At 42.1% G+C, this 144,179-nt stretch overlaps 2 protein-coding genes across 2 annotated transcripts; one reads left to right on the forward strand and one right to left on the reverse strand.

Annotated features, from left to right (window-relative positions):
- The first annotated feature begins 237 nt into the window (after positions 1–237).
- SLC5A1 (solute carrier family 5 member 1) lies at positions 238–63,025 on the forward strand. The gene is made up of 15 exons (XM_045791444.2): positions 238–589; positions 6,207–6,278; positions 24,878–24,982; positions 25,594–25,653; positions 26,813–26,917; positions 36,938–37,043; positions 38,166–38,246; positions 39,483–39,703; positions 39,958–40,093; positions 41,489–41,596; positions 47,501–47,651; positions 50,367–50,535; positions 53,942–54,157; positions 56,095–56,200; positions 60,875–63,025. Exons 1-15 carry the CDS (start codon positions 455–457, stop codon positions 61,090–61,092), a joined length of 1,989 nt encoding a protein of 662 aa, XP_045647400.2. The 5' UTR covers positions 238–454; the 3' UTR covers positions 61,093–63,025.
- Positions 63,026–71,461: 8,436 nt separating this feature from the next.
- LOC123788259 (solute carrier family 5 member 4) lies at positions 71,462–115,513 on the reverse strand. Its single transcript, XM_045791546.2, has 15 exons — positions 115,379–115,513; positions 114,698–114,769; positions 114,025–114,129; positions 111,916–111,975; positions 110,294–110,398; positions 99,533–99,638; positions 91,312–91,392; positions 89,017–89,237; positions 85,834–85,969; positions 84,488–84,595; positions 82,051–82,201; positions 79,753–79,921; positions 78,393–78,608; positions 75,393–75,495; positions 71,462–71,676 (listed from the first exon to the last, which is right to left on the reverse strand). Exons 1-15 carry the CDS (start codon positions 115,511–115,513, stop codon positions 71,462–71,464), a joined length of 1,983 nt encoding a protein of 660 aa, XP_045647502.2.
- Positions 115,514–144,179: the final 28,666 nt, after the last annotated feature.

A 144,179-nucleotide genomic window follows, 5' to 3' on the forward strand; every position in this document is an offset into this window, starting at 1 on the left:
GCCTGTCTGCAGAGGGCTTGGTACTGATCCAGTGGCAGGTGACCTGAAGCCTTTAAGACCCTGGCCCCAGGCGGCCTGGTTCCTCATTGAAGCCGCACCCTCTCTGCCCCCGGCAGAGCATGCAAGGCTGCCGGGCCAGGTGCCCGCTGCGGGAGTACAGCGGGCCTTTGTGCTGGGCGGACACCACCCCCTGGCCGGCCCCTCCCCACTCACGGAACAGCCCTTACCTGCCGGCCTGCCACCCTTCTGCCAACAGCTCCGTCTGCTCCTCCTTCAGCGCGGTTTGCGTCCAAGGCTGCTCCCCGACGGCGCAGCGCAGGAGCTCCACTGCCCGGGCGCGACTTCGCGGTTGCCCTCTCCCCGCCTCACTGGGGCTGATCATTAACCCGGAGGCCGTATAAGGAGCAAGGGGCCTGGGCGGGAGGGACGCATCGCCGCCGCCGCCGCCGCAGCCATGGACAGTACCACCGGGAGCCCCATGACCAACGCCACTGCCGCACCCCTCGCGGCCCACGAGCGCATCCGCAATGCGGCCGACATCTCTGTCATCGTCGTCTACTTTGTGGTGGTGATGGCTGTCGGGTTGTGGGTATGTGAGGACCCTGAGATATGGTCTGAGGGGGTAAGGGCCACCAGAAGGGACAAGGGGGGGCACACAGAGGAGCGACGGCATCGGTGAGCTGTGAGGAGGGGACGATGGGCTTAAGGGTCTGTGCAGCCGGTTGAAAATAACTTGGAAGCGCTTGAGAGGAGTTCAGGGGGGCACAGTGTGAAGTGAGGGGGGAAAGCAAGGATGAGCAGAAAGGAGAGGGGTACCGAGGGGAGCTGGCGAGGAAGATCCAAGGAGGATACCCCTGGTCTGTGAGCAGAAAAGGAGGTGGGGGCAATTGGAGAGTCTGGGGGCCAGTGTGAGGGGCAGGAGAGGGAGAGCTTGGGGCTGCAGGGAAGATCCCTGGGCTTGGGAGATAAGCCCCAAGGAGGCCAGGACTATTCCGCCTTTTCTTATCCATACAGTTTTGGATGGAAAAGAAACAATTTAGAGCAGGAAGGACGCAAGCCTCTGCCAGCTGCAGGGGCTGCGGGGCAGCCTCGAATGGAGGGGTGCTGTGGGGTCCTCATCAGAAAGGCTGACCTGCAGGCGGAGGGGCTGGAATGAGTGAGAGTTGGCAAAGCTGGGTGGAGGAGGAGTAGAAGGAAGACCGGAGGGTGGCCTGGTGCTGGGGAGAGGGAAGTGCCTGTGGCACCCCTTGGGGACTGGGGACACACCAAACCAGAGAAACTTGTTCTTAGCAGCCTTGGAAATTGGAACTTGGAAATTTCACTATGACAGACTCTGGCACACCCAGCAACTAGAAGATGAGATGTTTTAAATGTGCACATATTCCAGGGGTGCTTGGGTGGCTCAGTCAGTTGAGCCACCCTCTCTTGGTTTTGGCTCAGGTCATGTTCTCATGGGTTCTGGGATTCAGCCCGTCTTTGGACTCTGGGCTCCAGGGCTCCGCACTCCGGGAGTCAGCTTGAGGATTCACTTTCTCTGCCCCTCGCCCCACTCGTGCATGAGCTGGCTTTCTCAGGAATAAATAAATAAATCTTAAAAAAATATAAATTTGCACATATTCCAGACACTCTCAACAGCTTTGGTTGGGGTGTTGTGCGGAAGGCTGCGATGCCAGCAGGTGGTTGAATTCTTCTTTTTAAAGATTTTATTTATTTATTTGACAGAGAGACAGCCAGCGAGAGAGGGAACACAAGCAGGGGGAGTGGGAGAGGAAGAAGCAGGCTCATAGCGGAGGAGCCCGATGTGGGGCTTGATCCCAGAATCCCGGGGATCACGCCCTGAGCCGAAGGCAGACGCTTAAGGACTGAGCCACCCAGGCGCCTCTGAACTCTTGATTTAGAGGGGAGGAGAGTGGGCATTAACCCTTTCATGGCCACTGAATTTTGTTTGTTTGCTTGTTGTTGTTGTTGTTGTTGTTAGGGATAAAAGGAAGTTTTTTGTTTTGTTTTGTTTTGTTTTCGGCTTGTTTTTTAAGTAATTATAGAAACCAGATGTGACTAAAAGGCTTTCCAAGTGTCACAAGGGGTCAGTGTGATGGAGTGTTCCCCAATAGTCTCACCATCCCAAAAGTGTCCAACTAGGAGCCAGGATTCTCAAGTTTACCACTGGTTTTGACATAGTTCTAGCTTTACGACCTCAGGTAACCTGCCTCAGCCTCAGTTTACTCAGGTGTAAATAGGTACAATCTTACCTATTCTTACAACTTCCCAAGGTTGTTGTGAGGCTCTGCAGAGATGAACTTGAAAATTCTTTATGGCGTCTGGGAGTCTTTTTAAATACTATTAATCAGTTGCCCTCCAAGATATGAGCCAGGCCCTGAATGGTTTTTGTCCTTTTAAAAATGGGCAAAAGTGATCAACTGGGTGGGACATATTCACAGAAAGCCTCAAGAAAAGGAGGGCGGGAATGTTAATCCCCATTTTACAAGAAGGAAACTGAAACCCCATGTGGTTGTGATTTGCCTAAGGTTGCAATACATGGAATTGTTCCTAGAACTCAGGTCTTTTGACTCTTGGTTTTCCACAGTACCAGGGGCTTTGCACCTTGCCTACCTTCCTCTCCCCACCCCTCCCCAGCTTATGCGTGTTGTAGCCAAGATGTGAATCCATCATTTGCTAGCTGTGCCATACTGCCTGTTACCCAGACAATCGCCGATAATCTCTCTTCCTTGAACCAATCTTATTTTAGCCCCTGCCAGTCCTGCTGATTATGGTGTTTACACTTTTCAAATATCTGTGAATCAGTATCACTTGTCCTGTTAAATGCTACTTAATGAGCCTGCTAATATTTGTCTACATTTAATCTTCCCCATTAGTCAGTGCTTCTGGACCCTGATCATTTAACGTGCTGGATTTCTTCCAGTTTACATTCCTCTTTTTTTCTACTGGAGTATCAAAAGTGCCTTGGTTTGGGGATAGGCATCTTTTTTTTTTTTAAGATTTTATTTATTTATTCGACAGAGATAGAGACAGCCAGCGAGAGAGGGAACACAAGCAGGGGGAGTGGCAGAGGAAGAAGCAGCCTCATAGCAGAGGAGCCTGATGTGGGGCTCGATCCCATAACGCCAGGATCATGCCCTGAGCCGAAGGCAGACGCTTAACTGCTGTGCCACTCAGGCACCCCGGGGATAGGCATCTTGACTCCTGCATGATCTCTGGGCTGCCCAGACAGAGCAATCCTGGCCAATTTGCTTCCTCATCTTAGAGAAGGCACCCACAGCTAATGTCCCTCTGTCACCATCCCCATCTCTCCCAACATTATTTTGTTCTGTTTTACCCTCTTCCAGGGCTGCCTCACCCAACTATACAATACAGTATTATAAACTATGGTCACCGTGATGTAGATTAGATCTCCAGAATTTATTCATCTTATATTTTTATCTTTTTAGCTTAAAAAAAAAGATTTAATTATTTTTATTTTTATTTATTTTTTAATAATTTTTTATTATGTTATGTTAGTCACCATACAGTACATCCCCCGTTTTTGATGCAATGTTCCATGATTCATTATTTGCGTATAACACCCAGTGCTCCATGCAATATGTGCCCTCCTTACTACCCATCACCGGCCTACCCCAGTCCCCCACCCCCTCCCCTCTATTTATTTATTTTTAGAGAGAGAGCCTGACTGCACAGGGTCGGGGGGGAGGGACGGAGTGAGAGGGAGAGAGAGAAAGTCTTGAGCAGACTCTCCGCTGAGCGTGGAGCCTGACTTGGGGCTCCATCTCACCACCCTGAGATCATGACCTGAGCCGAAACCAAGAGTTGAAAGCTTAACTAACTGAGCCACCCAGGTGCCCCTACCTTTTACCCTTTGATCAACATCTCTCCATTTCCTCCACCCCCTAGCCCCTGGCAATGAATATGTATTTCAAAATATGACACTGTATCCCTTAAAAATAAACAGTTTTTATTTGTCAATATACCTCAATAAAGCCAGAAAAAAATTGTAATATGGTAACACAAAGTAAAAAAAATGTAAGGGCTGTGAATGAGATATGGAGGGAGTTCTCTAGATGTTCACAGAAGAGAGAGATTATTTTTGTTTAGGAAGGGGAGGAGGCCATAGTAGAGGAGGAAGTTTCTGTGGAAGAGTGTCAGGTAAAGTTTCATGAGGGAAGATCACATTTGAGGAGCCTCGAAGGATGGGTATGCGGGGTTTGGGCTTGTGGAGATGAGGCGACGAACATTGGAGAAAAGAAGGCCTGAGGTAGATACACCTCTCCAATATCTTTCCTGAATTATCCAGTTTCCCACTCTAAGTCTCTACCAACCACATTCTTCCTCTAATCTCTTCGTTTCTGAGACGAACTTGGAAATGTTGTGTCTGGGCCACAAACCCACTTTTTGTGTCCCTCCAGTACCACCTGGTGCATATCAATCTGCTTTGACTTCAGAGTGACTTTCAGAATGGCCTTTCCCTGGCAAGCTGCTGGAGCCTGAGTCCTTGGGACATATTTCTGTTCAGCCCCTTGCTACCTTCTCTGCTCCTTGGGTCTGTTAGTCCTCTCGCTATTCCTAGAAAAACCACTATGGAAGCCCTAAAAGTATGTCCTATGGGAGGGAGGACCCTGCCAGGAGTCTAGAAAGATCGGAGCCATGCTCTCCCTGGCACTGCCTGGCATACAGGGGTGCTTAACAATCTATGTTGATTGTTGGATGTATGAATGACCCTGCTTCCTAAAGGACTGAGTCCAGTCCATCTTTGGAGTCTGAGCAATCAGCAACATGCTCTCTGTAGTAGACATGTTTGCTGAATACATGGTGAGTTTCTAAGTGTCTGAAACACCACCATCTGAGGTTAATGCCTTTGGACCAGTGATGCTCTTTGGCCTCAGGGGTCATGTGTGAAAATGCAAACACCTTTAACAAGGCTAAGTCATTATCAGCCATTAGCGTTTTCAGGGAGATTAGCAAGTGATCAGCTAAGGGAAGGCCTTCGAAGTAGAAAGAGGGAGGGATGTACTATATCTTGGCTAATTGAATTTAAATAAATAAATAAATGAATAAATAAATAAATAAATAAAAAGAGGGAAGCGGAAGGAGGCCACGGGCAGAGACACTGTCCCAGTTTTGAGCTGGAGGACTGGGCCTGGGCCTGAGCTGGACTAGGAATAAGCTGAAGGCTGAGAGGCAACATTCCAAGGGTGCTGTGAAAGGGGCTGGTGGTCATTTATTGAAAATGCATGTCATTCTTCTCCTCATAAACCTTCAGTGCCTCCCCACTGCCTATGGAATAAAGCCTATATTTTTTAGACTGGCATTTGAGGGTCTGTGGTCTGCCCTCACTTCTCACCACTCTCCTCATTCATATGCCTCAGCCAGGTTCACCTGATAATACTGTTTACTGTTCCCTTCCTCCCCCCACTGCTGCAGTTCTACCTCCAGGTTATTGTTCATGCTGTTCCCACAGTCTGAAATGTCCTTTCCTTCTTTTCTCTAATAAATCCCACTCTATCTTCAAGACTTGCGGAAGCGCTGTTTCTTCTGTGAAGCCTTTCCTCACACCCCAGTCAGAAGGAATCCTCTCCTTCCTCTGTATTTGTAATAATAATCATTCTGCAGTACTCACAATATGTTGAAGAGTAATGTTTCCAGCAAGCTCCTACCGACATCCTGGAGAGGAAAGTTTTGAATTGAGTTTGAAAGTTCCATCTTTAATGTATTCAATATGAACACCATGCATTCCTATAGTATTTTTCTTCTTTTTTTGCTTTGATAATGTTATTGAGATATAATTTACATACTGTATCGTGCTTTTTAAAAAGAATGATATTTCATTAGGCACCTTGAGTATGCTTGTTAAAGATGCATAAAAAGTTCCAATTCCCCTTATTTAACAGACAAACAAACAGGCCCAGGTGAGTGACTTGCTTGAAGCCCTACTGTGAACTCATTGCAGAGCTAGCACCAGGGCAAGCTGTTCAAAGCTTCTGAGCCCCAGTCTTCTTGTCTGTCAAATGTAGGTCCCTGCCTCCTTGATCTAAGTATAGAGGAGCTCCACGGGAGTAAGGAATGTGGAAGTGTTTCAGCACGTGAATTGGGTAAAAGAAAGTGCAAGTATATGGGGGTGGGAAAGGTGTGTCCTTTTGGCTGGCAACGTTGCTCTGTTCTAGTTTACTATTAAATTTTTGACCTTTCCCCCTCAGGCTATGTTTTCCACTAATCGTGGGACTGTTGGAGGCTTCTTCCTGGCAGGACGAAGTATGGTATGGTGGCCGGTAAGTTTTCTCTGAAAAACTACTTGCTTAACTACAATATTCCCCATAGGAGGAGGCCCTTTTCTTCTTGGCTTTGGGAGGCACTGATTCTTCCTTCCTGCCTTAAATATCTGATAATGGGTCTTCTGCTCACCAGGTCTCCTGGGTACCCTTAATCTCTTGTGGTAAGGGAATAACCTTTAAATAAATAGTGCTTGGAATCTTTCACGGTATACACACAGGAAGAGACTGCACAAAGTGGACAGTGTGGAGAAGCAAAGAGAGCACACAGACTGAGGTGATCTTGGGCACATCTGAACTTCCACTCTTGTATGTATAAAATGGGGATGGTAAGATTTACCTTCCAGGAATGTTATGAGAAATGATACCTCTTATGGGGTGGAAACTCAATTAATAGCTCTTTCACTACCTTTTTGTTACTTTAGGTCCCATGATAGAGAGACTTTATCTGTCCTACCTTGGGAGCCTAATGCAATGCCTGACACAAGGGAACCTCAATAAGTACTCAGAACAGATGGAGGAGGAGCCCCCTACTGTTCCCACAGTTTTCTTCGTCTCTTGGAATATTTTATATTTTGTATATTAGAGAGGTATTTTTCTTGATATTCATACATGGGGAGAACTATCTCAGTCAAAAGACATGTGCATGCATGGAAGAGAAACTGGGAAGTCCCTTCCATCCTATCAGCACAGAGCTCTGGCTGGCTTATCAGTTCAGTCCAATGACCATCTCAACTCAGAGTTCTCACCAAAATGACTGGTTGACCAGATTGGCCACATTGTGCAAGTCCTTGAACTTAAGATACAAGCAAGATTGGCTGGTTGAAGGTGGGTAATGAAGCATAGAAACAATTAGAAGAAAGTGAGTGTGAGTTGATTGGAGGAAAAGAAGAAAGTAAAAATTGTCACTGTCATATGCAGAGCATGAGAGGAGTTGCAAGGAAATCATCACACCATACCCTGCAGTTGGGCTTTGACCAGCTGTTTGGGGATGGACTTTAATAACTGGAATCTTCACAGCTGCTTGCGTTTTCCCTGAAGTCATTTCTGCCTTATTCCTAAGGTGGCCAAGAATACTGGGCAGATGCTGATTTTTATCATGGCTCCCTCATGGTGCTTCCTCCTGACATATTTTGTCTTCTCAAGCTTTGTACTTTGGTGCTCTCCTAAAAGCTGGTGTTGAATAGGCAGCTCTGATCACAAAGTTCAAGACAAGGCTAGGGTAATCCCTCTAGAACTGCACCGTCCAGTATGGTACCCACTAATCACATGGGCTATTTAAATTGAAAATAAAGTTAAATAAAATTAAAAATTTCTTTCCTCAGTCATACTAGCCATATTCCAAGTGCTTAATAGCTACATGTGGATAGTGTCTGCCATATTAGAGAGTACAGATCTAGAATGTTTTTTTTTTTAGATTTTATTTATTTATTCAACAGATAGAGACAGCCAGCGAGAGAGGGAACACAAGCAGGGGGAGTGGGAGAGGAAGAAGCAGGCTCATAGCGGAAGAGCCTGATGTGGGGCTCATCTCATAACGCCGGGATCACGCCCTGAGCCGAAGGCAGATGCTTAACTGCTGTGCCACCCAGGCGCCCCCAGATCTAGAATGTTTCTATCATCATAGAAAGTTCTACTGGACAGTGTGCTGTACAGATTTCAGAGCCAAGGCTAGATGAAATCTTAGTAGACTTGAGGTTTGCTGAATTAGAGAGCTGACTAGGAAGTTTACTTTAGTTATTTTGAAAGCAGTGCTCCCCTCCACCCCATTTAATGCTTCACTGCTCCCTACAGTAAGCCTGCCAAGTACTCATCTGCCCTGTTTGCATCCAGACCTCCTTTTTCTGCCCTCCCCACACTGTGACAAGAAACTCTCATATCTCTTCATATAAAATTTCTAGGGCTTATTTACTGGGGGTAAGACATCAGCTTCCAATGTCTGGGTCATGGAGAAGCCAATGGGGGGGTGAGAATGGGGCAGAACAATCCTTAGGGAACATGCATTTTGGGCTTGGCCTGGGAACACATCGCATCTTAACTAGCAATGATGTCTTTCTTCCTGATAGCACCTGGAAGTGGGTTGGGGCTGAGATTTTGTTGGTCGGAGGAATTAGCCCTACCCAAAGCATACAGGGTTCAATGGTTCATGTGGGGTTTCCTGTGGGTATTGTTTACCTCACTCATGTTTCAGTGTTAGATTATTCTAACCAACGACGGAGAAGTACGGCCTCTTTCTTCTTTTGTACAGAAGTCACTACTTCCTTGATGGGGCTGAAATTCAACTTCTTCTTCCAACAATGGTTTCCATGTAAGGCTTTGTGAGATTACATTAATGGTTTGCAAACTTGCCAATATATCAGAATTACCTGGGTGTGCTTTCCAAAGACACGGATTTCTAGGCCTCACTTCAGACCTATTTTTTAAATTAAAAAAAAGCCCTGGAAGAGAGACCCAGGAATTTGCATTTTTAAAAAGCTTCCCAGATGTTTTTGATTATCAGGCAGGCTTGATAATTACTGGTTTGGGTAGACTCTTATCTATCTGGTCAGATATACTGAAAACATCATCTGTTAGGGATGCCGGACAGAGGGATTCTTGAACGGAGGAGCAATGACTTCTAAGTCCCTCTCAACTTTGAGAATGCTTTAATTCTAAAAAAAAATTCTGTAGTAGAAAAAGCACGAGCTTTGAAGTCATCGTATCTGATCTGCCACATTTACTAGTTGTGTGACTTTGGCCAAGTCACTGAACTTCCCTGAGCTTCAATTTGTACGTCTATTAAGTAGGAGAATAGAGCCTACTTTCGAGTGTTCTCGTCAGGATTAAATGAGATAATCAATGTACTCCACTCAGCACTTGGCAAGTACTCAGAAAATGAGAATATTAAGAAATGGGGGGCGCCTGGGTGGCACAGTGGTTGATCGTCTGCCTTCGGCTCAGGGCGTGATCCCGGCGTTATGGGATCGAGCCCCACATCAGGCTCCTTCGCTATGAGCCTGCTTCTTCCTCTCCCACTCCCCCTGCTTGTGTTCCCTCTCTCCCTGGCTGTCTCTATCTCCGTCGAATAAATAAATAAAATCTTTAAAAAAAAAAAAAAGAAAAAAAGAAATGGAAAGAAGGCGAGGCACGCCAATGCAAACTTCCAGTTGGCATTTGTCTGGGGCATAGCTCTTAGTAATGCCCAATAAATGAAAACTAGCATTTGTGTGAAGCTAGTGCTGCTGCTTCACTTAAATTTAACTTTCAGATTCACCATGTGGATAAATGAACATGATTTGTATTTATATTTATTAATAGTACTATAAATCATCAATCCCAGCTGCACAATGACCGCATTTTAACATCTCTGAGATTGGCTTGTGTGTTGTAATCAATCGGTGGCATGCCGTAGCTTAAGTGGCAATGCTTTTTCTTTTTTGGTGCTACATGGTACGTCTTACAGTAGCTGGTGTCTTAGATTCAATAAGGTTATATTGAATCTATGGTTATATTCTAAAATAGTGTGTGTGTGTTTTTTTAAGATTTTATTTATTTATTTGACACAGACAGAGACAGCCAGCGAGAGAGGGAACACAAGCAGGGGAAGTGGGAGAGGAAGACGCAGGCTCATAGCGGAGGAGCCCTGAGTGGAAGGCAGACGCTTAACCGGGATCACGCTTAACCGCTGTGCCACCCAGGCGCCCCTAAAATAGTGTGTTTTAAAAATATGTTCACTGCAGAAATACCTCGAAGGCTGCCCTCCCCCTCCTTCCCAGAAAACCGACTCATTTATTTTATATAAGGGGAATCTGCTAAGGTTTTCTTTGAGAACAAGGTTCTGCTAACTTATAAAATTTAAAAACTGTTAATTTAGAAGAAAAATAAGCATGATAATTTTTATTCTAAAATTTAAAATGGTTTTATTTATTTATTTTGGGGGAGGTACTTTTTATTTTTTTATTTTATTTTTTTTCAGTTCTCTACATTTATTTTTTATTTTTTTATAATAATTTTTTATTATATTATGTTAGTCACCATACAGTACATCCCTAGATTTTGATGTAAAGTTCCATGATTCATTACTTGCGTATAACACCCGGTGCACCATGCAATACGTGCCCTCCTTAATACCCATCACTGGCTTATCCCATTCCCCCACCCCCCCTCCCCTCTGAAGCCCTCAGTTTGTTTTCCAGACTCCATAGTTTTAAAACACTATTGCAATACACACTTGAAAGAAGGAGTTAAAGGAGAAGATGCGAATCTAAGTACTTTCCCTCTAAAATTGAATAAGGATTTAAACTATATTAAACCTATACATCTACATTTCTCTTTGTATTAAAATAAAAAGTCAATTCAATCCTGTCTGTCAGTCCTGGAAGTTCATACCTATAATATCAATTCTCAAAAGTGCAAGTGCAAGGAGAACATCACAGGGCTGATAGGCTTTCTGGAACTTACATCTCTGTCAGAAATCCTCTACTGGGACACTTTGCCTTTAGCCATGTTGCTTTGTGATGAAGCAGGAGTGAGCAACCAGAGAAGCTTGGGAAAAGAGTTCTTAGATTATTTTAGAAAGGGAGGACCTTGGATTGATATACCAGAGGCCAGCGGGACTTGGGTAGTCACTCACAGAAATAGTAGGAGTAAATTTTACCTTGCAAAGTCTGAAAGGAGATTGAACAGAGAAATCAATTGGGGGACATTCCTGGGGACTTAGGAGGCTGAAAGGAGCAGTTATGACCAGTAACAGGTGAAGATTTAAGAGCTCTGGAAAAAGACCCTATTCCTAAAAAGTTAATAAGGCTGAGAGAGACAAATCATTTGTGCCTTGGCTTGGGAATAGAAGTGATGGGTATTAAGGAGGGCACATATTGCATGGTGCACTTGGTGTTATACGCAACTAATGAATCATGGAACATTGCATCAAAAACTGGGGATGTACTGTAATGGTGACTAATATAACAAAATAAAAGTTATTTAAAAAAAAAAGAAGAAGTGAGGGATAATTGAAGAAGAAGAGTAAGGACTCCAGAGCTGGGTTACAAGAGGAGACAACTTACACAGGGGGCCAGGCAGGGAGGCCTCCAGAAGACTGAGTCACACGTGAGCAAGCCAAGTCAACTGAGTAATATGAAACCATGAAGCTATACCTTTTGTAACTTTGGACTGATTGGTGGCCCAGGATTCCCTTCTATGGTTGGCAGCTTTAACAAACAGCTGCCTGTGTGCTATGTTGTAATGATTATTTGGGAATGTGGGAGATGCGGAAGCAGGAATGTGAGCATTGAAGGGGAAATTCCCTACTCCTTGTCTAGTGGTAGCAGAAATTACTCAGGCTGGGCCTCAGATTCACAGCCCAGTGGAGAATTCTTGTTTTGGAGGAGGGTTTGGTTACACTTACTCGAGTCAGCTCCAAGAAAGCAGTGGGTTATAATGGGGTTGAATAAACCCTTCGACAACCTCCTTCAGTGCAGAACTAAACATTCCAGAGGGAGTGGGAATCTCACAAGAAACCAAAGGACTTGGCTTGTCCCACCTTTGTGACATCGGGCAAATCATTAACTTCTCTGAGTCTCAGAGTCTCCTCTGTAATGGAGGGTAGTCAGATTGAGGATCTCAAAGTCTCTTCCAGTACTAAAAGTTTAAGAGTCCACACCACAGAGGAGGAAACAAGAATGGGTGTGGGCATGCTAGCCAGTCTATTGCCAAAGAGGATCTTGAAAATTGAATGGCTGTGGGTCTCTCAATAGCCACAGTTCCTTTCCTTCTTTTATTATTAGAGAATCATCGTAGTGATGTAGGGCAAGGGTTGACAAACGTTTTCTGTAATGGGCTAGATAGTAAATATTTTGGCTTTGTAGGGTATATGATCTCTGTCACAACTATTCCACTCTGCTATTGTAACATGAAATTAGCCATGGGCAATGCATAAGTGGAAGGGCATGACTGTGTTCCAATAAAACTTTATTTACAAAAAGAGACAGAGGGCCAGATTTGGTCTATAAGCCCTAGTTTGTTGACCCTTGTTTGGGCCTAGGATCTGGAGTCAGGCTGCTAGAGTTCAAATCCAGCCTCTGCCCCTTAACGGTTGTGTGACCCTGTTTGAGTTAATAAGCATCTCTGTGTCCTACATTTGTTATTTCTACAATGGCAATATTGGACTTACTTGAGATTGTTTTGAGGACATATGCACAGTAAACTCTCAGGTTTAGCTCTTGTTTTTCTTTTTTTAGCTGAAAACTTTTTAAGACTATCATATCCCATATCTGAGTGATCCAGCAAGAGTGAAGATTAACCCTATGGGTTGCCCAAGTTCATACAGGTAGTTATGGGGCTAGGACTCTTTCTCTTTTTCTGGTTATTCAGGTCCCTTTCTTCCTATCCTTTGGGATGGAAATTTGTGAGATCAATGGGCATAGTCTATCTGAAAACCAAGAATTCTTTCCTTTAGGGTTGAACAGAGACCCTGATGAAAATTTTCCTGGAGGAAAGAAGACAGCTTTTTTTTTTTAAAGAAATTTATTAGGGAATATGGAGATCAGATCTAACATTATTTTTTCTTTTCTTTTTTAAAAAATTATTTTTTTATTATGTTATATTAGTCAGGATATAGTACATCTTTAGTTTTTGATGTAGTGTTTCATGATTCATTGTTTGCATATAACACCCAGTGCTCCATGCCATATGTGTCCTCCTTAATACCCAGCACCAGGCCAACACATCCCCTGCCCCCCTCCCCTCTGAAACCAAAGACAGTTTTTTATATTTACTAAATTTTCTTGAATAAAATATATCTGATTTGATATGTAAGTCTTTAAATCCTAATGATCAAATCAAAGTTCATCTACTTAGGATGTTACTGGAGTGGTCTTGAAAGAGTCCAGCAGGCCTAAGACCTAGGTGGTAACTCATGAATAAGAGAGAAAGCATGAACTAGGCAAATGGACACAGAAGAGGCAGAGAGCTCACCAAGGGAGCAAAGCTCAGGAAGATGTGAGACCAAAGACAGACAAGTACCTGACTTTCATAAGCTTGGGTAGACGTGGCCACTAAGTCCAGTTGACCCTTTCTCTCTGCTCTGATTGTTTTCTACTTGCATGTAGCTATGTGTGCTTTTGTTTATCCCAGGGATGAGGCTGTTTTTCTTAATCTTTTTTTTCTTCTTCTAATACCTAGTCCAGGACCTTGCATCTAGTGGGCATTTGAGAAATATGTGCTGAATTAAATAAGAGGGAGGAGAGGGACATGTTCTTAGACACTCTTGCTGGATATCTTTGTGGATATCACCTAAGACCTTAGTCTGCCTTCTGCTCTCTGGAGCACTGGCCACAGGGTGTAGGCAGTGGTAAGAATTTAGGAGGTTAGGAGGATGCTGGGTCCAAGTCAAAGCCTTCCTCCAGCAGTGCTCCACGTTTCTGTTTTTGTGTACAGAGAACATTTTTTTTTTCTTCAGGTTTTGTTTTTTTTAAGGCTCATGGTAGTAAAATTGGAAAAGCAAACTGGCCCCGATCAGAGTGCCTGATTTCAGCCCTCATTGGACCCCTTGGAAAAGTCTGGTATACTATGCTTCCTTATTACTATCTCAAACATTTGGTTTTTCTCCGATTGAGTCAAGATTTTGCAAAACTTCGCTGTTCCCATAGATATGTATCTCTTTTGTGATGAAGGTTTTTTGCTTAATGTGACAGTTGTTGCCTTGCTCTTGAATAGCCTGTTCTCTCTCTTCTTCTCCTTTTCCTCTTCCTCTACCACCACCTCGTTCTTCCCCTCTTTCTTCTCTTCCTTTCCTCAACTTCTCTCCCTGTCCTTCCTGTCTTTCTTGTTGATGGGGCCGTTTCCCTGTCACTCTTCATGGCTTAATCTCCTCAGAGGAGTTTCTCTGATTAACGCAGAGCCACTCGCCACCCCGGGTATTCTTTGTGTTCATAAGCATCAGTTGATGGGTGTGTAGCCAATTTCCTGTCATCTAGTTGGTGCATAAACTCCTGGTTTCTCCTTTCTCTCTGGATACCTTCCCAGCATTTTCTAACACATTAATACTTTCCCAGAGAGAAAGGAAAAAGTAACTTATAATCAACATTTCTAGTTGTTTGAAGTCAGAAGAGTGCTGAAACTATTGCCTAAGATGAAGACTTTGGATTATTCATGTTAGAAATGTATCTGGGCTTTCCCTTTCTACCATTGGCATGGCACATTTTAGGTCACCAAGAGCTATATGTTTCTCTTTGGGTAAATTTTATAGTAGGGAGGTGATTTAGAGTTGGGACGAAGACCAGGGCCCCTGGAGCCAGGCTGCTTTGTTTTGAACCCCAGTTCCCCCATTCCTAGCTTTGTAGCCTTGGGTGAGTTACTTAACCTCTCTGTGCTTCAGTTTCCTCAACTGAAAAATAGAGAACATAGCACCTATCCTATAGAGTTGTTTTGAGGATTCAGTTAGTTAAAATATGTAAATCTTTTTACAACAGTGTATAATTAGTAGGGCCCAAGTTGGCTATTCTTAATATCATCATCATCATCATTATTTTTTTAAGTAATCTCTATACCCAATGTGGGACTCAAACTCATGACCCTGAGATCAAGAGTCATATACTCTACGGACTGAGCCAGACAGGTGCCCCCATCATCATCATTATTATTGCATCTCATCTCCAGGCCTCCCTTCTTAAACTGTGAATTCAATCATTTATCCATTTATGCATTGCTATTATTTCATTCTATATTTACAAGTTGATTACCTACTATGTGCCACATTCTGTGTTAGGTGCTGGCATATATTAGTGTGTGTGTGACACACATTCTTTTTTTTTTTTTAAGATTTTATTTATTTATTCGACAGAGATAGAGACAGCCAGTGAGAGAGGGAACACAAGCAGGGGGAGTGGGAGAGGAAGAAGCAGGCTCAGAGCGGAGGAGCCTGATGTGGGGCTCGATCCCAGAACTCCGGGATCACGCCCTGAGCCGAAGGCAGACGCTTAACCGCTGTGCCACCCAGGCGCCCCTGTGTGACACACATTCTTACAAAATATATCCAAAATTAGAAATAATGGTAAGTGTTAAGAAGGAAGTGTATTTGAATCAAGGGTGAGAGGGAAGGAAAGGAGTCTTTCTTAACCTACATAAGAGGATCAGGAAAGGCCTTTCTGAGGATTGAGCATTTAGGCTGAGACATGAAGGATCATGAGGCAACCATATAAAGATTGGGGAAAGGGTAATCCAAGCAGAAGGAACAGAATGGTCAAAGGCCTGAGGTGGGAAGGATCTTGGGATAGTTGAGGAACTGAAAGGAGGCCAGTGTAGGGGAGACAATGCATATCAGTCAGGCCCTTTGAGTGAGGGACCCCAAGTTGTTGATGATCCCAAGAATGAGCCCATCTGAATTGGTGAGAGGGTTGGTCTCTAGCTTCCTTGACCTATAAATGCCAACAGAAGACCTCACCTGCCTTTTGTGCCAACAGCCTGTGGGAATATGCCAGCCTTGGCAGTAGTTTCCTGATTTCCTGCCCTTTTGGTTCTTAGGGCAAGGGAGAGATTTGTGAAGATAATGAGTGAATGGCCACCATTGTTCATGAAGGACATAAGCTGACGTAAAGTAAACACAGATTATGATGGTTCTGGAGCAAGGCGTGTGTCTAAATATTTACCAGAATCTCAGAAATAAAATGGTCTGAATATATGAGCCCCACCTTCTTTTCTGTCCCAGTCCAGGAATTGTGATCCTTAAGAGATGGCAAGAGTCAAAGGTTAAATCTTTCCAAATCTCTCCTATGAAAAGATATCTTATAATGGAATCAAAATACTGATTCAGATTAAAGACCAGCTTCCCAGAGGATGAGGGAAGAATCTGAAGTACAAACACGATGCAGATGTACACATGCTGTTCCTAAATTTACAGTGAGATGGGTAGGGGTGTCTGACACGACTGTGCCCCTTCAGGGATGTTTGGAAGGGAATGTCTGGGGAAGAAGGAGAAAGAGTGGTGCTCCGGCCTCCCCTTCTATCCCTTGAATGTTGGTCATGTTTGGCAATGGGACCTTGGGCAAATCACTGTTCTGGTCTTCAGTCTTCTCACCTGTAAAATGAAGATGAGAATAATCCTTATCTTACAGACTATAGTGAGTATTATGTAAGTTAAAGTGAATAGGTGCCTGGCCCCACACTTGGCCTAGAGGAGGCACTGTAAAAGTTAGTCATCCCTCCCCCTTTCTCATTCTCTCAGGACAGGCCTCTCAAAGTGTGGTACCCACACCAGCTGCATGGGCTCTAGTTAGAAAGGCAAAATTTCCAGCTTTAATCCAGGTCCACTATATCAGAAAGTTGAAAGGATGGGATTGAACCATCTGTGGTTTAACAAAATTTCCAGGTGATTGTGATTAGAGTTGCTGGATTTAGCAAATAAAATTATAGGATGGCTAATTAAATCTGAATTTCAGAGAAACAATGAATACTTTTTTAGTGTAATATATCTCACATAATATTTGAACATAATTTTATTAAAACTGAATTTGTTTATCTAAAATTCAGATATAACCGGGTGTTCTGTATTTTTACTTTAGATTCTGACGCATGCTACGGTTTGAGAACCATTGTCTGAGGATATTTCAAGGCAAGCATCTAGCACAGCCCAGAGAAAGGGTGGAGAGGAGGCTCTGGGATATTCTTGTATCATTCCTTAAAGGGAAGGAAGGTAGAAGTTGGGAGCAAAAAGCCATCTCCAGGGCTCCGGACATTCTGGGTATTATACGGTCCATTAACAATGAAAACAGTTTCCTGAAATCAGCTGAGTTTATTTTCCATTTGAGTTGTGAAGATCTTGCTCCCTCTAAGAGAAAACGACCACTCTGTCTCTTTCAGGAAATTCAGGGCACTCCATAAAAACATGGGCTGTACAAAAGCATCATCAGTATTTCTTCAGAATTGCATGCTTTTGTGGAACAAATTTTTTCTTTTTTTAATTTAATTTCAATTAGCCAACATATAATACATCATTAGTTTTTGATGTAGTGTTCAATCATTCATTAGTTGTGTATAATACCCAGGAGCTCACCACATCCCGTGCCCCCTTAACTTTCTTTCTTTTCTATTTTATCCCTGCCTGCCACTTCCCTCGTACAGGGGCAAAACTTTCCTAAAGGTGTCTCATATTTGTCACCTCATTTAAGCCTGAGAACCCCCTTGTGAGGTAAGATAAGGATTCTTATCCTCAGTTTATAGTGGAAGAAACTGAGGCTCAAGTCAAGGAAGTGACTGGCTCACGGTCATATAATTTGTTTTGACAGAGCCAAAATTAGAACCAGGCTGGAAGTCTCCCATTGTGCTTGGAAGGAAGGGAACAAAGTGGGGTCCATACCACTTAATTATGCTTTCAAGCGTGAGTAGAGATACAGGATACTTTTTGCAAATCCACTGGCGGCCTCTGATGGTGAAACAAGGGACGCACACAGCCGTTGTCCATTGCCTTAAGCAATTCTTGACTCTTGGGTTAGTGGTTTGGAGTGTCATGCTATCTTTCTTTCCTAAAGGCGTGGAAATAAAGATAACATTAATGTGTAAACTTGAATCACTTTCTTCCGCTGGGCTATAATTTTGTTTTCATTTGAAAATAACAAGGTTGACCTTCATTATTTCCAAGGTAATTCCAGCTCTAACATCAGATGACTGGATGTTGGCAAGTAAATAGGCCGTCCCATATATTTCCTGTTTTCTTTTTCCTGTCACACAAAACATAATTTTTAGGTAGCATTCAATGACATTTTCATGTCTTTTCTTATATTGCCCCCAACAAACACACAACTTTCCTGCATTCTTTGTTCTTCAGGCTCTGCAAGTGAATCTGAGACAGCTCTGGAATGATTTCCCTTTATTGTTAAGGGTTTTAAAGAATTGTGTTCTGCTTATAAAATTACACAAACTCATTGTGGAAAGATTGGAAAAGTACAAAAAAAGTACAAAAACACATCTATTGTTTCCTCTGTCAAAGATAACCACTGGTAAATTTGGAGATCTATCTCTATCACTATCTCTATAAAACTTTATTATTATTTGACATTTTATCACTTTTATCATCCCATCATAACAAATTCTTCAAAGCACTGATTTTAATGGCTATGAAATATTCCATCACAGGTACATACCTTAATTTATCTAGTTGTCTTCCTATTGTTGGGCATTTATGTTGTTTCCAACTTTCCTGCATTGTAAATAATATGGCAATGAACATACTAATGAAATTCTTATATATAAATCTTTGTATTTCTGATAATTTGCTTGAGGTAAAGTACTAAAGGTAGGATCATATGGTGGAAGGAGATGAGATTTTGATATGTACCAACAAACTACTTTCCAGAATTACATTTATGTCAGAAATATATGGGAGAACCTATTTACTTGCCTGTTTGATGGACTAACCCGGAGGGTCAGATTCCACTTGAGGTCTTGTTTTTACTAACACTGATCTTACAGGTCACCATATGATGATCTCAGAGTAGTGCATAGTCGTAGCATGCCCCATTGCTCTCTGCTGGGCCCCATCTGGTCCTGGCATGCCAAGTTTATTGCCTCTTCCTCGGGAGAGAGCCGTCCTTGACACGTCCCTATGAAGAATCCCAACTCTATACAGCCAGTGGGAATAAGTACAACTCTAAGGCACTTGGTTGCCACCATCCTAGGAATTGATACACCAACCCACTCACTCACTCAGCAGACTTTAATGGCATGCTTGTCATGTGCAAGAAAGGTTCTATGTTAAGTAGAAGCAGAAATGCTCTTTGAGGACTTTAAGATATGTGGGGGGCAACACTTGTGCAGAAGCAGTGTCATGCCCCAGGAGAGTGCAACAGACAGAGGAGTGGGAGTAAGAGATTGGAGGAGGAAGAGATCAGCTCTGAAGAGTGTCCTTGGAGAGATGGGACTGGGATTCCTTTTGAAGACTGGGTCAGTGATTTGGGGACATCAGAGTTTGATGGAGAGGAGGTTCAAGCAGAGGGAAATGGCATAAATAAAAACAGAAGGTAGGAAAGCCCAGAGCGTATCTAGGAAACTGAATCGGTGTAATTTAGCTGGAGTGTAGGGGATATGAAACGGTATGGAGAGGCTGCTGGGGTTGGAGAAGGAGGAGGGGGCTGGATTGCAGACAGCCTTGAAGGTCTGTAATTTCTGATGAGATTCAAGTCCATGGCCAGTGAGGAGTAGACATATGAGAAGAGGAAGCTTAGCCTAGAGAAGATTTGAGGGTAGGCACAACCCTTTTCCTTAGACACTGGAAGAGCTAGCTTGTGGGAGAGAGATTTGACTTGGCAGAAGTAGTCAGATAGGTAGCTGTCAGCTCAAGGTAAAGAAGAACTTTTTTACCATTAGAATTGTTCCCCTGTGGTTTCATCTGCCTTGTAAAGTGGGGAGTTCTCTGTCACTAAAAGTATGCATGCAAAACTGACCATCACTTGAAGGGTGTTGCAGAGGGGATTCAAATTGTGACATTTGTGGGTCCATACAACTTTGGAAGACTTACGATACTATAATTTCTCCATATATTTCCTCTCCTGCCAACTTTCTAGGGTAGGAAGTTTAGGCAGTAAAATGTGATTACGAATTTCCCAAAATTCAAAGGAACACATAGTCTTTTTGCCATTTTTTGATGTCACCTTATGTTATTTCCCCAATTACCATGCTATCAAACGTGTTGGGTGGGGTCAGACCCAGCTCAACTTGCAGGGTTACAGCAAAGCCATCTAAATACTTGTAATAGCTTCCTGAGCCCATCAGGGGATGAGGAAGGCTTGGAAAGAAGTTAGTCAGAACCAAGGTCAACCTGGGGAAATTTTAGATGAAGTTTAAAGTCCTGAACTCAGAGGGAATGTGGGAGGAAATTACAGAGAAGGACATGATTATTCATGTCACTGGGTCACCTGCTGGATGCGGCATGACTCCCAAATGGTCATGAATGTGGGTGAGGAGTGGACAGAGAGTGTTTGGGAAATCAGAGTGATGAAAACATTGTTAATGAGCTTTAGTGAGAGGAAGGGCAGAGTGAAAACCTGGCCGCGGAGTGGAAGTGATAAAGCAGTGATGTCTGTTACTACTAGCCTGCTTGGACTGCCATAACAAAATACCGTAGACTGAGAGGTTTAAACAAGAGAAATTTATTTTTCCACATTTCTGGAGGCTGGAAGCTCAAGATCAAGGTGACGTCAGGGTTGGTTTCTGGTGAGGCCTCTTTTTCTGGCTTGTAGACGACTACCTTCTGTCCTTGCATTCACATGGCCTCTTTCCTGAGTAGAGAATGAGAGAGAGGGAGGGAGAGAGAAAGGGAGAGAGAGAGAGAGAGAGAGATGATGTCTCTTCCTCTTATAAGGATCAGTCCTATGAGATTAGGGCCCCACCCTTATGACTTAATTTAACCTTAATTACCTCCCTAAATACCCCATCTCCAAATAAAGTCACATTAGAAGGTTAGGACTACAATACATAGATTTTTGCAGAACACAATTCAGTCTATAACAGTGTCCGTTGTAGCTCTCGTGAATTGTTTTTGTCCTCTTGGAGGAGAGAAAGGACTCTGATTGAGGGCCAGCTAAATGTCAGTCATTACTGATTCATAATCTCATTTGACTCCCGAATAACCCTGTCATGAGAGAAGATTGAAGCTCACAGATATTATGATCACACAGATAGTAAGAGGTCAAGAAAGTATTCAAACTCTAATTTTTAGTCTCATACTTCTCACTGGAGGGGACTTGAACTTGAAATCTTGTTGAATTCCCAGGACTGCATCTTTTTTTTAAATAGATTTTTAAAAGATTTTATTTATTTATTTAAGAGATAGAGAACACGAGGGGGGTGGGGGAGGGGAGGAGAAGCAGGCTCCCACTGAGCAGGGAGCCAGACATGTAGGGCTCGATCCCAGGACCCGGGGATCATGACCTGGGCCAAAGGCAGATGCTTAACTGACTGAGCCACCCAGGTGCCCAGAGGACTACCTGGAAATTCCAGGAAGATTGCTTGGCAGGCCCATTTGCGGGATGGGGAGGGTTTCTGAATACGGAAATGTGGCTTGATAAGAGTTGTGTTTTGTGGAACTGGCCATGTAGGTAGGGGGAGACAAGAGCATCTAGAAGCCTGTTGAGAGATAATCACCTCCTGTACAAGGGCGGTAAAACAAGTGCTAGGTGCCTTTAACATTGTGAAGGCAGAATCAGGGTTTTGGTAAATGATTGTGTGAAGGCCATGGGGTGAAGGGAGGACGTCCAGAATGAAGCCAAAGCAAGTGACTGGGAGAATAGTAGTGACCATGACAGAAATTAACTGAATCTGGGCAGGACATGTGCTACCTCCCAAAGCTCTCCTGGCCCCCATTCCATCAGATGGTGAAGGGGTACGTCAGGAAACCCTGCAACTGCTTAAAGTCCGATGTTCCCCTTTGGGGGAATGTTGGAGAGGACTTCTTGAACTTAAGGTTAATCTAATGCAGTTAATCATTACTGATAATTATGCTCTTAATAGTATAACATTAGGCTTAATAATTTATCAAGTGAGAGATGATAAATGAAAAGATAATGGGCCAGGACAGGCAGGCTACATGCAGAAGGGAATTCTGACTAAAAGTACACTCTTATTGCCACCAAGCTTTGAGGAGAAAGAGGTGAATGTCTCTAACAGACTGCTTTCCTCCCAATGTCCCCTTCTTCTTCTTTTTAAAAGTTCAAGTATAATTAACATACAGCATTTTATTAATTTTAGGTGTACAATATAATGATTCAAAGCAATTCTATACAATTCTCTGTGCTCATCAAGATAAGTGTACTCTTAATCCCTTTTATCCATTTCGCCCATCCCCTGCAACCTCCCCTCTGGCAATCACCAATTTGTTCTCTGTATTTAAGAGTCTGGTTTTTTTGTTTGTTTGTTTGTTTGTCTCTTTTTTCTGATTGTTTTGCTTTTTATTTTTTTTATTTTTATTTTTTTTATAGATTTTATTTATTTTATTCGACAGAGATAGAGACAGCCAGTGAGAGAGGGAACACAAGCAGGGGGAGTGGGAGAGGAAGAAGCAGGCTCACAGCGGAGGAGCCTGATGTGGGGCTCGATCCCGTAATGCCGGGATCACGCCCTGAGCCGAAGGCAGACGCTTAACCGCTGTGCCACCCAGGCACCCCTGTTTTGTTTTTTTAAATTCCACATATGAATGAAATCATATTATATTTGTCTTTCTCTGACTGACTTTTTTTTACTTGGTATTATACTCTCTAGGTCCATTCAAGTTGTTGCGAACGGCAAGATTTCATTCTTTTTTATGGCTGAGTAATATTCCATTGTATATATATAGATTACCATATCTTCTTTATCCACTCATCTGTGGATCCATTTTCCTCTTAATAAGTGGCATCTACCTACTTAAGTCCTGAATCTAGGAGTTACCCTTGATTACCCTCTCCCTCATTTCCCACATCTGGTCCGTCAAGGGTAATTCCTAGATTCCCGACTTTATTTCTAAAACACACTCCAATTTCTACACTTGCCTTTGTCTTGACTGCTACAACTAGAGACCAAGCCACTGTCCTCTCATGTAGATACAGCATTAGCCTCCATACAATTTCTCTGTTTTCCCCCCTACCCCCAGCACTACATTCTCCACGTGCTTGAGAACAATCTTTAAAAGCAAATTAAGTCCTGTCCCTCCACTGATTGAAACCCTCCAGTGGTGGGGCGCCTCAGTGACTCAGTTGGTTGAGCATCTGACTCTTGATTTTGGCTCAGGTCATGATCTCAGGATCGTGAAATCGAGCCCCGTGTTGGGCTCACATGCTGGGCGTGGAGCCTGCTTAAGATTCTCTCTCTTCCTCTCCCTCTGCCAACCCCACCTCCCCAAAAAAACCTCCAGTGGCTTCCCACACTTTGAATAAAATCCCAAACCTCCTGTCCTTGCCTGCTGAGGACCTACATGATGTATGCCTGCCCAGCTTCCCAGCCTCATCTCACAACACCCTCCTCCTTGCCTACCACACTCCAGCCACTCTGGCCTTCTTTTTGTTTCTCAACTATGACTACTTTTCTTCTGAACTCCAGGTGGAATTAGTTACTCTGTCACATCCTCTCTACTCGCCATTCTCTGGTCTCTCTTTTTAAAAAATTTATTTATGTTCCCTCTGTTAGAATATAAGCTTCTGGAGAGTATGGATTTTGTCTGTAGAAATCACAGTGGAATCTCCAGGGTCTAGAATAGTGGTTGATACATTAAGTCGATACTAAATTAATATTCATCGAGTGAATTAATGAATGCACTTTTATACCATTATCTTACCATTCCAGAGATATTCGGCCTGGCCTTTAGGGAACCCCTTCTTTGACTTAACTATTTGGTTAAGACTAAGCAACCATTGTCTTATATTGGGGATAGGGGCTGATATAGTTAATACAGTTTCTTGGAGTAATCTGTCTTTAGGGAAATAGTGTTCTATGTTTTGTTCCAGATTTGTTCCACCTTAGGGATATTAGACAAATAACTACCAACCTTCCCCCATTGCTCAGCAAGAATGGGGATAATGATACTAGTTTGGTACTTATCAAATGGTGCTATCCCTCTCCTCCTGGGTACAGAAGGACTCTAGAACTTTCTAGAGTTCTCTTGGACTTCAGATGCAGTTGAGTTGATGGCACAGTATCATGATTGGTTAGTGCAAGATTCCTCTCGTTGTACCTGATGTTTTCTCCTTCATCTACCTTTTTCCTTCTAGGCTTCCACTCTCAGTTTTTTTAAATATATATCCTTCCAATCTGTCTTCTAACCTATATATTTAGATATATGTATATCCTTGAAAAATGCAGTGTTTTGTGCATGTGTCCATGGTGTCTAGAAGACCTTTGTAAAAAATAAAAAATAAAAATACTATATTGATTTAGAGTTATTATTAGTAGCATCTCATGTTACTTGAGGGCACATGGGATCATAGAATTTTTTAAAATTTTTATTTAAATTCAATTAACATATAATGTATTATTGGTTTCAGAGGTAGAGGTCAGCGATTCATCAGTCTTATATAATATCCAGTGGGGATCATAGAATTTAATAGTTAGGAATCATTTGTAAATTATAGGCTCTACCCCCTGCCTTCTCTGATAAGTGAGAGGACTAAGGCCCAGAGACTTCGTTTAAATGAGTCCTTTTATTAAAACTGTCCACATTTACTGAAAGTCAGTATTGGTCAAGGTCCTATGTCAGAAGTATTGGAGGACGCAGAGATGGAGGACACAGAGATGAATGACAGGGCCTGCTTCTGAGCAGACAGCCTCTTGGAAGACTGATAAGGAAGGCTCTGTGGGCTGTGGGGTTTCCCATGTCTTCTTTGTTATTGGCCATTGGGCTGACAAAGGACCTACAGATGATCTGCTTTGGGGATGCACACTGCCTCTTCCCCAATCCTCTCCTTTTCATCTTCACTATTATCCCAGACCCCACATCCACCTTGTGAATCAATGGTCCCTACAGAGATACAGTCAAGTTCCCAACTTGCCTCTGCTCTTTCTTGTCCTTCTTGTGGGTGACATGTCTCTTTTCTGCTTGGTCTACCTCTGAGTGCGCTGGTGGAGCATAGAGTCCTTACCAGACTTTCTCTTTGTGTTTCCAGATTGGAGCATCTCTCTTTGCCAGTAACATTGGAAGTGGCCACTTTGTGGGGCTGGCAGGGACAGGAGCTGCATCAGGCATCGCCATGGGAGGCTTTGAATGGAATGTGAGTAACATCAGAGATACTGTGTCCTGGTGCTGGAAGGAGATTTAGCTGTCAGCCAGTTCAATCTATGCTTAGAGATGCTTTAAGTACTAGGGAACCAACCAGAGCCACCCTCTGATGCAGATGGAGAAGGGGCACAGCATCAGGAGCTCCATGGTACTGCTCCCCTTCCACCAGAGTAGCATGAGAAAACCACTGATATGATGGCAATACTATTTTTTTTCTTCTCTTAAAAATCCAAGTCCTCCTGTACCCTCTGGCCACATTGGAGGTTTGGAAACTCTTACCACCAGATTTCCATTATCTTTATTATTATCTAAAAGTTCTCTAAGTGGTATTTTACTCCTTGTAAACCAGAGAAAAGGCAAAAAGAGCTATGATGTCAGTGGGAAGCCCCCTGGGGTCCCCTCCACTATTGTCCAGCTATCATTCCTACGAGCCAATCAGGCAGCAAAGTCCTCTTTCAGTTTCTGATGGCTACTTAGAGAGTTGTCCCCAGAGGCCCAAGGGAAATTACTTGGTGATTTTCCTATAGTAGTTGAGGGCAGACAGCAGAATGGGCTAAGGTTCCTCCTGGGTTGACTCTGCTTATTTTTGTTTGTTTGTTTCAGGCCCTGATTTGGGTGGTTGTCTTGGGCTGGGTGTTTGTCCCCATTTACATTAAGGCCGGGGTAAGTATCTGCTGTTATTCCATTTCCTGCTGAGTATGTGCGTATATATATTATACACGCACATATATAATATGTGCTCCTTCCTCCTGAAAGGCAGAGGATACTTTATAACATACATGGCAGAGAACACCTGTGTCTTGGTTTTCTTTTCCAGGTTAAACATTTTTTTTACTACTTTTAGGGGCATTCAACAGATCCACTCAGCCCTGAGTTGACTGTCTAAAAAAGCCCTCTAAACAACCTCATTCTATTCACAGCCCCCTTAAGCATCATGTCCCCTCACATTGAGTGTGCACTTGCAAGGCACTGCTGTGCATGTGCTCATGGTATATGGCTGTGTGCCTCTGCTCCTGGAAGGGAAGCAGCATGAGAAAAATAACTATATTTCCCCTTCCTTTACGTATGTTAGTAGCTCTCGCAGCTAGTACTCAACTATCAAATGCATGCTCTATCTCTTGACTAAATCTCTCTGACATTTTACATAAGACAGCTTTGGTGGCACCTGTTTAGTGAGATATAATGAAAACCTACATTAGGAGCTGAAAGCAAGACAGAAAAAACACAGGGCAGACTACATCTTCTGGAGGCTCATAGACTATTGGTGATATGTATGTGATCCCAGAAGACAGCAAGCTCAGGGCTGACAGAGTGAGACAGAAGTACATCAGAATTTGCAGAAAGGAACTGGGAGAACAGTTGAGGAGGCCTGCAGTCACAGTCCTTGGCAAAGCCTGCATGCAGAGCAGGGGAAGCACACACCCAGCCTGGCCACTTTGTTTGGTGCACTGAAAAAATGCTACCATTGTTATGATGTCTTGTTCACAGTAGGCACTCTGTATAAGAATGTATATCTATCACCCCCTCCTTCAGGGCAAAGATCTACTTTCTTGGTTATGTATAGTCATGTGTTCATTTAAAAACGTGTCTATTGGGCACCTTCAATGTTCTGGGAAAATACCCTACCCTTGCAGTGGTAGGGCATATGGGATAGAGAAGGGATTGTAGAATGGGGGCCATCTGGCTACCTTACAGACTTCTCTGACCCATGAGGATTAACCCTTGATCATACTTCTGATGCCATGGTGGATGCCACTGTGCTGCTTGCTCTGAGTCTTCTGGTCACTTTGGCTAGCAATGACCTCTCTTACAACCCATGCAGGTGGTGACAATGCCAGAGTACCTGAGGAAGCGATTTGGAGGCAAGCGGATCCAGATCTACCTCTCTGTTCTGTCCCTGTTACTCTACATTTTCACCAAGGTCTCGGTGAGTCCACAGCCCTGGGGGCTGGCATTAGCCGTCTCAGAACCTGCCCACTCCTGCTCCTCAGCACATACCCACCAAGGGGCAGCAGTATTTGTTTCTATTAACTTGAACCCTTAGATCTTCTTGCTTCTTAGGGTGAATTCCTATTTCATGCATCAAGGAGTCAACACACAGAACTCCTTACCCTCCACCATGTGGGAGGTTAAAAACATAAACAGGCTCAAGGAGTTTTAGTGAAAACTGTTCTCAATAGAAGATGAAAGGGAATTAGCAATATCTAAGGGCTGGTTCCAACCTTAGAGTTAGCTGTGAGCCTTTGTGCCTGAAGGGATCAGAATCTGGCTCCAGGCGATGTGGTAAATACACTTAAACATGGGCAGTCAGTGACAACTCTTGAAGGGACCTCAGAAAATTTCCCTCTTCTTTTATGGACAGGGGAATGAAAACTGGGTATTGCAAATATTTGCTCAGGATCCTGAATCAGGAGTAGAACCCAGACTTCTGTCTCCAACTCACTGTCCTTTTCATTGCACGAGGCTTCTTGTCTGTTATCATTTTTTTAATCTTTTTTTTTCTGATGTTGCTCATGCTTTTTTGGTGTCATTTCTAAGAATCCATTGCCAAATCCAAAGGTTGAGAGAAAAGTGGCATTTTTTGACACCACCTAGGGAGTTACAAAGTGCCAACTGCTCTATCACTTTTCTCATTGAGTACGATCAGTTTTCCTCCATTTTCTTGTCCTTCCCTATCCATCACCAAAGGTAAGACTGGATCAATCTCAACATCTTGCAAAAGATCTGTCCTAGATGAAATTTGAGTCAGGTTGGATCAGAAATGAGCCTTCTGCTCTAGCTAGGTGGTGTGCTGAAAAAGCAGCTGCTAGTGCTTTTATTTTCCTGATCACTTAAAGCCAAGACAACAACAATATTAAACAACATTTGCAATTGTTTTTTATTTTGGAAAATTTCAAACATATACACCCAGAGATAGAATAGTATAATGAACACTTGTGGACCTAGTACTTATCACTCAGCTTTAACAATGATATTATCATTTTGTCATTCTTTTTTTTTTTTTTAAAGATTTTATTTATTTATTTGACAGAGAGAGAGACAGCCAGCGAGAGAGGGAACACAGGCAGGGGGAGTGGGAGAGGAAGAAGCAGGCTCCCAGTGGAGGAGCCTGATGTGGGGCTTGATCCTAGAACACCGGGATCACGCCCTGAGCGGAAGGCAGATGCCTAACGACTGAGCCACCCAGGCGCCCCTCATTTTATCATTCTTATTCATCTATTTCTTCTACTTTTTTCCCCCAGCAGTATTCTAAGCCAAATTCCAGACCTTATGTCATTTCACTGTGAATTCTTCAGAATACACCTTTGACTTTTAAAACACATAACCGTTGTGCTATTATCACATAACAAAATCTATAGGCATTTCTTAATTTAGGTGGTTTAATACTTGGTCCATATTCAGATTTTCCTGATTATATAAGAAATGTCTTCTTATAGTTGATTTGTTTGAATCAGAATCTAAATGAAGTCTACACATTGTATTTGACTATACTTTCTTTAAAGAAAATATCCATATCTTCAGCTTACCATAATTATTTTTCTCTTTTGTACCATTACCTCCCAGCCCTAGTCCTGGGCTACATGAACATATTTTTTAAAATTTTTTTATTTTTTATTTTTATTTATTGTGTTGTTGTTGTTCAGTTGAAAGAATTCTTTGTATGTTCTGGGTACTGGGCCCTTGTCAGGTAAGTTTGCAAATATTCCCCCCCCCCCATTCTGTAGGTTTTCTTTTCGTTTTCTTGATAATGTCCTTTGAGGTGCAGAAGTTTTAAATCTTGATGAAGTTCATTTATCTACTTTTATTTTTTTGCTTATGCTTTTACTGTCATTTCTAAGAATCCTTTGCCAAATCCAAGATCATGAAGATTGACCCCTATGTCTTCTCTGAAGAGTTTTACACTTTTAGTTCTTACATTTAAGTCATTCATCCATTTTGAGTTAATTTTTGTATATGATGTGAAGCAGGGGTTCAACTTCACTCTTTTTGCATATGTATATCCAGTTCTTTCAGCACCATTTGTTTTTTTTAATAATATTTTAAAAATTATATGTTAGTCACCATACAGTACACCCCTAGTTTTTGATGTAAAGTTCCATGATTCATTAGTTGCGTATAACACCCAGTGCACCATGCAATACGTGCCCTCCTTACTACCCACCACCAGCCTATCCCATTCCCCCACCCCCCTCCCCTCTGACGCCCTCAGTTTGTTTCCCAGAGTCCACAGTCTCTCATGGTTCATTCCCCCTTCTGTTTACCCCTCTTTCTTCTCTTTCTTCTCCTACCGAACTTCCTACTTCTTATGTTCCATAAATGAGTGAAACCATATGATAATTGTCTTTCTCTGTTTGACTTATTTCACTAAGCATTATCTCCTCCAGTGCTGTCCATGTTGCAGCAAATGTTAAGAAATTGTTCTTTTTGGTGGCTGAGTAATATTCCATTGTATATATGGACCACATCTTCTTAATCCAGTCATCTGTTGAAGGGCATCTCGGCTTCTTCCATGATTTAGCTATTGTGGACAATGCTGCTATGAACATTGGAGTGCATATGGCCCTTCTCTTAACTACGTCTGTATCTTTGGAGTAAATACCCAGTAGTGCAATTGCTGGATCATAGGGTAGCTCAATTTTTAACTTTTTAAGGGACCTCCACACTGTTTTCCAGAATGGCTGTACCAACTTTTTCAGCACCATTTGTTGAGGAGACTATTATTTCCTCATTGAATGGTCTCGCACATACATTTTTGTACAACTCAATGTAAACATGCTGTTGCCTATAGGGCTGATAGAACTTTGTCTTGGAGTTGAGACTGATTCCCAGAGTACTGCTCCCTCCCTGCCCAGCTTCCTAACTCAAACTGCTACTGCCCTTGACTGGTGCCTTTGTGTTTTGCTAGCAGTGTGATGATTTTACCTCCCCTCTTTCAGGGTCAGTTTTAGTTATAAGATGATGACCCTGGGCTTTTCAGTGCTGTGTCATTAGATATCAATGTGTAGACTGGGAAATGCTGGGAGGGATGGAGAAATCAGGCTTCCTGAAGGAAAGAAGAGCAAATGTGAGAGGAGAAAAAAGAATGTAAGCAAGGAGGGAGAGGAGGTCACCCTGGAGCTAGGTGAGGGTTGGCAAGGGAACTGCTCCTTGGTTCAGCTTGTGAGGTGGTACCTGTCTAATAAGCATGTAGAGGAGGCTACTGGGATTCCCCTTCTTGGAATCAAGCCTTCTCCAAGTCCACAGTTCAAGTGAGTAAAAGTCTATTCACTATAGTTGCCATGGAAAGGGTACTCTTTGTCCTTGGAGCTGGTGTGGGGTAGTCATATAAATAAACTAAATGCCCAACCTCTCTCCCTGCCTTCCAATCACCTCACCTATTGTTCAGGTTACTGATTAAACCTCCCTTGACTTGGGAGCCCCCAGATAACTGAGAGGCAGTCTCGCTCAGCTCAAGTCCTGATGGAGCCCTTCCCCCAGCTATCAGGTTTTTCTGAATTTTGCTTTTGAAAAGTACTAGCTATAGGTTTCTCCCTCTCTGCATGATTTCTGGGGCTCCTTGCTAGAGGCCTAGCCTGACATCCTACCTGCTCCAGCTACTGCCCAGAGGCAGCAATCTCTTTTTTATTTTTTAAAGATTTTATTTATTTGACAGAGATAGAGACAGCCAGGGAGAGAGGGAACACAAGCAGGGGGAGTGGGAGAGGAAGAAGCAGGCTCATAGCGGAGGAGCCTGATGTGGGGCTCGATCCCGGAACGCCGGGATCACGTCCTGAGCCGAAGGCAGACGCCTAACCGCTGTGCCACCCAGGCGCCCCAGCAATCTCTTGAATAATGTGTAAGAGGGATGATAGCTGCCTTTTATTTAATGTCAGTCTCTTTGCTTAGATTCCAAGAGGGGCTTTACTTATTTCATCTCCAGTTCACATGAGTACTGCATGGTGAGGATTTCTATTTTATTTCCCACTTCATGGATGAGATAACGGAGTCTCAGAGAGGTTAGGTAGTTTGTCCCAAGTCACACAGCAAGTGTATGGCAAAACCAGGATTGGAATCCCGTTTCTCTAGTCCCAGAGTCTGTGTTCTTCTCACAGTTCTGCTCTATGTTTGGATGCAATAAAGGCATAGCATGATGGAATGGGATAGAGCATCTAGTCCTATGTCCTACGCTCTCATTTTATAGCTGGAGAAATGTAGGTCCCAAGAAGGGAAGGGACTCTGTGGGGTTAAACAGTAGCAGAACTAGGATGAACAGCAGGGACCCTGTTATTGACTCAAAACCTTTGGCATTATGTGGCCCCTGACTTCTAAATCTTTCATTCCTTTAGTACAGAGTCAGTTAAAATTCAAGACCTTGGGAAAAATTAAGATAGTCAGTTAAATGACCTTGCAATATGAACAAGTTTGCATGAATAGGATTTGAGAGGATTGTGAGGAGAGAGCATTGACTGCACACTGGCGTATGAAGGATCTGAAGGAGGGACATTTAGGCAGAGGGGAGGGGCAGGGAAGGGTTGACACGTGAGACTTTGTCTTTATAAGTTTGGCTGACTTCAGTTCATCATGAGTCATAAAGCATGAAATCATTAAAATAATTACACTGATGTTGAATGTACTTCTAGGAGCTCACATTAAGATACACATGAGTTCAAAGTTCATGGACAAAAGAAAAGAATTGTTAGTTAACAAAGTAAGATAGGTATTTGTTTACATTGCACACGAAGATTAATAATCAATTTTGTTGTTTGTATGTAGAGGCTTGGATAGTTTGTGATGAGCAAGAAGAGAACAAGGGTGGCCTTATGAGATCCAAGTCCACACAGGAAACCACTAGGGACCTGCCAGGAAGGCTTGAGGGAGGATGTAGGGACCCAGTGTGTGTGTAATTGATAGGAGAGAAAATGCATTTCAGGTACAGGGCCCAGATATAACCCAGGCCATTGAGCAGCAGTGGTGTAGAATCTTGGCCATGGCTACCAACTTGTGGCCAGGTTTTGGGCTCTGAGACCCAGATTTGATTAGTCCTCCAAGTATTCCTCTGAATTTTATTGTCTCCCTGCTGTCCCCTTCCTGGCACCCTGTCTTATCAAATTCTGAGAAGCATTCTGCTCTGTAAACTTTCCCAGTATCATGTATCTTATTTAAGTGTGCACAATCATTTGAGATAAGCCTCAGATTTTATGAATTACATGTGATGACCGAATGTCCCTGTTTATATTTCCTGGGGCTATTAACGTGACTGCAATAAACTTTTACAGCAACTCCACTGTCCATTTTGGATCCTTGAGTGAAAATAAGAGCTTTGGCTTTTACTTGAGGTTTGAATACTCATTACCTGAGCCATTCACTTTCACAAATGAAAAGAGAAATTTGAGCAATGGGGCTCTCCATCTCAAATGCCGTTGCCAGGCAGGATTTATTGGGCGCTCACATATAACTCAGACCAGAATGGGCCACAAAGCACATATATAAAATCATAGGATCTCAAAGCGTCAGAGCTGGGACAAGTAATCTATGCAAGTCTCATGGTCAGAGACTCAGTTACTCAAAGAGGTTTCCCAACTGAATCTTCAATTTTATTACTCCCCATGAGTCTCGTGCACATTGTTCAGCCAAATTTTCAAAGTGGTGGGAACAAAGCTTTTGAGCTGAATCCAACTGCCTGTTTTTGTAGATATAGGTTTTTAAAAAAAAAAAAACATTTTATTTATTTGAGAGAGAGAGAGCAAGTGCATAAGTGGCAGGGAGAGGCAGAGGGAGAAGGACAAGCAGGTTCCCCAGTGAGCAGGGAGCCCTATGTGGGGCTTGATTCCAGGACCCTGGGATCACAACCTGAGCCAAAGGTAGATGCTTAACTGACTGAGCCACCCAGGCACCCCTGTAGATATAGTTTTATTGGAACATGGTCACACCCACTTGATGTATTGTCTATGGCTGCTTTCATGCTTCAACTGCAGAATTGAGCAGGTTGGACAGAGACTATATGGAGTGTAAAATCTAAAACATTTATTACCTGAAACTTTATAGAAAAGCTTTGCTGACCCTTGGTCTAGAATATGATAATTTTTTATTTCATTTCAAGTTGGTTTTGCTTAGCATCATTGGAAGTTTGCTTGTTTCCTTCCATTCCCTTTTTTTTTTCTTTATTAAGGGCTAAGAGATGTTTAGAGAAGGAGCAATCTGGGAAGAGCTGTGAAACAAATGGTCTCATAGGATTATAGGAGAGTTCTTTTCTATCCATGCTGGTTCCCCTACTTTTATAAATAAAAAAATAACAAGATGCTTCAAACATACAGAAAAGTACAAAGACTAATATAGCAAATACCATCCCAGATTCTATAGATCTTAAAAAATCTGTCATTTTTTTAAAGAAAAGAAATAAAACATTACAGATATGATGGAAGGCTTATCTCTCCTCCTCCTCCTCCTCCTCCTCCTCCTCCTCCTCCTCCTCCTCTTCTTCTTCTTCTTCTTCTTCTTCTTCTTCTTCTTCTTCTTCTTCTTCTTCAGATTGTATTTGTTTGTTTGAGAGAGAGAGAGAGAGCACAAGCAGAGGGGAGGGGCAGAGGGAGAGGGAGAAGCAGACTCCCTGCTAAGCAGGGAGCCCAATGCGAGCTGGATCCCAGCATCCTGGAATCACGACCTGAGCTGAAGGCAGAAGCTTAACTGACTGAGCCACCCAGGCGCCCCTATGTTTACCTTTCTTGACCCTATTTCCTTCCCTCTTAAAAGTTATACATGTCTTAAACTTGGTATGTTTTCTTCTGGTCTGTTTTTATATTTTTACTACATATATATGTATATTTATATAGCCTTAAAGAATATACTGTGTTTTAAAATTTCCATTACCCCCACTTTTGAAACTATAAGAAAAATGGAACAATGGTATTTAAGAAATCTGGAGTGGAAAAGCACCCATAATCCCATGACTCTAATACAGATATTTCATATTGTGGCTTTGCCCATATGTGTGCTTTCTTTTACAGAATTGCAATCAGAATGTGCATACCGTTTTGTCATCTTTCTTCCCCATTGTAGCATCAAACTGTATACATTATTCCATGTTTTCATCTTCATAAGTATTATTTTGGGGGGATGTGGAACTTAATGGTTGACATGTATTTTTCAGTAAGACATTTAGAAATCCTTTGGTGGACCAAAAGTTCTCAACAATGGTCACCTTTGGTCCAAGTGATGGAAGTAGGGACAATTTTACTTTTCAATGTATAACTTTCTGTGCTGTTTTTTCCCCAAATACACCCATAAGCTATTTTATTTTAAAAGTAAGTAAAAAATGTGTTTTTTAATGGTAAAATATCTTGCTGTCAGCAGAAAATATCCAGAAAAGAGAACTCTTACCTCTACTGTTGTGGGAAAGTCACTGGACTGGGAGACAAAGAACTAGATTTTAGCTCTTGCTCTCGTCATTAACTTTGTCTCTCTCATCTGTAGAGCGGAGCCAGTATATTTGTCCTATTACCTTGTTTTGGGTCTCAAAACAATGAATGCACCTGAAAACATTTGGTAAACTATAAAATTCTCTGGATATGGAGGAAAAAAAACCCTAGTGAAGCAGATAAAGGTTGGGCACCTAGGACTCAAAGACTAATGTCAGAGCACCTGGGCTAATGCGAGCTTAGGTATGGCAAGTATCCCGAGGCACTCCTGCTGGCTTTCAGAGTTCTACAGGCAGAATTTACTCCTGAAGTTAGAAGTGTAATCAATCATTGGGGTCCCGTCAACTGAAATAACTTTATGTGATGATAAAGAGGCATGGGACAGGAGGGTTCAACATTATGAATACTCATCACGATCCTAATGCAGAGTCAGGAAGGAGTGGCCATTTCACCCTTAGCAAGGCTGATGTGCAGCTAAGGGCTCTTTCTTCCTCTCTGGCTTTAGAGGATAGGATGGAACAGGTCCACGACCTGGGAGGGGAATGCTTTCTTTGGCTGCAAGACTTTCCCACTTCCAGCCATTGAGCATCATAAGCCCTCAGAGTCAGCTTCTTACTTTAAAGATGAGAACACAGAGACATGGAAAGGTGACATGTTTGATCCAAGGTCACTCAGGCCTACAATGGCAGCACTGGTGTTAAAACCCAGGTCCTCTGACCACTAGCCCTTGTGTGTGTGTGTGTGTGTGTGTGTGTGTGTGTGTGTGTGTGTGTGGTCTAAGTCTCCATTCTCTCCTTACCATCTGACTCTGCATCTCCTCCTCCACCAGGAAGGACAATGACATTAGGTCCCGTGGGGCTAGAGAATCTGCAGGGGGCTAAGACAGCAGTCCTCAGGAGACCCATCTTGAGAGAGGGCGTTGTGCATTAGCACATAAGCTTGGAGTTGGTGTGAGACTATCTCTCTGCCAACTAATAGAGGCAGGGAATAGGAGATTTGATTGGTGAGGAGCTGAGCCACTGGAGGGCCCCAAGGAGCTATAAGGAGGTGGGGAAGCCAAGATTGGAGAGGAGATGAAAGGGCACCATTCCCAGGGTTCTGACTCGGTGGCCCTTTACACGCCCTGAAATATATTAGGTTTTATGCAACGAAACAGCTCGTGCATTGCATCTGGGGAGGGGGGGGTCTATTTTCTTTCACACCTAGCAATCTGAAAATAGAAGATTTACTATGATCATCCCTTAATACTACCCATCCTGATAGTATTTTGGAGCGGTCATGAAAATTCATTTTGGGTGACTCTGGTACTCTCTGTCTGGTTTAAATTAGCAACTGCACTTTCCTGCCAGGTAGAAGGTTTTTTATGAGGCTAAATGAGACAGGCAGGAGAAAGAGAACTGCATCAAGAACATAACTGGTGAATTTGGGGGTGAAGAGGGAACACTTCTCCGTAAAGTTTCATGAGATAATCTAGATAAAACCACCTAGAAGCACGCCTGCCATGTGAGAGATAATTGGTGATCTTCTGGTTGTGTTTGAGTCAAGGTGGGCTCCATCCGGGCTGAGAAGATGAAACTATGAGGTTGCTAAAGTTTCTCTCCACTCTAGAGTATAGGTGGGGTTTCCCTCTCATGGACTCTTTAGTACTTGCTTTTGTGACTAGATCTGATAAACCTTTGCACACTGAGGTGTACATGATGGAGAACAGCTCAGGTCAGCGGTCTACGGTGAGTTGGGAGGAGCCTCAAGGTGTTAATAGTTATTCCGTGGCAAACGAAGTTCTGTAGTTAAATAAGTTTGTGAAGGATCATTTACCATGTTCCCCTCCTGCGGATTCACAGTACATACTGCATATTAAAGGCTCAGGGAAGTTGCGTGATAAGGAAACTGTCTTAACTTCATTTAACCCAGCATTTCACAGATCTCTGACAAAGGAATCCTTACGCCCCCCCCCCCCCATCGCCATGGGATATCTATCATCATCTTGAATAAAGCTTGTTGAGAAACTTAGCAATAGAGCATGACTCTGAGGTGTTCATTTTTTCTTAATTCTTAATTTTTGTTTTATTTTGTTGTGGTAAGAACACTTAACATACCATCTATCTTTTTGACAAATTTTAAGTGTGAAATGCATTCTTGTTGACTACAGGCACAATGTTGTGTGGCAGATCTCTAGAGGTTACTCATCTTACTTAACTGAAACTTTATACCTGTTGATTAATAATTTCCCATTTCCTTCTTCCCTCAGTCCCTGATAATCACCATTATAGTCTCTGATTATACAAATTTGAGTGTTTTAGATACCTCATATATGTGGAATTGTGCAGTACTTGTCTTTAATTGGGGAATTTTAGCCAAAGGGCAAGCAGGTTGGGGGCCATCATTGGGCCCAGAAATCACAGGCATTGACATTACTCAGGAGACAACTTCTGCTACCCCCTCCAAGGTTGCCTCCTTGTTTCTGCAGCTAAAGTGCCTCAGCCAGGCCCTGGGTGCAGCCTGCAGCCAGCTGGCCTCCTTCACCCCTAACTCTGCCTCTTCTCTTCTTCCAGGCAGACATCTTCTCTGGGGCCATATTTATCAACATGGCCTTGGGCCTGGATCTGTACCTGGCCATCTTTCTTTTACTGGCAATCACTGGTCTTTACACCATCACAGGTGAGTCCATGCAAAAGACTCAGCCAAAGCCCAGGAAAGGAGGAGAAAGTAGGAGACATAGCTTCTCCTCTTGAGGAGGAGAGATACACCCAGGAAACAGTTTTAGGATGGAGTGTTTGCTTAGTCCCAATGCTCAGACCCTAACAAGTTAGGTGTGGGCCACAGAAATTCCGATGTTGGCTGGGATAGTCAGTGTAGCTTCTTCTAGGAAGTGGGGCAGGGACTGGCCTTCCAGGTTGTGGATAGAAGTTGGCTGAGCTGGGAGAACCAAAGAGGGAATGCCAGGTGCAGGAATGGGCATGACATGGGGCTGGGGCAGGGTGAGCAAGCAGGTGCGTTTGGCTGGAGAATTGTGGTCAATGGGAGGTAGTTGAGGTGTGTGTGGAGTGATAAGTCCTGATAGATCAAAAGAGGTCACAGTGCAGGGGACTTAGAAGCCAGAAGGAGGCCTTGGATTTGATGTGATAGGCACTAGGAGGCACTGTACGTGGGGAGGGAGTGACACAAAAAAGAGATTTTAGAGGAAGACTCAAGACGTGACTGGAGAAGCTGGTGACAGGAATAGCAGTTGGGGGCACCTTTGCAGAGGTGTTACTCTGTTCCTGATAGGGGGACCAGGGTCAGCAATGGAATTTGCTGCCCAGCTGTAGCCCCACAGCTTTGGGGACAAGAAGTTACTTAGATGGTCTAAGTAAAGAGAGAGCAGACATGCATGGAAGTAACCCTTCAAAATGTGTGGATTCGGTAACACCCAAACACCTTGTAGAGGTGTCAACTCTTTGTTTTTCCATGCCTTTGTGGGAGAAAGTTCTTACGATAGCGTCTCCTTTGCACCATTTTCTGCCTTCAGTCACATCAAACTCTTCCTCCTCAAATAGGGAGAAACATTCTCCTTTTTCCAAGGTCTTCCAAGCATTTCTGTGGTGTGGGAACATGTTGGGTAGTAGATTGCTGTAACAAGACAATGGAGGGAAGGAAGGAGAGGCAGGCAGGTGACTGAAGGATGTGCTCAGGGGATGTACAGAGGGAGAGGGGCTGAGGGTGGGCAAAAGAGGTAGGCTGGACCACACAGACAGGTGGTCCTCCTACCTGAGGTCACATGTTATTTCCTTGTCTGTTTAGGGGGCCTGGCAGCTGTGATTTACACGGACACTTTGCAGACAGCGATCATGCTGGTGGGGTCTTGTATCCTGACGGGGTTTGGTAAGTGGGGCTGGGGCGGGCTGAGGAAACAGGGAGGCAGAGCAAGAGGTCTAGGGAGAAAAAAAGCAAATATAGCCTCCCTGCCTGTTGCTGGCCCAGGCAGTGAGCTGGGTATCCTCTGCCCTCCCCAGGGGAGTGGTCCAGCCTGGATTTGCAACCATAGTGGGTGTACAGGGGAACCTTCTTCAGCTCTGGAGATCTCAGGCTGGGCCTGGACCAGGCAATACCTAGTCCCTGATGCCCTCTTTAGTTGGACTGAGCCAGTAGTCCTCAATGTGCACATCTGATGATGTGGTCTGCTCTCCACAGAGAAACTGGACAAAAAAAGGGATACATCTAAATATCCATCAGGCTAAATATATTCAATGTTGTGTCTTAAACCTCAGATTACATCTTTTCTATATTTGATGCTAAATGTCCTTTATTTTATGAATTGATGATAGTAAATGATCGTTTTCTTGTTTATGTCCTTATTTGACAAAATTTTAAAAATTAGCCAGTCTATATGGATCCCTGACCCCAATTTTGAAATTTTATTTGTCTGTAAGATCCTAAAGACAAGACTGGAGACCCTAGATCTAGAGGTACTTGTTATGGGAGAATATAAATTGCATTTTGTTTTTTAAGGGGGCCCATACTCTCTGTGGGTCCTGTGAAGCCTCTTACCTACTCTCTATTCTCTGTTTCCAAGAGCTTCCATTTGGTTTTCCCCAGTGGTGATGGTGGTGGTGGTGGGGTCTGCAGGACAGAGGCTGGAATGCCTTATTCAAGGACACACAGCAAAGAGGTGGTTGGGCTCCAGACTCCTGACCCTTCCTCCATCCATACTACCACACTGCTGTGACCAGGGATGGTATGGCTGAGTCTGTGGGTCTCTAGGTCTCTGTGCAGGATTTTAAAGGCTGCTGCTGACAGTGAAGGGTGAGGGGGAAAGCATCTCTGAATCTTCAAAACCAAGGTCTTTCTTTTAGTAATTCAAATACTTTCCCTTTTTAAAAAGGTTATGGTTGAAATACTTTCACTGGTTATTGCTTTAGACCCTCACAGTCACCACCCCCCCCCCAGGAGGCTGGGCAGGGTTAATAATCCCATTCTATGGATGAGAAAGCTGAGGCCCAGAATAGGAAAGTGACTTGCCTCAAGCCACACAGTGAGGGTGGTTTCTCAGGCAACCACAGGAAGAAACCAGAATGAAGAGTTGAGAGCTTTAGGATGTTTGTTGCTGATGTTTTCCAGCTTTTCATGAAGTGGGAGGGTATGAAGCCTTCATGACAAAGTACATGAACGCCATTCCAAGTGTGATTACTGATGGAAACAGCACCATCGATCAAAAGTGCTATACACCAAGAGCTGACTCCTTCCACATCTTCCGAGATCCCATCAAAGGGGACCTGCCATGGCCTGGACTCATCTTTGGGTTGTCCATCCTTGCCCTTTGGTACTGGTGCACAGATCAGGTACCCACGCTGGATGTGTGGGGTGGATGGGGTGTTCCCCAGGTCTCTATAGGGACTTCTGTCTGTCTATGGCCTGTGGTGTTGGGTATGGTAGGGCAGGGCTCATATGGTCTGGGGTCACTGAGCCTTAGTGACAAGGGGGTCACTAAGGCCAGGCCAAGAACCAAGGACATGTGGGAGGGGAGCTGAGGGGAGCCAGAGGGCATTCAGAGGTCTCTGGCCTGCACCCCTCTCTTATTGGCTTTTCCTGTCAGGTCATTGTGCAACGCTGCCTCTCAGCCAAAAACATGTCTCATGTGAAGGCCGGCTGTATCCTGTGTGGGTACATGAAGCTGCTGCCCATGTTCCTCATGGTGATGACAGGAATGACCAGCCGCATCCTATACACAGGTGATGCCTTTTGCTGGACTTGGCAGCCACTCGCTCCCACTTTCCTGGCTCTGTGTCACTTCTAAAGCCCTGTATCTCCCTCCTCTTCCTCTTCTGCCCTCTTTTTTCTTGCCACAATTACCAAGATTATTGTTCCCCCCTTATGTAGTGAAAAACTTGAAGTCACAGAATCTGTGGGGTTGTCTTCCCTGGTTCCTTACATTGACAATTACTTTCTCCCCTTTTGCAAATTCTCTGAAGTCATGATACACCTCCACCTGTAGCTTCTTCCAACTAATATTTGCTAACTTTTTGCTCAGGCTTCCTCAGGCTGTGGTAGTGTGTACGACGTCTTTAAGGTCAAAGGACACTGGCCAGTCTCTAATTGCTTGATGCTCAGAGCCCTGTTTCTTGGGCCATTTCTTTGAAGAGCCCTGAGCCTTGTACTTTACTATCTAGGGTAATAGGGTATTTTTGACCCTTTTGTGGCTTCTCCAGCATTGCCAGCTGCATTTTTTGGGTCAGCCATCATAGGTCAAAACTGTTTCCTGGAATATGAAATAATGGCAAAAAAGAGCACCAGGGAGTGAAATTTTGGTGAGCTCCCAAAATGAAGACAAGGTAGTCTGGGGGCACTCGCTGCCATTGGCTGTTAACAGTGGTCCTAATAGGTCTCTTACACTCCCATACTGGCTCATCTGTCTTGAGAAAAATATTCCTAACTGAATAATTTATGTTGTAATGGGTACAACACACACAAAATTATTTGAGATAGTGCTATAATGAATCAGCGCTCTATGGAACAGCACTAAATGATATATCTCTACTAGGTACCTAATAAATGTTTGTTGACTTAATTCTAAAGAAGTTACTGGAATTTTCTCCAAGTCTCTAGATCATTTCCCCTTCCCCTGTCAGGCTATTTCTTGTCTTTCTCTACCCCAGATTTTTCACACTTTGGAAGTACTACCCAATAGCCCTCCCACTGGCGAAGTCCCTCAGTCATCTGGGTGTTCAATCCTATTTACAGAACTGCTGCTGCAAATAAACCTCAAAATTAGGAGCCACAGGTCACCATGATCTTCAGGAGAAACAATACAATAGTCACTGCTATGCTGAAGGGAGGCCTAGCTAAAGTCTAAAGACGGTGCCCCCTCTCTTCCCACCCTGAGCATTGCTTTACTTCCCCCCTCCTCTGACTAGAACACTTTTCTCCCCAGTCAGATCTTGGAGACAGTCATACCAGCAGGGTAGGGGCATGGCATGGTAGGGCTCAGCTTGGAGCTGCACTTTCTGTGGAACCAATTCAGGGTCTTGGGAAGGAATGTCCTGTATGAAGCCTTATTTTAAGAAAGTGAATCTTGGAAATATTTCCCTGATGTCTTCTTGCTGACATGGCTCTTCATCTTTCCCCAGACAAAGTTGCCTGCACCGTCCCCTCGGAATGTAAGAAATATTGTGGGACTGAGGTTGGCTGTACCAACATCGCTTACCCAACCTTGGTGGTGGAGCTCATGCCCAATGGTGAGAGTCATCTTGCTGGCAAAGTCTTTCTTTGGAGGCTGATTTGGCTTCCACTTTATGTAGATTTCTGTGGCCCTCTGGGGAAAAGCCATTTCTGAGCCTGGGGGCCCAGTAGGGAAGGCTTCCCTCTGGTGTTCTCAGTTTTTGAACATGTCTTCCCTCAGTGGAAAGGAGACGTATGATTTGGTTGAGCTCTATGAGGCCTAGCATGTGTTCATCAGTCAGGTGTGGAAAAGAGGTGATCTGAAAATGTGCTAGTGAAAAACACAACTTTTCCATGCTCATCTAGAAGATCTTCTGGAACTCTCCAACAGACATTAACATGAAAGCTTGAACTATGTGGAGTTTTTCCTTGAGAATGAATTGATATTCCAAGGAAAAACCTGGAGGGAAGGGCAGAACAGTTTTAGCTGTAGAATGAGGAAGTTTGAGGCAATAAATGCATGGGTAACAAGGGAGCTTCTCACTACAGAGAATGTGTTATACTGGGCGATTGAATACTTGGAGTCCAGAATAGAGTTTTGGGGTGGGCCTGTAGGGCTACCATTTATGTTTCATGTTGAGGAAAAATCTAATTCTGGATCAAGGAATGCAAACTTCATTAGGTTAGGGGGTCTCAGGAGACTAAAATTTCAAAGGTATTGATCAGGAAAATTTACAATAAACTTATAAAATTTTATCATTGAGAGGAAACCTAGAGACCATCTAGTCAAACCTCTTCATTTTATAGTTAGGGAAACTGAGACCTACAGAAGGAAAGTGATTTTTTCTGTGTCTGGCTTGTTTAACTGTGCTCAAGGCTGGAATCGAAGATTTTTTTTTTAAACCACAAACTGGATGTGTGACCTTGGGCAAACCATTTGCATTCAAATTCTATAAAAATGGGGGTAATCATTAGCTATTCCACTGAGCTGGGCTGCTTATTAATTAAGATTGCAATTAGAACAGTCACATGGATGGTTCTTTGGAGTTCTGGTTTAGATTACACTGAACTATGTGGGGGTGTTTATGTTATTTCTCTTTCTCTTTTTTTTAAGACTAAAAAATTTTTTTAATGATTTACTTATTTTATTTTTATTTATTTATTTTTTTAAAAAGATTTTATTTATTTACTTGTCAGAGAGAGAAAGAGCACAAGCAGGGGGAACAGCAGGCAGAGGGCGAAGCAGGCTCTCTGCTGAGCAAGGATGTGGGACTCAATCCCAGGACCCTGGGATCACGACCTGAGTTGAAGGCAGGTGCTTAATGGAATGAGCCACCCAGGCATCCCTACTTATTTATTTCAGAGAGAGAGAGAGAGAGAGAGAGAGAGCATGAGTGAGTGGGGAGGGGCAGAGAGAGAGACAATCTTGAAGCAGACTCCCTGCTGAGTGCATAGGACGACGCTGGGCTTCATCCCAGGACCCTGAGATCATGACCTGAGGCAAAACCAAGAAATCAAGAAAGGGATAAAGAAAGAGTGGGTAATCAGAAGGGGGAATGAAGCATGAGAGACTATGGACTCTGAGAAACAAACTGAGAGCTTCAGAGGGGAGGGGGTTGGGGGAATGGGATAGGCTGGTGATGGGTAGTAAGGAGGGCACGTATTGCATGGTGCACTGGGTGTTATACACAACTAATGAATCATCGAGCCTTACGTCGGAAACCGGGGATGTACTGTATGGTGACTAACATATTAAAAAAATATTATTATAAAAAAATCATACAGGAAGATCGGTAGGAAAAGGAAGGGAAGAATGAAGGGGGGGTAAACAGAAGGGGGAATGAACCATGAGAGACTGTGGACTCTGGGAAACAAACTGAGGGCTTCAGAGGGGAGAGAGGTGGGGGATTGGGATGGGCTGGTGATGGGTATTAAGGAGGGCGCATATTGCATGGTGCACTGGGTGTTATATGCAAATAATGAATCATGGAACATTGCATCAAAAACTGGGGATGTACTGTATGGTCACTAATATAACAAAATAAAAATTATAATAAATAAATAAATAAATAAATAAATAAATACAAAATAAAAAGAAAGAAAGAAAACCAAGGAATCAACTGAGACACCCAGGTTCCCCTAAAAATTTTTTTAAAAAGTAATTTCTGCACCCATCGTGGGGCTTGAATTCACAACCCTGAGATCAAGAGTTGCATGCTCCACCCAGAACCAGCCAGTTGTCCCTGTTCATATTTCTTTAGATGGACCGACCGTGGGTGAGAATTGTAGCTCTGAACACTGTACTAGAGTGAACTGTCCATGACAGAAAGATGCATGACATGCAAGACAACAAAATGCTATGTTTACATGTATCATTGCCATTCCCTCACCTTCAGGTGGAGTCTGACTTCTGTAAACACTCAATTTTCCGATGACTCTCCGTGCTAGATTAAATTAATATTTTCCCTTCCTCATCTTACTTGACCCCTCAGTAGCATTCATCATTACTGATCACTCATCTTTCTTTAGTTATCTCTTCTCTTGGATTCCATAATACTATACTCTCCTATTTGTCTTTTTTTATCTCCATCCTTTAGGCTGCTTTTTGTCTCATTTGAAGATTCAGCCTCTTCCACTTGGTTAGTAAATGTTGCCCCACCAATCTATCCCTAAATTCTGTCCCTTTTGCCTCCTAAGTATCTCTTATATTCATCTATCTCTTTCTATTTTTACCTCTATCACCCTACACTGATATACCATTATTTCTTGCCAGAGCCACTGTAAAATTATGTTGAACAAATACTTATCGAGTGAGTAAGAGAGTTTGATAGGAGTGTAGTACAAAGGGGAGAGTTTATCCCAGCTTTACAATTAACTGAAGTACCCTGAACAAATGTCAGAGCTAGGCTCGAAGCCTTACCTACTAACTCCTTGAAATGGACCTCTGTTTTGCCAACTGAAAAGTGAGGGAATTGGACTAGAGGATCTTTTTTTTTTTTAAGATTTATTTATTTATTTGACAGAGAGAGAGAGAGAGAGATCACAAGTAGGCAGAGAGGCAGGCAGAGGGAGAGGGAGAAGCAGGCTCCCTGCTGAGCAGAGAGCCCTATGTGGCCTTGATCCCAGGACCCTGGGATCATGACCTGAGCTGAAGGCAGACACCCAACCAACTGAGCCACCCAGGTGCCCCTGGACTAGAGGATCTTTATAAGTCCTTCTATAGCTCCAATAGTCTATGGTGTATGCGGTACAAACTCAGGAGGAACCATTAAAAAACTCCCAACAGGGGCGCCTGGGTAGCGCAGTCGTTAAAGCGTCTGCCTTCGGCTCAGGGCGTGATCCCAGCGTGCCGGGATCGAGTCCCACATCGGGCTCCTCCGCTGGGAGCCTGCTTCTTCCTCTCCCACTCCCCCTTGCTGTGTTCCCTCTCTCGCTGGCTGTCTCTCTGTCTCTGTTAAATAAATAAATAAAATCTTAAAAAAAAAAAAAAAACTCCCAACAAATGACAAAATAATTGAAGCAGGCAGCCTTTATTTTTCTTCTTGCAAGGCTGTAGATGAAAACAAAACTATAAAATTATTTACAGATACAAAACCTAGAGGAAAGATAGAATCATGTTCCAAAAAGATCTCAACAGGTGGGAATGTTGACTCAAATCTAATAAGCTAAAGTTTAATAGAGGTAATATGTAGACTTCTATATATTTGGGTCTCCCAAACCCAATTATAAAGAATATTGTAAGAAACTGAGGGTCTTTAGTGTGGAGAAGAGAGAATTCAAGAGGACATGAATTATCTTTGAATATATGAAAAATGGTAAAGTGGGTGAACAGTGAGACCTCTTCTGTTGGGTAACATAAGGACTGTGTCTGAGGCTATTAAGAGGCAGATATCAGCCTAGTTAGGACTGTCCATGAGGGAGCAGACTCCCTGCGTGGTTGTGGATTTCCCGTTGCTGGAGTATTTGGGCAAAAGAAGGGATTCTATGGATGGTAAGCCTACGTGACCCCTAAGGTTACTTTTACTTCTAAGACTACTCTCCATGATGGGCCCTCAGCATGACCTGGCCTTCCAGCCTAGCAGGGACAACTTTATGCTCTCCTTGGTATGGAAGAAGTAATAGAGGTTATAGTCAACCATGCTGGCCATGATTGGGAGAAATTTTAAAAGAACAATCCCTTATTCTGATTTGGGCAGGTGTAGTATTATCCCCATTCAACACACCAAGAGATGAGGCCTAGGGGTTGGCATAACTTGCTTAGGGTCAGAGTTTTTTTCTACTGACAACTTTATTGAGCTATAATTCACATGCATAGGATTCATACATACAATTCAATTATTTGTTAGTATATTCAGAAGTGTGCAACCATCACCAAAATTTTAGAAAACTTTTATCATCTCCAAAAGAAATCCTGTACCCATTAACAATCATCCCATTTTTTACCCCATCCCCCTTAGCCCTAGGCAACCCTTGATCTACTCCCTGTCTCTATGGATTTGCTTACTCTGAGCATTTAACATAAATGGGATTATACAATAGTGGTCCTTTGTGTCTGCCTTATTTCACTTAGCAGAATGTTTTCAAGGTTTATCCACATTGTAGCATGCATTAGTACTTCATCCCATTTTATTGATAAATAATATTCCATTGCATGGATATATCACACTTTGTTTATCCATTTATCAGTTGATGGACATTGTGTTGTTTCTACTTTTTGGCTATTATAAATAATACTACTATGAACATTCATGTTTGAGATTTTTTAAAAAAGATTTATTTATTTATTTTAGAGGGAGATAGAGTGAAGGAGGGGCAGAGGAAGAAGGCGAGAGAAAATCCTAAGCCAACTCCCCATTGAGCACAGAGCCCAATGACGGGCTCAATCTCATGACTCTGGGAACATGACCTGAGCCAAAATCAAGAGTCAGATGCTCAACCAACTGAGCCATCCAGGCACCCCTCATGTTCAAGTTTTTATGTGAACACATGTTTTTATTTCTTTTGAGCAGGTACCTAGGAGTGAAATTAATGGGTCACATGGTAACTGCGTGTTTAATTTGAGAAACTGCTAGACTATTTGCCACAGTGGTAGTGCCTTTTTGCATTACTGCCGACAATGTATGAGAGTTTCTATTTCTCCACATCTTCACCCACTCTTGTTATCTGTTTTTCTTTCTTTCTTTCTTTCTTTCTTTCTTTCTTTCTTTCTTTCTTTCTTCTCTCTCTCTCTCTCTCTCTCTCTCTCTCTCTCTTTCTTTCTTTCTTTCTTTCTTTCTTTCTTTCTTTCTTTCTTTCTTTCTTTCTTTCTTTCATTATAGCCACAGTAGTATTTTATTGTGGTTTTGGTTTGAATCTGCCTGATGTTGAGCATCTTTTCATGTGATTTAGCCACTTGTTTATCTTCTTTGGAGAAGTTTCAATTCAAGTTCTTTGCCTCTTTTTAATTGGATTATTTATCTTTTTTATTATTCAGTTATATATGTTCTTTATATATTCTGCATACTAGACCCTTATTAGATATATGAACTGCAAGTATTTCCTTCCATTCTATGGACTTTTCACTTTTTTGAAAATCTCATCTTTTGAATCCTAGTTTGAATCTCTCTGCTATACCATGAATTTTTTTAAGTAGAAGATGTTATAAAACTCCTCTTAGATGGAATCACACACATCATCATCACCACCATCACCATTAACCACCATCACCCCCATCACCACCACCACCACCATCATCATCATCATTCGTTTGCAAAGTATTTACCTCATATATATTTTGTCCTTATCTCTTTGTTGACTGCTTTGGGCTTACAATATAATTTAAAGCCACAGTCCGTTCCTTGAAATATCTAGTCTTTCTGGAGAGAGAAGTTGGAGAACCTGGCATGGTTTCAGAAGGCAAACAAACCTTGAGTACTCACAATTTCCAAGTACAAAAGAGCTGACTCACTGTGTGTGCCACTCAGAACCTCCTTCTCTTTCAGGACTGCGAGGCCTGATGCTGTCAGTCATGTTGGCCTCTCTCATGAGTTCCTTAACCTCCATCTTCAATAGTGCCAGCACCCTCTTCACCATGGACATCTACACCAAGATCCGGAAGGGAGCATCTGAGAAAGAGCTCATGATTGCAGGAAGGTAAGTGCAGCTTCTCCTTGCCACCCACACGAAACCTTGAATGATCTGTGCTACCCCTCAAGGTAGAGAAGACTGGTAGATGCCTGGGTAGAATGGGAGTAACCTCTGTGGCTAGTTATATTTGCACTTCAGTGGCATTTAACTTTAAATTGAAGATCATCAAACAATGCCTGTCTGGACTAAGATATGACATCAGAAATAATCTAACCCTCAGTTTATTTTATTTTTTTTAATAATAATTTTTTATTATGTTATGTTAGTCACCATACAGTACATCCTTAGTTTTTGATGTAGTGTTCCATGATTCATTGTTTGCGTATAACACCCAGTGCTCCATGCAATATGTTCCCTCCTTAATACCCATCACCGGCCTATCCCAATCCCCAACCCCCCTCCCCTCTGAGGCCCTCAGTTTGTTTCCCAGAGTCCATAGTCTCTCGTGGTTCATTCCCGCTTCTGTTTACCACCCCCCTTCATTCTTCCCTTCCTTCTCCTACCGATCTTCCCTCAGTTTATTAACAGACGAAAGGAGGCTCATCTTTTTTTTTTTTTTTAATATTTTCTTTATTTATTCATGAGGGAGAGAGGGAGGCAGAGGGAGAAGCAGACTCCTCACGGAGCAGGGAGCCTGATGTGGGGCTCGATCCCAGGACTCTGGGATCATGACCTGAGCTGAAGGCAGACACTTAACCAACTGAGCCACCCAGGCACCCAAAAGGAGCCTCGTCTTCCCTAAATCCAGGTAGTCTGGACAGTGGCAGAGCCAGGACTGGAACTCAGGCCAAGTGAGTCTTTGTCCAAGGTCCTTTATACTGCCCCATGAGGCCCTTCTCAGCCCTCTACACTGTAGCTCTTCACATGGGTCATCTTCAAGGCCCAATGCCCCTGATGCCTTGACCCTTTGCTGCAACATTTTGCATGACCATTGTGAGGATCAAGTGATACTGTGCTTGAGAACGTGCTCTGTAAAGTCTAAAACACCATGTTATATGTGCATTTGTTATTGCCAAATGGGATAATGGACACAACAGAATACTGAAAGCCAGAAGGGTTGATACATGGGTCAGAGGTGCTCATAATCTTGTCTATCCATAGAGCAGATGCTTTGGATAGAGGACTAACTAAACCTCTGCTATGTCTCTTTGTGAGGCTATGGCAGGTCAACTTCCTCAGAGCAGGGAGACCAAGTCCCTGTGATGTCAGTCAAGGGAAAGTTTCACAGTGAGTGAGGGAGGCGTATGGGCTGCCACGTCATAGGTCTCATCAATAAGATTAGGGCAAAGGAAGGGAAAGGAAAATGACAGGCCACTGTCAGGTGATGAGACACCTGGAACCCAGGGGAGATCTGACCAGGCCTGAGTCTACTACTTTGCTTCAGAGAAAGCAGCACCATCACCCTGACTGGTTTTTCCCTTAGAAAGGACTTTACTGTTTTTCCCCTTTTACCTATAAGGCTCGAGATGCAACGTGAGAAGAGAACCATTTTGTTGCTTTGCTCAGGTCTGGTCCCCTTGGCTCTGAGATTGTTGGGACTCACACTTTTGTACATCCCATGACTGCTGCCCTCGGATCTTATCCCTTCCCTAGATGAGCTTACAGGAAACAATCCCAGCCTTTGCTAGGGGGACTATAAGAGCAAACAAGGGCTCAGAGAAGGGAGAGGTGAGCATGGCATGCAGTAGTTGGGGAAAGCTCCTCGAAGAGGGAGGCCCGAGCTGAGGCCAAATTGGTGGGTAGGATTTGGGTAAATGGGGGCAGTGGGAAGGGCATTCCAGAGGGAGAAGTATATGAGTGAAAACACTGCTTTGCAAAGATTAGTTTAAGACTCTTTTGCCTTAAATTCATGTAAGTGAGGTAAGGGAATCATAGCCTTCTTTCTAATTAAATCAAGAGCACAAGTAAGAGGAGCTTTTAAGGGAACCCTCCAATCTTTTCAAGACTTGAAGTGAAATTTAAGAGGAAAGCTGGAAATACTTGGTAGTATCCCTTTCTTTCTAGACTGTTCCTTTACAAACTGTTTTTGATTGTGGTTTTCACTTTATTATGAAGAAGAGGAGGAGAAGGAGAAGGAGGAGGAGAAGAAAATAAAATAAATTATGGCTTTTACTATCTATTGAGTACCTACTGGTTGCTAAGTGTTTTACTATAGCTGATCCTTATTCCAAAATTGTAAGGTCAGTCATATTATTCCCACTTTACAGATGGAGAAATTGAGACTCAGAGAGGTTAAGCAAGGTGTCCTATGTCGCACAGAGAAAAGAAACATTTGAATCCAGGACTCTTTGGCTCCCAAATCCACACCCTTGTTCCTACACTCTACTACTTGTCAAAGTGTGACTCTCTTATGGCACTGACTGGTTTAGGTTAGTCAAGTGCATTTCACTTATTCACAGGCACAGATGACTTTCTCAAAGAGGCAGAATACAGAGGGAACAAAAGCCTCAAGAATAAATTTGCTAATTATTTTTCCTTGCTGTGGTAATATTACACACACACACACACACACACACACACACACACCATGTATATATAACATATAATAAATGAAATTATATACACACATATAAATATATACATTTATTTGTATATATTTGCTAGTTATATACACACACACACATATATATATTATATACACACACATATCTGACACATAGTAATATATATTTATTCATATAGAGCCATTTATTGACACTGTATTGGGGGCTTCGATTTCAGGTTGTTCATCCTCGTGCTGATAGGCATCAGCATTGCCTGGGTGCCCATTGTGCAGTCAGCACAAAGTGGGCAGCTCTTCGATTACATCCAGTCTATTACCAGTTACTTGGGACCACCCATTGCAGCTGTCTTCCTGCTTGCTGTTTTCTGGAAGAGAGTCACTGAGCCGGTAGGTATCATTTATGCATGTCCTGAAAAGCCACTCTGACACAGAAATTCCCACCTGGAGCTGCGTATTCTGTACGGGAGGGATTCTGTTTCTCAGAGATCTCGAGCAGGAATAGATGTGCCGCTGAAGGTTTGTATGGGAAAGCCTTCAGGGCCTCTCCTGGGTTCACATTCTTTTGGATTCCCCTCTCCTCCTTGCTGCAGGTTCCGAACTCATTCCCAACTAATGATGTACATTTTCCATCCAATCTGGGTGGTTTTGACCTGATAACATGGCACAAGCCAGGAAGTTTGTAACCCCTGGGTGAGCAGCTCCAGAGCGAGTCCTAACACAGGCTCCCTCCAGTGGTTCTGCAGTGAGCTTGGCTTTCCAGCCAGTACCTCTCAAGGCCCAGTGAAGGATGATGCCCTAGTGCTCAAGCAATTTATATGCAAAACAACATAAGGTAGATAATAATTGAGGGATAAAACGTGGCACAGAACATGAGGAGGATTCACAGAAAGGATTCACAGGCTGAAGCTGAGAGGGAAGAGAGGGCAGTCAAAGCAGAGAACAGCACCAGAACTTGGAGGCAGAAGTGCAAGGATAAGGGTGCGGGGCTTGAGAGGCATCTCACCTGGCTCCAGAGGGAGTTTGTGTGTATGGATAATGGAAGACACGCTAGAAAGGCAGGTTAAAGTTAAATTAGGAATGGCTCCTTTGAAAGCCAGGCTAAAGAGTTTGGGTTTTCATTGGGGTGCTGTTATAGGTTTTGAAGCACCATGAAAAGGATGCCTTTGGATATGCTTTCTGAGTAGGGTGTTCCCTGTCTCTATCAAACCATCTATACACCAGGGAAGACTGGGATGGAGTGGGGGTGCTGACCATGTAGGTTATTGTCCGAAGCAGTATAAATGGTGACATATTTTTGGTTAGAGACAACCCCTTTCTCCCAATAGGACAGAAATAAATATATGCTCTGGAAACACCTCACTGGAGTGATCCAGCTTTGAAATGCAAAATTACATGTACTTTTCTTCATTCAACATTTGCCGTCAGGAACATAGTCCAGATTTGCTGGTAACCCAAAATTGCACGCACAGATAAATACCCTTGAGAGATCAGAATTAAACCTGCACGTGATCATGACAGGTTAGAGAAATGGGTAGACTCTTAGGATATATTTCAGTAGGGATTGGCAGAAGCTGAGAGATTTCTAAAATACAAGTTAGTAAAGTGTGGCTAAAAGCCCAGCTGGGTATTGCTGTGGACTAAAAACAGATTCAATTCAACAAAGAACTGTGGCATTCAAAAAAATAAGGCTATGAATTGGGATAGAGTGTAGTGGTTCTCAACTGGGGCTGATTTTGCCCTTCCCCCGGGGTACTTTTGGTGATGTCTGGCAACATTTTTGATTGCTATGATTCAGAAAATTCTATTAGTATCTAGTGGGTGGAGGCCAGGGATGCTGTTAAATATTCTACAATGCACAAGACAGCTTCCCCCACGTTCACCGCCACCCCCAAAAGAATTATCCAGCCTGAATGTCACAGGGCTGAGAGTGCGAAGCCATTGCTAGAGTCTCTGGAGAGTAGCACGTGGAGACTGTAAAGTGATTCTCCGGACTGGTCAGGGATTGTGTTTGGTATGGGATGACTCTAAGGGTTGAGGAAAATGTCAAAATTTCCCAGATTTTTCAAGAGCCTCTTGAGAAAAAGATTAAAGGAACAGGAAGAGGCTAATTGCCAAAAGAGAAGGACTATGTGTTGGCTAATTGAATTTATTTATTTATTTTAAAGGTTTTTATTTATTTATTTATTTGTCAGAGAGAGAGAGAGAGAGAGAGAGAGAGAGCACAAGCAAGGGGAGTGGCAGGCAGAGCAGGCAGAACAGGCAGGCAGAGAAGCAGGCTCCCCGCTGAGCGAGGAGCCCCATGCAGGACTCAATCCCAGGACCCTGGGATCATGACCTGAGCCAAAGGCAGATGCTTAACCAACTGAGCCACCCAGGCATCCTGCTAATTGAATTTAAATAAAGAGAAGAAGAAGAAGAAGAAGAAGAAGAAGAAGAAGAAGAAGAAGAAGAAGAAGAAGAAGAAGAAGAAGAAGAAGAAGAAGAAAGAAAAAACAAAACAAAAAACCAAAAGAGAAGGAAAGTTTTATAGCAGATTTTATCAATACTATTCATACAAACTAAAGTAAAAAAAATAATTTTTTGAATGAATAAGTGTATGGGCAATGAATGGGGAACATTTTTCCTTATCTATATATTATCTATCTATCTATCTATCTATCTATCTATCTATCTATCTATCTATCTAGCCGTATGCCAGACATAGGGCTAGGTACTGGCAACACAAAGGGAATAAATCCAGTTCCTTCCCTGAGCAAATTCCCAGTTCACATGGAGAGACAGAGAAGTGACTGAGTGATTCCATAGCAGTGGATTGGTGCTGGCATGGAGGTGTGTCTACAGTGCAGTCACAGCAAAGAGGATGGTCCCACCCAATTCTGTCTTGGGAGGATGATGGGACATTGAAGTTAGAACAAGGTTACCTGGAAGGGAAGAGATTGTGCTCTCCTGGATAGACAGTGACCTGTGCAAAGACCTAGGACATAAATACACATGACAATAATGGAGTACACCTGGGATTTAAAGTGCAGGAGTACCCAAGGCTAGGAAAGTTCAAGGATCAACATTTGACGTGAAGGCTCTTTTTTCCCACCCTTCTATGAGCTCACTGTACTTTGTCACTGGTCCTTTTAAAATGTGGTCAGACCTGGTTCTCTAGGTGAGGACTGACCAAAAAGGAAGCAAGAAGGAAGGAAGGAAGGGAATAGAAGGGAAGGGAAGGGAAGGGAAGGGTAGTATAATTTTATGTTCTCAAATTAAAACCAGGGACTTTGGATCTATAAAAGGGGCTAATGATGAAAGTAGTGTTTATATTTTGATGGAAACAATCCTTTCTCTTCCATCTCCAAAAGTCCCCGTTTGTTTTCCAATGTCTTCCAGGAGACAACTTACTTCACAAGTAATTACATTACCTCTGAATGTGCCTCAGTCTGGAGGCTGATGGTGATAGTAGCTACAGGAGGAGATTCAAATTATTTTTAAAATTAGAAATGAATTTTTGGAATTAAGACTTTGGGTTGACACTCGACTCCAGTTATTAGGCACTGTACCCTATTATACTATGAATCTTGTTTTATGACCCAGGTAAAATCATGTCACTGAAACATGATAAACACACCCTTTGAAGGCTTGGGCCTGACATCGCACTCCTAGCCATATTCTGAACGCCAGTGTCCTGGCTTCAAAAGCCCGAAGCTATCATTTGTCTCGTTTTTATTCCTTTGCCTCTGTCTCCCAGGAATGCCCTGCTGTTTTGTGTGTTTGGTGTTAATTAACCCAGGGTTTTCTTTCACAGGGAGCCTTTTGGGGACTGATCATCGGATTTCTGATTGGGGTGTCCCGTATGGTGACTGAATTTGCCTATGGAACTGGGAGCTGCATGCAGCCCAGCAACTGTCCCACGATTATCTGTGGTGTGCACTACCTGTACTTTGCCATCATCCTCTTTGTCATTTCTGTCATCATCATTGTGGTTGTCTCTCTCTTCACCAAGCCAATTCCAGATGTGCATGTGAGTATCCATTTGGGGGATGTATCCTGCCCTTGTTTCATGCTCATGGTGCAACACCCACCTTGTTGCCCTTTGCTCAATTAGACATCTCACACTCATGTGACTAAAACAGTCCACGCTTGCCATTGGTTTTACATAGAAAGACACAGGCCAGAAAACACGGTGTGCCAGCAAAGTGGTATCGAGTGTGTGTCTTCAGCAGGAGTCCTCACAGTAGTTCATATTTCAGTCCAGGGGCTAGTCTCTGGATCCTGCTCCCCAAGTGACAGCACAGGTGCAAGGGAATGAGATCACAAGGGTAAGCCTAGGGGCTAGCCTGGTTTAGATGCTCATGTCTCAAATAGAAACTTAGATTTCTTCTAGTAGTCCTACAGCATAACTTCCAGGGGTCCCAGCAAGGGACATACTTAGTTACAAAAAACACACTCAGGGAAATCTGGAGCATGATATACCCTTAATTTTTTCCCCAATTAACCCTCCAGACAATTACCCATATAATTTGAGAAATTTCAAACAATATCAAAATCCAGTTGATTCAAGACTCCAAAAATGGCGAATACTCTTCTTTAACTCTAGATGTCACCCATAGCTCTCCCAATGCAGATGAAGATTTGCAATTACAGGTCATTTCTGCCCTGAGCAGTATAATCAGGTAATTCAACACAGCTAATACTTTATCTTTTTCAGGTTTCCAAGGAACAGAGCTAGAATTAACCCAAGATCATATTTGTCTATAGAGAAAGAGAAAGGGTTTTTTTTTTAATTTTTACTCATGCATACACAAATACAGGGACTTAGGGAATCCCTAAAAGACCTTCAACCTCATTGTCAAATTGTCAAAGCTGTGACTAATCTTAATGTCAAACAAAGACTGCTTTTATAGCAGAAGAATCACCATTATGTTTCTTGGCTGAATCTGTCAATAAGCTTTCTGTGTGTTGTATTAAATGCTTCCTGATGTCTCAGTGTTTGCAGCCCTAAACACATTTAGCTCCATGATTCTTCCTTTTATTTTTTTAGAAGATTTTATTTATTTGTTTGACAGAGACAGAGAGAGAGAGAGGGAGAGAGGGAACACAAGCAGGGGGAGTGGGAGAGGGAGAAGCAGGCTCCTCGCTGAGCAGGGAGCCGGACACGGGGCTTGATCCCAGGACCCTAGGATCATGACCTGAGTCGAAGGCAGACGCTTAACAACTGAGCCACTGCGGCACCCCACCCATGATTCCTCTTGAAGTAGAGAAGACAAGATAGTCACCAAAGAGGGCATAGTTGGAATGAATACATTTCATTGACTTTCAGACTTCTTCAAGTTTCTGGTTTCATGTCCATAGAAACTGTTTCCAGCACTACTCTATTCTAATATGGTTCATGATTCTACAGGTTATCTTCTTATAATGTGACAAACACATAGTGCAAAACTCTGTTCTTATACTGCTGGTCTGGAGAAATAGGCGTTTAGTCTTTTTTCTTAGCACCAGTGCTAAGAGGAACAAATTTAGTTATCATATGCAAGAAGAGTTCATTCATTCAAGACAGACATTTCTTTATTCAAGGTGGTCTCTTAGTCTTTGAATATTATAAGGGCTTGTATATTCATGTGTTAATTTACACTGAAGTGCCCAACTTATTAGACATAACGTGGATGGAAACTTATCTATATTTTGGTCGGTACTGAGAGATCACAGTACTTCTTTTTTGTTGTTGTTGTTTTCATTTTTTAATGAGTTTCATTCAGCAAACCCTGGCCAAATGAATGTCTTAAAAGGGGTGCCTCCGATGTCCACTGTGTTCTAGAACAATAACTAGCCATCCACTGACACCTTTCGGGAAGTTATGCACCTTTTCCTTTCTTGATGCACATCTCTTTTTTTCTCTCAACTTTTTGGCATAAGACGCTATTTGGAACTTTCTGCCAACCTGTTTTGCTTTCTCCACAGCTCTACCGCCTGTGTTGGAGCCTGCGCAACAGCAAAGAGGAGCGTATTGACTTGGATGCAGAAGAGGAGGACATTCAAGAAACCCCAGAGGAGACCATTGAAATAGGTGATTTGTGATTCAGAGCCTATCCCAAGCCCTAAAAAGTTACTCCTCCAACAGAAAGGCCACCTTACTGAAGTCTTTACAAAATGCCTACCTCAAAGCTCAGATCTCTCTTTAGAAGGGAGTAATGAGTGAGGTGGGGGATGAGATGGATAAATGGGTTTTGGGAAGTTCACTCTGACGCCTGGTCAAGAGGAAGAGATAAGTGCAGCATCACCCCAGCCTCCTTATACCTCATAACGCACAGTGCTCAGTAAGTATGAGTGGCGTATTTGCCACCCTGACTTGATCTGGGGCATGGCCAGGGAGAAGGAAAGAGTCGGAGCCTGTGAACTGAAAGCAGATGGAACCTAAGCTATGGTCAGTCTAGTGACATTAGGGAGATAGGTGAGAGGCTCTTGGGGGTCTTATAGCCACATAAGATTTAGAAAATCAAATTTCTCTGAAGTCCAATGAGATAATGCTTAGTCAGTGAGATTTATCCTCATCATGGAGAAAAGCTTTCCTCAGCTTGTGTGTTGGAACTTTTTCTCCTCACATGGGACTGGAGCACGCATGGAGGATGGTTGTGGAGATGTGTGGTGTGCCAAGGTGTGGGAGCACAAGGTCATAGGTACTTTCTAGTGCTGGGCTAGAGGTCTCATCACTCCTTCTGAAGGGGAGTACAGATATAGCAGAATATGTTCTGAATATGGCCATTAGAAATATCATAGAATCCTAGCTCTGGAAAGGGCCCTAGAGATCATTTGGTCTTATGGTCTTGTTTTACAGATATGTAAATTGAGGTCCAGGAAGGGAGAGGCTTTGCCTATTATCCCAGCTCTGATACAGTCTGCTCTTGGTCTCTAAAGACATTTTAGTTCTGAAATCTGTGGCTCTGCAGGTCTTATTCAAGACTGGAAGGAACCTGGAGCCATAGGCAGTTGGCCATGGTATTGAAAAAGACCTTTTTTGCTTCCTTGGAGCAAGGAGGCATGAACATGCTGCTTGCTTCTCCAACTTCCAAAAGTGTCTCCACATTGAGCGAGAGTATCATAGATTTAAAAGACTGACTTATTTCACTTAGCATTATACTCCCTAGCGCCATCCATGTTGTTGCAAATGGCAAAATTTTATTCTTTTTTTATGGCTGAGTAATATTCCAAGGCATATCTATATCTATCTATATCTATATCATCTATATAGATCACATCTTCTTTATTCATTCATCTATCAATGGACTTGGGCTGCTTCCATAAATTAGCTATTGTAAATAATGCTTCAACAAATATAAGGGTCATATAGCTTTATGATATATATTTTCATATTCTTTGGGTAAAAACCCAGTAGTGTGATTACTGGATCATATGGTAATTCTATTTTTAATTTTTTGAGGAACCTCTGTACTCTTTTCCACAGTGGCTGTACCAGTTTGCATTCCCACCAGTAGTGCATGAGAGCTCTTTTTTGTCCACATCCTCACCAGCACTTGTTGTTTCTTGTGTTTTTGATTTTAGCCATCGTGATAGGTGTGAGGTGATATCTTATTATACTTTTGATTTGCATTTCCCTGATGATGAGTGATGTTGAGCATCTTTTCATGTGTCTGTTGTCCATCTGTATTCTTCTTTGGAGAAATGTTTATATTTTTGCCCATTTTTAAATTGCATTATTTGTTTTTATATGTTGAATAGTATAAGTTCTTCATATGTTTTGGATACTAACCCTTTATCAGATATGTCATTTACAAATATCTCCTCACGTTCAGTATGCTGTCTTTTAGTTTTGTTGATTGTGGTGCAGAATCTTTCTATTTTGATGTATTCTCAATAGTTTATTTTTGCTTTTGTTTCCCTTGTCTCAGGAGACATATCTAGAAAAATATTGCTATGGCTGATATCAGAGAAATTACTGCCTGTGCTCTCTTCAAGGATTTTTAAGGTTTCTCTCACATTTAGGTCCTTAATTCATTTGAGTTTATTTTTGTGTATGGTCTAAGAAAGTGGTCTAGTTTCATTCTTTTGAGTGTAGCTGTCCAGTTTTCTCAATACCATTTGTTGAAGAGACTGTTTTTTTCCCACTCCATATTTTTGCCTCCTTTGTTGAAGGTTAATTGTCCATATAATTGTGGGTTTATTTCTGGGCTTTCTATTCCATTCCATTGATCTATATGTCTATTTTTGTGCCAATACCATAATGTTTTGATTACTACAACTTTGTAGTATATCTTAAAATATAGAATTGTGATACCTTCAGTTTTTTTCTTCTTTTTCAAGATTGCTTTAACTATTTGAGGTCATTTGTTGTTCCATAGAAATTTTAAGATTATTTATTCTAGTTCTGCAAAAAAATGCTATTGGTATTTTGATAGAGATTGCATTAAATCTGTGGATTGCTTTGAGTAATATGGACATTTTATCAGTATTTATTCTCCCAATCCATGAGCATGGAATATCTTTCCATTTCTTTGTGTTGTCTTCAATTTCTTTCATCAATGCTCTAGTTTTGACAGTACAGGACTTTTACCTCCTTGGTTAATTTTATTCCTAGGTATTTTATCATTTTTGGTGAAATTGAAATGTTTTCTTGATTTCTCTTTTTGCTACTTCATTATTAGTGTATAGAAATGCAATAGATTTCTGTATATTGATTTTGCATTCTACAACTTTACTGAAGTCATTATCAGTTCTAGTAGTTTTTTGGTGTAGTCTTTAGGATTTTCTATGTATAGTACCATGTCATCTGTAAATAGTGAAAGTTTTAATTCTTCCTTACCAATTGGATGCTTTTTATATCTTTCAATTGTCAATACTATGTTGAGTAAAAGTGGTGTGAGTGGACATCCTTGTCTTGTTCCTGACCTTAGGAGAAAGGCTCTCAGTTTTTCCCCATTGACTGTAATGCTTGCTGTGGGTTTTTCATATACAGCCTTTATTATGTTGAGATATGTTCCCTCTAAACCTTCCTTGTTGAGGGTTTTATCATGCATGGATGTTGCACTTTGTCAAATGCTTTATCTGTATCTATTGAAATGATCATATGGTTTTTATTCTTTCTCTTATTGATGTGCTGTACTATGTTGATTGATTTGTGAAAAATGAACCACCCTTGCATCCCAGGAATAAATCCCACTTGATCATGGTAAATGATTTTTTTCATGTATTACTGGATTTGGTTTACTAATATTTTGTTGAAGATTTTTTTCATCTATGTTCATATCTTACTGTAGTGATTCATTTTAGTGCCATATCTTACTTTTAAGGTAGACAATATAAATATAATTCTTCCAACTTTACAGATGGGGAAAATGGGATATAGAGACTTTCTCAAGGCCTCCCAGTAACCATGTGTTTCTCCCTTGGGCTGGTCAGTGAGCCCAACCTTTTGTTACTCCTTCTCCATTATTCTGTTTTGGTGGAGTGGCCGAAGTGAAGGGATACAAGGAGACTTGCCTCTCTTTCTTATGTGCATGAGAGAAAAGCGAATAGAAGGAGACTATTACTTCTTTTTTTTTTTAAAGATTTTATTTATTTATTTGACACAGAGAGAGAGACAGCCAGCGAGAGAGGGAACACAAGCAGGGGGAGTGGGAGAGGAAGAAGCAGGCTCACAGCGGAGGAGCCTGATGTGGGGCTCGATCCCGTAACGCCGGGATTACGCCCTGAGCCGAATGCAGAAGCTTAACCGCTGTGCCACCCAGGCGCCCCGGAGACTATTACTTCTTGACATCTACTACACACTGGGCACTCTCTCATAAAATCTTATAATCCCCCCTAAAATTATCCAATTTTACCTGCACTTGAAGATAAGACAGGTGAATTAGCAAAGCCATAAAGCTGAGTTTTGGTTTCTGTTCTGACACATGTATGTGCTTAATTACTTAAGGCTATTTGCAATTCTAAAATAAAATGTGACTCTTAAAAATGGGGGAGTGGAGAGCAGTAGTCTCTGACTATGGTGTTGAAAACACAGTGGGCTTGATTTCATATCTAGTGAGCCATAGACCTGGGATTCTAACCCAGGTCTGTCTACCTTTAATGCCACACCTGGGCTCAGAGGAGAGCATCAGTTCCCTCGGTGGGCATCCACTTTGAGTGGCAGGGCCAGTTGGGTGGTTTGATTTAGCAATATTGATATGCAACATCAGATCTTAAGCTCTGGAAATGTTCATTGTTGCTGCCCTGTGTCAGGGAGTATTCAGACCAATTATTGCCACATGGCTGGATATTGTAAAGCTTTGGAACTTTCAGGTGCAGCTAATATGCTCCTGAGTCAGGCAAGTCTCATTGCTTTCCAGTGATGTGGTAAACAGATATGAGTTTATGTGTTTTGGAGGTGGATTTTCCATGTCGTTCATATGTCATAGTTTCCCAGCCCATCGTTTACATTTCTTCTCATAGACTAGTATTTTCTGTTTGATTCTGACTTTTCTAAATCAAAATGTATTGCATTGGCCTGGTAGAGATAAAGCTTAATTTAGTTGATCATAAAGATGTAGAATCCATCTATTACCATCGTCTTATAATTAATTAAGTTCACTCAAACATTTTGTACTGTTTCCATTCCTGCAAACAAGAAAATTGGGAAATGTCTGCAGAATGCAGATGTTTCCTTTTCATGGTGTCTTCCCTGAAACCTTTCCTTGTGCCTCCTTCTTCTGTATCTAACCATCCTTTTTTTACATTTCCCCTGACACAGAAGTTCCTGAGGAGAAAAAAGGATGCTTAAGGCGGGCCTATGACCTATTTTGTGGCTTGGACCAGCCGCAGGGCCCCAAGATGACAAAGGAAGAAGAGGAAGCTATGAAGCTGAAGATGACAGACACCTCCGAGAAGCCTTTATGGCGAACAGTGGTGAACATCAATGGCATCATCCTGTTGTCCGTGGCTGTTTTCTGCCATGCATTTTTTGCCTGAGCCTTGCTTTTGTGGTGGGCTGCGTTCAGGAAGGCAAGACTTCTTACTCTGCCTCCTTTAGTTGTATTCTGTGTTGTTAAGCTGGTGGTAAACCAGCCAGTTGTAAATTTTGCCCAGTTGATAAATGTGCACAGGAGTAATTACAGGCTAACTGAAGAAAAATCATTAATTTGCTGTTAACTTATGTATTTGAGGCCAGTGTGATATCATCAGCTGTACATAGTAGAGCTGCAGAAGGAAAGTCCAACTCAGTCATGTCCAGGAAAAGGTGCACTAAGAAAGAAGCCCTGCCACGTGTGATGCAAGTTTTTCTCAGGTAGATTCAGTGTGTCAGTGTAGTTTGTGATCCTTGAATATTATTTTAAGAGTTGTGGTCTCCCTGGTTCATGCCACTTTTCCTTCATGATCTTCTCCCCATCTTTTTTTAAGAGAAATATTTCCCCTCTTCTCATATCCCTGTCAAGTTTTTCCTGGCACCCACAAAAAATCAATCTGATAAACTGATGAATGCGTTGCGGCTGAAGATGGGAACTTGATGGGATCCCTGCCCTGGTGTTTTGCTCTTTGATAGGAAAGCTTGCGGATGGCAGGACTTACCCCAAAGGGAGGGTCCCAGGCACCAGCCCCAGGCCAGTGGGGAAAGTGGATAATCTTGAGTCAAGAGAATTTTCTGGTTTTCTTTAACATGTCTGTTGTGAGGTCCTCATGTTTGAAATTTCACTTATTTTGTCATTTGCTGTGTCTGGAATATCCTAGGCACTCAGCAACGCTTATGGACCAAATGGATGATTTGGGCAATTATTTATAAACACTTGCTTTATTTTTATGTAAGTCTGGCCCTTGGTTAATTTTGTGTGTGTGTGTGTGTGACTGCACAAAGTACACAGTACACACTCAGGTGACTCTCATCAATTGGAATGCATTTCCCAGAAGCCACTCTTCCTCATGGTGTGGATGTTGACATATGAGCTTAGAGGCTGATCTATGTCACATGACAAAGCAAATGTACCTCTTGGGGCATCTGCCATCTCAAAGCAGCCACACTCTCCTGTAACATGGAAAAATTATCCCAAGATTTTCCTCTCCATGAGTTCATGTGACCACAGCTCTTCCTTTCTGGGGTGTCTTGAGTGGTGATCAAAAGTTGACCAAATTTAGGGTAGGTGGGGGTCTCTGTTCTGAGTGGTAGCGTTCAATGCATTTAGTTGACAGGAGTGTATTTCTTGTTGAACCTAGGGAGAAGTTTTAAAATATAATTTAAATTAGTTAATTAATTAATTAATTAAATTCTTTCCGTCCCACCTTTGAAATCTCAATTATGTTGTAACATAAACTTTGAAGTTAAGAAAAAGTCATGATGTTAGCATTGACTGATTTCAAGCTAGTTTAGGAAAGAGCTGGGATCTGAGGTGCTATGGAGCTGAGAGTGGTTTCTAGGCATACAAATGGTTCAAAGGCAAAGGGATGGCTTGTTCTTGTGGAAGGAAGGACATTAATTGATACACCCTCCATATTGCCCTTACGTGAGGCAGAGAAGAGGGGAACGTGGAGAATTTCATGTGGCTGACTCAGTTTCATGTGCAGTTTGTGGTACTTTTGAGATTTGAGAAGATAAAGGGGAAGTATTGAAAGCTGGTGGATGAAATGGGCATGAAGTATCTAGATTGTCCTGGATTCAGTTTCTGGCATTGCCGATGATTCATGTGTATATTGTGGTAAATTATTTTGTTTCAACTGTGTATTTTTCTCTTTGAAAAATGGGGACCTTGGTGCTTATAGCATCTACCTACCTCCTCTGGGTGTGACTAGGTCACTTTGTAAAGGGGATGACAGATACATACATGAAAGATGCGAAACACATGTAATATTAAGCTACATTTAGTCCCATAAATTAAAATGTATTACTTTGATACTAATAAAAACATTAAAAAATGTAACATCTGTGTTTCCTGTTTTCTAGATATTCTAAACAGATACTGACCATGCCTGTGGTGAGCGTTAGTTGGCACAAGATGTGGATTAGGAAACAGGAGCCAAGACAGGTGAGAATAGGGTCTGGCAACCCGAATAAAAGGTAGAAAAGGAGAGGATTTCAACTTCAAAATCTCTAATAAACATGAGGTAACTCTACTTTCAACGCATAATGTCTTTTTAGGACAGACTAAGCCACTTGAGTGACCAGGGGCCAGTAAGTGATACATTGTACTAGAGTAATTTAAAGAGTACAAAGAAGAGCTATTTTTTTCCTCAAATGGAAGATGGGTATTTGGGAACAGAGTGAGTTCTTATTATGGTCCATTTATAGAACTGAAAATTTTATTTAATTTATTTTTAAAACTATTTATATTTATTTTTATTTTTAAAATTTAAATTCAATTAGCCAACATATAGGACATCATTAGTTTCAGATGTAGTCTTCAATAGTTCATCAGTTGAGTATAACACCCAGTGCTCATCATATCATGTGCCCTCCTTAATGCCCATCACTCAATTACCCCATCCTCCCGTAGATGACTATTTTAAAAAGAATCTCCCAAAATGAAATCTCCTTCCCTGCAGAATGAAGTTAGCCTGTGGGCTTTTGGTTTACCTGGGAGCATTGCTTAATTTTATGTAACTGAGTCAGGCACTGGTGTTCACTTAGAGGATTTCTACATTTGGAACTCCCTGGAACCTACTCTTTCCTGGTGTGGAAATCACTATCTCCTAAAAGATGCATTACAGCTTGTCCTGCTTTACAAAAGCAAACCTTGGGAGAAAAACATACGTGCACTTAGTTGGTGGAGAGTAGTTTCTTAACTTTCTTCCTAATCTAGCCCCAAGACAATGTAGCAAATGTCCACCCGGTAAAAGAGACCTTCTTCACACAGGAGTGCTGGCAGCATGTACACGTGCATTTGGGAATCAGATAAAAGGCTTAGAGCAGCAGTTCTCAAATGATAGCCTTTATCGGAATCCCCTGGAGGGCTTGTTAAAACACAGATTATTGGGGCCACTCCCAGAGTTTCTGATTCAATAGGTCTGAAATGGGGCCTGGGAATTTGCATTTCTAAATTCCCAGATGATTTTGTTGCCGTTGGTCTGGGGACCACAATTTGAAAACAACTACATAGGTTGCCTGGGTGGCTCAGTCAGTTAAGCGTCTGCCTTCTGCTCAGGCCATGATACAGAAGTCCCGGGATCAAGTCCCACATAGGGCTCCTTGCTCGGTGGGGGGGTCCACTTCTCCCTCTGCCCCTCACCCCACTGGTGCTCTCTCTCTCCCTCATGCACAGGGCCGTGCGTACTCTCAAATAAATAAAATAAAATGAAATAAAATTTAAAAAGACAACAACTACTTAGAGTTAATTTCCAAAAAGATTTCATTTCATCACCAAGACGGGCAGAACTAGAGGAACCTCTTTCTCAGGCCCCGTTTTAAGATTTTTATTAATGTATCAGGACCCAAACTCTTTTCTGAAACCAAAGTTGTGTGGGTATGGTTAAGGCACATTATCATGTGAAGGTATAGAAAAATCCACCCCCCTGACCTTTAGGGCCTACCTGCTTAATTATGACCTCCCCACTAGATGCCAAGGCTTGACACTTCAACAGCTTGACTTTTATTCTATATTTCATACTCATCATGTACCATATACATGCTGGCCCTCAAAGTCAGTTTTACAGGTGGAATTTTTTATAGATGGGGGGGGGCATAAGGGGAAAAAGCACTAACACTTATTGGGCGTCTTCTGTGACCCAGACCTTGTGGGCAGTATCAAATGATCCCACCTAATCTTTACAACAGTTCCATGAAGTTATTTGGAGGAAACTGAGATTTAGGGACTTACCCAAGGACCTTTGGATGGACTTTGGTGGTCATGGCCTAGAGGCTGACAATCCCCTCTCCCTGTTACAGAATTTCAAGGCAGCCTTCCAATAGCAACACAATGTAATTCTGAATATCCTAGAATGGGGTGGGATGTGGACAAGTCAGGAGATCAACATCTATTGAGTCCTATTTATTTATATTACAAATGTTAAAAATTTGTAACATTTAAATCAATGAGTTAAGCATTTCTATTTCTGTTTTCAGATAAACAGGGAAGGTTCAGGGAAGTTGATTGTTTTGCTCATGGTGGGTCTGTCTCTAGAGCCTGTGCTCATAGTTTTGGTTTAGGTGAATATCTCCTCCTTGCCAAATAGTGAGAGAAATATATCTTTTTTATCAAAGTAGCTTCTTTTGTCAAAGTAGTTCTTCCATGAGGGCTCTTTCAAGACTCTCAGGACATGGATAAGGATGTTTTCTAGTTGTTAGGCTCCAATGAAAGCAGAGGTTGTGTGTAAAGGGGTTAATATCGAGGCTGATCTAAGAAGCAGACTCAGAGTTCCTGTTATCTTGAAAATTCAAAGTTAAGATAAATATGCAATGCTATGTCTGAAAACGCCTTATCCAAAGCTCTGCACCTGGGTTGGAAATTGAAGGTGCTTCTCTGTCGGTGAACGATATGGCTCAAAGACTTCAGGTACAAGTGAGCTATTTTATTCTCACGGATAAAATTTCAAATAGCCAAGTTTCTCAGCTTATAATTTTAAAGAATGCATTTTCGGCACCATGTCCTTGATGTGAGTTAACAGAAGATATTTTTAGAGGCTCACACTCCTTGTCTCTTATTTTCATATGCCAGCTCTGACCACTCCAGGGCCCGGGTCCTGGCTCCAGAGTTCTAGTTCTTAATACCACATTATACTGTCTACCCAAAGTGTCGAAAAGGAAAATTTAACTTGTTGAAATAGAATGCTTGGAGGATGGGCTAAATCGCAGAATGGACAGCACTGAACTTAGTGGATAGAAATATGAAGCCCAGGAATTATCCCACAATGTACCAAAAAGAGATAAAGTGATGGAAACTGTGAAATAAAACTCAAAAGATATGACATGGGAAGTCCAACATCCATCTCACCAGAGGGCCAGAAAAAGAATGGGCAGAACATGAAGAGAAGAAGTGATACAAAGAAAGCCAGCAACTGATAGACTATCCGAGGGATTCCTGTGAATCACAAAAAAAGATAAGAGGAAACCATTAGGAAAAAGATGCACAAAGAATATAAAAAGTCTTCAAAGAGAAGTAATTCAGGATGGCATCATAAAAATGGTAACATCAACAAAATTGTGGAGTGGGCCACTCCAACCTCTTATCTCCTGACAGAAACCTTGAACAATGGGCAGAAGCTGTCAGAACCAATTTTGGGAGAACTCAGAAAAACAGTCAAAAGTTTATAGCAGCCAAACAAGCACTGAATCAAGAAAAAGATACCATAAAATGTTGACTGTCACTCTCTCTCTCTTGTGTGGTGGCAATCTTAAAGCAGCAGCAGTCATAAAATGTCAGTTGTCTAAAAGTGGGGGCAGCTTGTGTCCCCAGTGTGAAACCATTTTCCTCATTCCAGGGGAGCAGAGCAGACCACATTCACAAATTATTGTGTATGCCTATTCTAACCTGTCTGGGGGATACCGGAGGGACTGACACAAGGTGCTCCTCTCTATTTCACTTAACTCTGAACTCAGACTGGAAAAGCTTGAAACACTGAAAGCCAAATTAACAAGCTTCAGACACCTAAGATTATAGTCAAAACCTACAACAGAAAAAAAAAAAACCTACAGTAGACTGCCTAAGGCAAAATCTACAGTAAGTGTCCTTGGGAAATTAGGACATCTTAAAGCAACCATATATACTGGGGAATTTAGAAAACCATGTGCATGACCAGGGCAAGACACATGATCAAAAAAGACCAGAGAAGACCCTAACCTTTCATCTTGGTCTGACCACTAGGCTCACTGTGAACCTGGCTAGGTGTTGAAGGAGGGCCCCAGAAGAGAGTGAGTTTGCAGAGACTGGGAAGGTTCCTCAAGGAAACCTCTATTAAAACAGTAGCTGAACGGGGCTCCTGGGTGGCACAGTGGTTAAGCGTCTGCCTTCGGCTCAGGGCGTGATCCCGGCGTTGTGGGATCGAGCCCCACATCAGGCTCCTCCGCTATGAGCCTGCTTCTTCCTCTCCCACTCCCCCTGCTTGTGTTCCCTCTCTTCGCTGGCTGTCTCTGTGTCTGTCGAATAAATAAATAAAAAATCTTAAAAAAACACAAACAGTAGCTGGACAAAACTTAAGGAATAGAGACTCCTGTGACTACATTGACAAGGAATACGGTCTTTCCAATAATAGTTCAGAAAAGTCACTAAACAAATGGACTATAACAACCTTTAACAACCAACAAAAGAGCAAAACCAGGGAAAGGGAAGAATCTGATTTCTAGAGTTACCACATTATAGTAGTCAAATGTCCAGTTTTCACACACACAAAAAAAATTCACAGGACATACAAAGTACCAGGAAAATATGACCCATTCAAAGGAAGAAAAATAAATGCTTTCCCTGAGGAAGTCCACATGTCAGAATTATATCATTTATAAGCTTTAAAACAACTGCCTTAAGTACACTCAAAGAACTAAAGAAAAACATGGACCACCCCCCCCCAAAAAAAAAACCTATAGGAAATCAGGAAACCAGTGTATGAACAAAATGAGAATAGCAATTAAGGAATAGGAATTACAAAATGAAACCAAACAGAAATTCTGAAAAGCAGAATAGCCAAACTGAAAAGTTCACTAGAGAGGTTCAACATCAAATTTAAGTGGGCAGAAGATAGAATCAGTGAACTTGAATAAAGGACAATTGAAATTGTCAAGTTCGAGGAACAGAAAGAAAAGAAAATGAAGAAAAATGAACAGGAGTGGGGGAAATAGTGATATCATCAAGGGGTGGTGTAGGAGACCCCAGCCTCAAGTCTCCTTACAAAGATCAACAATTAGTTATCCATGAAAAAAACACCTCTGGGAAAGCGCTGGTCTACTTAAGAAAATTCAACAACACAGTGAAACATAACACTGGAGAATAACTGTGCAGAAAGGGACAGGAGAGCAGTTTCATTTTGCCTGCATCGTCCCATCCCCTAAAGCCAGCATTGCTCAGTGAAAAGACTTACAAGCTACACAGAATTCTCCTGCCCAGGAAAGGGAGAGTGGGGTGAGCAACCATCTTTCCCAGTCTTTGGGGACTGCATGAAGGACCTGCTTTGGTTTCATCCCACCTAGAGACCCACAAAGCTGAGAAGTATAGAGACAGCTAGGAACAAGGAAGAAAAACAAAGGCTACTGCTGTCAGTCATGCTGTGGTAGCAACTATGATACCCAGTCACCTACTCTGCATAGAACTCCAACAGCTTTTCCCAGCCATCTGAGTTCCTCCTGGCTCCCTTCACCCACCCACCTCACCCCTGCTGGAGCTCAGGACTCACCCTGGCATCCAGCCCAGGCCTCTGTGGCTCCACACAACTGCAAGATGTCAGCCTAGATCCCTGCAGATGATCCTTACTACCACGTATGCACTTGGGGCTAGCCTTTCCAGCAGTGCACCTACATGCTACTGGCCCAACACCCATCACCTGCCTCCATTGCTGTGTGCACACCTGTGGGAAGATCCTGCAGCCACACCATGGCTTGCTGATAGCCAGGGCTCCCTCGGCTGATTGTAAGCCTGGATCTGGCCCTGTTTTCTGTCACTGGCCTGTAGCAGTGGGTTCACCTGCAGCTAACCCCTCCAGCTGTGGACCTGCCTACCCTCAGCCTGACTCAACACCAGATTCCAATTCCATGTAACTGTGACAATACTCAGCAGTCACAGTAGAGTAGGTGAGCAGCCAAGGCTCCCATAGCTGCCAGTCTATGGTTTTTACTTTTAATATAAATGTATTAAATTCTCAAATCAAAAAACAGAGAATGTTTGGATAAAAAAATCAAACTATATGCTGTCTAGAAGATACTCACTTCAGCTTGAAGGACACACATAGGCTTAAAGTGAAGGGATGGAAAAAGATATTCCATACAAGTGGAAACCAAAAGAGAGCGGGGATAGCTATACTTACATCAAATAGACTTTAAGTCAAACACTGTAATAAGAGACAAAAAAGTCATTATATAATGATAAACAAGTCAGTTCATCAAGAGACTATAACAATTGTAGACCTACAGGGAATATGATGGTGGAGTAGGAGGACCCTAGGCTCATCTTGACCCACAAACACAACTAGATAGTTATCAAATCACCCTGAATACCCCAGAAACCAACCTGGAGACTAATAGAACAAACTCCTCAACTAAAGGGAGAGAAAGGGTCACACTGAAGAAGGTAGGAACTGCAGAGATGTGGTTTAGGGGAGAAATGGATCATGGGTGCTGCAGAGGAGAGGGAACCATGGTCACAGAGAAGGGTGCGAGAGAGTAGGACTTGCAGGGGAATGCACAAGGAGAACATTTCCCCAAAGCCATTGGCTTGGAAAATGAGAGGGGCTGATGAGTTCTTGCAACCAGTGGAGCTTAAAGTCTGGAGTTTCAAAGGTCAGTGAGCTTGGCCTGGATAGAGCCCGGAGGGGACTAACCTCCTCCTGGAGAGAAGGCAGGAAAACAACCCTGGGGCAGATGGAAATAGAGATTTGAAGAATGCCATGGGGCACACCATGGGGAGATTATTCACTCTTCTCACAGTGCTTCCATGAGGGCAGTTCATGAAGAGACATCTCTCACCTCTCTGGGAACAAAGGAGCTGGCCAGCACAATTTCTCTCCTCTGCCCTTAGCATAAACACAGAGCCACCTATGGGAAACAGCACAACATTCACACAGGCTGCCTAACTTGCTTACACCAAACCCCACCCTGCTGTGCCTGACTGCCCTCCTTATTTAAGCTTGCCTTAGTCTCAGTGTGGCAGGTCCCTCTCTCAGAAGGCCAGCACAAATGCTTCCCCACACCATGTTTCCTGACCAGAGAATTCTGCAGGGTCTCAGTACTTTTTTATTTTTAATTTTTTATTGTTATGTTAGTCATCATACAATACAGCATTAGTTTTTCATATAGTGTTCTATGATTCATTGTTTGAGTATAACACCCAGTGCTCCATGAAATTCGTGCCCCCTTAATATCCATCACCAGGCTAACCCATCCCCCCACCCTCCCTCCCCTCTAAAACCCTCAGTTTGTTTCCCAGAGTCCATAGTTTCTTATGATTTGTCTCACCCTCTGATTTCCCAACCTTCACTTTTCCCTTCCTTCTCCTAATGTCCTCCATGTTATTCCTTATGTTCCGCATATGGGTAAAACCATATGATAATTGTTTTTCTCTGCTTGGCTTATTTCACTTAGCATAATCCCCTCCAGTTCCATTGATGTTGATGCAAATGTTGGGTAATCATGCTTTCTGATGGCTGAGTAATATTCCACTGTATACATGGACCACATCCTCTTTATCCACTCATCTGTTGAAAGGTATCTCGGCTCCTTCCACAGTTTGGCTATTGTGGACATTGCTACTATGAATGTTGGGGTGCATGTGGTCCTTCTTTTCACTACTTTGCTATCTTTGGGGTAAATACCCAATAGTGCAATTGCTGAGTCATAGGGGAGCTCTATTTTTAACTTTTTGAGGGACCTCCACACTGTTTTCCAAAGTGGCTGTACCAGCTTGCATTCCCACCAACAGTGTAAGAGGGTTCCCCTTTCTCCACATCCTCTCCAACATCTATTGTTTCCTGCCTTGTCATTTTTTGCCATTCTAACTGGTGTAAGGTGGTATCTCAATGTGGTTTTGATTTGACTTTCCCTGATGGTTAATGATGTTGAACATTTTTTCATGTGTCTGTTAGCCATTTGTATGTCTTCTTTGGAAAGGTGTCTGTTCATGTCTTCTGCCCATTTTTTGACTTGATGATTTGTTTTTTTGGGTGTTGAGTTTGAGAAATTCTTTATAGATCTAGGATACCAGCCCTTTATCTGTAGTGTCATTTGCAAATATTTTCTCCCATTCTGTGGGTTGCCTCTTAGTTTTGTTGACTGGTTCCTTCGCTGTGCAGAAGCTTTTTATCTTGATGAAGTCCCAAAAGTTTATTTTCACTTTTGTTTTATAGATGAGGAGGTTACTACATGAAGTAGAGTTGGAAGAGGCATTCCTTCTAAGTGGAAATCTCTGGAAATAAAAAGCAAGAATAAGGTAGGGCAAGCTACCTGGTGAACTATAAAAAAAAAATTAGACCAAATGCCCCTAGTTTACACACACATATAGAGTCAGCTCCCTGGCTTTGTAAATTATCAACTCTATTGACACAAAGGAATAACAAAAGCTAAAAGTCAGGTCTTTAGTCATCTCATAGGATAAAATTACCAATCTCTTTCTTCCTTTTGAAGGAAATTACCTCCCTTTTGAAACATAATAAACTCTAAAAGTGAAAAAAAATCAGTAAAATTATCCTTTGCTTAATAAATATTTAGTGGCTCAGATAGAGTTCAGGCAAAATAGCCATGGAGAAAGATGACCACTGCCAGGAGGAGAATGGCATTGATATTCACTATAGTTCTCCATAAAGGCATCTCAGATGTGTCTCTCAGCTTCTTTTTCTGGGCTTCTTCCTCCTCTTTGCTCAGTTTGGGACCTGTCTTCTGCAAACCACAGAATAAGTCATAAGCTTTCCTGAGGCATCCACGGGGTTCCTCAGGATTATCTGAAACAAAAAAAGACAAATGATCACAAAACATGAGAAATACAACGCCTGTAAACGTAGTACAGATGACTGTAAAGAATGATTACAACCACTTTTGAGTGTTAGATGAATCCATGAGAAAAATATAGATAACTTTTATTATATAAAAATAGAAAACTTTTGCATTGCATGAAGTTCAATAGATAAGGTAAAAACAAGGGACAAACAGGGGAAAAACATTTGCATCTTATATCACAAAGGGTTTAATATCCTTAATATACAATGGACTTTTAAAAATAGAGAAGAAAAGACTTCCAACAACCCCATGTAGACACATATACACACATAAACAGTTCTTTTTAAAAAAAAAAAGATTTTATTTATTTATTTGACAGAAAGAGAGCAGGAGAGCACAGGCAGGGGGAACAGCAGAGGGAGAGGGAGAAGAAGACCCCCCTGCTGAGCAGGGAGCCTGATGCGGGGCTCGATCCCAGGACCCTGGGATTGTGCCCGGAGCCCAAGACAGACACTTAACTGACTGAGCCACCCAGGTGCCCTAGAATTCATTAATTTTTTAAAAAAGATTTTTATTTAATTATTTTAGAGAGAGAGAGCACAAGTGGAAGGGGCAAAGGGAGAGGGAGAGAGAATTTCAAGCAGATGATGCACTGGGCACAGAACCCCACATGGGGCTTGATCTCCCAACACTGAGATCATGACCTGAGTCAAAATCGAGAGTTGACACTTAAATGACTGCACCACCCAGGCACCCTGACTAACTAGAATTTAAATAAAACTTGAAACAACAACAAAAATGAAAAGAGGAATTTGAAATAAAATGACACTGAGATACCACTACTCATCTGTCAGTGACAAAAATTAAAAAGTTTCACAATATTGTTTGTGTGGAAGCAGGCATTCTCACACACTGTTGCTAGGAAAGCATGATTCAACTCTCATGGATGGGACTTTGGCATTATACAGCAAAATTGCTTAGGCATTAACCCTTTGACCCAAAACTCAAACTTCTCAAAATCTATCCTGAAAGTAAACTGGTAAAAATACAAAAAGCTCTAAGTACAAGGCTATTTGTTGCTGCATTAGAAAATATAAAACATAAAAAAAAAGAAAGAAAAAAGAAAATATAAAACATAATTCTAAATTCAAATGTCTATGAAAAACCATAATGAATGTAAGACTATTCTTCTCAACAAATGGTAAAGAAAATTGCATGGTGCACTGGGTGTTATACGCAAGCAATGAATCATGGAACTTTACATCAAAAACTAGGGATGTACTGTATGGTGATTAACATAATAAAAAATTATTATAAAAAATTTTTACAGATTAGAAGGGGGGGTAAACAGAAGGGGGAATGAACCAGGAGAGACTATGGTCTGGGAAACAAACTGAGGACTTCAGAGGGGAGGGGGGGTGGGGGATTGGGATAGGCCAGTGATGGGTATTAAGGAGGGCACGTATTGCATGGTGCACTGGGTGTTATACACAAACAATGAATCATGGGACACTACATCAAAAACTAATGATGTAGTTCACCATTCACTAATTGTGAATAACATAACATAATAAAAAATTTAAAAAGAAAATTCTACAAATTTGGGGCGCCTGGGTGGCACAGCGGTTGAGCGTCTGCCTTCAGCTCAGGGCGTGATCCCGGCGTTCTGGGATCGAGCCCCACATCAGGCTCCTCCGCTAGGAGCCTGCTTCTTCCTCTCCCACTCCCCCTGCTTGTGTTCCCTCTCTCACTGGCTGTCTCTGTCCTGTCGAATAAATAAATAAAATCTTTAAAAAAAAAAAAGAAAGAAAATTCTACAAATTAAAAGCTGTGAGATGCAGTGAAAGCATTACTTTGAGGAAAATGCCTAGCTTTACTTATTTATATTATAAAAGAAGGGAGGCTGAAAATTAATGAAGTAATATTCAATCTAAATTAGAAAAAATAGGGGCACCTGGGTGTCTCAGTTGGTTAAGTGTCTGACTTCCACTCAGGTCATGATCTCAGGGTGCTGGGATCAAGCCCTGCATCTGTGTCAGGCTCTCTGCTCAGTGGGGAATCTGCTTCTCCTTCCCCCTTTGCCCCTCTCCCCACTTGTGCTCTCTCTCTCAAACAAATTAGTAAAATCTTTTTTAAAAGTAAATAAATTAGAAGAAAATAACAATAGAATAAACCCAAATAATGTAAATGGAAGGGTATACAAATAAGAACAGAGAGTAATAAAATAGAAAAGAAGGATAACAAGAGAGCAAAATAACAAAACCTAAAGTTGGTTCTTCAAGAAAAGTAAAATAGGGGAACTGAGTGGCTTAATCAGTTAGGTGTCCAACTCTTGATTTTGGCTCAGGTCATGATCTCAGGGTCATGAGATCAAGCCCCGCATAGGGCTTCCTGCTCAGCGGGGAGTCTGCTTGTCTCCCTCTTCCTTTGCCCCTCTCCCTGCTCACACTCTCTCTCTTATGTAATTTTTTTTTTAAAAAAAGAAAAGTAAAATAGACAAGTCTTTAGTGAGATTTATCAAGAAAAAAGAGAAATCACAAAAAATTGTATTAGGAATTAAAAGGAAGGCATAACTACAGAGGTAGTAGAGATGGAAAAGCCAATACGTAGTATGAGTAACTTTATGTCAATATATTTAAAATGTGTACTAAATGGGCACAATCCTAGAAAATATAATTTTCCAAAACTGACTAACCAAGAAATGGAATCTCTAAATACCTCTATAGGCATTGAATTTAATTTATACAGCAAAAATGCTGTATAAATTTAATCAGGTTAAAAGCTTCTCTCTCTCTCTCTCTCTCTCTCTCTCTCACATTCATTAGGCCCTAATGCCTAATGGTATTATTAGCAAATTACCAAAATTTCGATGCAGAAATCATTCCAATCTTATTGAAATATTTCTAATTCATTCTATGAGAACACTATTTTAATACCAAAACCAGACAAAGTAAAATAAAGGAAAACTATATAAACCAGTCTTACTCAGGAGCACTGATATAAAAATCCAAAAGGAGTAGAAGGCATTTATCCTTCCCTCAAGTTGAAGAATCTAAGCCACACCAAATGAAACAATTAGTGTATAGTTCAAGACATTTCCTGAAGTGCTTAACTTTGTCAATGGTTTTAAAAACACTGGGTAAACGAAGATCCATGGGGATGGATACTGAAGTTTCCTTGAAGGAAACGAGATTAGAATCTAGTCTCAAAGAATAAGCGTTTTTTTTTCCTCTTGGAGAGGAGAGGTAAAACATCCTAAAAATCTTGGTATATGTGGGGGGAAAGTGAGGAAATCTGCCTAGCTGGAAAGGAGAGTATATTGGAGAAAATAGTGAGAAACAAGTTTGGAGGAAAAGGTGGGACTAGATGCTAAGTGCGCCTAATCACTATCAATCAAGATTGAATTGTTGAACACTTAATATGTGCCTGGAAACAGAAGAGACTGGAATTGATTTTCATCTCACAGCTGGTACACAGGTCCATGGATGGATGTTGGATGAATGGACAGACAGACTGATGGATAGGCAGATGAACAGGGATATTTTATTTGTAATGAATTGTCTTGGTTTTTTGGGAAGGTAAGATTTTAAAGTTTCAGTCTGCCATAAATCTAACAGCTTTTTCAGAAACTGAATTTAGTGGCATTAAAAAAATAAAGCAAACATAATAATTCAGATACATAGCGCTCCTATATGAAAACCAGGTGTAAACCAAGTATTACCTTCATCAACGTCATCACCAGCTTCTTCATATGTTTTCTCTTCGCCCTCTAAATCAATTCGTTCCTCTGTACTGTTCCGAAGAGCCCAGCACAGGCGATACAGCTGCACAGAGACCATAGACAAGCACATTAGTGAAGGGAAAATCTTTACAATAATATGATGGTACATTTGTTTATTGTATAGTGCAAAAAAATCAAATGGCATTGAACAGTGTAGGTAACAAAAAACGTCTTCTACCACACTAATTCACAAAAACACACTAACCATTTAAAATTATTTCTGTTTTTAACTCTTCCAGTAGTTATTAAACACTTTTATGTAATATGCCTAAAACACTTACTTCTGGATTTATAATTTCATAAAAGTCAAAGATTTATCTAACTTACATATACCCCTGCTTCACTCATTGTCCTTATCATTCAGCTGTTATTAGCTGCAACATTATTACTTTCAGTTTGTCTAGTGGTTACTTTTGTAACTTTTAAAATATCTTCTTTTTTTAAAAAAAAGATTTTATTTATTTGAAGAGAGAGAGAGCATGGGCAGAGGGAGGGGCAGAAGACGCAGACTCCCTGGCCAGCACAGAGCCGATGTGGGGCTCGATTCCAGGACCCTGAGATCATGACCTGAGCTGAAGTCAGATGCTTAACTGATTGAGCCACCCAGGCGCCCCTAAAATATCTTCTTAAGCTTCGTTTCTGGATCCATCATGTTTAGATAGTATTTACATACTGCTATTAAGTTCCTTTTTTTTTTTTTAAGATTTTATTTATTTATTCGACAGAGAGAGAGACAGCCAGCGAGAGAGGGAACACAAGCAGGGGGATTGGGAGAGGAAGAAGCAGGCTCATAGCGGAGGAGCCTGATGTGGGGCTCGATCCCATAACGCCAGGATCACGCCCTGAGCCGAAGGCAGACGCTTAACCGCTGTGCCACCCAGGCGCCCCCTACATACTGCTATTAAGTTCTGATAACAATTTATGTCCTCGCATATCCATTTCCCAACCAACCTCCGAACTTTTATCAACTGTACCATTATTTTAAAACTGTTATAAGATTTACAGAATTTTAATTGTTTTCTGTAAATATGATTAATATTTCCATGCTTTGTATGTTGATTAAAATTTGAAAATAAATAGCTATTTATGTTATTATGTAACTTTTTTCAGGGCCATAGATCCAAGACATGTGATTGGACACAATGAATAAATACCAGCTCTAGGTCATTCCAAGGATGTTGTTCCAAGTGTCATATGGGTTTCAAAATTACAACCTATCGTATGTTCGAAATCATGCCTCATTTTAATTGGCTTCATATTTGGTTCATGACTTTCTTGTACAGATTCACCAGAATTTGTAGTTGGGTTTTCGTTTGTTGTTGACACAGCGCAAGCATATGCCTCCACCTTACCACTGAGATTCCTAAATATAGCTTCATAAGATTCTTAATCTTAGCATTTCTTATACAATATCTACTTTCTTTGCTGAAACTCTTTTACTGGGGCTCCTTGAATTTTTAACTTGGACAAGGTAATTTGCAGTCTTGCCAAGCCAAAAAAATTACCATTCTGAGATTTCTCTTTCTGTTAGGTTAGGTCCACAACACTACTCATGACTTTCTCTGGAATGACTATTGATTTTTATCAGTTGATTTTGAAAATTCAAACCGCGGAGTATATTTATGAAACATAAACGTAAATTAGGTAAATGGTCTCATTGATCCTTCAGACACATTTTTTCCTAAAAATTAATAATAAGTTGTGGTTATTTTTATTGCCGTAAAAGAGCTTAATATTTATATTTCTTTGAAAACTGATATGGTTTTTAGTGTCTTCTTCACTCAACTCCCAATATTCAACATGAATATTTAGCTATGACTTCTGGTGACATGTCTTTAGTAAAGTAATTTGAACCATTCTGTATTTCAGATTTCCCCGTCCATAAATAATATTCACTACTTTCCAAAGAAATATACAAATAAATATTGCTTTGAAGATTGAGTGATTAATGCAAAATAAATAAAAGTTATATGTGCTAGTAATACATTCATGCAATATTAGTATGTAAGCAACATATGCTTAAAAAATGGCTAATATTTGCTAGTCCTCTATAGTGCCTCCCCCAGAGATACCTCTTACTGAGAGTTTCTGGTGTATGTGCTTTAAGATAGTTTGCCTATGTTTAGAGGAACATATGCATGTGTATTTTATTTTCAAAAAGTGGTATTACATAATACAATGTATTTCTGCAAGCATTTTCCCCCCTTAATCATATGATGGACATTTAAAAAAGCAAGTAATAGAGCTCTTCAAGTTCTTGAACAGCTGCATAATACGCAGTGTACTATTGTGCATCCATTCCACTAGCAAGAGAAATTTAGGTTGTCTTCATTTTTTTTCCTAGCAGAAACCTTTGACAGAGAAAATCATTATACATATATTTTTCCTGCTCGTGCAAGTATGTCTACACAATAAGCTCCTAGAAATGTGGCTGTTGGCTCACAAGGTATGAGAATTTTAATTGATAAATACTGCCCAATTATCTTCCTACAAATTATAAAATTCATACATTCACCAACAGTTTTAGAGAGTGGACATTTCCCAACATCCTTACCAACCCTGGACATACTAATATTAAACCTTTTTGCCAATTAGAAAGGCATCTCATTGTTCTATTTTTCTTTTTCTTGCCGCCTGGGACCCTGTGGGGTTTTGTTTTGTTTTGTTTTGTTTTGTTTTAATCTGTGTCAGTGTTTGTGCGGTGTATTCAATTCTACTTGCCACTAAACAGTACCAGCCCAGATGAGAGCTCTGTCATGAAGTCTTTCCCAATCTCTCAGGCAACACTAGTTACTCTCTTCCTGGTATCCTAGAACAGAGATGAAGATTTACTTCCCGAATGCATCATGAAGTTTTTTGAAGTTGAAGCCATTTCCCAATTCCCTGGAAGGCAAAGAACTCTTACTTTAAAATGAGCCCGTATCTACTACTCTTACTCACATGTACATCAGGAATGGGTTTTGTTAGCAGGGAAATTCCCAGGGTGACCAGTATGGAAACAAAAAAGAGAATGATGGCAAAGTACAGATAGTGCACTTCACAGATGATCTTGGGACAGTCACTGGTATCCAAACAACTATTTGTTCCATAGACAAACTCTGCAATCATGCGAATGAGGCCAATCACAAGTCCAGTGACTAGACCCCAGAAGGCTCCCTGCAAAGGGAATAAGAATAAAATCGGAGTATTTAGAAAAGATGAGAAGCTCATTTGAGTAGATCATAATTATCCTACCTGCTTTCTCCACTGAGAATCAAGAATGGCTCACCTTGAGCACAAACTCACTAGAGCAAGGAAAAGGTGCAAATGCACATGTTTATTAGCGGGCTGCTGCTTTCTGTGATCCTGAAATTTCATTTCACCAGGACACTACTGTCTACTCTGACCCAAGTTTAAGTTTACCGTAAATTTTATTTTATATATAAATTTCAAAAATTGTGACTTATTTTATAGAATAAACAGAACTATGGCTAATGTTAAACAATTTGCAGAGTTGATATTAAGTAGTTTTGATAGGTCTGTTAAGCTTTTGACAACTAAGAGCGTTTATTTTCTCTGAGAAGTTAGTGGGGTTGGAAATATGTGTCCCTTATTTCCCTGATCAAGATGCTATGTTTAGGGAAACGGTATTGCGTAGAGATTAAGAGTACAGGCTTTGGTTGGAGGAAGACCTGAGTCTGAATCTCAAGATCCTACTTACTAATATTAAGTCACATTTGAAAAGCACAGACTATACTAGATTTTCTGCACCTGTTCTTCATTTCAAAATTATAATAAAGCTGGCAACAATGAAGGGATTAAACGTATATGATCCATAATAATCAGTTACATATATCATAATAAAAGTTAACATATTTTGAATTGTTACTAATGCAGTAGGTTCTCTTCTAAGCACTCCACATTTTTTAAAAAAATCTCTTTTAATCCTCACATCAATCCTATAAGGTAGGCACTATGATTATCTTTATTCTACACAGAATAAAATGGGTTGCTTAAGATCACAATGATATAAAATGGTAGAGCCAGGATTGGGTCCTGTCAGTCTTACTCCAAAACTTGTGTTCCTCAGCATCATGTCATGAAGGTGTATAATATTTTGTAAGAAATGTAAAGACTGTCCTATAAGTGTGCCCTATACATGGACACACTTCAGTGAGAATCAGGAATTGTAGCTGAATACAGTTAAGATTGAGATGGGCTTTGAGTTGTATAAACAAGGTGGAAAGAACGCATTTTTCTACCAGGGAAAGAAATAACTTTCTCACTCTAGCAGGGAAGAAGTTTTCTGATTTTTACTTACCTGTTCATTGACTCTTTTACAGAAGATGGCAAGCAGGAAGACAGCCGCAATAGGAGGCCCAAGGTAGCTAGAAACTGCTTCTATATAATGGAACAGTTGTCCATTTTGAGATACTTGAATTAATGGGACCCATAAGATGCTGATGACAGTTAATAGAATGATAAATAGTCTGGGGAGAAAACAAAATGATTTAAATATTAAACAAAAGCATTATTGGTATTTTTATTGTGCTTTAGTTCTTGAATTCACTCTTGTGAACGTTCATTGATTTTCCAAATAAAATCAAACTCCTTGACCTCACATGAAGCCATGCCATGTTTAATGACCATTGGTTAACAAAATGCCAATAAAGCAATTTCTTATCTATAATTAGTAACATTAGCTTCAGCTATGAGATTAAACATCTATTTATAACAGTTCAAATGTCACGAACAAGTTAATAATTCTCCAATGCAATTTATGTAATCTATCAATTAGAAAAAACCACCACACTATTTCTATGAGTAAGTAATTATTTGTATGATAAAGAAAGTGATTCGTATTTTGATCTTTTTTCCTGGCTTGAGGAAAACTAAGTCAGTTTGCACAGGTTAGAATTAAAATATCCTTTATTCCAGAATGCTCAGTGAGTTGTCCAGAAATGTTAATTTGTGTATTTTACTACTTGAGTACTTTGTCAGGTAGAGAAAATTGGTTAAAATATTGCTAAAAACTTTTTAGAGGTTCCTGGGGTCCAGGGAGAATGACTAATCCTAAACTCCACAGTATTCTGTGCTTCTTGTATAAATAAACAAACATAATTGACTGGACCATCATTACTTCTCTGTGCTCACCTGAAACAGAGAGGTGGGGGGAAAGTGGGGAACAAGCATTTGGGCAGGAGACTGAGGCACAAGTGTCTCACTGAAGCTTCGCAAAACTTCTGCAGCCTTGCAATAATTAAATGTGATAAACCATGGAAAGTCTGAGCGTGATTCCTAGATAATAAAGTTTAATAAGCAAATAATACCCACTATCTTTGTTCTCCTTGTTATCATCATCGGGAAGCAAATCGCGTGCCTTCCTTACTCTCTTATCTTCAGTTGTTTTCCACCACACGTGGAAAGTTTTTTTATGGCTTACATGGCCCTACATAATTTCACCTCTAGCTACCTTATAGACCATGGTTCTTATCATGCTTCCACTTGCTCATCATGTGCCAACCTCACCCCTGCTGCCCGTAACTAAACCACCTACGTGACTGCTGTAAGAATTCAGCACTTACTGTCCCATCTCCACAGAGCCACTGGGTTCACTCCCACACTTCCCTCAGGGCTGTCCTCAAATGCCACCTCCACAGGGAGGACTCCCTGAACAACTGTCTTGAGGAGCCCCCATCTTTAATCCTGCTTTAATTTTCTTCCTAGTACTTCTTGTCATTAGATATAGAATATATTTATTGTCCATCTTCCCAACAAAGGCATAAATTCTACAAAGCAGGAAATTATTTTTCACATATATGTCCTTTTTCATATTTGTATTCTGGGACCTAGTAGGCATTTAATAAAAGAGAGAGTGAGAAAGAAAATTTCATTAATTAATTATGGAGACTTAAAAGGTGTTCATACCCAAGATCATATGCCTATTAGTGGACTTCTGCTTCTTGGGCTTACTGAATTCAGGTCTAACACTTTATCTACCACAGAAACATAGATGTCTTACTGTTATTCTTCTTCTATAGCCTTTTTCCAGAGTCAAGATCTGGATCAAGTGAGCCCTTGGAATTTTCCTGCAAGGGCTTAATTTCCTAAGCAATTGTTACTGTACTCAGCAAACCACGATCTTTTACATAGGTGGTCAGTTTCTCCTGACACCCCATTTCTTAATGAATGCAGTTGATAAACTACCCTGTAGTAGTGTGTGGATGACTTAATTTGTGACTTGCTTCATGAGATGTACATGGAAACTTCTAGAGACAACGTATTAGCCTATCACAGTAGGTGGGAAATTTATACCCCATGAAAAACACTAGAGTTTCATGAAGATGTAGTTGGAAGAGAGTGTGATGAGAGGAAGAAATAAGAGACAATCAGAAAGGCATTCGAAAGTCTGAAAAAGCAACCATTTCATTTGAAAGTATGGACCCATGGTTTGTATCTGGCAAGAGATAAAGTTGGATTAAACATCCTCTTAATGTCCCTTCCCCACTCTAGAATTCTATGATTAATTTCACTGAACCCAAAGATGAGAAGGCTCTAGTTGACTTTTATTTCTGCACTTTTCCAGGGAAATTTTAGGCAGAAATCAGGATGCTCTCACCGTCCTGCTATAAGAAGCTCTTTCTCTGATGCCTGTTTCCTAATCTTGGTGTAGAGATCCATGGTAAAGAGGGTGCTGGCACTGTTGAAGATGGAGGTCAGGGAGCTCATGAGAGAGGCCAACATGACTGACAGCATCAGACCTCGCAGTCCTAGGGCCAAACAAGAGTGCAAACCTTAGTTAGGAATTGGACTCCATGATTTATGAGCACCTTGCCAAACCAGAGTTGTTCAAAAGTGTCACCTGGAACATTTACTAACTGATGCGCCTGTCAATATCTATCATCATGTGGCATTTCCTGCATATTTCCTGGTGATTTGAGAATAACCCAGTACAGAATTTCAGTTATAAATATACACTTAGAGATAATTTGCTGGAACTTAAATTTGGGAGAGAGGAAACAACAGTATTGTGCCATCTTTGTTTGGGGGAGAACCTCTTGGTTTCCTGAAGACTTAGGGAACTGGAGAGGGAAAAGTGTAGTAGGTAGTTCTGTTGAACTTTTTGGTGGGCAAAGCAAGTCGTTTTGAGGTATTATGGTCACTTCATCCTCCAGTTCTCTCTTCTTATTAGTAATGCCCCTAAAACTCCTAGGACAAGTTGGAATGAGGTGGATGGGTGATGTCATTTGTGGATCATGCTCCCTTCCTCCTGACAATGCTCCTGTATGTCAGGAAGGAGAAAAATCACAGAAGTGTTGGCTGACTTGGTACAAGAGCACCTGGTTGTTGCTGAGCCCCATATTCTGTTCTGTTTCTGACCAACATAGATCACCTTTTAGTATCCTAGTAATTTACTTTTTTCACATGTGTAATTTATTTTCTATCTCATGAAACTAGAATGTGAGTTCCAAGATATAGGGGATTTTGTGCCTATTTCAGCGATGTTTTCTAAGCACGAGCGCAGTGTCTGGCACATAGTAGGCACTCAATAAATAGTTACAAATTAAATAGATTGAGGTCTGTTATCTGGGTATAACTGGTCTAAAGAAAGCAGCATAAATAGTTAACTTCTAGTTTTCTGAGGTTATGTTTATTTCTTTTTTTTAATGTTTTTTTATTATATTATGTTAGTCACCATACAGTACACTGGGTGTTATACGCAACTAACGAATCATCGAACTTTACATCGGAAACCGGGGATGTACTATATGGTTATGTTTATTTCTATGCAACTCTTTTAAAAAAGGTTTTATTTTATTTAAAAATTTTTTAAATATATTTTTTAATTTAATAAAAAAGATTTTATTTATTTATTTGAAAGAGAGAGAGTGAGTGAGAGAGAGAGCAGACTCCCTGCTGATCATTGGACTGCAAGATATATTGCCTTGGAAGACAATCTTGAATCCAAAGGAGTAAGGATTCTTCTAATAGGAATTATATCTGATTGATCTCTGTATTCCCCAGGCTCAGCACAGGGCTGGTAGTCTACGGAAAGTGCTCGAGAAATGTCTGATGAAGACAATTGAATTTTTTTTATAATAATTTTTTATTATGTTATGTTAGTCACCATACAGTATATCCTTAGTTTTTGATGTAATGTTCCATGATTCATTATTTGCGTATAACACCCAGTGCACCATGCAATACGTGCCCTCCTTAATACCCATCACCAGCCTATCCCATTCCCCCACCTCCCTCCCCTCTGAAGCCCTCAGTTTGTTTGATGAAGACAATTGAATTAATGAAAGTTAGGATTATTAAGAATTATACCATAATCATTCCTCATGGCCCATCTATAGACCAGGTCTCTGAGGCAGTCCCAGCATTAACATTTTTCTTTTTTTTTTTTTTAGCTTTATTGAGGTATGATCGACAAATAATTGTATATAGTTAAGGTGTACAATGTGTTGTTTATATACCTGTACACTGTGATATGATTACCAAGATCAAGTTAATTAACATATCCATCCCCTCACATAGTTATGGTTTTCTTGTTTTATGGTGAGAATACTTGAGATCTATTCTCTAAGCAAATTTGAAGCATACATTATTGTTAACTATAATCTCCCTGCTCTACATTAGTTCTTCAGAACTTATTCATCTTATAACTAAAAGTTTGTACACCATTTCCCCCACCCCTCAGCCCTGGCAATCACTATTCTGCTCTATTGTATGAGTTCCAATTTTTTTGATTCTACATACAAGTGACATTATGCGGTAATTTGTCTTTCTGTATCTGGCTTATCTCACTTAGCATAATGTCTTCTAGGTCCATCCATGTTGTTGCAAATGGCAGGTTTTCATTTTTTAAAGGCTGAGTAATATTCCATTATCTATACTTATAATTATCTATCTATCTGTCATTTATCTATCATCTATCATCTATCTAATCTATCATCTATCTATCTATCTATCTATCTATCATCTATCTTTTTATCTATCTATCATCTGTCATTACATTTTCTCCATTCATTTGAGCATGGACATTTTCTTACCCTGAGGCATCAGTTCCAGCACCATCGTTGGGTAGGCATAGTTAGTGCAGCCAACTTCAATGCCACAGTGTTTCACACATTCAGAAGGTACAACACAGGCCACCTTCTCTGAGGAGGGATTCAGATAAGTAGATTCAGTGAGTGGGGCCCAAACAGGTAAGACCTATAACCATTGAACTTAGAGACAAGTTGTACATCATGGGTGAGAGGAAAAACATTTGCTGGGAAATTGGAGATTCAACTTTGAACTCCGTACCATAGACCTGGTCCTTCTTTGCCCAGAATATGACTTCCCAAGTGTCTCATACCTGAGCTCCCCTTGCACTGACCTAAGGGGCAGCGTTCCTCTTTGGGATGTGACCCAGCTAGAGCATTAGAATAAACAAGGGGAGCTGATTCCATCCTTCAGAAAAGCTGCAAGAGCATAAATCCTCCCAGAGGCACAGAACTCCAGTGATTAAAAAAAAAAAAAACCCACAATACCCAGGAAGTTAGGTCTATGTCCAGTCATTTAGCCCAGTGTTTTCCACCTGAATCTAAGAAGACGTGTCACTTGTGGTTGTTATCAGGGGTGATTGCTCATGTGGGATGAGGTCTCCCTTCACCATGGTACCTTGGCAATTTTTTTTGCTTAAACAATATATGACAACAGATAGCAAAAAGGGATTTTAAAAAATCTCCCAGAATACTAACACTATAACACATACATTTCTTTTAGTTTTTTAATTCTTTTTAAAAAAGATTTTATTTATTTATTTGAGAGAGAAAGAGAGTGAAAGAGAGAGAGGACATGAGAGCGGGGAGGGTCAGAGGGAGAAGCAGACTCTCCGCTGAGCAGGGAGTCTGATGTGGGTCTCAATCCTGGGGCTCTGGGATTGTAACCTAAGCTAAAGGCAGATGCTTAACTGACTGAGCCACCCAGGCACCCCTTAGTTGTTGTTTTTTTTAAATTCTTTCCTAATCTTTTTCCACAGAGAAATGTCTTCTTTTGCAAAACTATGGTAATTGTTGAGATCATATTTTGTAGTTTGCTTTTTATACTTAAACATAATAACTTCAGCATTTTACAAAGTTTTGAGAAAGTCTTTGGTCTCTTGTGTGTAATTTTCCATAAAGGGTGTATACAATAATTTCTTTGTCCATTCCCTACTAGTTAGATATAGGAGTCAAATATGCCAAATTTTCCTGTTTCTGAGCCCCTGCAAAAACTGTTCTCTCTACCTGGAATTGTGTTTTTACTTCCATTCGTAATGGATTTTCTATCTTATCAAGGTTTTAATACATCTTAAAACCACTACTCAGAATTCAAGCATAAAAGAAAGAGGATTTGTGAATCAGTGACTTGCCCGTGTACAGGATGCGGCTGATCATTCCTGGCATCACCATGAGGAACATGGGCAGCAGCTTCAGGTACCCACACAGGATACAGGCGGCCTTCACATGAGACATGTTCTTACCTGAGAGGCAGCGTTGCACAATGACCTGCCAGGAAAACGTGACATAGTCATCAAAATCAGAGGATGGCTTCAAAGAAAGTAAGTGCTTCTTTTCAGGGATTAATGTTACAATAAGAGATGGGATCATTAATAGTGGAAAATAATGGGCTCCAGAGTAAAATCAGAACTCAAATCTCTGCTCTTCTTATATGAGTATTTGGCTCTGTGAGATGCAGGTTTCTCATCTCTAAAAGGGTTATCTTCAGTTGAACATAATAAAAAAATAAATACAAAGGGAAAAAATGGAAAAAAGAATTAATGGTAACTTTAACTTTTGAGAAGGCTATGAACTGGTCAGTCGAAATGTCAATAATTACTAACTTCTAGAAGTATTTGTAAACTTGTGATTACATCACACTTTCACATTTTATATGCAGTTAATGAATCGTTGAACACTACATCAAAAACTAATGATGTACTATGTGTTGGTAATTGAACATAATAAAAAACTTGTAATAAAAAATAAATAAAAGGGTTATCTCTTGCAGGACATTCTGAATATTTGGTATAATGTTTGTAAGACTCCTGGTACATAAAAGTCAATACACATCACTACTATTAAAATGTTTACAGCTCCCAGGCTGCATTGCAACAATGGCCATGTGCTCTTCCAAGTACAAAGCTATCACTACTGAACTTCGCCACAAGTTGTGTGTTTCAGTTGTGCCTTTTGCGTTTTAGGCACCAAATAAGCCATGTAATCATCAGTATCTCTCTACCATTAGGGAGGAATTGCCCCCTTGGGAAGTCAAACTCATTGCCATAGAAACATCAGAGTCAGCAGCCATCAGAAGAGAACCCTGAGACATTCATCTTTACATTTCTTCAGAATATTCTGAGGACCTCATTTACTTATGAACCAAAGATAGTGGTCCTGGGAAATTCAATGCGTATAATTTCACAATTTCCACTTAAGTTGTGTAATCTCTTAACTAAGAATTTTCTTTTTTTATAATAATTTTTTATTATGTTAGTCACCATACAGTACATCCTTAGTTTTTGATGTAGTGTTCCATGATTCATTATTTGCATATAACACCCAGTGCACCATGCAATATGTGCCCTCATTAATACCCATCACTGGCCTATCCCAATCCCCACCCCCCTCCCCTCTGAAGCCCTCAGTTTGTTTCCCAGAGTCCATAGTCTCTCGTGGTTCATTCCCCCTTCTGTTTACCCCCACTTCACTCTAGTAAAGCAGGATTTCTACCCATAATGCCATAACTTCTTGACATTTTTCTTCTCAAGGAATGTCAGAAATAGAGATGGCTTTTTATGCTTCATTTTCTTTGGAGAAACAAATCTATTAGGGATAGCAACAATGTCTCTCAGTGCTGGGGGAGCAGGTGCCATATTTAGAGGGCTTGAAACAGAAAGTTGAGGGACAACACAAATTACAGGTGAGGAGGGGAGGCCTGTCAGCAGATAAGCAGGGTCAGGTATCAAATCTAAAGGTGAATGTGATGCCACTTACAGGATATAGGTCAGGTGGTCAGAGGCAAAATGTAAATAATAAAGATGGTTGCAGAAATCAGTGAAAGGATGCACTCTTCGGTAGATATGTTGAGAAAATCAGTTTATTATGTAGAGAAAAAGAAAACTGATCCCTCACTGACACGGCAAGTGACCACTGGTCCAAGATGGGTTAAAATTGTGAAATTATATGTTTGAGTTGACAGAGACTATGGAGGGTGAAGAAAACTTCAAAACAAAAAAACAAAAACAAACTCGAATGCTACAAAAAGGAACATCCAGAAAACAAAAAAATAAGATCTTGAGAGTTATAAATACAAAGGCAGAAAACCAGAGGATGATATTGAGGAAATCTAGAAAGCAGAGCAAAAAGACTGAGATGAAAGAAGAGGGATGAAAGATAAGAACACTAGAAAACCAGTTGAGGAAGACCAACACCAAAAAAGGGAAGGTCTCTAAAGGAAAACAAAATGCAAGCAATCAAAGAAAGAATCCCTCCAATTCATTCAAGACATCCATTACCAGATTAAAGTGGCTCACTATGGCCCATCACAATGGACAAAAATAGATCTGCACATAATAGTACATTGTGAAATTTCAGAACACTGAGGACAAAGAAAAGACAAACTTCCATAGAAAAGACAGGTTACATCCAAAGAATCAAGAATAACTTCAGGCCTCTCACCAGTAATGGCGGAAGTCAGAAGACAATGAATTTATGTTTTGGGGAAAATTATTTCCAACTTAGAAATGTGTACATGCCAGAGGATCAATTTAGGAAAAGCCGAAGTGAAGACATTTTCAAACATGAAGACAAATCCACAATAAATTTATCTCCTGTTTTTTTCAGGAACCTCCTGGAGAATTCAATTATTGGAAAATAATATAAAAACCCTAAAACTGGAAAACCAAAAGGGAGCAATACAAGCATTTATTTAAATCATCTGGGGATCAAATTTACCAGCAAATTCTGATTCAATGGGTCTGGGTAGCATTCGAGAGCTTTATTTCTAATGAGCTCCAAGGTGGTGACATCCACTCCAACGGTTTACCAACCATGCACTGAGTACAAGGATTTATTTTTTGATTTTTTAGAAGATTTTATTTATCTATTTGACAGAGAGAGAGAGACAGCTAGCGAGAGAGGGGACACAAGCAGGGGGAGTGGGAGAGGAAGAAGCAGGCTCCCAGCGGAGCATGGAGCCCAATGTGGGGCTCGATCCCAGCACCGTGGGATCACGCCCTCAGCCGAAGGCAGATGCTTAACGACTGAGCCACCCAGGCTCCCCAGAGTACAAGGATTTAGAGAAGAGAAATACAAACCAAAATACTTAACTGAAGGAGCCAAAAATGTTTCCTTTTGAAAGACAAGAAATAGAATAGAGAGCAGGAAGACAGACATCTATTTTTCATAACAAGCCTTGTAGAAGTGTTTGTTGAAATGACGTGTGTGTACACATGCATGTGTGTGTATGTGTGTACAAAATAGAAACTAGATGCTTTTCTATGAGAAAAGAAAGAGCAACATAAACGTATTTATACACCACACACATACTTTACCTGATCTGTGCACCAGTACCACAGCGCTACTATGGTCATTCCCAATATTGTTCCTGGCCACGGAAGATCCCCGGTGACAGCATCTCGGAAAATGTGGAAGGAGTCAGCCTGAGGAGTGTAGCACTTGGAGCTGATTGTCAGGTTGTCCCCCTCAACTATGGTTGGGATGGCACTCATGTACTTTTCCGTAAAGCTCTCATAGCCTCCCACTTCAGTGAACGCTGCAAAGGTATTGGATAACATGAAATGTTTCACGGAAACCTAAGACACCTGGTGTTCGTAATTACTTCTTCGTGGTGGAGGTATCCAAGCATCTCCACTCAGCCTGGTCAAATCCTCAGTGTTCTCAGAGGATCCATGTCTTTCTAGTACCTTCACTGGCATTGGCGATGTTATCATGCTTTCACGATGTAGACAAACCAATCACCCTTTAACCTTTCTTCTTATGTTGCTCTTGAAAATTTTTATTTAATGTCTAGGCTTATGGTAAAAATAAAACGGTTATCCAACAGACTGATATTGATGCCTCACAGAAATAAACCTTAAGGTGAGGTAACAGAGTGAGACTAACAGAATAAGCCATGAGAAAGCCCCAACTCCTCTGAAAGGACCAGAAGCAATGGTCTCTCTTCCTGATGCAAAGCCTGGCTATTCTGACCTTATGCACAGTCTGGATATCTGATGCAATACTGTATTCTACTCATGCTAGAATAAAAAAATGAGAAGATAAGGAACAGAAATTGGAGGCAGCAGATTATGTGTGGTGAGGTGAAATGGTGAGACTCAGTCCACTGGGGGTCTGGAAAGGCAAGAGAAGTGTAGAAAAGAACCATAATGGGTAGAAACCCTAGAAAAAAGAAGGATGAACCCAGGCATCTGGGCCCACTTAGTATAAGTTCAAACAGTACGAAATTCATCAGAGCATCATATGTCCTTAGAGTTGAGGTTGATATTAATTTACTTCTTCATTACTTATTTCATTTAGCATCAAAATGTTTGTAGGTGCCAAACATCGTGCTGCAAGATTATGTGCAAAATGAATGTGCAAGACAGGAACTCAATCCAATGGAGGATACAGACCATAAAAGGAAACTGTTCTGCTAAGGGGAATATGGTTTGTAACAGCAATACATGAAAGATGTTAGGAGATGAGAGAGTCCCCCCTCTTCATCCTGAGGGTGGGAGAAGGTGATTCCAGGGGTACATCACCAAAGCTAGACACCAAAGAACCGTAAGTAAGATTAGCATAGAAGTTTGCTAAATAGAAAGTTTACAAGCAATTGGGTAGTAGCAGTTGTCTCTGGAGCTGTTCTGTACAGTAGAACTTTCTGCAATGATAGAACTATTCTATATCTGTGCTGTCCAATACGAAAACTACTAGCCATATATTGAGCACTCGAAATATGGCTAGGCAAATGAGAAAATGAATTCTAAATTTTGATTAATTCAAATTTAAATAGCCACACATGACTAACAGCATCCATGCTGTGTCAAAATCACCAACTCGTTTGTGGATTTGTTGTCTTTGCAGTTTTATCAGTTTTTGCTTCACATTATCTTCAAGCTCTGTAATTAGGTGCATGCATATTCAGAATTGTATTTAGTGTGGTTTGAGTGAGTTGAACATGGAGGCTGTAGGATGGGAGGGATGAGAAGACATTTTCATCTTATATCCTTTTAACTATGTGCGTGGATTTACTGTGCAAAGATAAACAGATACCATAATGAAAGAAAACAAAGATAGTCAAGCTGTAAATTAAATTCATTAATAGTGCTTGTTGCATGACTTGAGAATGAACTGACACTAAATAAGTGAGAGCCATAAAGGAAAATCCAACCTGTGCTTGTATATTCCAACAACAGAGGGAGTCACACACGTTAATAATTTCCATCTGAAACAGTCCTAATGAAGCTAATAGTTATCGTTACCTTAAACCATTCTTAATATTTAATCCTTCATTTTATGAAGGTTCTATATAAATGTTTTCTGTGCGTTGAATCCAATGCATCAACATTTTTGCAAAGCTATCAACTCGGTGACACTGATTTTGTCGATTTCAAACACAAACATACTAAGATTAAACCCGAGCAATAATTTTTTAAAGAAAGTAAAGTTTTTCCCTCTAATTTCCTCATGCTGATACAGCACAGCAAGAAAGAAGTTAGGCAGATGTTTCAATGATGTCAATTATATAAATGGTTGAAAAGTGTGACCACGTAGAATGGGGAGGCAGCAGTAAAGAGCAGTCTCATGATTTCTAGTCCTAGGGCACTGCACTAGCTGTCATCACTTACCATACCCCATGAGAATAAAAGAACCTATCAGCATGATCATGGTCTGGAGGGTGTCTGTGTAGATAACTGAGGCCAAGCCCCCTGTGGAGAGAAGGGAAAGAATCAGGACATTTTATCCTTGTACCCTCATCTCTCTGCATTCACCTTGTGTTCTCCTCAAACCAAACCCTAGAAACTCAGCAGAGAACATATGAAAAGCTCTTGACTGGGCCACAAGCTTCTCTCGGTATCATCATCTACTCAGTACTTATGTGTCTCCTTGACCCTTCTCTCTCCCTTACCTGGCCTCAACTCAAAGTTTCTATGAATTGTAATGGAATTCCACCCTCATGTGAGTTTCTGAATGTTAAAGAGTAGAAAAAGCAAAACTTTTATTTTCATGAAAGTTTCCCTTAACAATCCTTTAATTCACTCCATTTAGCTTAGTGTACCGGTTCTCAAAATTTGGGCACAGCCATTTTTGCTCTAGGGTTGGAACATATCATTGGTTCACAAGTTGAATGCCAGATACAGTCACTGACTTGTGTTTTGCTTCAGTGTTGTACAAACAACAACTTCTTTTTCGACTCTAGACTTGCTAGACTCTTAGTGAACAAGCTATTTCCTTATGAGAGTGTCACGGGAAAACAAGACTGAACCTGTAAAGAGAAGACTCAAGTCTTCACCTTTCACTTATTTCTGAAACAAATGCTAAATATATGAAAATGGCTCTGGAGCTAACTTGACTGATCCAGCTGCTATTTTTCTCTATTTTTTTTTCTACGACTGAGCTGGTATAGTTTCATTTTCATCAGTTAGTAGGGGTCGGACTCTAGGGGAATGGATGTGGCCTGTGGGGGCCTGCTTGGACTGTTGCCACCTACTTTTTTCCCTCCAATGAACCCACTGCTCCAGTTCTCCTCTCCTGATTCTGCCGTTCAGAACCCAGGTATCCTGTACTCATTTGCCCCCCACCTTGGATTTGCCAATCTCATGTCTGAGCTGCTATTCCATTTTGACTTTCCATGGGTATGATATGCTGGATTCCAAACGCCGGTCTAGGTACTGAACACATAGCGGAGTGAAATCACCGTTTCCCTACTTTACCTACTACATGAATATCTTCAGTCAAGGTACTCACACCTAATACTGTAGATTTTTTAGGGGGGGGGGAATGTTCTGAATGTGCAGTCAAACGCATCCTTCCTCAATTTAATAATTAATTAAACATTTTATACTGTATGGTGACATAATAAAAATTATTATAAAAATAAAAATTTTAATTCCAATATAGTTAACATAGAGAGTTCTATCAGTTTCAGTTGTACAACATACTGATTCTGTCGTTCCATACATCACCCAGTGCTCATCGCAGCAAGTGCCTTAAGCCTCCTCACCTATTTCACCATTCCCCCAATCTACCTCCCCTCTGGTAACCATGAGTTTGTTCTCTACAGTTAAGAGGCTGTTTCTTGGTTTCTCTCTCTCTTCTTTTCCTCTGCTCTGTTTTGTTTCTTAAATGCCACATGAGTGAAATAATATGGTATTTGTCTTTCTCTGGCTGACTTATTTTGCTTAGCGTTACACTCCACAGCTCCATTCACCTTGCTGCAAATGGCAAGATTTCATTCTTTTTTATGGCTGAATAATATCCCATTATATATATGTATATATAATGGAATGTGTTTTATATATCTATAAATGTATATGTAGATATATAGATATATATCATATATTTATCCATTCATCTATTGATGGACGCTCGGGCTACTTAAAATATTCGGCTATTGTAAATAGAGGTGCTATAAACATAGGGGTTCATATAGCCCTCTGAATTTGTGTTTTGTATTTTTTGGGTAAATACCCAGTAGAATGATTACTGGATCATAGGGTAGTTCTATTTTTAACTTTTTGAGGAACCTCCATACTGTTTCCTTTGCTGTGAAAAAGATTTTATCCTGATGAAGTCCCAACATCGGGACTTGTTGTTGTTTCCCTTTCTTCTGGAAATGTGTCTAGCATGAGGTTGCTGTGGCCTAGGACAAAGAGGTTGCTGCCTGTGTTCTCCTCTAGGATTTTGATGGTTTCCTGTCTCACATTTAGGTCTTTCATTCATTTTGAATTTATTTTTGTGTATGGTGTAAGAAAGTGGTCCAGTTTTATTCTTCTGCATGTGGCTGTTCAGTTTTCCCAACACCATTTGTTGAAAATACTGTCTTTTTTCCATTGGATATTCTTTCCTGCTTTGTCGAAGATTAGTTGACCATAGAATTGAGGGTCTATTTCTGGGTTCTCTATTCTGTTCCATTGATCTATGTGTCTGTTTTTGTGCTAGTACCATGCTGTCTTGATGATTACAGCTTTGTAATACAGCTTGAAACCTGGAATTGTGATGCCTCCAACTTTGGTTTTTCTTTTTCAACATCATTTTGCCTATTGGGTTTTTTTTTTTTTATGGTTTCATACAAATTTTGGAATTGTTTGTTCCAGTTCTGTGAAAAATGCTGGTGGTATTTTGATAGGGATTGCATTGAATACGTAGAGTGCTTTGGCTAGCATAGACATTTTAACAATATTTGTTCTCCTAATCCATCAGCATGAAAGTTTTCCATTTCTTTGTGTCTTCCTCAATTTCTTTCCTAAGTGTTCTGTGTGTTCTATACAACTTCTGTGTATTGATTTTTATATCCTGAGATTTGGCTGAATTCCTGCATCAGTGCTAGCAATTTTTGTTGGAGACATTTGGGTTTTCTACATAGAGTATCATGTCACCTGCAAAGAGCTCACGTTTGACTTCTCATTTGCCAGTTTGGATGCCTTTTATTTTATTTGTTGTCTTATTGCTGAGGCTAAGACTCCCAGTACTATGTTGAACAACAGTGGTGAGAGTGGACAACCCTGTGGTGTTCCTGACCTGAGGGGAAAAGATTTCAGTTTTTCCCCATTGAGGATGATATTCGCTGTGGGTCTTTCATATACGGCCTTTATGATGTCGAGGTATGTTCCCTCTATCCCTACATTGTGGAGGGTTTTTATCAAGAAAGGATGCTGTATTTTGTCAAATGCTTTTTCTGCATCTATTGAGAGGATCATATGTTTTTAAGCCTTTCCTTTATTAACGTGGTCGATCAGGTTGATTGATTTGCAAATATTGCAAATATTGCAAATATTGCAAAAACCACTTCTGCAGCCCAGGAATAAATCCCACTTGATCATGGTGAATAATTCTTTTAGTGTGCTGTTGAATTTGATTTGCTAGTATCTTGTTGAGAATTTTTGTGTCCATGTTCACCAGGGATATTGGCCTGTAATTCTCCCTTTTAGTGGGGTCTGTGTCTGGTTTTGGAATCAAGGTAATTCTGGCCTTGTAGAATGAATTTGAAACTTTTCCTTCCATTTCTATTTTTTGGGAACAATTTGAGAAGAATAGGTATTAACTCCTCTTTAAATGTCTGGTAGAATTCCCCTGGGAAGCCATCTGGCCCTGGACTTTTGTTTATTAGGAGATTTTTGATTACTGATTCAGTTTCTTTGCTGGTTATGGGTCTGTTCAAATTTTCTATTTCTTCCTCTTTCAGTTTGGATAGTTTGTATGTTTCTAGGAATTTGTCCATTTCTTCCTGGTTGCCCAGTGTGTTGGCAAAAAAATTTTCATAGTATTCTTTTTAATTGCTTGTATTTCCTTGGTGCTGGTTGTGAGCTCTCCTCTTTCATTCATGATTTTATCTGTTTGGGTCCTTTCTCTTTTCTTTTTGATAAGTCTGGGTAGGGGTTTATCAATTTTATTAATTCTTTTGAAGAACCAGCTCTTAGTTTCATCTATCTGTTCTACTGTTTTGTTTTGTTTTGGGTTTTTCTTGTTTGTTTGTTTATTCGTTCCCTTCTTCTGCTGGCTTTAGGCTTTATTTGCTGTTCCTTTTCTAGCTCCTTTAGGATTAAGGTTAGGTTGTATATGTGAGACTTTTCTTGCTTCTTGATGTAGGCCTGTATTGCAATATGTTTCCGAGTTAGGACTGCTTTTGCTGCCTTCCAAAGGTTTTGGAAAGTCATGTTTTCATTTTCGTTTCCCTTCATGTATTTTTAAAATTTCTTCTTTAATTTACTGGTTAATGCATTCATTCTTTAGCGATGTTCTTTAACCTCCATGTACTTGAGGTCTTTCCAAATTTTTTCTTATGATTACTTCATTTCATAGCACTGTGGTCTGAAAATATGCATGGTATAATCTCAATCTTTTTGTACTTGTTGAGGGCTGATTTTGACCCATTATGTGATCTATTGTGGAGAATGTCCCATATGTACTCGAAAAGAATGTGTATTCTGCTGCTTTAGGATGACATGTTCTGAATATATCTGTTAAGTCCATCTGGTCCAGTGTGTCATTCAAAGCCATTTTCCTTGTTGATTTTCTGCATAGATGATCTGTCCATTGCTGTCAGTGGGGTGTTAAAGTCCCCTACTATTATCGTATTATTATTGATGAGTTTCTTTATGTTTATTATTAATCGATTTATATATTTGTGTGCTCCTAAGTTGGCATAAATATTTTAAATTGTTAGATCTTCTTGATGGATAGACCTCTTAATTATGATATGTCCTCCTTTAAATTAAGTGTCTTGTAGGCAGCGTATAGATGGATCTTGTTTCTTTTTAATCCATTGTGATACCCTATGTTTTTTTATTGCAGCATTTAGTCCACTTACATTCAGAGTGATTATTGAAACATATTAATTTAGTGCCATTGTGTTACCTGTAGAGTTGGTGCTTCTGGTCATGTTCTCTAGTCCTTTCTATTCTCTGTTGCTTTTGGTCTTTTTTCCTCCACTCAAAGAGTCCCCTTAAAATTTCCTGCAGGACTGGTTTAGTGGTCACAAACTCCTTTAGTTTTTGTTTGGGAAACTCTTTATTTCTCCTTCTATTCTGAATGACAGCCTTGCTGGTCTTTAATTCATTTTGAGAGTATTTTTGTATATGGTGTGTGAAAGTGGTTCAGTCTCATTCTTTTGCATGTATCTGACCAGTTTTACCAACACCATTTGAAGTGACTGTCTTTTTCCCATTGGATATTCTTTCCTGCTTTGGCAAACATTAATTGACCATATAATTGTGGGTTTATTTCAGGGTTTTCTATTCTGTTCTATTGATCTATGTGCCTATTTTTGTACAAGTATCATACTGTTTTGATAATACAGCTTTGTAATATAACTTGAAGTCTGGAATAATGATGCATCCAGCTTTGCTTTTCTTTTTAAAAATTGCTTTGTCTATTCAGGGTCTTTTTTGATTCCACATAAGTTTTAGGATTGTTCATTCTAGTTCTGTGAAAAATGCTTTTGGTATTTTGATAAAGATTACATTAAATGTGTAGATTGCTTTGAGTAATACAAAATTTTTTTCTTTTTTTTTTATTTTATAATTTTTATTTTGTTATATTAGTCACCATACAGTATATCCCCAGTTTTTGATGCAATGTTCCATGATTCATTATTTGCATATAACACCCAGTGCACCATGCAATATGTGCCCTCCTTAATACCCATCACCAGCCTATCCCAATCCCCCACCTCCCTCCCCTCTGAAGCCCTCAGTTTGTTTCCCAGAGTCCACAGTCTCTCATGGTTCATTCCCCCTTCTGTTTACCCTCCCTTCATTCTTAATAATATTCATTCTTCCAGTCCACGAACATGGATATATGGATGTCTTTCCATTTCTTTGTGTTGCCTTCCATTCCTTTCATCAATGTTTTATAGTTTTCAGAATATAAGTCTTTCACCTTTTTAACTAGATTGATTCCTAGGTATCTTATTATTTTTGGTACAATGTAAATGTGATTCCTTCCTTAATTTCTCTTTCTGCTGCTTCATTATTAGTGTATAGAAATACAACAGATTTCTGCACATTGATTTTGTATCCTGTGACTTTACTGAATTTACTTATCAGTTCTAGTAGTATTTTGATGGAGTCTTTAGGGTTTTCTATGTATAGTATCATGTCATCTGCAAATAGTGAAAGTTTTACTTCTTCCTTACTAATTTAGATGCCTTTTATATCTTTTCACTGTCTGATTGCTATGGCTAGGACTTCCAGTATTATGTTGAATACAAATGATAAGAGTGGACATCTTGTCTTGTTCCTGTTCTTAGGGGGAAAGCTCTCAGTTTTTTTCATTGAGTGTGATGCCTTCTGTGGGTTTTTTCCATATATGGCCTTTATTATGTTGAGGTATGTTCCCTCTAAATGTACTTTGTTGAGGGTTTTTATCATGAATGGATGTTGTACTTTATCAAATACTTTTTCTGCTTCTACTGAAATCATCATATGATTTTTATCCTTTGTCTTAATGATGTGATGTATCATGTTGATTGATCTGTGAATATTGAGCCATACTTGCAACCCAGCAATAAATCCCGCTTGACCTTTGTGAATGATTTTTTTTTTTTAATGTATTATTGGAATCAGTTTGCTCGTATTTTGTTAAGGATTTTTGCATTTGTGTTCATCAGAGATATTGACTTATAACTCTTTCTTTCTTTCTTTCTTTCTTTCTTTCTTTCTTTCTTCTTTCTTTCTTTCTTTTTGGTAGTATCTTTATCTGGTTTTGGTATCAAGGTGATACTTGTCTCAGTGTGAATTTGAAAGTTTTCCTTCTCTTTTTTTTCTTTTTTTGGAATAGTTTAAAAAGAACAGTTATTACCTTTTCTTTAAATGTTTGGTAGAATTTGCTTGTGAAGGCACTGGTCCCAGACTTTTATTTATTGGAAGTTTTTTGATTACTGATTCCATTTCATTTCTGGTAATCAGTCTGTTCCAATTCTTCCTGCTTCAGTTTTGGTAGTTTATGTGTTTCCAGGAATTTATCCATTTCTTCTAGGTTACTTAATTTGTCAGCATATAGTACTTCATAATGTTCTCCTACAATGTTTGTATTTCTGTAGTGTTGGTTGTTATTTCTCCTCTTTTTTTTGTGACTTTGTTCATTCGAATGCGTGCTCTCTCTCTCTCTTTTGATGAGTCTAGCTAGACGTTTATCAATTTTGTTGATCTTTTCAAAGAACCAGGTCTTAGTTTCATTGATGTATTCTATTGTTTTGTTTGTTTTTTTAGATTTTATATCATTTATTTCTGCTGTAATCTTTAATATTTCCTTCCTTCTGTTGGTTTTGGGTTTTGCTTGTTGTTATTTTTCTAGCTCATGTAGATATAAGGTTAAGTTGTTTATCTGAGATTTTTCTTGCTTCTTGAGATAGGCCTATATTGCTATAAATTTTCCTCTTAGAACAACTTTTGCTGCCTCCCAAAGGTTTTAGATCATTGTGTTCTCATTTTGTTTCTTTCCATGTACTTTTCGGTTTCTTCTTTGATTTCTTGGTTGCCCCATTTATTGTTTAGTAGCATGTTATTTAACCTCCATGTATTTGTGGTCTTTCCAGGTTTTTTCTTATGGTTGATTTCTAGTTTCTTAGCATTGTGGTCAGAAAAGATGCATGGTATGACTTTGATCTTTTTTAATTCATCGAGGCTTATTTTGTAGCCCAATATGTGATCTGCTCTGTGGAATGTTCCATTTGCACTTGAAAAGAATGTGTATTCTGCTGTTTTAGGATGTTTTAGTTCTGAATATATCTATTAAGTCCATCTGGTCCACTGTTTCTTTGTTGTTTTTCTGTTTGAATGATCTGTCCACCAATGTAAGTGGGGTGTTAAAGTCCCCTACTATTACAATTGATTAGTTAGTTCCTTTATGTTTGTTATCAACTGTTCTGGTGTTTGGTGCTTCCATGTTGGGTGCATAAATATTTACAATTATTATATCTTCTTGTTGGATTGTGCCCTTTATTATTATATAATGTCCTTTTTTGTTTCTTTTTACAGTCTGTTTTAAAGTTTATTTTGTCCAATATAAGTATTGCTACTCTGGGTTTCATTTGAAAACATTTGCGTGATAAATGTTTCTTCATCTCCTCACTTTCAACCTGCAAGTGACTTAAGGTCTGAAATGAGTCTCTTGCAGGCAGCATATAGATGAGTCTTGGTTTTTTAGTCACTCTGTCATCCTATAATACTGAGGATTCTGTTTGTTTTGCTCTAGTTGTGTTCCTAGGCCTGTGCCTGACTCTCATAGTGGGAATAAAAGGATAGCCATAAGCTTAGTGGTCAAAGCTAATACTGAAGTTGCTAATTGCAGATTGGTGTGAGGTCAGCAGAAGTTAGCATAACTGAGCTAAACAGGCAACAAACTCACCAGTGATTGTATAAATAGCAGTAACAGCCAAGAGGATGAAGATCGCCAGGTAAAGGTCCAATCCCAAGGCCAGCTTGATGAATATGGCTCCAGAAAATATATCGGACTAAAAAGGGAACAGTCAGGATGGGAAAGAAACATGCACTGCATCACTTAGCTCTTTGATGACTTCCATATTTGCTGTATCTATACATGGCATCTCTGTAATTCAATTAGGAATCCTTGGAAGCCAGATCTCATCCTCAGAGGATTAATTATTGGACTGACCATAAAGAGGAACAATGAGTGAGTGAACAGAAAGTGAGAAACGTCTACACTATAGCTTGCATGGACCACTGTTTCATGGTTGTCTGCAGAGAAACAATGATAAAAACTACAATAGTAGATATAAAAGACACAGTAAAGCAATGGTTTTTGTTAAGGAGGAGGATACTTGAGCACATTTGGGGTAGTAGAAAATAAGAAGAAAATATTATAGAAGGGTAATTATGAAGCAAATTCTAGAAACATTGAGAAGAGTTGGGATGAAGAGTAGGCACAGGTTGAGGGGTTGGCCTTTGAAAAAAGAAGACTTCATCTTCAGACTGGTGGAAAGAAGGAAAGAATGAGGCAAATGTAGATTGTTTAAGTGGGAGATGAGTGGTTCATTCTTAAATTTTCTAGATAAAGTGGGAGATGAGCCTTTCTGATAAGAGGCAGAGGTCTAGCAGATAAAAAAAAAAAGTTGTGGATCATTTAGAATAGTTATTGAGAGGACCAGAGAAAAATCATAAAGAAACACAGATAAAAGGATTATCAGTTGAGGTTTAGAGGCCAGGAGGGGGTCCCGCAGAGATCGTGTCCACCCTGTACTACCTATATGCCTGTGCCTGCTAAGTGTGCTCCCCAGCCTCTTGGATCTTTCTTCAACACAAACTTGTGCTGGCCCCACTTGGATCCACCCCATCAACTCTGATCCTCCCAGGTTCCATATCAAAACCCAAAACCAAACCAAAACCCTAGACACATCACATAAGCATGTTAGTTAGAAGCACAGAAGTAAAATCCCTGAGTGCATCCACAGAGTAACCAGGAAGCTGGATTCAACCAGGTTTGGAGTTTTTCTTGGGGAGTTCAATGAAAGGAAAGATATTGACAAAGAAATTGAGGCTATGTGCAGAAGAGTGATTATAAGGATGGATCATGGAATCTAAGAAAAAGGAAAGCATGAGTGAGGCGAGGGAAAGGATAAGATGTCAGGATTCAGAATTGGAAGAATTGGAGGTAGGTTTCTTTGTAGAACTTGAATTTGGAAGGGGTGTCACCGGATATGGTTAACTTTCCCCCCTAATATTTGAAATAAAACCCGATGTTTTATCATCCCACTAGACATTTCTGTGGGTGAAAAGTCTGTTCTTGATTATTTGAGCCTAGAACCTGACTCTGAGTTACAAACACAAATTACTTTCTGCAACTTTATCACTGGGTTTTCAAGGAATTCAACTGCTGTGTAAATTGAGGCAAGATTTAACTTTTTGCAAAATAGGATGTTTGCAAAAAAATTATTTACCATTTCAAAAAATATATCACCTACTGAGATGCCACCCATTGTATTTGAGCTGCCATAAAACATACCTGCATCTGTGTGCATTTATAGCTGTCACATTCATACTGATTCACATAGTGGGGGTAGTTATTTAACCACAGCATTAGGCCTTGTATATTCATGCTGAATAACTTATGTATTAAAACACACATTATCATATTATGAATTTCTTGACTTTAATTTCTCTTACATATTATAATTAAACCATTAAGTTGATAGTTTTGAAATTATATATAAGCCTCTATTACCAGTGATTTTTTTTTATTGTGGTAAAATAGATAACATAAAACTTGTCATTTTAGCATGTACAATTCAATGGGATTAATTAAATTTACAATGATTTTAAAGTATTTCTTATGAAAAAAGGAACAGCTCATGATACAGGATTTTCTTTTGCTGTTAAAAGATATTATTAGGACAACTGTCATAGCTGAATGAGGTCTGTAGGTTATGTATTAGTTTATCAAGATTAAGTTTTTTTTTTAAGATTTTTTATTTATTCGACAGGATAGAGACAGCCAGCGAGAGAGGGAACACAAGCAGGGGGAGTGGGAGAGGAAGAAGCAGGCTCACAGCAGAAGAGCCTGATGTGGGGCTCGATCCCAGATCGCGGGGATCACGCCCTGAGCCGAAGGCAGACGCTTAACCGCTGTGCCACCCAGGTGCCCCTATCAAGATTAAATTTTGATAGGCCGGTGATGGGTACTCAGGAGGGCACATATTGCATGGAGCACTGGGTGTTACACACAAATAATGAATCATGGAACACTACATCAAAAATTAATGATGTACTGTATGGTGACTGACATAACATAATAAAAAATTATTAGAAAAAAAGATTAAGTTTCTGATTTTAAAATTTGCAGCACGTTTTCTAAAAAGAATATCAGTGTGTTTAAGGCATACAGGCTGAAAATTTATTTATTTATTTATTTACTTACTTATTTATTTTTTATTCATTTTTATTATGTTCAGTTAGTCACTGTATAGTACATCATCAGTTTTTGATGTAGTGTTCAATGCTTCATTAGTTTTGTATAACACCCAGTGCTCATCACAACATGTGCCCTCCTTAATACCCATCACCCAGCTGAAATATTTAGGACTCAAGGTGCATCCCGTCTGCACTGACCCTCAATATAGGTGTTATTGGAGGTTGAGAACCAGTGAATAAGATGATGTCTTTCAAACCTGGGACAGGGTGACTGAAAGCTGCCCTGTCCTAACTCTTCATAGTGATCTGTTTAATGAATAACTAGAATAGACTCTGTTATCAGAGTGTAATAATACACAAAAGGTCATGTGTGAGATTAATCACTATTAATATCATTTTAAACATAACCTTGTGGGTAAGAATGGACCCTTGCCCACTGTGTCTTTCCAGCCAACCGCAGACCTTGCACAGTTATACCCATGCTCTTGGCCTTTCCTGCTCCTCCATCTAGCTCCCTAAGAATCCATGCCCTCTCCACCACCAGGAACCTTGCACTTTCAGAGGCACATTTGGTCACTGTCATTTTGCTCCAGCACCTTGTTCATGTTCTTTAAGACCATGAAATCTAGATGTTAGAGCCAGAGGAGAAGTGGGAAATCATTGAATCCCACCTACTTGTGAAACATACAGGCTCCTCTGCTTCTCTTAGCCGCTCCTAAATTTCCCATCCTGAGGACTTGTTTAAGCACCCCCTGCCTCCACCATGAGAGGATGACATCCAATTCTACCCACCTGGGACCACCCCTTTTCCTGGGTGTCCGTAGCATGTCTCCTATACTTGTCCACAAAATCTATTCCTGCTCACATCTTGATATATTTTCATATATTGTCATAAAGTGCTAACGATTTCATGTGTATAATTCTTATATCCTTAATCATACAGTGAACTCTAGTGCACAGGAATCTTTATTATCTCTAGCACAGATACTCAGCAGTATAGTGAGTGCTAGAAAATGCTCACATTGCATTAGGAAGCTCATACCATCTAATCTGAGCAGCTGGTTTACTTATGGTTCAACAGAAGAGCAAATATGAGGTCAGCTTCTTCTCTCATGAACTTCCAAGACCAGAAATTTGGAGGAAATTATTTCATTAGTCACCAGACATGAGGAGCAAATGCTACTCTCTGTTTTCTACACATGTTGCCGAATCTTCAAATTCCTTTCTTTCTCCTCAATGATTATCTCCAGGGAATTTAGCTTTCTGAAAACCTTAGAATTCTTCTAAGACTTATTTGTGACATCTGTATAATAGGGGCAGTCTTAGAGGATAAAATATAATAAATTTAAGAAGTCAGTTTAATAATATGAAGCATTTTCCTTCTGGTTCATGTGCCAGATAAGCAAGCTGAAGATGAAAATATAAACCCACACTGGTTCTGACAAAGAGAATAAAGAGGCTATTTTGCAGTGGAAAGGCAGGGGACTAGAGAATCCTCCTCCTTTCTACTACTAAGTAACTGTGTTACCTGAATGAGATATTTTCTTCCTCCTGTACATCTGGGGTTTTTTCATATACTTAATGAATAAGTGGGTTTACACTCTGGAGCTTCTCATGATTTGTAGTTATTTTACTCTATGAATGCAGGATTTCTAAAGCTCCTTTTCTTTTTTCATAAAAACTCAGTCGAGGAAAATGGGGAGTTAAGATGGCGGAGGAGTAGGGGACCCCTTTTTCAGCCGGTCCCCTGAGTCGAGCTGGATAGGTACCAGACCAGCCTAAATAACCACGGAATCAGCCCGAGACACAGGATGATGCATCTGGATCTCTACAAATGAACATCTCCAGCGCTTAGTATTGAGGTACGAAGAGGGGAGCTGTAAACCGTGCACGGATATCGGAAGATAAACGGAAGGGGGAGGGAGCTGCCGCGTTTGGGCACCGGGAAGCGGCAGCCACCTGCACGGGGGAGCGGGCGGACTCACAGAGGGCACCCGCGAGAGAGCGGACTGAGACCGGTGAGCCGTGAACGCGCGCGCCACCAGGCATCTCCCGGAACACCGGAATCTCGGTGCGCTCACGGGATCCAGACTGAGACCGGGAACTCCCGGAGCGCGCGCGGGGCGGCTGGCGGCTGGCGAGCCACCTGCACGGGGGAGCGGGCTGACTCGCGGTCGGCACCCGCGAAACAGCAGACTGAGACCCTGAACCGGGTGCGCGCGCCACCAGGCTTCTCCCGAAACTCCGGAATCGAGGTGTGCTCACCGGGCATAGACTGAGACCGGGAGACCCGGGAGCCCGCGGGGGGACGGTGGCTGGCGGCATTAGAAACACAAAGGACAGAGACGCGCCGGCCCTGGAAGTGAGGGCAGGGTCGCCGGGTGTGGGGCGCACATCCCGGGACGCTGCAGGGTTGAGCAGCACCAACAGTAATAGAGTTAAAGTGGCCAGAACATCAGTGGAGAACGGGCCGCAATCCCTCTGTTCTGTGACAATGCAGCCTCTGCTGCTCTGACCCTCAGAAGAGGCATAGCCGGCCGCCAGGGAAAGCCACCAGAGAACAAAAGCCTGGAAATACTGGCTCAGAGAGTGCCCATCCCCATCCTCCCTCGCAGGGGACACGGAGACTCTACCCAAACAGGGCTGCCTGAGTATCGGCGCGGCAGGCCCCTCCCCCAGAACACAGAAGGCAGGCTGAAAAATCAAGAAGCCCACAACCCGGGTGCCTGGGTGGCGCAGTCATTGAGCGCCTGTCTCCGGCTTAGGGCGTGATCCCGGCGTTCCGGAAAGGAGTCCCTCATCAGGCTCCTCCGCTGGGAGCCTGCTTCTTCCTCTCTCACTCCCCTGCTTCTGTTCCCTCTCTCGCTGGTTGGCTGCCACATAAATAAATAAATAAAATCTTTATAGAAGAAGCCCACATCTCTAAGATCCCTATAAAACAAGGGGCACGGCCTGGGACCCAGTCAATAATTTTGGGCTCTGGACAACCCCGCAACCTCCCCTCATTAAAATGACAAGGAGAAGCCCCCCCCAGCAAAGAAAAGACAGTGAGTCAGTGGCCTCTGCCACAGAAGTAACAGATATGGATGTAACCAAATTATCAGAAATGGAATTCAGAGTAACAATGATCAAGATAATGAGTAGACTTGAAAAAAGTATTCAGGAAAATATTACTGAGAATATAGAATCCCTAAGGGCGGAAATGAGAGTGAATTTGACAGAAATTAAAAATTCTATGAGCCAAATGCAGGCAAAACTAGAGGCTCTGACGGCCAGGGTCACCGAAGCGGAGGAAAGGGTTAGTGAATTGGAGGATGGGTTAATAGAGGAAAAAATAAAAATAGAAGATGGTCTTAAAAAAATCCACGCCCACGAATGTTGGCTACGGGAGATTACTGACTCAACGAAACGATCCAATGTTAGAATCATCGGCATCCCCGAGGAGGTGGAGAAAAACAGAGGTCTAGAAGAGATATTTGAACAAATTGTAGCTGAAAACTTCCCTAATCTAGCAAGGGAAATAAAAATTCGTGTCCAAGAGGCAGAGAGGACCCCTCCCAAGCTCAACCATGACAGACCTACACCACGTCACGTCATAGTGCATTTCGCAAATATGAGATCCAAGGATACAGTATTGAAAGCGGCCAGGGCAAAGAAATTTCTCACGTACCAAGGCAAAGGCATCAGAATTACGTCAGACCTGTCTACACAGACCTGGAATGAGAGAAAGGGTTGGGGGAGCATTTTTAAAGCTCTTTCAGAGAAAAACATGCAGCCAAGGATCCTTTATCCAGCAAGGCTGTCATTCAGAATTGATGGAGAAATAAAGACATTTCAGAATCGACAGTCACTAGCCAATTTCGTAACCACGAAACCAGCCCTACAGGAGGTATTACGGGGGGTTCTATAAAAGTAAAAAGGCCCCAAGAGTGATACAAAACAGAAAGTCACAGCCAATACAAACAAAGACTTTACTGACAACATGGCAGAATTAAAAGCATATCTCTCAGTACTCAGCCTGAACATTAATGGTTTAAATTCTTGCTTTAATGCCACAGGGTTGCAGATTGGATAAAAAGAAATGACCCATCCATTTGCTGTCTACAAGAGACTCATTTCGAACCCAAAGATGCATTCAGACTGAGAGTAAGGGGATGGAGTACCATCTTTCACGCAAATGGACCTCAAAAGAAAGCTGGGGTAGCAATTCTCATATCAGATAAATTGGATTTTAAACTACAGACTATAGTTAGAGATGCAGAAGGGCACTATATTATTCTTAAAGGAAGTATTCAACAAGTGGATATGACAATTATAAATATATATGCCCCCAACAGGGGAGCAGCAAGATACACAAGCCAACTCTTAACCAGAATAAAGAGACATATAGATAAAAATACATTAATAGTAGGGGACCTCAACACTCCACTCTCAGAAATAGACAGAACACCCTGGCAAAAACTAAGCAAAGAATCAAAGGCTTTGAATGCCATACTCGACGAGTTGGACCTCTTAGATATATATAGAACACTACACCCCAGAACCAAAGAATACTCATTCTATTCTAATGCCCATGGAACATTTTTAAGATTAGACCATGTTCTGGGACACAAAACAGGTCTCAGCCGATACCAAAAGATTGAAATTATCCCCTGCATATTCTCAGACCACAACGCTCTGAAATTGGAACTCAACCACAAGGAAAAATTTGGAAGAAACTCAAACACTTGGAGACTAAGAACCATCCTGCTCAGGAATGACTCAATAAACCAGGAAATCAAAAATCAAATTAAACAATTTATGGAGACCAATGAGAATAAAAATACAACAGTCCAAAACCTATGGGATACTGCGAAGGCAGTCCTAAGGGGGAAATACATAGCCATGCAAGCCTCACTCAAAAGAATAGAAAAATCTAAAATGCAGTTTTTATATTCTCACCTCAAGAAGCTGGAACAGCAACAGAGGGACAGGCCTAATCCATGCACAAGGAAGCAGTTGACCAAAATTAAAGCTGAAATCAATCAAGCAGAAACCAGAAGTACAGTAGAGCAGATCAACAGGACTAGAAGCTGGTTCTTGGAGAGAATCAATAAAATTGACAGACCACTGGCAAGACTTATCCAAAAGAAAAGAGAAAGGACCCAGATTATTAAAATTATGAATGAAAAAGGAGAGGTCACAACGAACACCATTGAAATTGGAAGGATTATTAGAAATTTTTATCAACAGCTATATGCCAATAAACTAAGCAATCTGGAAGAGATGGAATCCTTCCTGGAAACCTATAAACTACCAAGATTGAAAAAGGAAGAAACTGATTTCTTAAACAGGCCAATTAATTATGAAGAAATTGAGTCAGTGATAAACAACCTCCCAAATAACAAAACTCCAGGCCCGGACAGTTTTCCCGGGGAATTCTACCAAACATTCAAAGAAGAAATAATACCTATTCTCCTAAAGCTATTTCAAAAAATAGAAACAGAAGGAAAGCTACCAAACTCATTCTATGAGGCCAATATTACCTTGATCCCCAAACCAGGCAAAGACCCCCTCAAAAAGGAGAATTACAGACCGATTTCCCTAATGAATATGGACGCCAAAATCCTCAACAAGATACTTGCTAATAGAATCCAACAGTTCATTAAAAGGATTATCCACCACGATCAAGTGGGATTCATACCTGGGATGCAAGCGTGGTTCAATATTCACAAATCAATCAGTGTGATACATCATATCAACAAGAAAAGACTCAAGAACCATATGATCCTCTCAATCGATGCCGAAAAAGCATTTGACAAAATACAGCATCCTTTCCTGATTAAAACCCTTCAGAGTGTAGGAATAGAAGGTACATTTCTCAATCTCATAAAAGCCATCTATGAAAAGCCTACTGCAAATATTATTCTCGATGGGGAAAAGCTGGAAGCCGTTCCCTTAAGATCAGGAACACGACAAGGATGCCCACTCTCGCCACTATTATTCAACATAGTACTAGAAGTCCTTGCAACAGCAATCAGACAACAAAAAGGGATCAAAGGTATTCAAATCGGCAAAGAAGAAGTCAAAATGTCTCTCTTCGCAGACGACATGATACTCTATATGGAAAACCCAAAAGAAGCCACTCCCAAACTATTAGAAGTTATAGAGCAATTCAGTAACGTGGCGGGATACAAAATCAATGCTCAGAAATCAGTTGCATTTCTGTACACGAATAACGAGAACGAAGAAAGAGAAATCAGGGAATCCATCCCATTTACAATAGCACCAAAAACCATACGTTACCTTGGAATTAACTTAACCAGAGACGTAAAGGACCTTTATTCTAGAAACTATAAATCGCTCTTAAAAGACATTGAGGAAGACATAAAAAGATGGAAAGATATTCCATGCTCATGGATCGGAAGAATTAACATAGTTAAAATGTCCATGCTACCCAGAGCAATCTACACTTTCAATGCTATCCCGATCAAAATACCGGGAACGTTTTTCAAAGAACTGGAACAAATAGTCCTTAAATTTGTATGGAATCAGAAAAGACCCCGAATCTCCAAGGAACTGTTGAAAAGGAAAAACAAAGCTGGGGGCATCACAATGCCGGATTTCGAGCTGTACTACAAAGCTGTGATCACCAAGACAGCATGGTACTGGCACAAAAACAGACACATAGACCGGTGGAACAGAATAGAGAGCCCAGAAATGGACCCTCAGCTCTTTGGGCAACTAATATTTGATAAAGCAGGAAAAAACATCCGGTGGGAAAAAGACAGTCTCTTCAATAAATGGTGCTGGGAAAATTGGACAGCTACATGCAAAAGAATGAAACTTGACCACTATCTCACACCATACACAAAAATAAACTCCAAATGGATGAAAGACCTCGATGTGAGGCAGGAATCCATCAAAATTCTAGAGGAGAACATAGGCAGCAACCTCTACAACATCGGCCAAAGCAACCTTTTTCATGATACATCCCCAAAGGCAAGAGAAACAAAAGACAAAATGAATTTATGGGACTTCATCAAGATTAAAAGTTTCTGCACAGCCAAGGAAACAGTCAGAAAAACTAAGAGGCAGCCCACGGAATGGGAGAAGATATTTGCAAATGACACTACAGATAAAGGACTGGTATCCAAGATCTACAAAGAACTTCTCAAACTCAATACACGAGAAACAAATAAATCAAAAAATGGGCAGAAGATATGAACAGACACTTTTCCAATGAAGACATACAAATGGCTAACAGACACATGAAAAAGTGTTCAAAATCATTAGCCATCAAGGAAATTCAAATCAAAACCACACTGAGATACCACCTTACGCCAGTTAGAATGGCAAAAATAGACAAGACAAGAAACAACAATTGTTGGAGAGGATGTGGAGAAAGGGGATCCCTCCTACATTGTTGGTGGGAATGCAAGTTGGTACAGCCACTCTGGAAAACAGTGTGGAGGTCCCTTAAAAAGTTAAAAATTGAGCTACCCTATGATCCAGCCATTGCACTACTGGGTGTTTACCCCAAAGATACAGACGTAGTGAAGAAAAGGGCCATATGCACCCCAATGTTCATAGCAGCAATGTCCACAATAGCTAAATCGTGGAAGGAGCCGAGATGCCCTGCAACAGATGACTGGATTAAGAAGTTGTGGTCCATATATACAATGGAATATTACTCAGCAATCAGAAAGAATGAGTTCTCAACATTTTCTACAACATGGACGGCACTGGAGGAGATAATGCTTAGTGAAATAAGTCAAGCAGAGAAAGACAACTATCATATGATTTCTCTCATCTATGGAACATAAGAACTAGAATGATCAGTAGGGGAAGAAAGAGATAAAGAAAGGGGGGATAATCAGAAGGGGGAATGAAACATGAGAGACTATGGACTATGAGAAACAAACTGAGGGCTACAGAGGGGAGGGGGGTGGGGGAATGGGATAGACCGGTGATGGGTAGTAAGGAGGGCACATATTGCATGGTGCACTGGGTGTTATACACAACTAATGAATCATCGAGCCTTACATCGAAAACCGGGGATGTACTGTATGGTGACTAACATAATATAATAAAAAATCATTATTAAGAAAAAAAAAAACTCAGTCGAAAGATCCTAAGTAGTTTAAGACATCCCTATGGCCAGACACATAAAGGCTGTCGATAATCTACACACCCATTTCTCTGATTATAGCTCCCCCAAAGTAATCTTAAGAATCGAAAATGCCAGGAGCATTGAACTCACGGAGATTCTCAAAGCCACACAGATGAAGAGGGAGAGGACAGAGAGGTAGATCTGGAGTCGCTTTCCACCAAACCTCTTCCTCAGATATTCTGGCATAGTCATCACCTGCAGAAACAGACATCAACAGGGATTCACCTTCAGAGCCCAGCACCTCCAGATGATTCAACGATTACTAAGCTCCTGTGCACCTGTCCATGTGTAACTCTGCGTGGTACCTTAGGAATACAAAGTTGAGAAACACACAGTCCCTTGGGACAGCAGTGAGCCCGGAATAAACACAGGCATTGGAATCAGATATCTTAGGATCCAGATCCAGATCTTAGGACATTTACTAGAAGTGTGACCTTTGGCAATCGACAACCTCTCTGAACCTCCATTTTCTCATCTGTAAAGTGGGAGTTTAATATGAAATTAGTTATAAAAGACCCACAGCAATACCAAATGCATGGTAGATGCTTAACAAATAATTTTTATTATTTTCACCAATAATGTTGCTGTCTAGTAAAAACAATGTTATTTATAAATAACCGCAATGAATGGTTACATAATAAATGGATAATTAAACAAATTGCTAATATATACTTGGGTATATATTTCTGTGATTATCTTTTTAAAATTATTTATATGTTCAGTTAGCCAACATACAGTACATCATTGGTTTCTGATGTAGTGTTCAATGATTCATCAGTTGTGTATAACACGAGTGCTCATCACAACATGTGCCCTCCTTAATACCCACCTATGTGATTATTTTTATTGAAAAGAAGAGAATTACATTAAATCCCTACTGAGAGAAAAGTCTGAGGTTATCCTTACTGAAATATGAGATTAACTATGTGATATATAAGTAGTACAAGGAGCAGCTTTCCGGTTTCTTCATAGCAGATTAAGCTCATGAGTTAATCTCCCCCAGTATAAAAGAATACATATTTATATAATATCAAAAGCAAAAAAAGGAACACTTGGTGGCTCAGAAACTGTGTGGAACCCCCTCAAACATGGCAAACCACAACTAAAAATACATGCGTGAATACTGTGGCATTGGTCTTTGTCCCAACGAGAGCATCCTTCAACAGAAGTTGTTCAAGCCTGGTACTAGAAAGGACCCAAGATGAGCAAAGAGAGAATGTATGGTGACCTGCAGAGGTACAAGCCAGAAGGCTCATCTGCTGAGCACCCTCATCCCGAGAATTAGTCCAGGATATAACACCTCATGGCCTTAGCACCAGCAGCAGAAGAATAAATGTGGGAGCTAGGCTCAGAGGCACAGAAGTGGTTGAAAACACCTGGGTTGAAGGGGAGCTGGTGTAGCTGTGGTATATCACCCTTAATTAAAAAAAGAAATTACTTTACAAATCTTAGAATGGCAAAAATTGGAATGAAGAAAAATACCATGTGTTGGTGAGGATGTGGGAAAACGGGAACCCTCACAATAGTGATCAGCAAGAAGACAGCAGACTGTAGCCAATTTCAAGAGCAATTTGATAGCATTTAGTGGATTTATGTAAGTGTAAGCCCAGAGGTCCTGGGACAAGTGATATTACCCAGGTTTCATGACTGAGCAAGAATGAGCAATTAAATGAATGCCTGACAGATGCATGAGAACATTTGGAGATACTCACGTCTGCCTTGATGTATATGGGGACAAAGACCCAAGCTAGAACCAGCAACAGCAGTGAAGCCTGCAAAACAAAACAAAACAAAACAAACAAACAAAAACAGAAAAGAGTATGAAGTTCGAGAGGCTTGGCTTGTGCGATTTATCACTTCATTACCTCTGAGTCTGAAAATAAAATAAGTTTGCATGGATCCTGTCCCACTCAACCAATTATGAGCCCAAGACAGCTGTGGATTCCTTTCCTCTGTTTCCATGACTCAGACACCACACTTTCCTGGGGCTTAAGGTGGGACAAAAGATGTGTGATATAAAATGGATAGAAGATAAGAGATCCAAGCCCAGCTGGACCCCTGGAAGGTCATACAATTTTTGCTAAAGGGAATAATTCTTGAATGGAAGGAATTATATACACAGTGACAAAGCAATGAGAAAACAATTTGGTGATAGAAGAATATTCCCACTGTCCCTCAAGTCTTGCCATATAGAATAATGATAATAGGATGATCTTATATTAACAACTATTTACAAAGAACCTTCACATATATCACTCATGCTGCCTTCACAACAATCAGGTGGGACAGATACGATAGGCAGTTATTCCTGTTTTATGGAAGGGGAACCTGAACCTCACAGAGATTAAGGAAGTTCAAGGTCACAGGCTAAAAGAGCCATGCTCTTGGCAACCTGATAATCACACACACTGGGGCCATAGGGCATGTTGTTCACATCTCTGGAAGCTGGCTCGATCCTGGAGTTTATGGCACTATCAAAACCAAACTTGGACCATAGGTCATGTCTGGAGACTTGGTCCATTCTGGAGTCCCTGATACTACTAAAGCAAAGCTAGGGGCAAAATCTTCAACAAGGGAGGGGTACAGGCATTTTTGATAATTCAATTTCATTTCCTAAGTTCATCCATGCACGATCTGTTTACACTTTCACTGTGATCTGACTTTTTTCCACATAAGCATCTCCTTCTGACCGAAATGCATGCACATGTACATGCAAACACCAGAAAGGATACAAGAACAGAAAAAGCTCAAGCAACTCAAGAAATACTAATGCACGTGGCCAGCCAAGTGCTAGATGGTGGGGTGATATGAATGACACGAGAGGAGATGGTCCCTTCCTTAAAGGACTTAGTGTCTAATTAAGAGGGCACAGCTTCTACTGGTGAAATGGCAATAGAGCAATTAGGAACTCAATCACAAAGTCTTAAAAAAAAAAGTCTTGTAGATTCTATCTACTATCTCTAAATTATTCACTCCTTACTCTGCTGTCACTTCCTTATCCAGGTCCCGCTTGATCAGTTTCTGTTCATCTATCTGGTACCAGCTCCACAAAGCTTCTTTGACATGTGTCAAGTCTGACCCATCATCTGGGATGGATGCCCTTCCTGTGTGAGCTCTCTCAACACTCCATGCTGCTTCTCAGCTTGTGCTTTCTACTCCAGAGTGAACATGCATTTGTCTCTCCCGCTGTGATGTAAGCTTCTCAAAAGAAGGGACTATTGCTTTTTATATTTTTCTATTCTCTGCATCTAGTTCAGAGCTGGACACATAGTGTAATAGCTCGGGGAGGAAAGAAAAAAATGGGAGCTAAAAAGATCAAGGAGGTCAAGTGAAAGTGGGGAATGAACCATTTAGAAATGACATTCCTGGTGGGAATACTGCTTGAGCGAAATCTCAGAGGTGGGGAATAATGGGACTGGACTGGCTCAGGCAGGCAGAATGGGGCCACACAGGGAAGGCCCTGAGTTTCAAACAATGAGTAGGTTATAATGAAAAATAGAAATCAAATCAAAGAGGAGTTTATCCTATACAGACTCCCAGAAAAACATACCTGGAGAGAGTTTGGATTTAAAGGAAAAAGCCAAGAGAGTGGACCATCTGAGCTGAGGCCAAATGGGAGGTCCAGTTTATTTGTTTTAATTTTCTTAAACCTTTATCGAGGTATGGCTGATATACAAAAAATTGTGCTTATTTAATGTATACAATTTGATGAGCTTGGACATATGTGTACATCCATGAAACCATTACCATAATTAAGGTAATAAACATAACCATTATCTCCAAAAAAAAAAAAAAAGGAAAAAGCCTATGATGTCACTTACATTCCATTCAAATGCTGCAGTGGCAATTCCTGAAGCCGCTCCTGTCCCAGCCAGCCCCACAAAGTGGCCACTGCCGATGTTACTAGCGAAGAGAGAGGCGCCCATCTGGAATCCGAGAGAACAGACTAGTATCAGAGTTAAGAGACCCAAATCAGGGGCGCCTGGGTGGCTCAGTCATTGAGCGTCTGCCTTTGGCTCAGGGCGTGATTCCCGTGTTCGGGGATCGAGCCCCACGTCGGGCTCATCCCCTGGGAGCCTGCTTCTTCCTCTCCCACTCCCCCTGCCTGTGTTCCCTCTCTCACCGGCTGTCTCTCTCTCTGTCAAATAAATAAATAAAATCTTAAAAAAAAAAAAAGGATTGGGATCAAAGAAGGAATGTGCCGGTGATGGTAAGGAGTCAAGGCAGAAGATTTTTGTTGAGGACCAGGGGAAAAATATGACACAGAGCCGAACTGAATCTTCTCAAATGCCACATTACACTTGCTCTCATAATGGGTGACACACTGTCATTTACTGGAATGACAGGGCAGAACCTTGGGGTCAGGGATTTAGGAAAACACACCAGCAAGTAGGCAACCAATGCACATCAGAAACTAAGCATTCCCGTGTTTTCTTTACTCACTCTAAAACACGCACACAGGAAATTTATCTTTGGGAAATTCTGCCCACTCACCGGCCACCAGGCTATATCTCGACCAGCCAAGAAGAAACCTCCAATGGTGCCCCGGTTGGTCTTCAGCATCGCCTAAGCAGAAGGGAAGACATGTGAGGGTCGAACCACCACAGGAGAACCCAGCCAGAGCGTTCATAGTAGTCACGCTCTCAACACTCTTAAACAGAAACATTTTCCTAGAAACCGTGATATAGCATCAAATTTACCATGCACGTATTGCATGGTGCACTGGGTGTTACATGCAAGTAATGAATCATGGAATGCTACATCAAAAACTAGGGATGTACTGTATGGTGACTAACACAACATAATAAAAATTATTATAAAAAATAAATAAAAGTTTTCAAAATCATAATTTCATAAAAATGGGAGGACTTTAAGAAATCATATAATAGCATCTTTATTCGTTATGCTAGGAGTTGGCAATGCTGAACAGACTAAGTCTGAAGTTCTCACTGCTGGCTCTGTTCCAATGATGGGGTTGGTAGGAGAATAAATGAACTGAATAAGCATTATTTGCATCATACACAGACAATGATTCTGAGAGAAGCATAATGAAATCAGACAGCTGTTAATGTTCTCTTAGCTTTGTCACCTTGTCACACCACAACCCTCCCTCCCTCAGACATTTTAACCCTAAGTTTGTGCCCACCATGAATACCCCTTTGGATTCCTACGTACCCACAGCCCGACAGCCATCACCACCATGAAATAGATGACAATGACAGAGATGTCAGCAGCATTTTGGATGCGCTCTGACATCTCAGGAGGACCCAGGGTCTCAGTCACGGTGCCGGGGTTTAACGTGCTGGCCATGGCTGCAGGTAGTGCTTTTTCTTCCCAGGAAGGGCCTTTCCTTATATAAGCTCAGGGTTAATAATCAGCCTTGAGTAGGTAGGGCATGCTATCACAGCCAGCTCCTGAATATGGGGACCTTTAAACCTCTCTGAAGCTCTGAGACCCTGGTTCTTCAGCAGTCAATGTTGACTTAAGTGGATGGTGGGAATGAGCAGTGAAAATAAGAAACAGAATAAGAATTGCAGGTAAAGAGTGGGGGTTCACTAAGTGGAAAGATGGGTTTTTAAGATTTGACCAGGTTGAATGAAGATTAGGAAGAAACGAAGGGAACAAGGAAGGAAGGAAGGAAGGAAGGAAGGAAGGAAGGAAGGAAGGAAGACAGAGTGAAGGGGCAAGAAAAGAGCCAAGAGGGACAGTGGGTGAGGGTCCTTCATGGAACAGATAAGATTCTTCACCAAGGAATTATATCCCTTGAAAGTGAAGTTAATTGTGCATTTCACGGGTTCCAAAGTCTCATATGTCTCTGGAATAGGTAATCTAAGTGGGCTTTATATGACACGTTAGGACCATGGTGGCCCATACAGGAAAGAGAAGTGGCTCTACAAGCAGGGTTGTTGTGGGGCCGAACCAGAGGTTTTGACAATGAGTGAATCAGCTAAAGAACATGTAATAGTGATTTTTTGATTTATACTTCTAATGCATTCCTTTTCAAAGCTGAATAATAATATACCATTGCATGTATAGAACACATTTTGTTTATCTGGGGGCCCAGTACCTTATCAACTGACTAAAGTTAAAAGTAAGGCCTCAACGTTTTTCTTCCCTCCATATTTTTTGTTAAAATAATGTGGTAAAATATACAAAACATTAAATTCACCATTGTTGGCATTTTTTAAAAAAGATTTTATTTATTTATTTGACAGAGAGAGAGAGAGAGACAGCCAGTGAGAGAGGGAACACAAGCAGGGGGAGTGGGAGAGGAAGAAGCAGGCTCCCAGCAGAGCAGGGAGCCCGATGCGGGGCTCGATCCCGGGACTCTGGGATCACGCCCTGAGCCAAAGGCAGACTCTTAACACCTGAGCCACCCAGGCACCTCTAGGTTGGCATTTTTTAAAGTAAGCTCTACGCCCAACGTGGGCTCGAACTTACAACCCCAAGATCAAGATCACATGCTCCACTGACTGAGCCACCAGGCACCCTCACTGTTGTCATTTTTTAAGTGTATAATTCAGTGGCCTTAAGTACATTTTCAATATTGTGCAACTGTTACCGTGATCTACTTTCAGAACTTTGTTATCATCCCTAACAGAAGTTCTCTACCCAATAAACGATAACTCCGTGGAAGGAAGGAAGGAAGGAAGGAAGGAAGGAAGGAAGGAAGGAAGGAAGGAAGGAAGGAAGTGCCCAAAGTTCATTATTGCTTTAGTTTCCCTTGCCTTTGGAGACGTATCCTGAAAGAAGTTGCTGTGGCCGATGTCATAGAGGTTACTGCCTATGTTCTCCTCTAGGATTTTGATGGATTCCCATCTCACATCAAGGTCTTTCATCCACTTAGAGTTTGCCTTTGTGTATGGTGTGAGAGAATGGTCGAGTTTTTTCTTCAGTGTATAGCTGTCCAATTTTCCCAGCACCATTTATTGAAGAGACTTTTTTTTTCCCCATTGGATGTTTTTTCCTGCTTTGTCGAAGATTAGTTGACCATTGAGCCAAGGGTCCATTTCTGGAGTCTCTATTCTATTCCACTGATCTATGTACCTGTGTTTGTGCCATTACCATGTTGTCTTGGTGATCACAGCTTTGTAGTATACCTTGAAATCAGGCAACGTGATGCCCCCAGCTTTGTTTCTCTTTTTCAACATTTCCTTGGGGTTTCGGGGTCTTTTCTGGTTCCACATGAATTTTAGGATTGTTTGTTCCAGCACTTTGAAAAATGTCATTTGTATTTTGATTGGGATGGCATTGAAAGTATAGATTGCTCTGGGTAGCATAGACATTTTAACACTGTTTATTTTTCCAATCCTTGAGCATGGAATGTTTTTCCATCTTTTTGTGTCTTCTTCATTGTATTTCATCAGCGTTCTGTAGTTTCTAGAGTATAGATCCTTAACCTCTTTGGTTAGGTTTATTCCAAGATATGTTATGGTTTTTGGTGCTATCGTAAATGGAATCGATTCCCTAATTTCTCTTTCTACAGTGACATTGTTAGTGTGTAGGAAAGCAGCTGATTTGTGTGCATTGATTTTGTATCCTGCATCATTTGTTTTTGTAGTGGATTGAACTTTATTGTCAAAACATCCCCAGTAACTGGACCTCAATGAGATACCACACTACCTGGGACAGAATGGTTAAAATCAACCCTCCTGACACCTGCAGACATTGGTGGGGGTGGGGAGGAGGTGGATACTTCAGAACGGACTGCTGGTGGAATGTTAACTGGTACAGCAACCCTGGAAACACTTTGGCAGTTTGTCACTGGCACAGGAAACGTGCCACCACAGTCTGCCCCAGCTGTTGCACATCTGCTCATTTTCCCCACACACGTGAAGACGTGATCCCACTGAACCCTGGTCCGTGAATGTCTGCAGCAGTGTTATTCCTAATAACTACAGGCTGGGAAACCAGTCAGCAGCCCTTCAGCAGGTGAGCAGTTACGTCACCGTAGCACGTCCATCCTATGGAATAGTAATCAGAAAGGCACAAACTGTTGACATTCCCAGCTTCCCAGATGAATCTTCAGTGAATTCTGTGAGTGAACAGAGGCAACCTCAGAAGGCTCGCAGGAGTCCATGAATATGACCTCTTGAAATGACGAGCTCTAGAGTTGGAGAAAGCAGTGGATTCCAGGGTGTAAGGAGGGGCTGCGTGGAGAAGGGAAAGGGGTGTCAAGGAATGGGATAACACACAGGGTCCCAGGGGTCATGGATGTGTTCTCCATCTTGACTGAGTCCATGCCACTATCTAAGTTGGGATATTGCAAAACTAGAGTTTTGCAGGATGTTTCATTGGGGGCAAGTTGGTTAAGGTCCATGGGATCTCTTTGTATTAATTCTTACAACTGCATGGGTCTACAAAATATCTCAAACCATCTATTTCAAAAGAAAAAGGTTCATTACAATACATAAGCCATCTGATCTGTCACAGGACCCTTGTTTGAGTTTTTAAAGTTCTTCTGGTGCGGGGACATTCTTTCTAGGATATCTACTGTATTAAGGTGGTTGAGGTGTGGGTTTTTTCACACCAAACGTGATCAGTCTGATGATGTTCCATGTGAGCTTGAATGAACTGTGTTCTGCTGATGGTGGGTGCACTATCTCATCAGTGTCATGTCGATCCAGTTGAGGGGTGGTCCTGTTCAGTTCATGCTTACTGATTTTATGCCGGACGCATGTAACGATCTCTGAAAGAGTGGTGTTTAGTGCCAGACGCGTGCGTTTGTCTATTTAAATGTAGGTCCACTAAGAGAGTGGATTTGTCCGTTGATCTTTCCGTTGAATGAGTTTTTGCATCGCACATTTTGATGTTGTGTTGTTAGAGGCATGTCTGTGAAGGATTGTTCTGTCTGTTTTGAAAAATGACCCCAGAGCATTATGGAATGATTCTTTTAATCCCTGCTGGTTTCCCTTGATCTGGGAATCGGCTTTGTGTGAAATGAATTTAGCTACTCTAGACTCCTTTGGATCTGTGTTAGCATGACTTCACATTTTCTTTACCTTTCCTTTTAACTGCATCTGTGTCCTTATGATCAGAGTGGTTTTCTTGTGGAATACATACGGGTGCTTGTTGTTTCTTTGTGTGTTTTGAGTGAGTAAAGAGACAGAAGTTTATTAAGTGAAGATACAGAAAAAGCTCTCAAGAGTGAGAGGGGTCCTGACAGGGTTGCCACTGAGGGCCTTTAGGGTTGGTCTGTTGTAGAAAGCTAACCAGGGAATTTAAGCCCTTTTAACATCTCTATTATTATCACCATTGAGAAGGACCAGTGATAATACCTTCAATGGCTTACTTCCTTTTCAGGGTCTGGTTATTCTTTGTTGGTCAGAGGTGATTATCCTAAAAAAGACACCACATGCCTAGGGAAGGGTGGTCTGGTTTGTTCCCTTATCTCTGGTTTCCCCACACCTCCACATTTTGGGGATTTCTGTGAGCCTGAGCACATAGCCCCCTATCTATCTCTCCCCACCAAGCCCTGCCTGCCCTTTACTCATTCTTCTCCCAGGAATAGTAACCCTAACTACCTTTTGGGAAAGGGAAGTTTCTATTCTACCTCCTTTTCCTTCTCTAAAACACTTAAGCATGTCTTGCGATGGGCACCTGAGTAGCTAAATGGATTGAGAATCCAAGTTTGATATCTGCTCAGGTCATAATCTCAGGGTCCTGGGATCAGGCTCCAGGTCTGGCTCTGAGCACAGCAGAGAGTCTGCTTGTCCCTCTCCCTCTACTCCTCTCCTGATCTCGTTATCTCTCTCTCTGTCTCTCTCATAAATGAAGACATAAATATTTATTTATTTATTATTTATTTATTTATTATTTTACTTATTATTTTTTTATTATGCGATGTTAGTCAGCATACAATACATCCTTAGTTTTTGATGCAACTTCTGAGCATTGATTTTGTATCCCGCCACATTACTGAATTGTTCTATAAATTCTAGTAATTTGGGGGTGGAGTCTTTTGGGTTTTCCATATAGAGTATCATGTCATCTGTGAAGAGAGACATTTTGACTTCTTCTCTGCTGATTTGGATACATTTTATCCCTTTTTGTTGTCTGATTGCTGTTGCAAGGACTTCTAGTACTGTGTTGAATAAGAATGGCGAGAGTGGGCATCCTTGTCGTGTTCCTGATCTTAAGGGAAGGGCTTCCAGCTTTTCCCCATTGAGAATGATATTTGCTGTAGGCTTTTCATAGATGATTTTTATGAGATTGAGGAATGTACCCTCTATCCGTACACTCTGAAGGGTTTTAATCAGGAAAGGATGCTGTATTTTGTCAAATGCTTTTTCTGCATCAATTGAGAGGACCATAAGGGTCTTGACTCTTTTCTTGTTGATATGATCTATCACACTGATAGATTTGCGAATGTTGAACCACCCTTGCATCCCAGGGATGAATCCCACTTGGTCATGATGGATAATCCTTTTAATGTGCTGTTGGATCCTATTAGCTAGGATCTTGTTGAGAATTTTGGCGTCCATATTCATCAGGGATATTGGTCTGTAATTCTCCGTTTTAATGGGGTCTTTGCCTGGTTTGGGGACCAAGGTAATACTGGCCGCATAGAATGAGTTTGGTAGTTTTCCTTCTGTTTCTATTTTTTGAAACAGCTTCAGGAGAATAGGTATTATTTCTTCTTTGAATATTTGGTAGAATTGGCCAGGGAATCCATCAGGCCCTGGACTCTTGTTTTTTGGGAGGTTTTTGATCACTAATTCAATCTCTTCACTATTAATCGGTCTGTTTAGATAATCAATTTCTTTCTGTTTCAGTCTTGGTAGTTTATAGGTTTCCAGGAAGGCATCCATTTCTTCCAGGTTGTTTAGTTTATTGGCATAAAGTTGTTGATAAAAGTTTCTAATGATCCTTCCTATTTCATTGGTGCTGGTCGTGATCTCTCCCCGTTCCTTCATAATATTATTAATTTGGGTCCTTTCTCTATTCTTTTGAATAATTCTGGCCAGTCGCTTATCGAACTTATTTATTCTTTCAAAGAACCAGCTTCTAGTTCTGTTGGTCTGCTCTACTGTGCTCCTGGTTTCTAATTCATTGATCTCCACTCTAATCTTGATCAACTGCCTTCTTGTGTGTGGGTTAGGCCTGTTCTTCTGTTCCAGCTCCAGCTTCTTGAGGTGAGAATATAAAAACTGCATTTTAGATTTTTCTATTCTTTTGAGTGAAGCTTGGATGGCTATGTATTTTCCCCTTAGGACTGCCTTTGCAGTGTCCCATAGGTTTTGGACTGATGTGTTTTCATTCTCATTGGTTTCCATAAATTGCTTAAGCTCATCCTTATTCCCTGGTTTACCCAATCATTCTTAAGCAAGATGGTTCTTAGTTTCCAAGTGTTTGAGTTTCTTCCAAATTTTTCCTTGTGATTGAGTTCCAATTTCAAAGCATTGTGGTCTGAGAATATACAGGGAATAATCTCAGTCTTTTGGTATCAGTGAGACCTGTTTTGTGACCCCGTATATGCTCTATTCTGGAGAAAGTTCCATGAACATTCAAAAAGAATGAGTATTCTGTTGTTCTGGGATATAGTGTTCTGTATATATCTATGAGGTCCATCTGGTCCAGTATGTCATTCAAAGCTCTTGTTTCTTTGTTGATTTTCTGTTTAGGTGATCTGTCTATTGCTGAGAGCAGAGTGTTGAGGTCCTCTACTATTAACGTATTATTATCTATATGTCTCTTTATTCTGGTTAAGAGTTGGTTTGTGTATCTTGCTGTTCCCCTGTTGAGGGCATAGATATTTATAATTGTCATATCCGCTTGTTAGATACATTCTTTAAGAATAATATAGTGTCATATGGTGACTAACATAACATAATAAAAATTATTATTTAAAAAAGAGGATAATATAGTGTCCTTCTGTACCTCTAACTATAGTCTTTAGTTTAAAATCTAATCTGTCTGATATGAGAATTGCTACCCCAGCTTTCTTTTGAGGTCCATTGGCATGAAAAATGGTTCTCCATCCCTTCACTTTCAGTCTGGATGTATCTTTAGGTTCAAAATGAGTCTCTTGTAGATAGCATATGGATGGGTCATGTCTTTTTATCCAATCTGCAACCCTGTGGCGTTTTATGGGAGCATTTTTGCCATTCACATTGAGAGTAATTATTGAGAGATATGATTTTAATGATGTCATGTTGCCTGTGAAGTCCTTTTTTCTATAGATTGTAAATTTCTGTTCTGTATCACTCTTGGGTCTTTTTACTTTTATAGAACCCACCTAAATATTTCTTGTAGGGCTGCCTTGGTGGTCACATATACTTTCAGTTTCTGCCAGTCTTGGAAGCCCCTTGTCTCTCCATCCATTCTGAGTGACAGCCTTGCTGGATAAAGGATCCTTGGCTGCATGTTCTTCTCACTTAGTGCTCTATGTCTTGCCAGCTTTTTCTGGCTTGCGAGGTCTCTGTAGACAGGTCTGACCTTATTCTGATGTTCCTCCCTCTGTTCGTGAGGATTCTCTTCCCCCTGGATGCTTTCAAGATTGTATCCTTGGATCTAATATTTGCAAGTTGTACTATTATGTGATGTGGTGTATATCTGTTCTTATTGATCTTGGGAGGGGTCCTCTCTGCCTCTTGGATACGAATGCTTGTTTCCTTTGCCAGATTAGGGAAGTTCTCAGCTACAATTTGTTCAAATATCTCTTCTAGACCTCTTTCTTTCTCCACCCCCTCGGGTTTGCCGATGATTCTGAGATTGGAACGTTTCATTGAGTCAGTAATCTCCTGTAATCTACATTCTTGAGATTGGATTTTTTTGAGCCAAGTTTCTTTTATTCCCTTCTTTTCTATCATCTCATCTTGCAATTCACTAATTTGTTCTTCTGCCTCATTCACCCTGGCCCTCAGAGCATCCAGTTTAGACTGCATTTGATTCATAGCATTTTTATTTTCTGCCAGATTCGCTCTCATTTCTGCCCTTAGAGATTCCATATTCTCGTTAATATTTTCATTAATATTTTTTTCAAGCCTACACATCATCTTGACCATTGTTACTCTGAACTCCATTTCTGACAATTTGGTTATATCCATATCCATTAGTTCTGTGGCAGAGGCCACAGTCTCTGTATCTTTTCTTTGTTCGGGGGGATTCCTCCTCCTTGTCATACTGATGAGGAGAGGTTGTGGGGATGTACAGATCCCAAATTATTGGCCAGGACCCAGGCAGTGTGTGATGAGGTTGTGGAATATAGGTGAGGTTCAGTGGGGTGGAGTCCGGAACTGACCAAGAAAGAATTTTTGAGGCGTCTTTGGTGCAAAATTGGTGGTTTATTAAAGCACGGGGACAGGACCCATGGGCAGAAGGAGCTGCTGCCCCGGGTTGTGAGGGGTGGCTATTGTATACCATGGGGTTGGGGGAGGTAAGGACAAAGGGAGGTTGAGAAGTACTTTCATATGTTAAAGAAGACTCTAGGAATTTGGAGGCCTTGCTATTGTCAAGCCAAGGCTGTTTACACTATCACTGTGTCCTTATCAATGAGCTGCAGACAGAATGGGAGAAGATATTTGCAAACAACACTACAGATAAAAGACTAGTATCCAATATCTACAAAGAACTTCTCAAACTCAATACACGAGAAACAAATTATCAAATCAAAAAATGGGCAGAAGATATGAACAGAAATCATTAGCCATCAGGGAAATTCTAATCAAAACCACATTGAGATACCACCTTACGCCAGTTAGAATAGCAAAAATTGAAAAGGCAGGAAACAACAAATGTTGGAGAGGATATGGAGAAAGGGGATCCCTCTTACACTGTTGGTGGGAATGCAAGTTGGTACAGCCACTGTGGAAAACAGTGTGGAGGTCCCTTAAAAAGTTAAAAATTGAGCTACCCTATGATCCAGCAATTGCACTACTGGGTATTTATCCCAAAGATACAGACATAGTGAAGAGAAGGGCCATATGCACCCCAATGTTCATAGCAGCATTGTCCACAATAGCTAAATTGTGGAAGGAACCGAGATGCCCTGCAACAGATGACTAGATTAAGAAGATGTCGTCCATTTATACAATGGAATATTACTCAGCCATCAGAAAAAACGAGTTCTCAACATTTGCAGCAACATGGACGGCACTGGAGGAGATTATGCTAAGTGAAATAAGTCATGCAGAGAAAGACAATTATCATATGATTTCACTCATTTATGGAACATAAGAAATAGGAAGATGGGTAGGAGAGGAAGGGGAGAATGAAGGGGGGGTAAACAGAAGGGGGAATGAACTATGAGAGACTGTGGACTCTGGGAAACAAACTGAGGGCTTCAGAGGGGAGAGGGGTGCGGAATTGGGATAGGCCGGTGATGGGTATTAAGGAGGGCACATATTGCATGGTGCCCTGGGTGTTATACGCAAGTAATGAATCATGGAACATTGCATCAAAAACTAGGGATGTAGTGTGTGGTGACTGACATAACAAAATAAAAATTATAAAAAAAAAATGAGCTGCAGGTCCAAAAGAAGTTCCGTTTTATTTACATTTCCTTCTGCCTCAGTTTCATCAATTTTATGGAGGGGATGGTAATGTTAGGGCTCCAGGAAACTGAATTATGGGTCTCTGGAAGTTAGGCTATTGATAAGAAAGCTTCTTCCTTGTAAATCACTAGGACATGTGTAAGCTGAGGGAGACTCAGGTCTCGCAGGATTGTGCTCTCTGTCAGTTAACCATTTGTTTTTCCTTTCCTTAGTTTTAGGGCAGCCAGGCGTGCCTGAGGAATGTTGCATACATGGGGGGGGGGGGGTTGCAGGGCGTCAACTTCTGCTTTGTCCTCAGCTAGCCTTCTGTTCCCCCATCAGGTGCTCAGAATGATCTGGTAGATACCCAGCTCAATTCAGGGGACCAGCTGAAAAGAGGTCCCCTACTCCTCCGCCATCTTTTTTCTTCCTACATAAAACATTTAAACAGAAGAAAACATGTCTTCCAGGGTAGATCCAGTGAGGACAAATTCGGTGGTTATTTATCTGAAAAAGGCTCTATTTCACCTGCACTGTTACAGGAGAAATTGGGTGGACACAGAATTCTAGACTGATGGGTGTTTTCTTTCAGGACTGTGTGTTTTGTCTCGCCAGTTTGTTTTGGGTTTCCCTGAGACTTCTCTTCCAGAAGATGTGAGATGCGCCGTTCTTGAGAGGGAATCTCATGTGGATCTAGGAGTCCTGGGAAGGTGGCGGAATGCTGTAGGGAAGGGGAACTATCCTGCTGTCCTGTGATCAGAGCTCAGGGTTTCAGGGCACCTGTGTCCCTGGGGTGTGTCCATTAAAGGGTCAGATTTCCATTGCAGAATTTTCTTTCCCAGATTGATTGCCCCCACCTTTTGAGGAGATGTTAGGGGGAGGTGTGTTTGGGTCCCCTCCTCCCCATGGAGAGCTGGATGGGACTAGATTTGGGGATTCCCTTTTCCCGGCCCCTCATGTTCCTGTCTCACCCAAGGGGGCTGCTCTCCTGAAACACTTTTCCTGGAGGGAAGTCTCCCATGAGGAGAACAGGGCGCCCCGGGTGTGTTTCCGAATGGATGCTTCTCTTTTCCTGCTGCCGGAAGTGGAGGAACTTTTCTTTGACCTTCACCCTAGAAGGTGGTGGGGCCCCAGGAGGGGAGGCACGGAAGTGTGGTGGCCTCACACACGGTGCCCCTGGAGAGCTTCCCTTTCCAGCCAGGGCACCCGGAGCCTCCAGCGCCTCGGCAGTCACGGGGAAGCGCTGCAGCCCAGGGCCTGGCTCCCGCAGAGGCCTCTGCTCCCTCGGCTGGGCCTCTTCTCACTCTCCCAGGGCTCTCCAGTGTGTGTGGGGACACATTGCCTGTGAGCTCAGTTCTCTCGCAGATTGACAAAGAACTGCCTTTCAGGTTGATCAGCTTTTCTCTTGTTGCCAAGACAGGCGGGAGGCTGTCTAAGCTCCAGAACTACGAGACCACGCGGTGGAAGTCTTCTCATCTTTCTAGTAAAGCTTCATCGTTCAATCTTGTTTTCTCTGCAGAGGGTTCCTTTCAGCCCTAGGGTCGGCAGAAGGAGGAGGTGTATGGGGTGAATCCCTTGATATTTAAAGCAGGATGCCACAGGGTGCTCAGGGCTGGGTCCCATCCTAGAATAATAGCCATCCTACTGTTGCTTCTATAGCCTGGAAGGCTTACGACCAGGCCCATGTTTTGCAAGGGTGATCTTTATGTACCTTCTTCGCCTTGGACGTTAAAGCAATGAAGTAAAAACAGAAACTGCTAAATCAATGAGATGAGACGTGTGGAGTGGGCTCTGGGTGTTCACAGGGAGGGAGCAGCCCACTCCAGGTCAGACGGGTGTTTGAGACTCAGCAGTTTCCATAGGCGAGGTTGAGTCCCCTGTTTATCCCTGTCATGGGTGCACTTTACCCCCGAGCTGCACGGTTTGGGTCAGAACACACCGTTAATATTCAGCTGCCCGTCCTCCAACCTCTCAAATCCTCCTACTTTCTCTGCCCCATTAGTTGAGCCACAGGACAGTGGAAACACGTTTGGCTCCCACGTCACCCCTCATCCAAGCCAGCGCTTGGCCACACTTGACCTACAGAGCACAGACACAGACTTATGCAGATGAACAAGGACCCGGCTTGATGAGAATTTATGGAGAAGACACGAGGGTTCTGGCAAGAGCACAAGCAGAGGAGAGGAGTCAAGTGTCAGCTGAAGGAGTCCCGCCAGTTCCAGGACATTAGGACAAGGAGCATGAGTTTCCAGATGATTGTGACAATGGGGAGGGACCACAGTCTCAACCCCCCACCTTTGGGGTAAACTGCTGGGTAGGGGGTGGGAATGAAATGCTGCATGTGTGGGCCCCCTTTTTGCTCCAAGATCACAGAGGTCATGACATAGACGTGTGTTTCCCAACTACACGAGGCCCACACGTGGTCCAGTCTGTGAGGAAGGTGGACACTGGTTGGGTCCTCACGGCGAGTCGGCCGCTCGCTGTGTCCACCACGGAGGCAGAGCTGCTTGGAGTAGTGGTAGGAACGACGGGCTCCTCAAGTCGGCCTGGCAGGCGGTGCTGCTGGGCGCTCAGCTGCAAGGCCCGAGGCCCTGAAGGGGCAGGCCTCGGGTGGCACGTGACTTTAAGTGCAGTTGGGCCTCCCAGCTCAGGGTCATTCTAGTGCTGGATCCCATGTCACGATGGGGGTGCTGTGGCGAGTAGCGTCCCAGATATTCAGGCCCGGTTTTCCCCAAGCTGCAGCGTGATGATCGTGGCCCCACTTTCCTCTGCTGTGGGGTCTGAGGGCTCCAAAGGTAGCGCTCAGATCTGGGGCAGCCTCTCCATCAGAAACCTGCTGTGGCTGCAGAAACACACAGGCTGCGGTGGGCCTGTTTTGGGGTGCCACTGCCCACATCGGGCCCAGCGTTGGTCACGGTCCCGTGCATGGAAGCAACAGGGGTAATTCGGGGACTGCACCACGGGGGAAGACAGCTGGGGTGGCCGGTGCCCATCCAGCAGACTCCAGGGTGGCCTCGGGGCCCTGGCAGTCCCGCTCCTTCCTGCATCCCTCAGGCTCTGCATTCTTGCCGGGGACTGGACGGCCAGCGGGCGGAGGAGCAGCCCCTGTGGCTGAGAGGGGGAAGGACCGGGAAGGCTGCTGAGCCCCACAGTCCCAGGTGGGCTCGTCCGACCAGACAGTGCCCTGTGGACGGCCCAGAGCGTTGCCACCTCCTCAGAGTGCCAGTCATCCGCGGTGACCGGGTAACCCAGCTCTGCGGGCGGTAGCCGACTCCGAGGGTCCCCCGGGCTCGTCCCCAGGGGTCCCAGTGCCGTCTTCTGGCGGGATATACAAACGTCTTTCCTTTCTGGGTCCGCAAAGGTGAGGCTGGGGAGAGCATTACCTCCAGGCGAGATTCTTCTCCATTGTTCCATGTGCACTAATTTCACGCTGGCTCGTCCTCAGGGCCACTATCGAAGCTGCATAAAGACCCCCAGCGTCCTGCTGACTCACTTTCTCAGCACCTTGGAGAATCTGCAGAGTCTGGGTCCTGCTCAGGCTGTCCGGCTGTGCGGCTGAGGAACAGCAGGGGGAGATGAATGAGCTCACGAGGGGCGTGGGGTTTGGGGCAGCTCTTCCAAGAGGTCTTCCGGTTCGTGTTGGGCGTGTCTTCTAAGGTCTTGAGGGGGAGATTTCCCTGTAGGACCCATGTGTGTCCTGAAGAACGTGAAGCTTCGCACGGACCCCCTGGGGCAGAATGAGGCTACATTCCGAGGGTCAGAGGGCCCCTCCCCTGACTGTCCTCCTCTGTGACTGTTGGGTCCCCTCCTGCTTGGCTGTCCCGTTCCCAGCCTCTCTGAGAGCCCTCAGCATGCCCTTCTCTGTGGAGGAGGCTTTGTACACGTGAGTGTTGCAGGTGGCACGGCAGAGACTACGTGCTCCTGTGGAGACAGGAGGGGAAGTGACTTTGCACAGTCCACACGCTGTGGGCGGGGCATGGGTGAGTTGGGAGCAGACACGGTGGCCTTCCCGCCCTGCTCTTGCCCATAGATTGAACAGATCGATAGAAACTCAAACTCAGGTGGAGAAATGGGGCCGTGAGGTGACCCCCTAACCCCCACAGGATTCTTGGAGGCTCAGGAGACCCAAGGAGTTGGGCAGCTCCCACCTAAGTGACAATCCTACATGTCTCAGCTTGATCCCGGGGCCTACTATGTGCCCACAAGGGCGTACCGCTGGGCGAGGGGAGCTGTGTTGCTCACATGAGCCCAGGGGACTGTCTTGTTCGCTCGTTTCTCAGCTGCCTGAGGTGGGAGATGAGGCCACCCCACCAATATCTCATGCCGACTAGCAATGTGCTGGAGGAAGCTCTCTGCTGACTTCTGCAGGTTGGGAGGGCAGGCCTGGGTCCTGCAGAGTGAAGGGATCAATAGCTCCCAGGGCCCGGTTCCAGAAGAGCCCAGTGCATTCATCTTCTGGGGTCCAGTCCCTAGAGGTACCCACCGCTCTCCGTCCCAGTTCAGCAGCTGCTGGAGGACACAGCCCGACCACCACGGGGAGCTGTACGATCAGGCGGAGGTTCCCCGTGGGATGTGCTCAGGGCACCCGAGCGCCTGCAGGGACTAGTCTGACCTTCCTCTCGTCTCCTGTTTGTGCTCAGGCGCCGGGGCAGCATCTTAGGTTTTGTGTGCTTTCCTGAGGCCAAGCAGTTAAGTCCTTACCAAGGAGTAAGTCAGGGAAGCGATGGAGGACTTGTGTGCTAGTTTGCCTTCCCCTTTTCCTGCCAAATTCACCACATTCCTAAGTCGTTCTCTTCTTCTGATGGACAGACTGCTTCCCTTGTTTTATCTCTCAGGTCCGTAGATGGGAAGCTTCTCGAGAGCTGAAAGGAAGAGCAGAATCGGGCATGTCCACAGACTCCCAGGCAGGGCACAACCAAGTGGGGGCACCCTGCCCAGCCTCCCTTCCCGAGGCCCCTCAGCAGGGTGAGCTCTGCTCCCCAGACTCAGTGGTGAGGGGTCAGGCTGATGCGAAGAAAGGGGTGAGGAGGGCTGCAGAGTGATTTCATGAACACTGCAGACGCAAAGCCTCAGTGCCTGCAGGAGGCCAGGTCCTCCAGGGTGGATTTCGTAAAACCAGGGAACGAGGAAGAGCTAGAAGAGGTGCTTATGGACAGACAGCAGCGAGAGGAAGTGCGAGAATTGGAGCAGGAATCGAATTACAGGCACAACGCTGCTCCTTTACTGGGAATCCTCTTCGCCCTTGAAGTTATCTTCCGGTGCACCGTGTACTGAGGATGCTGGGTGCCGGTGGGAGAGGACAGAGGACATTAGCGGGGGTGAGAACCTCTGGCTCCTGCTCTTGGCATGATGGGCTCTGGCCTCAGTTTGATGGGTCCTCAGCTCTGAGTCCTCCCTGGCCTTGGTCCCTTTATCCCCACAGGGCGGAAGTGGGTCTCTGGTCTCTCACCTGCTTTTCCCACCTCGGCTTCTCTCCTTGACCAGGAATGAAGTCTGTTTCATCCTGTCCCCCCTGTAGGCCCTCACTGTCCCCATGACTGTCTATGCAGGATTTTGCCTTCCTCCCGCCTTGCTCCTCTCCTCCCTGCTCCCCTTCCTCCTCCTATCATCATGATGCCCCATTCCCTTCCCCCTGCCAAGCTCTACCAATCATATTGTTCTCAAATACGGGACACCCAAGGAAGGAGAGGAGATATGCCGGCTCCCACAGAATCAATTCCCTGATCCCTCTGTGTTGGGAGCAGCTGTCCTGGGTCTGGGGTTGCTGGGGAACTCGAGGGAGAGAGTGCCAACCGCCTCCACATATCCAATGTCTGCTCAGTGACTGAGATGACCTTCCCAGGGAAATGCTTCAGGCGGAAACAATGTCACCTGTTTGCACAAGTGGTACAGAGGTTGAATGGAAAGAGAGCACAGTAACTTGTCCATTTCCCCGGAATGTTTGAGCGCCGCACTGGAAAATGGCTACAGTGTGTCCACTGAAACACATGGTGCCTGCCGGTGCTCCGCTGAGCCTTGCAGGGCAAGGACCTCGGCAGGGCGGGCAGAGCCCTGGGCAGGCCTGAGGAAAATTCCCAGGGTGGGCATGACTGGGGAGTGGGGAGCATGGCCAGTGCTGTGAGCCCGGACTGGCGGGTTGTGAGACGAGCAGTGACTCCCTGGCCCTGCTGCCAAGAGGCTCTGTCCTATGCCTAGACGACCCCTGGTGACAGGTCAGTGGGGCTGTGACAGCAAGTGTGTGGAACAGGCCCAGCGGCACGTTCGCACAGGCCTCTAGAACCCCGGCCCGCCCCAGAGGGTCTCCGGGGCGGCAGCTGCACAGGGGCCTCTCTCCCCTGGAAGCACATTCAGGGGTCAGACTCAGGTGGGGTGTGAAGGCTGCCATAAGCTAAGGGACACGGGAGCCTAGGTAGTGATGCCAGAGGAAATATTCTTTAGCTTCCCCAGCTCTGGGAGTTCTCTTGAAGGTGCAGCAAACAGGACAGAACCACGAAGGTTTGGTCCAAGCCCTGGCAGTTATGAGGGAGAGGGTTTACTCTCTTCCACCTCCTGGCTCACAGCAGAACTTAGCGTCCGGGTTCTCGTGTGTGGGAGAGGGTTGTTGCGGCCCACAGGTCATGCCCGTTGTAGGTCAATGGCAAGAACGACATAGAATCTCTCGTGCACAATTCCCAAGAGGCACTGACCAGAGAAACCAGGCTTCGACATTTGGCAGCGGCAGAGGGAGGAAGTGCAGGTGTTATGGGAAAGATCGTGAAAATAGCAAACCAAGGAGTGCTGATGACAGAGCAGTGCACACCGAAGACCCATGGACACAATTTCTGCTTTTTTCAGTTAGAAAATATGAAATGAACAAATCATACCTGTCTCCAATGTTTCCCTTTTCCTTTATGATTTCTTACCCACCTTCTTCATTCTCCCGAGTGGCAGGTGCAACCCCATGTTCCCAGAGCCCTCTCTCCCACTGTTCCCTACGTCAGTGCTGTTCCCTACCTGAAGAGTCTTCCTCCTCACTGCTGGAGTCGTGGATGCTCTCCACTCGCAAATCTGTAGGGACAGAAACAGGAGCAATCCTGTTATTAGAAAGGCTCACCCGTTCATCCCACTTAGCTGAGAGGTCTACGGGTCATGCAGCACTACCTGACCTTTCTCGTACATTGTCAGATGTTCACGGGGCTGCTGGAGACAGAGCCCTTCAATGAGACCAGGATCCCAGTTGCAAACCTTCTGGTGAGACCAAGATGCTGTAGGAACATCCTGAGTGTCAGGTCTACATGCCCCTTCTAGCTCTCCCCTCCAAATGTCAGAATCTGAAATTCCAACAGCTATGGGCCGCTTGGCATGTGGCTGGTGTGAGCGAGCAATTTGAGGTTTTAGTTTATGATTTGAGTGTAGTTCATTGAGTTAATGAATAATTGTGTGAAATGGATTGTAAGCAGACTCCTTCGTGGATAGCACGGCACTAGAATCCAACGATGAGCTAGATAAAACCCCTGCTCCCCTGCTTACTTCTTTCCTATGAATTGCTGGCCTGATTCGGCCACTTACGTGGTGGTAGTTCCTGGGCTCACCCACACCTGCCAGGCACTACTGGAGGCCTGTCGACACTAAGAGAGCAAGGGGAACACCCCGTTCCTGGAATAAATGCTGCACGGATTCAATGCAGCAGCTACCAAGATGACAATGTGATGGTATAAAAATAGAAAAACTGCTAAAATATCTATGGCACCGCCAAGGAACACAGACAGCCAAAACATTCCTGAGAATGAAGAACAAGGCTTGGGGGAGGTGAGGAAAAAGGGAGGTTGAGAAAGTACTTTCCTATGTTAAAGAAGACTCCCAGGACACTGGAGGCCTTGCTATTGTCAAGTTAAGGTCCTTGACCCCTCTAGGAGGTGTTACTAGTAAGATGGTTGGGAGCTTCCCTGGAGAATGTTACTTTCCTCCTATCACGTGTCCTTACCAATGGGCTGCAGGTCCGGAAAGAAATTCCGTTTTATTTACATTTCCTTCTGCCTTAGTTTCCCTCAATTTTGTGTAGGGGATGGAAATGTTAGGGCTTCAGGAAACTGAATTATGGGTCTCTGGAAGTTAGGCTATTGATAAGAAAGCTTCTTCCTTGTAAATCACTAGGACATGTGTAAACTGAGGGAGACTCAGGCCTCCCAGGATTGTGCTCTCTGTCAGTTAATCATTTGTTTTTTCCTTTCCTTAGCTTTTGGGCAGCCAGGCGTGCCTGAGGAATGTCACATACATCCCCTGGGGGGGGGCAGGTTTGCAGGGCGTCAGTTTCTGCTTTGTCCTCAGCTTGCCTTCTGTTCCCTCATCAGTGTCAAAGTTCACTGCTGTTTGCTCTGTGGATGGTGGGACTAGTTGATGAACGCAGAAATAAGTCTTTTTTTTTTTTTAAAGATTTTATTTATTTATTTGACAGAGATAGAGATAGCCAGCGAGAGAGGGAACACAAGCAGGGGGAGTGGGAGGGGAAGAAGCAGGCTCATAGCAGAGGAGCCTGATGTGGGGCTCGATCCCATAACGCCGGGATCACGCCCTGAGCCGAAGGCAGACGCTTAACCGCTGTGCCACCCAGGCGCCCCAGAAATAAGTCTTTGCAATGGGATAGGGGAAGAGCAATACATATGACAGTACAGGAAGAGCATGGTTCTCCCCCAAAGGGTAACATTTGGGTATTGAAAGATTCCTCACTCATAAGTAATGACCATACCATATGGTCAAACAAGCTGGTGTAGTGTTGGGAATTACATTGGAAAGCCCCACGAGACTTCTGAAACACAATGAATGTGGGCCACGTAACTGCCCACCAGAACGATCTACCTGCCTAAGGCTGGGACGCCCAAGTGTGTGCCTTTCCTCAGCCCTTGGAGGTGGCCACTTGGGTAAGTGAGATGAACGGGCAGAGTGGGGTCCAAGTCATAAGATCTCTATGGAGGAAGGGGTCTACCCTTGGAACCATAAGTATTGGCTCAGGATGTGGAGAAATGAGAACCCTTGTGCCCTCCTGATGGGGATGTGAGATGGTGCAGCAGCTGTGGAAAACAGTATGGAGGGTGCGCAAGAGTTTGAAAATAGAATTACCATAGGATCCAGCAATCCTCCTTCCGGGTATACATGCAAAAGAATTGAAACCAGGATCTCAAAGAGGAGGTATCTGCACACCCATGTTCATTGCAGCATTAGTATTCCAATAGTCAACAGCTGGAAGCAAAGTACATGTCTATCAACAGATGAACGGATAAAACAATGGAGTATATACATACAATGTACCCAAGCTGATGGTTGTGAGTATTTCAATGTGGATTTGATTTGCAATTTCCCCTAATTGTTGGAGATGTTGGGCAACTTTTCATATGCTACTGGCTGTTTTTATATCTTCTTTGGCTCTACGAGCAGGGCTGTGTGTGGGGCTGGGTCAGAGGCTTCGACAACCAGTGAGCCAACTTAACAGCATTTCATGGTGATTCTCAGGACTCAGGCTCCATGACCCCTGGACTTCTGCTCTTTGAAGTAAAAGCCTGAGGATAGGCGTGCTGGCCCCAAAGGGAAGGACCCAGGCACCAGTCTCAGGCCAGTGGGAATCAGATAATATTGATCCCAACGGATTTACGACAGTCTTCAAAACATGACATTATGCAGTTCCCATGTTCGGGACTCACTCGTTGGGGCATTCTCCGTACCAACAACGTTCTAGAGACCCAGTAACATCTGTTGATTGAATGGAAGATAGAATGAGAAGTCATAATTCCAGTTTCTCTTCTTCCAGTTCCGTGACCCTTTGTTAGCATTCTATTCTTCCCATTTGAATTCTGGCTTTCAGGAAGTTTCGCCATGGCTCATGGAACAGAATCAAGTTGCAACGTATTTGTCTAGGCCAACCCTCCTCATGGCATTGACCTCCCACGGCATCAGAATCCAATTCTGTCTCATGCTGGGAGAAGACATGTCTCCTGAGCCTCCTCCCTGTGAGGTCATGTGACCACAGACCCTGGCTCTTCAGGCAACTTGATTGGTGATGTCCAAAGACAAAATTCACGGTGAACGTTGTGTAATGTAGGGAAGCGTTGAATTACTATGTTGTATACCTGAAACTAATACAACATTGTACGTTGACCATACTTCGATTTCAAAAATTAATAAAGCAAAATTCAATCGAGTACATTTGAAGATCTAAGTGGCCATATGAAGTGGTCCACAAATCGGGCAGCAGCCTACCTAGCAAGTAGAGAGATGTTCCAAGGAGTTGTACAAAATGGCAGGTTTTTAATAAGGAGGAGGGTGGGGCAAGAGAAAAGATCATTGCAGGCCAGGACCACTTCTTTTGGGGGGAAGGGAATGGGAGGGTTTTTATCACACATATTACTTCACTAGCACTCATCGGGAAATTTCAGATTGACTTTTAAAAGGTTACATGGTAGAAATGGGAAAATTGGCCCATCACGCATGGGCTCGATGTGGTCTCTGGGTAGCTGTATTGCCTGTGCTGGGTGGGTTCTTTAGGACAGTTCAGAGGAACAGATCAATTTAGAAGCAGAAGGGAAAAGACAGGAAGAAGCTGGTGATGGTCTTGAAGGAAATAATATTTGGTTCCCATGTGGTTTTCATGTAGGGAGTCCGTGTGGCTGGCGTGGGTTTGTGTCTTTCGATGTCATTAAATCTAGGTTCTGACAAATCTGTTAGATTTATGGCTAACTGAAACTTTATAAACTTTTACCTTCCCAACAGCCTGGGCAAGTTGTTACATATGAAATCCATCCCTTCATCTGTGTGTCTGTCTGTCTGTCCATCCATCACCCACCCATGCATCTGTGTGTTAGCGCTGAGGTGAGAGTTCCAAACGCTCCTTCCTTAGCCACGACTGTGCTCAACAAATCAATCTTGAGTGATTGTGACTAAGCAATCCTACCTTCTCCCCCTATCTTATTTCTATTTTCCCCCAATATATCTTCTGTTCCAGGCAGGCAGATTTCTTCACTTTTACCCACATATACCAAGCTCCCCACATATGCAATACCATATTTCTACCTCCTTGTGGACAGAAAAAAAGATTGCTTTTAAAGGCTTATTTCTGGGGCTCCTGGGTGGCTCAGTCGGTTAAGCGTCTGCTTTCCGCTCAGGTCATGATCTCAGGGTCCTGGGATCGAGCCCCACATCGGGCTCTCCACTCAGTGGAGAGTCTGCTTCTCCTTCTCACTCTCCCTCTGTGTGCTCTCTCTCTCTCTCTCGCAAATAAATAAATAAAATCTTTAAAAGTGTGTGTGTGTGTGTGTCTGTGAGAGAGAGAGAGAGATAGATGGACAGATGGACAGAGAGAGAGAGAAGCTTCTAAACTATGATTAAATTTATTCAATGGCTATAAAACTATTTAGAGTTTACATTTCTCCACAAATCAGTTTTGGAAAGTTATGTTTTTCTAGGACTCTATACATTTGGTACACATTTTTCAAATGTATTGGCATAAATGTGTTCATAAGATCCATTTGTTATCTTCTCTGTCCCTGCTGTATCCATAGTTATGTTTCTTTTTAATTCCTGATATAATTTTTTTATGCTTTCTTTTTTCCTTGGTAAATCTCATTAAAGACTTAATCTATATTTACTTTCCTCAAAAAGCCAATTTTTAGCTTTATTTCTACTATCATCCCTATTTTCTATTTCATTACATTCTGTTCTCATTTGTGTACCTTCTACCGTCACTATATGAGTTTATTCTGTCGTTGTTTCTGCAGAGAGCAAGATGGAGTCGCTCATGTCAAGCCATGACTCAAGCCGCCAAGGGCCCTGCAGGTAGGACCAGACATCACTGAAACCAGCGCAGGCCGGCGGCACTCAGAACGGATAAGTAGCAAAGCCAAGAGGACCTAGAAGGGCCTAGCGCTGATAATCACTAGAACCAGATGTGGTCAGCAAAGACCCAGCCCTGATTAAACTCCCTTAGAATAGAAAGACTTTTGCAGCAAACCGTCAGACCCTCCAGATGCTGACCCTTCCATGTCTGACTACATTTGAAAGACATGCCACCAAGGGCTCTCCCTGATTGATCCCTGAATATAGCAGAGACCCTCCGTGGCTTGAACAGAAGGAGCAGGAAACGCCCAGCACTGACCCAGACCAGACCCAGTCCTCATCACAACCCCACGCTCAGGAATAACTTTGTGTTTGGTTCGTCAGCTTCTTACCCCTTGTTCTATCTTGTTTGTCGTGACTTTGTATTGTGCTCTGCTTTGTGTGACCTGTACGAAGCCAAGTTACATGTGGAGTGAAATGTCCTCGAGTTTGGAATCCTGAACCCACTTTGCAATTACGGTAAGCTTGTTTTATAATTGAAGAAGGTTGGCATCGGGGAAAGACACGACTCGTGGATGCCCATTCATAGCGTGCTCATGACAGTTTCTAACTTAAGTTGGATTTTCTAATACAAATAATTAATGCTGTAAATTTGGCTCAAAGTAATGCCTTTGGTGTATCTCACGGCTTTTAATCTCCGGAATTTTCCTTAATATGTGTTACCGAGCTTTGTCTGATGTTATTATTTTTGTAGACATTGGAGTTTAGAAGTATGTTTTAAATTTCCCAACACTGCAACAGATGATCATGCCTACGAATCTGTTTGTACTTTTGCCAGTGTGTCTGTGGGATACACTTTGAGAAGATTCTTGAATCTAAGGGTTAATCCTGTGCAGTCTTACTAGGTATTGCCAATTCCCCTCCCTTTGGGGCTGAATGACGCTTGCTGAGCAATAATGCGGGAGACCCTATTTCAGCACAGCTACGCTAACATAGTGTATTACGAAACTTCTCAACTTGTGTTAGAAGAGAAGTAGTATCTCGGGGGTAATTTGCATTTGAATTTGTCTTTTTTGAACAAGGTTAAGAGTCATTTGTCTTCTTTTTCTCTGAACTGTTTATTCCTGTTTCTAGCATGTTCTGCTGGAACTGTTGGTGGTCTTTTCTTCCTTATATTTAGGAATTTATTTATAACATAACCTTGTGATATAAGGTACAAATTTTTCCCCTTTTGTACTCTATCTTTTTTACTTGGCTTTTTGAAAGTTATGCCATGCACAGTCTTTCTATTTTTCTATAATCAAATTCATCTGTATGTTCTCAGGGGTTCTTCCGACACTTACAAGTGGTTATAGTCACTCTTTCCTGCATCAACAAGGATCAGCCAGCTGTCAGTTGAAATAGGAATTCTATTTCCCATGTTTTAGGATAATGTATTTATATTCCTTTGCTTTGCATAAGCCTGAGGAGCTTGGATTGTCTCAAGGGGGCTTATGACCTATTCCGCAGTTTGCAAAAGGAAGACCCGCACTGAGCAAAGAGGAGGAAGCAGCCCAAGAGGAAGCTGATGGACGGTCTGAGAAGCCCTTGTGTGGGGACCACAGTGAACACCAGGGCCATCTTCCTCCTGGCAGTGCCGGCCTTCATCCATGTCTGTTTGGCCTAACCTCTTAGCTGAGATTCTGAGAATATTTATTGAATGAAACAGAATTTTACAGATTTTTGCTTTCATAGTTTCTTTTGTTGTTGTTGGGTTTTGGGGTCTTTTGTTATCGTTGTTGTTTGTTGGCTTGTTTTGTTTTCGTATTGAAACAGGGACATGAGCAGCTGTCCATTTTGTCTAATGAGGTGACCATAGACTAGAATTTTTGCCTGTGTTTCTCTGTGTCAATAAAGAAAGAGTGTACAATTTAGAAAGTCAGGGGAATGGAGTCAAGTCGGTGTGCAAAGCTCTTTGGTCTAAATTCTTTGTTTGATTCCCTGTTTTCCATGAAGGTTTCCCTACTTTGCACTTGTTTTCCGCAGTTTCCAGAGATTTCCATTTCGAAGGAATTGGCTCTCTCAGCTCTGCCTCACCTAGTAACCACCTCATCTATAAGACAGTGATCTTCTTTGATTTCAAAGCTTTGGAAAATAAAAATATTTCTAATAGGTGAGGATGTGCACACTAGAAATCCCAATTATAAATGAACATACACATATATTTCCGTACGCAACCTGGTTTTGTGTGTTGTCTCATAGGTGGACTTTACACAAAACATATGGGTCATTTTTATAAACAGTCGTCCCATTATTCCATAGGATGGTACGTCTCACCGTACCCACTGAGGAGAATTCGCGTTGGTATCGATTATTTGCTATTATCGATAATACTAAACGGACATGCCTGTATATTCATTAGTTGTTACACGAGCTAGATTTCTCTCTTTAACGATTGGTCCTAGAAACAGAATACTAGGGGAATAGTACGGATATTTAATATTTTGGTACAAATGAAAGATTTGTGTTCCAAAAAAGAAGTCATTGATTCATATCATCGCTGTCAGTATATGAGGTTCCTATGTACCCGCATCCTTAATTACAGAGAATATTATTAATCATAATTAGTCAAATGGGTGATTGAGAAATAGTTTTTCTTTTTCATTCCTTTTTCTCAAACGATTAGTGAGATCACATATACTTGCATAGATTTATTAGCCGTTTGTTTTATTCTTCTGTCCCTTTCTCGATCTTTTACCATTTTCTATTTATGTATGTATGTATTTATTTATTTACGTATTTACTTATTTATTTATTTGAGAGGGGAGGGGGTAGAAGAAGAGGGAGCGAGAGAATCCCAAGCAGCCTCCCTGCTGAGCATGGAGCCCAATGTGGGGTTCGACATGGCACTGGATCTCATGACCCTGAAATCATGACCTGAGCCAAAATCAAGAGTCAGATGTTGAAACCACTGAGTGAGTCACCCAGGTGCCCCACCATTTTCTATTTATAGAAAAATATTCTTTATTTGCATATGAGTTGCAAATGTTTTTTCTTAAAGGCTGTGTCTTTTAGCTTTGTCTTGTCTTTTGTGGTACTGACACTTTCATTTTTAAAAATTGTGCTAAAATACACATAACATAAAATTTACCATCTTCATCCTTTTTAACTGTACAGTTCAGTGGTGTTAAATACATTCACATCGTTGTGGGTCCAGTCTCCAAAACTCCCTTCATCTTGCAAAACTGCCTCTGGCAACCGTCGTTCTATTTTCTCTCCCTGTGAATTTGGCTATCCTAGGTGCCTCATATAAGTGGACTCATAGAATATTTGTCCTTTTGTGACTGGCTTGTTTTCACTCACACAACGTCCGCAAGGTTTATCCAGGTTGTAACATGTGACAGGACGTCTTTCCATTTGATGGCTGAATATTATTCCATTGTACGTGCAGACCACATTTTCTTTATCCATTATTCACCTGTTGATGGACTTTTGGACGGCTTCCACATATTGGCTAACAGTGAATAATAGTGCTATGAATACGGGTGTACACATATCTCTTTGAGACCCTTCTTTCAATTCTTTTGGGTATATACCCAGAAGCAGAGTTCCTGGATTATGTGGCAATTCTATTTTTCATTCTAGTAACCACCCCGCTGTTTTCCATAGAAGCTGCAGCATTTCACACTCCCACCAACAGTGCAGGAAGGTCCTACTTCCTCCACGTTCTCACCAATATTTGGTTTTTGTTTCTTTGATGGTAACCATCCTGATGCATGTAAAGTGGCATCCACTGTGGTTTTGATTTGCATTTCTCTAATGATTAACAATGTTGAGCATCTTTGGGGCCCCTAGGTGGCTCAGTCGGTTAAGTGGTTAAGCGTCTGCCTTCAGCTCAGGTCTTGATCCCAGGATCCTGGGATTGAGCCCCGTGTGGGGTTCCCTGCTCAGCCGGGAGCCTGCTTCTCCCTCTCCACCCCGCCCCCAGCCACTCCTGCTCTCTCTTGGACTCTCTCAAATAAATAAAGTCTTTTAAAAGATGTATGTCTTTAAAAAAATAGTAAAATAATGTTGAGCATCTTTTCATGTGTCTGTTGGCCATTTGTGTGTTTTTTAGAGGGATGTCTATTCAAGTCTTTTGCCCATTTTTGAATTTTGTCATTTATGTTTTGTTCTTGAGTTGTAAGAGTTCTTTACATATCCTGGATCTTAACCCCTTATCAATGATTTGCAAGTATTCTCTCCCATTCTATAGGCTGCCTTTTTCACTCTGTAGATTGTGTCCTGTGATGGACATACATTTTACATTTTGATGGAGTCTGTTTATTTGTTTTTATTCTGTTGCCTGTGCTTTTCTTGTCCTATCCAAGAAATCATTGCCAAATCCAGTGTCATGAAACTTTTGCCCTGTTTTCTTCTAAGAGTTTTATGGGTTTTGTCTTACGTTTTGGTATTTGACCGATTTTGAATTAACTTTTGCATATAGTATCAGGTGAGGACCCAACTTCATTCATGATGCCATGAATATTTATGGCATTTCTCCCTGCTGCTGCCTCAGGCGTGGCCCCTGGCACAAGGTGCCCACCCACTGCCCAGAGCTGAGCCTCATTATTGCTGCGCAGAGGCCGCTTGTCTGCAGTGAGGATGAAAAGCCACTGGGTGGCGCTGTTGCCTCGTCAATAATGACGATGAGCACTGCCAGTTGCTGGAACTCCTGGAGTAGGCTGAGTGAGAACTGTCTGTGGGTTAGATCGCTCAATCCTCCCAACCACCCTTGGAAGGAGGCAGGGAGGTGCAGAGAGGCCAGGTGGTCACACAGCCCAAGGTCACACAGTCAAGAGGCAATGGACTAAGGCTCAAATCCATAAACCAGTGGTAAAAGTTGCCAACTGTCCCTGCCTGGGAAGGGCTATGATTATTTTTTTCTAAAGTTACATCCCTCCTACTCTTTCTGAATTAAGACGGTCTTCCTTTTAGGAAATGATGGAGAAAATGGATATGTAGTGGTTTTGTGTGGGGGTGTGGGTGTCCTTAATCACCAGAAGAGCACATTTCCTGTCCAATGCCGCCCCCCCCCCCAGATTTTCAGGCGCCAAATAGGCAAGATTGAGGACCATTTCCCGCAATGAACAAGCTGGAGCGCTCAGTTAGGACATTCAGGTTCATGCGGCCCCGAGAGAATTAGACTGGTAATCCATTCCTACTAGACTACGCTCAGGAATGCAACACATAGAGTCACAAAGGCACCAAACAATGAGAATTATAACAAAGTTCTCGTGTCGTGTCGAAGGAATCATTCCTGAAGAGGAAGAGATAAACTGCCAGTAGAATCAAAGACTGGGTTCTCGGATTATCTGATGACCAGATTAAGAAAGAGGAGTAAATCTTAACATCCTGAAGAGTGGAAAACGTTTCTGACTGGTTTCACAAGAAATCAAGATAACAGAAAACTCCTTATGAATTAACATTGGCGACAAATTCATGAGTGTCCTTACTTCAAAGAGTATTAAAATTTAATCAGTTCACAAACAAAACTCAAAATGCCCAGATTATGGACATTATCACACGCTGATAGAAGCTCCATAAAGTCTTTCCCACATTTGACAGCAATCTCAACAATTCAGATGGTGTCACACCTGACGACACGTGACACATCATTTTCTAAACTATCGCTAAGAAAGGACAAATTTCTATCTTCCACGCCAGTGGAACATACTAGAAACAGCGCTCTCTGGGCGGTGAAGTAGGTTAAGCGCCCGACTCTTGATTTTGGCTCAGTTCATGATCTCAGGGTTGTGCCATCCAGCTTCCCCCACCCCCCATCGGGCTACCCGTTCAGCAGGGAGTCTGCTTGTCCCTCTCCCTCCCCCTCCTCCCCTCCCCCTGCATGCTCGCTCTCTCTCAAATAAATAAAAAAAGAAAAGAAAAAGCATTGTCCTATGGAGAAGCGATCAAAGATCGTTCCAGCAAAATAAGTTAATAAATGAGGAGCAGGTGGTAACGGATGGCAGGCAATACACGAAAACATTATTTTCTGGCGTTTGTGATGCCATCAATATTTTGAAGTTTTCTTAACTCTGCAGGTTGTCACTTTTGTTTTTTGTTTTTGTTTTTAAGATTTTATTTATTTATTTGACAGAGAGAGAGAGACAGCCAGCGAGAGAGGGAACACAGGCAGGGGGAGTGAGAGAAGAAGAAGCAGGCTCCCAGCAGAGCAGGGAGCCCGATGCAGGGCTCGATCTCAGGGCCCTGGGATCACGCCCTGGGCCGGAGGCAGATACTTAACGACTGAGCCACCCAGGCATCTGTGCAGGTTGTCACTTTTGAACCAAAATTTGTTTTTGCAGTTTTTATTTTTTCCTTAAAGCAGTCCAGAAAATCGGGGAAGTTTCAGACCCTGTGAAACAGGGCTTGGCACTCGCAGGCATCAGCTCATCCTGGCCCCGCCCCCACGCCCTGGCCAAAGACGCCATCTAGCTCACCCCACATTCCCAGGTGCCCCCAAAGTGCTCCATACATATGTGCCCGATGGCTAAATCTTTTGTTATTATTGGCTGTTGTCATTATTACTACTAGCAGCAAAAAGGAGAGGAAGAGGTTTCTGACATTTTGTTGAGGAAGTTAGGGCGAGGGTGGCTTTGAACTTGTAACGAAGAGCAGCTGGGTTTGCACACCTGTGGGATTATACTCTGGAGCAGAAGCACTAAGGAACACGGCTACCCATCACAGAAGATTCAGAATCACCCATGCTTATCTTGGATAAGCCTGTTCTAGAAGACTCTAATGAGAGAGGCCAGGAGCAAGGAAAGTCCAGGCACCCCAGAGAGGTGAGAATCTAGAGAAGCCACCGGAGCCCACGCTGCAGTGTGGCCTGAGAGCCCAGAGGCCGCTCTGCTTCCCGCGAGCTGCTTCCTGACCCGGCTGAATGCTGCAGCTGTGCCTGGGGCTCGGTCCCCAGGAGCCGGCAGGACGCATAGCACAGGCTGCGAATGTGTAAGAATCTGCTGATTGAATAATTGCCGCCGTTTGAGAGGTGATTCTGTCGGTTTGGAACATCTGTGGCTTTTAAGAATCCTCTGCCACTGAGACTCTTAACTTAGGGTCTAGGAAGCTTCTGACACTGGATGCAAAATATAAGGTTTAAATGAGTTTTTCAGGGGAAAGCATCTAGAGAACTCACCATATTCTCCACAGTGTGGAAGGCTCCGAAGAAACCGAGGAACATGGAGAAAATGAAGCCGCGTGTAGCACGGGAAAGATCATCTTAAACCACCGTCTTCCAGACAGCAGGACTCCGGGGCTGGAGGGGACCTCTGGGATGGCCCAGTGTGCTTGAGCCAGCAGACCCAGAGATGAAGACCCAAACAGATGCCCGGATGGGACAAACGTGAGGCCACAGGACACCCTCTGTCCCCCACTTTCCCTGGGACGGACCACAAAAGGTCTTCTGATGTAAGTGCTTATATAACCAAGAGCAGTTCGTTTATTCCATACTGAGGCCTTACTCTGTGCAAGGTCTGTGCTGGATGCTGGGGACACACGGGGACAAGGTTCCCAGGAGAGTAGACACAGGACAAACTATCCCGATAAATTTCATTAATCTGGATTCCAAGTTTCCTTTTCTGCAAGGGACAGAAAAACATTCTTGGAAACACTGGATTTCTCCTGCGTTTCAGATTATAAAGGTCTTTAGTGCATTGACCTCCCTCTCTCCTGCCCTC

This window comes from Ursus americanus, chromosome 30, assembly GCF_024610735.1.
Source record: "Ursus americanus isolate L20-20 chromosome 30, mUrsAme1.1.p, whole genome shotgun sequence".
Classification (NCBI taxonomy): domain Eukaryota; kingdom Metazoa; phylum Chordata; class Mammalia; order Carnivora; family Ursidae; genus Ursus; species Ursus americanus.

Coding starts and splice junctions, on each gene's coding strand:
- SLC5A1 (XM_045791444.2), top strand. CDS start 455: ATGGACAGTACCACCGGGAGCCCCATGACCAACGCCACTGCCGCACCC. Junction 41,597..47,500: donor GGTGGAGCTCATGCCCAATG/GTGAGAGTCATC, acceptor CTTCTCTTTCAG/GACTGCGAGGCCTGATGCTG. Junction 54,158..56,094: donor AGCCAATTCCAGATGTGCAT/GTGAGTATCCAT, acceptor CTTTCTCCACAG/CTCTACCGCCTGTGTTGGAG.
- LOC123788259 (XM_045791546.2), bottom strand. CDS start 115,513: ATGGCCAGCACGTTAAACCCCGGCACCGTGACTGAGACCCTGGGTCCT. Junction 89,238..91,311: donor TTTTATTCTCATGGGGTATG/GTAAGTGATGAC, acceptor ATACCTTTGCAG/CGTTCACTGAAGTGGGAGGC. Junction 71,677..75,392: donor TGGTGATGACGTTGATGAAG/GTAATACTTGGT, acceptor TTTTTGTTTCAG/ATAATCCTGAGGAACCCCGT.